Source organism: Microcaecilia unicolor, chromosome 1 (genome assembly GCF_901765095.1).
Source record: "Microcaecilia unicolor chromosome 1, aMicUni1.1, whole genome shotgun sequence".
In the NCBI taxonomy this organism is placed as follows: Eukaryota; Metazoa; Chordata; class Amphibia; order Gymnophiona; family Siphonopidae; genus Microcaecilia; species Microcaecilia unicolor.
This window is the reverse complement of record NC_044031.1, coordinates 762,422,224-762,566,402: the sequence shown is the minus strand read 5'-3', so window position 1 is coordinate 762,566,402 and position 144,179 is coordinate 762,422,224. Positions and strand designations below refer to the sequence as shown.

General features: G+C 45.6%; 1 protein-coding gene across 1 annotated transcript; it reads left to right on the top strand.

The window, feature by feature from the left end:
* Positions 1-44,874: 44,874 nt before the first annotated feature.
* Positions 44,875-136,737, top strand: CILP (cartilage intermediate layer protein). The gene is made up of 9 exons (XM_030190459.1): positions 44,875-44,943; positions 67,848-68,027; positions 85,730-85,825; positions 97,431-97,700; positions 101,240-101,413; positions 104,123-104,437; positions 106,237-106,345; positions 117,548-117,705; positions 134,155-136,737. Exons 2-9 carry the CDS (start codon positions 67,961-67,963, stop codon positions 136,503-136,505), a joined length of 3,540 nt encoding a protein of 1,179 aa, XP_030046319.1. The 5' UTR covers positions 44,875-44,943; positions 67,848-67,960; the 3' UTR covers positions 136,506-136,737.
* The last annotated feature ends 7,442 nt before the right edge of the window (positions 136,738-144,179 follow it).

The following is a 144,179-nucleotide window of genomic DNA, read 5'->3' as shown; positions in this document are numbered from 1 at the left end:
GTCACCAATGTGGTCGCGCAGGCTTCTACATGGAATGTTGCTAGTGGAATAGCAACATTCCATGTAGAATCTCCAATAGTATCTATTTTATTTTAGTTACATTTGTACCCCGCGCTTTCCCACTCATGGCAGGCTCAATGCGGCTTACATGGGGCAATGGAGGGTTAAGTGACTTGCCCAAAGTCACAAGGAGCTGCCTGTGCCTGAAGTGGGAATCGAACTCAGTTCCTCAGTTCCCCAGGACTAAAGTCCACCACCCTAACCACTAGGCCACTCCTCCACTGTTGCTACTATTTGAGTTTCTACATGGAATGTTGCTATTCCACTAGCAACATTCCATGTAGAATTCGGCCCTTGCAGATCACCAATGTGGCCGCGCAGGCTTCTGCTTCTGTGAGTCTGACGTCCTGCACATACGTGCAGGACGTCAGACTCACAGAAACAGAAGCCAGCGCAGCCTTCTACATGGAATGTTGCTAGTGGAATAGCAACATTCCATGTAGAATCCCCAATAGTAGTAACATTCCATGTAGAATGTCCAATAGTAGCAACATTCCATGTAGAATCTCAAAGAGTAGCAACATTCCATGTAGAATCTCCAATAGTATCTATTTTATTTTTGTTACATTTGTACCCTGCGCTTTCCCACTCATGGCAGGCTCAATGCAGCTTACACGGGGCAATGGAGGGTTAAGTGACTTGCCCAGAGTCACAAGGAGCTGCCTGTGCCTGAAGTGGGAATCGAACTCAGTTCCTCAGTTCCCCAGGACTAAAGTCCACCACCCTAACCACTAGGCCACTCCTCCACTGTTGCTACTATTTGAGATTCTACATGGAATGTTGCTATTCCACTAGCAACATTCCATGTAGAAGTCGGCCCTTGCAGATCACCAATGTGGCCGCGCAGGCTTCTGCTTCTGTGAGTCTGACGTCCTGCACGCAGGACGTCAGACTCACAGAAACAGAAGCCAGCGTAGCCTTCTACATGGAATGTTGCTAGTGGAATAGCAACATTCCATGTAGAATCCCCAATAGTAGTAACATTCCATGTAGAATGTCCAATAGTAGCAACATTCCATGTAGAATCTCAAAGAGTAGCAACATTCCATGTAGAATCTCCAATAGTAGCAACATTCCATGTAGAATCTCCAATAGTATCTATTTTATTTTTATTACATTTGTACCCTGCGCTTTCCCACTCATGGCAGGCTCAATGGCTTACATGGGGCAATGGAGGGTTAAGTGATTTGCCCAGAGTCACAAGGAGCTACCTGTGCCTGAAGTGGGAATCAAACTCAGTTCCCCAGGACCAAAGTCCACCACCCTAACCACTAGGCCACTCCTCCAAAAAAGGCAAATAGAAGATGGGATAAACCCATCAATAACATTAACCTGAGAATTAAAGTCTACTAATCCACCTCCTATGTAACCAATGGAAAGAAATTACATTTTAATTAGTCCCCATGTCACTTTTTTCCAAAATACATTTTTCTAGTGGGTTGATCTAGAAAAGAATGAATCAGGCTCTGACCCTGAAGACTAGCAAGGCAAAACGTTGCCCATGAAACCATGAATTTAGACGTCAACTGCAAACAAGCCATCTGCCAACACTGGGTGCCTTTAGCCATATTGGGAAAGACCTGTATCTTTTGCTCACTGTACAAGGAATCTTTTTTTTTTAAGAATTAAAATCATCAATCTATCGGACACAAAGTGGCTCAGAGGGAAATATCCTTTGATGCTCTGAAAGAAAGCAATCATAAGAACATAAGAATAGCCAGACTGGGTCAGACCGAGGGACCATCAAGTCCAGGATCCTGTTTCCGGCAGTGGCTAGTGTATATCACAGAGGCCATGGCAAGGTGCAAACCCTCCATATTTCTCGTTTGTATTTTAATATAGCTAGTTTGCTTTTCTTGAGCTGGGAGCAGACCTGGAATTGCAAAACAGCTAGAAATATATATTTTTTCTGGTAACTTCCCTTTCTGAGGCTGTAGAAATTTGTGGTTTGACATTTGGCCTATGCTAACTCGTGATAAGTTGCTGGTCAGCAACTAAGAGCCAGAGGCTCCCATGACTAAGGACACCTGCAGTATCCAGATAAACAATCAGAAGGAGAAGTAAGTGGGTGTGGGTGAAATTGTACCTCCAGCAACAGGGTGTGGACGCTATAATGGTGATTTTAACCATTATCTAATGAAAACTTATGCTTTATGTGACAGGATTTAAACTGACCATTCAATCAAACATATAAATGGCAAGAGGCGTACTCACTCGCAAATGCAATATGTGATGACGGGGGCGTGACAGAGAGGGAACCTGCGTACCTGCGAGTGAGGGAACCGCCATTGCCACCGCCCCCCCCCCCAGGGTTGCCGCTACCGCTCCCCCCATCCACCCGGAGTCGCCGCCGCCACCCACCCTCCACCCGGCCCGGGTACCTGGCTTCACTATTCAAACTGCCGGAACGCAGCACACAGCTCATCTGAGCTGCCGTTGGCCTTCCTTACCTGCCTGTGTCCCGCCCTCGCCGACGTTACATCACATGAGGGCAGAACACACGCAGAGAAGAAGGAAGGCCGACGGCAGCTCAGATGAGCTGTGTGCTGCGTTCCAGCGGTTTGAATAGTGAAGCCAGGTACCCGGCCCGGGTGGAGGGGTGGCGGAGGGGACTCCGGGGGGGGGGGGGGGGGGGCGGCGACCTATCCGGGGGGGGGGCTTTCAACCCCCCCCCTTCCTTTACTAGCCCGTTTTTACGGGCTCAACGGCTAGTTAGGGAATAAATGGTAGAAGTTGGAAGATGGTAGAAAGTGCTGGAACAGGATTCACCATAAAAGGAAACAGAATATTCTGGAAAGATGCATATTCATTAGGTAGGGAGGATAATTATAATTAGGATAAAGAAGAAAGGACGAAAACAGTTTTTAAGAGGAAACAGAACTGAGGATGGCGAGGCTCAATGTGTCTACACTAGCAGGTGGACATATTGACAGCTCCCAGGGAAAACTCTGTTTTCATTTGCTACATATTATTCTCTATATGGATTTTATTCATTGATATTTTAATAATTGCTGATTGGCTTCTTTGACTATTTGACTATTCTTGCCTGGGGTTCTGCCTGGGGGGCAAGGGTCCACCCTCCAGGAGACCTCCAGAAGGTTACTCCTGTCTCAGAGGCAAAGACAGTACTATACTAGGCCAGATCACAAGTACACTTGTCTAAACCTTATTTAAACCCAGATACGCTAACCACTGTTACCACATCCTCTGGCAGTGAGTTCCAGAGCTTAACTATTTGATGAGTGAAAAAATATTTTCTCTTCTGTGGTTTACAAGTCGCAGTCAAATCAAAATGAGCTGATTCTATTTTCTCCAAGCCTCTTTCTGTCTATACCATATTTTTAGAAACGGAACTACGCACGGAAAGAACAATGGGGTAGATTGTGGAGACTCCTGTTCACTTAAACCCCACTCAGTAGGCCGTCCCCAGAGATTCAGTGACACTTAACCCCACAGTGCTGCTCAATAACCACACTGACCGCTGTGACACTCTGTGGTTAGTGCCAGGACAGCCTGTGGGCGGAGTCAGCAGTTACGTACATGGCGTGGGCAGATAGGAATCTACAAAAGGCTCATTTATTCATTCAGAAAATTCTCTCAAAAAAAATCAGGCTTATAGTACTTTACAATCAATAAACCACTCATGGAATACAATATATTTGGAAGGGGAAAAGCCTCGATATCCTGCCTTCACCCTTTTAAACTTTCAAGGTGGCTGGATTTAACAAGGGTCAATTTTCCTCACAGGTATCTAAAAAAACCCTTCCAAAAAGCAATTGTTAAAACTCCACACGTGTTCAATTACAATGTATCCAAAAACTAATACATGACTCAAATTAGAGAAAAAAGCAAAACCTTAGGACCCTGTTTACTAAGGTGCACTAATTGTGCAGACGCCCATAGGAATATCATGAGCGTCTAGACGGGTAGCGTGCGCTAAAAACGCTAGTGTGCCTTTGTAAACAGGGCCCTGAGCTTTCCAAAATGAGTGCTCATCCAGGAGTAGCCTAGTGGTTAGTGCAGTGGACTTTGATCCTGGGGAATGGGTTCAATTCCCACTGCAGCTCCTTGTGACTCTGGGCAAGTCACTTAACCCTCCATTGCTCCAGATACAAATAAGTACCTGTATATACTATGTAAATTGCTTTGAATGTAGTGTAAAAACCACAGAAAGGCAGGTATATCAAGTTCAATTTCCCTTTCCCTAGTTGAGATTCTACATGGAATGTTGCTACTATTGAGATTCTGTTGATACTATTGGAGATTCTAGATGGAATGTTGCTACTACTGGAGATTCTATTGCTACTATTTGAGATTCTACATGGAATGTTGATACTATTGGAGATTCTAGATGGAATGTTGCTACTATTGAGATTCTGTTGCTACTATTGGAGATTCTACATGGAATGTTGCTGCTACTGGAGATTCTATTGCTACTATTTGAGATTCTACATGGAATGTTGCTATTCCACTAGCAACATTCCACATAGTAGCGTGCCTTTGCAGATTAGCAACGCAGCCGCGCAGGCTTCTGTTTCTGTGAATCTGTCCTGCATGTATGTGCAGGACGTCAGACTCACAGAAACAGAAGCCTGCGCGGCTGTTTTGCTGATCTGCAAGGGCACGCTTGTACATGGAATGTTGCTAGTGGAGGAGTAGCCTAGTGGTTAGTGCAGTGGACTTTGATCCTGGGGAACTGTGTTCGATTCCCACTGCAGCTCCTTGTGACTCTGGGCAAGTCACTTAACCCTCCATTGCCCCTGGTACAAAATAAGTACCTGAATATATGTAAACTGCTTTGAATGTAGTTGCAAAAAGCTCAGAAAGGCAGTATATCAAGTCCCATTTCCCTTGTATTATCAATCACACTGACTGTAGCCAGAGTTTTGCTGCAAAGCTGTCTCAAGGCCTAACTCATTTTTCCATGTCACCAAGATCCCCATTTAGCCATGTACTGGTACTGATATTGGCTGATACTTCCATAACTTCTGGGTTGGTGTCTGATCCAGATCCTCAGCGCCAGTGTCCTGCTTGGCATTGCCTATCTGGGTTAGATTCAGTCTGCAGAGGTCAGCGGCTGTAAAATAGCTGGCCATTGCATGCTGAATATTGGATGGGCATCTTATCAGCTTGAAAATCTGCAAAGCATCCAGGTTTAAACATTTCCTAAGAAGAGTTTCACGGACAGCAAATGAGTTACTGGAAACTTCAATAAAATCTACATTCTGGGCACAAGACAAGTCCTCTAACATCGCTAACTTGTAATATATGTTCAAGCTTTCTTTAATTGCTGGTGCAGTTGTGGTGTCCAAAGTGGATACTTGAGATCCCAGGGCCTACATCTGCTTAGCTAAGATCACGGTTTTGTCATCCATCTACTCTAGCCTGCAGACAGTTTCACAAGAAAACTCACACAACCGTGACACAGACTTTTCAAAGAATATAGTCTCCATCTGAGTCACTGCAGTTCATATATCCTGCAAAAACTTTCTTCCTTAGGCTTAAATTGTTGTTTAGATTGTGACATCACATACGAGGTGATATCTCAGATGGAACGAAAACTCGTCTTCAAATCAAAAAGTCTAAAGTAGGGAGGACAGCCTGCCCTGCTTCTACTACACGAAGAGTTGAGGAGAACAACGCTTGTTCCAAGGTCTTTGGTGGAGCTGGCGTAGAATGGTCTCCAGAGCTTCAAAAAGAACTGGAGATTGGAGTCTGCTGGTTGATCAATGGGAAGGTTACATTCTCTTCTGAAAAGCATAACTTGTTAGTTTGCCTTTCTCTTACTCATTTTAACAAAAAGACTGAGTGACTCAAACAAACCACACTTCCAGCGTACACCACACAGTTTTCCTCTTTAATTCCAAAGGGGCGCTCCCCTTTAGGCACATCCCTTCAGGCATTCAGCTGGTCTCACTCTGGTGACATCAACGAGACTGCATTGTTCCGAGACTGCTCCTGGCCAGTAGTGCCTCCTTTCTCAATCATGGCTCAGGTACAACACCTCCTCCTCTCCCCAGTCTGTCCGCATTTCAACACATCCTCATCACCAAAGCCCCAAATATACAATAAATTCATAAAAATCAATTTTCTTACCACCCTAACAGTTGAATTCTGTCTGAATTTTACCACATCTCATCTTCCAAAACTCTACTTCTTCAACTTACAGCTTCAATTTCCTAAACAACCAAGTTTTTATAGCTCTTCTACAAGTTAAATAGTCTGGCACTATGATCCTGCTTCTACTATCCCTGTCTTTATTACCATTTTATATGCCAGCACCCACTTGTAGTCGGAACTAACTACAGTAATAGTTGCCTTATGTGCACGATAAGAGGGGAAGGGTAACAATGTATAATGGCAGCTTTATTTGTATGAATAAAATCCCCCCCCCCCCCCTCACATTATACAAATCTGAGTCCTTTTGCTCCAGGAACTGACAAGCAAGGAGACAAGCCAATTATTATAACAATAAAGGCTATTTACATGCAAATGGGAGAACAAATGTGAAAACACGGAAAGCTGGCAATTTTATGCAGTTAGGTGCAAATGTAAGATAATGCAGGAAAATGAAAGACAAATATTCTTATCAGAGAATAGGTCACAGCGAACGCTAGGTCAAGCCTGGAATCCAGCCTCCTATCATTACCCTCTAGTAATAACAGAGCTGATATACAACCTGAATGTAAATGAGGGTAGCAGGTGAATAGCTCTGTACTGAAGATCCCTGGTAGGTCTCAGTAGTGCTGGCAGTAACCTGAGTGATGTTACCTGAGATTGGATGGAAAAAACAGCTCCCCCTTTCCTTGGTTTCCAACGTTTTTTGATGTAGTTCTGGTAGAGGCAAAAGTCCTGGAAACTGGCAAGCTCCTTCCCATGTTCTGGATCTTCTGACCAGGGGAATTATTGCAAAGTCGTGTTGTATCAGCCAGTGGTGTGCTGGAGCCAGCTCGCACCAGCTCGCAAGAGCCGGTTGTTAAATTTTTTAAGATCTTGCGAACCGGTTGTTCTGCAGGGCGAGCTGGCTCCGGTAAATGAGGTAAGCATGGCAGGAGGGCGCCACAAGCCATGCTTACCCTGTTTACCTCACCTCCCACCATTCATTTGCCTGCGCTGCCCTGGGGGTGTTTAAATCGTTTTTATTACCTCCGTCGAAGCGGCCACGTCATTGAAAGCCCTGCCCATCTCTAGCCTTCCCTTTGTGAGTTTGTTCCCTCAGAGTCCCACCTTCGACATCATTTCCTCTTTCCACGAGGCCAGGACTCTGAGGGAACAAACTCACGAAGGGAAGGCTAGAGATGGGCAGGGCTTTCAATGACGTGGCCGCTTTGACAGAGGTAATCAGGGGAGAGAGGAGAATCGCTGGGTATGGATGGCTGGAGGGGAGCAGGGGAGAGAAGAGAATCGCTGGGTATGGATGGCTGGAGGGGGGGCAGGGGAGAGAAGAGAATTGCTGGGTATGGATGGCTGGAGGGAGCAGGGGAGAGAAGAGAATCACTGGGTATGGATGGCTGGAGGGGGGGCAGGGGAGAGAAGAGAATCACTGGGTATGGATGGCTGGAGGGGGGCAGAGGAGAGGAGGATCGCTGGGTATGGATGGCTGGAGGGGGGCAGGGGAGAGAAGAGAATCGCTGGGTATGGATGGCTGGAGGGGGGCAGGGGAGAGAAGAGAATCGCTGGGTATGGATGGCTGGAGGGGGGGCAGGGGAGAGAAGAGAATTGCTGGGTATGGATGGCTGGAGGGAGCAGGGGAGAGAAGAGAATCACTGGGTATGGATGGCTGGAGGGGGGCAGGGGAGAGAAGAGAATCACTGGGTATGGATGGCTGGAGGGGGGCTGGGGAGAGAAGAGAATCGCTGGGTATGGATGGCTGGAGGGGCAGGGGAGAGAAGAGGATCGCTGGGTATGGATGGCTGGAGGGGGGCAGGGGAGAGAAGAGAATCGCTGGGTATGGATGGCTGGAGGGGGGAGCAGAGGAGAGAAGAGAATCGCTGGTTATGGATGGCTGGAGGGGGGCAGGGGAGAGAAGAGAATCGCTGGGTATGGATGGCTGGAGGGGGGGGCAGAGGAGAGAAGAGAATCGCTGGGTATGGATGGCTGGAGGGGGGCAGGGGAGAGAAGAGAATCGCTGGGTATGTATGGCTGGAGGGGGGCAGGGGGGAGAGAAGAGGATCACTGGGTATGGATGGCTGGAGGGGGGGCCGGGGAGAGAAGAGAATCGCTGGATATGGATGGATGGTGGGGAGAGAAGAGAGTTGCTGGACATGGGTGGATGGAGGGGAGGGCAGGGGGGAGAGGAGGGTTGCTGGACATGGGTGGGTGGATGGAGGAGAGGGGAGAGTAGAGTTGCTGGACATGGGTGGATGGAGGGGAGGGGAGAGGAGAGTTGCTGGACATGGGTGGATGGAGGGGAGGGCAGGGGGAGAGGAGGGTTGCTAGACATGGGTGGATGGAGGGGAGGGACGGGGAGAGGAGGGTTGCTGGACATGGATGGAGGAGCGGGGAGAGAGAAGAAATGCTGGACATGGATGGAGGGGAGGGAAGAGTGAGGAAGGAGATGAGATGAAGGAAAAGGAAAAGAGGAGAAAAACTGCACATGGATGAAGAAAATAGGCAGAAGCTGAGGACCAGAAATGAAGAAGAAAGGAGGAAAGGAAAGAAATAAATGGAAAGGAAGCCCTGGAAACGGAGTTAAGAGGACAGATAGCAGCAGAATTGGATACTGGGCCAGCATGATCAGAAAAACAGTCACCAGACAACAAAGGTAGAAAAAATCATTTTATTTTCATTATGGTGTTTGGAATATGTCCACTTTGAGAATCAGGTGCTCAACGTTAAAAGTTTATGTTTATTTACTTATTTATGGCATTTTATCCCACATTAAACATGAATTAGATTGGAACCTGGGATCATTTAATTTTTTTTCCTGCAGAGGGTAATGCATTGCTCCCCCCCAGGCTCTCTCCCCGGCTATAGTGCAATTTGGGGGGGGAGGCGCAGAGGTGGATGGGGGGCGCAGAGGTGGACGAGGGGTGCAGAGGTGGACGGGGGGGGGGGGGGCACAGAGGTGGACCGGGGAGAGAGCCTGTTGTTAAACATTTACCAGCACACCACTCCAGGGTCTCAGGCTCCAAATGGTCCAGTGATGTGAGTCCTGGCCTTGATTTCATGCAAAGGCCTAGGCCCCAAAGCTGCTGAGTCACCCGTGACCTGGGATGCATGTCTCTGAGCCAGAATATTATCAGGTGATTGCATTAGGTAACCAGTATTTGAACAATCCCTTTCTACTGATGCAGAATCGGGGCAAAGTTTACGCATGGCTCGGAGTATCGGATAGTGTAGTTGTTACCAAGCTCTCATATGTAGGCAGGGGTTTTGCTCCTACTCACTCTGGGACAGCATCCAGGTATCCACAACTCTATTTCTGCAAACATATTTTCTAATGTTGCACCCGGAACCACCTTCTGGGAGCTTCGTATCCTTACCTCTAGTTCTACAACTTCCCTCCTACTGAGAAAGGGAAATGGGACTTGATATACTGCCTTTCTGAGGTTTTTGCAACTACATTCAAAGCGGTTTACATAGTACATACAGGTACTTATTTGTACCAGGGGCAATGGAGGGTTATCTGCTTATCTGACATTGCTGCCTGGATGTCCAACCACCACCTGAAACTGAATATGGCCAAGACCGAGCTCCTTGTCTTTCCACCCAAACCCACTTCTCCTCTCCCTCCACTCTCCATCTCAGTTGATAACACCCTCATCCTCCCCGTCTCATCTGCCCGCAACCTCGGAGTCATATTCAACTCCTCCCTCTCCTCTGCGCACATCCAACAGACAGCTAAGACCTGTCGCTTCTTCCTCTTTAACATCAGCAAAATTCGCCCTCTCCTCTCTGAGCACACCACCCAAACTCTTGTCTACTCTCTCTCATTACCTCTCGCCTTGACTACTGCAACCTACTCCTCACTGGCCTCCCACTTAGCCATCTATCCCCCCTTCAGTCCGTTCAGAACTCTGCTGCACGTCTTATCTTCCGTCAGGACCGATATACTCATATCACCCCTCTCCTCAGGTCACTTCACTGGCTTCCGATCAGATACCGCATTCAATTCAAGCTTCTCCTACTAACCTACAAATGCACTCAATCTGCAGCCCCTACTTACCTCTCTACCCTCATCTCCCCTTACGCTCCTACCCGTAACCTCCGCTCACAGGACAAATCCCTCCTCTCAGTACCCTTCTCCACCACCGCCAACTCCAGGCTCCACCCTTTCTGCCTCGCTTCACCCTATGCTTGGAATAAACTCCCTGAACCCATATGTCAAGCCCCCTCCCTGCCCACCTTCAAATCCTTACTCAAAGCCCACCTCTTCGATATCGCCTTCGGCACACAACCATTACACCTCCATTGAGGAAATCTAGACTACCCCAACTTGACATTTCGTTCTTTAGATTGTAAGCTCCTTTGAGCAGGGACTGTCCTTCTTTGTTAAACTGTACAGCGCTGCGTAACCCTAGTAGCGCTATAGAAATGTTAAGTAGTAGTAGTAGTACTAAGTGACTTGCCCAGAGTCACAAGGAGCTGCAGTGGGAATCAAACCCAGTTCCCCAGAATCAGAGTCCGCTGCACTAACCACTAGGCTACTCCTCCACTAGCAACATTCCATGTAGAAGCCTGCCCTTGCAGATCACCAATGCAGCCGCACAGGCTTCTGTTTCTGTGAGTCTGACGTGCAGGACGTCAGACTCACAGAAACAGAAGCCTGCGCGGCCGCATTGCTGATCTGCAAGGGCGGGCTTCTACATGGAATGTTGCTAGTGGAATAGCAAAAAAAAAAAAAACAGCACAAAGGGCCTTTAAAAACAAAAGGGATTGAAGGGAGACCCTACGTCAGGGGTCACACCAATGACAGGGAGGCTTATACAGACAAATTCAGAACATCTGTTGACTTTCAAAATTGTCTATAAATGTATTCCTCCATATACAATATTGAGTTCATGCACATCTTGAGAGTGAATGTCAAATTGACAAAATCTAGTGGAATAGCAACATTCCATGTAGAATCTCAAATAGTAGCAACAGAATCTCAATAGTAGCAACATTCCATGTAGAATCTACAAATAGTTTCAGCATTCCATGTAGAATCTCAAATAGGGAAAGGGAAATGGGACTTGATATACCGCCTTTCTGAGGTTTTTGCAACTACATTCAAAGCGGTTTACATATATTCAGGTCCTTATTTTGTACCAGGGGCAATGGAGGGTTGAGTGACTTGCCCAGAGTCACAAGGAGCTGCAGTGGGAATTGAACCCAGTTCCCCAGGATCAAAGTCCACTGCACTAACCACTAGGCTACTGAAAGAATTGCTTCCTGTGTATTTCGGGTCTTTAAATATCGCTCTCATATCCCCTCCCCCACATTCCCTACCTTTCCTCACCTCTCCTCTCATATAGGTTACACTTACCTCCCAGAGGAAGTCTTATCTCATACGGCTTTTCGCACATATCCTCTCCCTGGAACATTTCGAGCCTTTTTATGACATTAGTGAGATACGACCTCCAAAACTGAACACAGTACTGCAAGAGGCACCTTCCAATGACCTGTGCAGGGGCATTAACAGCTCGGTATGCCTTTCTATGCAGCCTAGCATCCTTCTGCCACCTTGAGATCCTCAGACACTGTCACCCTGAGGTCTCTTTCCTGGTTGGCGCACATCACATCACCCTCACACTGACCAAGTAACAATATGGTGGCTACTTTAATTCACTTTGAATTGTAATTTTTAGACAATAGAATATGAAGAAGGTACAAATCTGTGATAATGAGTGGAGTGGAACAGGTGGATGTGAAGCGTCTGTTCACGCTTTCCAAAAATACTAGAACTAGGGGGCATGCGATGAAACTACAGTGTAGTAAATTTAAAACAAATCGGAGAAAATTTTTCTTCACCCAACGTGTAATTAAACTCTGGAATTCGTTGCCGGAGAAAGTGGTGAAGGCGGTTAACTTAGCAGAGTTTAAAAAGGGGTTGGACGGTTTCCTAAAGGACAAGTCCATAAACCGCTACTAAACAGACTTGGAAAAATCCAAAATTCCAGGAATAACATGTATAGAATGTTTGTACGTTTGGGAAGCATGCCAGGTGCCCTTGGCCTGGATTGGCCACTGTCGTGGACAGGATGCTGGGCTCGATGGACCCTTGGTCTTTTCCCAGTATGGCATTACTTATGTACTTATATGTAGGGGGCATGCGATGAAACTACAGTGTAGTAAATTTAAAACAAATCGGAGAAACATTTTCTTCACCCAACGCATAATTACACTCTGGAATTCGTTGCCGGAGAACGTGGTGAAGGCGGTTAGCTTGGCATAGTTTAAAAAGGGGTTAGACGGTTTCCTAAAGGACAAGTCCATAAACCACTACTAAATGGACTTGGGAAAAATCCACAATTCCAGGAATAACATGTATAGAATGTTTGTACATTTGGGAAGCTTGCCAGGTGCCCTTGGCCTGAATTGGCCACTGTCGTGGACAGGATGCTGGGCTCGATGAACCCTTGGTCTTTTCCCAGTGTAGCATTACTTAAGTACTTATAAGTACCAAAGCAACCTGAAAGTATATAATGTATTCTTTTCCATCAAGCAGACAAGCTACATGAGAGGAGGGAAGTAGCCATCTAGAAGCCTAGAGAAGGGAACAGAGAGGAGGAAAAGACCCTTAGAACTTTTCCCCAGACATTCAAACCACTTTCACTGTACTTTTCATTATTATTATTATTATTGAGTTGCAAATACTTTATTTGTCAGGAGCACCAAAATGAAAGTGTTTATTTAAATGCATCCTTGATATTGGTTTACTGTTTTTCCCCATTTGAAGCATCAGTCACACCCATTCTATTCTTTTGTGTATGACCACCAGGATCACCCTTGCCCCCTAGTGAGAGACTGGTTATACCAAAGCCTTTGAAAATTTGCCCCCTGGTCTTCATCTCCTTCCGTTGACCTTTCTCCACCTTGTTCATGTCCTTTTGTAGCTGGGATCTCCAGATGTAGACCTACATAAGCACATAAGTATTGCCATACTGGGACAGACCAAAGGTCCATCAAGCCCAGCATCCTGTTTCCAACAGTGGACAATCCAGGTCACAAATACCTGGCAAGATCCCAAAACAGTACAAAACAGAAATAAGCAGTGGATTTTCCCCAAGTCCATTTTAATAACGGTCTATGGATTTTTCCTTTAGGAAACTGGCCAAACCTTTTTTTTTAAACCCCGCTAAGCTAACTGCCTTTACCACCCTGTCTGGCAACGAATTCCAGAGTTTAATTGCATGTTGAGTGAAGAAAAATTTCCTCCGATTCGTATCAGCAGAGAGCCATACTTAATACTATCATCTGTCTCAACAGGAAAAGCTGTTTCTTCCTAGTGTATTTGGTATCTCAATGGATAACCCCCTTCTTTCTTAAACACATAGCTGCTTATGACAGTGTTCCTCAGTCCAAGGTATGGATGTGGCTCTTCAGGACTCTCTGAGGCTGACATTCAGCTGACATTTGCCAGATAAAATTAAGCAGACAACTTTGTCCAGTTAACTCTATCCAGATATTCAGTCTGAAACTGCACCAGCCAAGTCCAGATCCAGATGTGCCCTCGAGTCAAACTGATTCTAGGCGACCACACAGTGAGGGTCACAGCTGAGTATCTGGTCCAAAATGATCTGGACCCTGAGATATCTGGATAATTTTATCTGGACAGCATGAAATATCAGCGCTGCCAAGACAAATTAAAACTGCGCCTTGGGAACGGCTGTAGTACTGCCTGATGTTTTGGCTGGCAGATTTTGCTCATTACCAAAAACTAAGTTTAAGGGATATTGAAAACAAAACTAAGGGGTCCTTTTACTAAGGTGCACTGAAAAAATGGCCTGTGTTTTGGACGCGTGCACAGAATACAGCAGCCAGACTGATATCTGGAAAATCAAAATTTGAAAGCGCCAAACCCCTTCGTGAAAAACTGCACTGGCTTCCCATCAAAGAACGCATTGCCTTCAAGGTTTGCACTCTGGTCCACAAGGTTATTTACGGCGAAGTTCCTGGGTACAACGTTGAATCTCATAAATCTACCACCAGTGGCGTTCCTAGGGGGGCTGGCACCCGGGGCGGATCGCCGATGCGCCCCCCCCCCGATGCAGCGCGGACCCCCCTGGCAAAAGGACACCCTCACGAAGGAACCCCCCCCCCCCCACCGGGTGCACGCTGCCGGGGGGGGGGGGGGGGGGTGCCGCGCACGCCTGTCCTCTGTTGTTCGATGCTTCTTCTCTGCCCCGGAACAGGAAGTAACCTGTTCCGGGGCAGATAAGAAGCATCGAACGGAGGGCAGGCATCCGTGGCACATCCCCGGCGGCGTGCACCCGGGGCGGACCGCACCCACCGCCCCCCCTAGGAACGCCACTCTCTACCACCCCAGAAATAGTACCAGCCTTTCCCGAACTTACTTAAATTTGCATTATCCAGACTGCAATGGTCTTAGATATAAATCAACTTATGCATCCAGCTTTTCTTACATAAGTACACAACTGTGGAACGCTCTGCCCAAACCTTGAGATCTATCCACAGGGCTTTTTTGAGGGGGGTACTTGGGGGTACTGAGTACCGGCACCTTTTCCATTGTCTGCTACAATTGACCCATGGACCCCAAGTTTTAATGAAAGAGCTCAGGCTCTACACACCAATTCAGTCTTGTCATAGATTCTGTGACTGGTTGCAGGGGGGCCTGGCTATTATGGGGTGGGTCCCTCAGTTATCACCCCACTCTTGAAGGGTGGCCTAGCATTTGAGTACCGGCAGCTTTTTTGCTAGGAAAAATGCGCTGTCTATCCATAACCATCTTAACTTCAGGAAATTACTGAAAACCAACTTGTTTAAGAAGGCCTACTACCCCCATGACCCAAATTAACTTTCTACTTCCTGCGACACAGCAAAACTATGGACCTTATTGGACTTCTATCACCACCCCCTCTTTATTTCTCTGTTGCCTTATATTTATGTTTCTTACATGCTTACTACTGTATTGTGTATTTGTATTTTACTGAACCAGAGCCTGCCTCTTCGGTATTGTGTAAGCCACATTGAGCCTGCAACTGAGTGGGAAAATGTGGGATATAAATGTGTTAAATAAATAAATAAATTTATCAGAGCACCTGTAAAAATGTATTTTTAAAAATTTTGACAGAAAAAGTATTTTCTAGCATGCATAGGGGACGCGCGTCAAAAATGAAATTACCGCCCAGGCCACGTGGTAGCCGGGTGGTAATCTCAAATTGACGTGCATTGGGCGGACGCAGGAGCCTCACGCGGCTTAGTAAAAGGGCTCCTATGATGCTAAAGAATAATAATCAATACATATAATAATGTAATAACTATGTAAATATCAACAATTACTAAAAATATGGTAATATTAATACCCACTATCAATAAATTGAGTGAATAAATATTATAAAGGGTTGTGAAATGTGCTAAGAAAGCAAATAGAATGTTAGGTATTATTAGGAAAGGAATGGAAAACTAAAATGAGGATGTTATAATGCCTTTGTATCACTCCATGGTGCAACCGCACCTCGAATATTGTGTTCAATTCTGGTCGCCGCATCTCAAGAAAGGTATAGTGGAATTAGAAAAGGTGCAGAGAAGGGTGATGAAAGTGATAAAGGGGATGGGACGACTTCCGTATGAGGAAAGGCTAAAGCAGCTAGGGCTCTTCAGCTTGGAGAAAAGGCGGCTGAGGGGAGATATGATAGAGGTCTATAAAATAATGAGTTGAATGGGTAGCTGTGAAGTGTCTGTTTACGCTTTCCAAAAATACTAGGACTAGGGGGCATGCGATGAAGCTACAATGTAGTAAATTTAAAACGAATCAGAGAAAATGTTTGTTCACTCAACGTGTAATTAAACTCTGGAATTCGTTGCCAGAGAATGTGGTAAAGGCAGTTAGCTTAGCGGGGTTTAAAAAAGTTTGGACGGCTTCCTAAAGGAAAAGTCCATAGTCCATTATTAAATGGACTTGGGAAAATCCACTATTTCTGGGATAAGCAGTATAAAATGTTTTGTACTTTTTCGGGACCTTGCCAGGTATTTGTGACCTGGATTAGCTACTGTTGGAAATAGGATGCTGGGCTTGATGGACCTTTGGTCTTTCCCAGTATGGCAACACTTATATACTTATGTACTTCAGTGTGTTCACTTATCTAAATCATGAGCAATTACCAGACTTGGAACCATCATTGCACATTTGTGTTCCACTGTGTATGGTCACAATATATGTACATGTGAACACAATTCAATTGGAATAGTTCTTATAACAAATTGAAATAACACAAAGTGCAACCAATCCTATCAAAATTAATGCATTGTTACCCAAACAGATGGTCGAATTAGTGGTCACAAGCAATTATTATGTATTTGAACAGCAATTCTATTTAGAGGTTCGGGGAGTGGCCATGGGGGCCACTGTGGCTCCCTCTTTAACCTGTTTGTACAAAAATATGTGATTTTATGGAAACGTTTTATAGACCATGTGATTTTCATATGGATAGTGACAGAAACTGGTTTGAGATCATTTATGCAATATTTGAATCAATTGGATGTTAATATCTCTTTTGATTACACTATAGCGTATGATTAAATCACTTTCCTGGATGTCAAAATTTACTCGTTGAAATTAAAAACTATTTCCACTACAGTTTATTGTAAAGCATCAGACTGCAACACATTGCTTTATTATTCAAGTTACCATCCAAAAACTCTAAAGAGGCTGGGGTTTGAACTGGAACTTGGGGGCTGAAAAGGGGGGCAGGTGGGCCTGGGGTGAGTCACTGGACATGGATGGGAGGGAAGGATTGGGGCAAAGGAGAGTCATTGGACATGGATGGGAGGGGAGGGCAGGAGAGAGAGGAGAAACACTGGACATGAAGGAGAGGGGAGGGCAGGAGAGAGAGGAGAAATGCTGGACATGGATAGGAGGGGAGGGCAGGGGAGAGAGGAGATATCGCTGGACATGGAGGGGGGTCAGGGGAGAGAGGAGAAATGCTGGACATGGAGGGATGGAAGGGGGCATGGGAGAGAGGAGAATTGCTGGATATGGATGGATGAAGGAGAGGGCAGGGGAGTTTCTGGATATTAATGGATGGATGGAGGGGAGGGCAGGGGAGACAGGAGAGTTGCTGGACATGGATGATGGAGGGGAGGGCAGGGGAGAGTGGAGAGTTGCTGGACATGGATGGATGGATGGAGGGGAGGGGAGGAGAAATGCTGGACATGGATGGAGGGGAGGGCAGGAGAGAGAGGAGAGTTGCTGGACATGGATGGATGGAGGGGAGGGCAGGGGAGAGTGGAGAGTTGCTGGACATGGATGGATGGATGGAGGGGAGGGGAGGAGAAATGCTGGACATGGATGGAGGGGAGGGAAGATAGGAAGGAGATGCTGTTGCTGGGAGGTTTCAACCTGCCGCATCTCTAAGGGAGTGAAAGGCATGGATGGGGAAGACTGGATAGGCCATGTGGTCTTTATCTTGCCTTCATGTATTTCTGTTTTTTATGTTTGTTTTACTTGGAGGAGGGGGGCGCCTTTGAAAATAGCTCTGAAATGTTTCCATTACAGAGGTGGAAAGAAAAGCAGTTGCTTAAGTTTCGGAGAGAGTAAATAGATGCAGCTGGGCAGAAGAGACCCTATTAGCCTTCCCGTATGAAGGAAAGTTGCGCCTCTTGCTGAATTGGAGGCTGGAGACCCTCCAGCCGTGTCTAATCAGCGGATGGGCTGTCTTCCCAACTCTTGTGTAGTAAACAAAAACATCACCAGCCTTCTGCACATGTGAACCTCATTTCCTTGGCTTCTAGTGGGAATATTTTCCTAGCATTCAGCAGGCAGCACATGAGCCAGTAAAATCTATTTCCTAAAATGACTCTGTTGTGTCACAAGATAAAAAGCTGCTCGTTTAGAAGCTTGCGGATGCTTGATTTTTTTTAAATAGTTATAAAAGAGTTCTTGTGAATCAAAGGTCCTGAATTTTGGCAGGCTAAGTAGCAATTGATAACTCAATGACTCAAGCTATCACACCCTGAGCACCAATTTCGATGACAGCATCTGCGCATCAAGACGCCATTATAGCAATGTACAGTCCTCAGGGCACATCCAGCCAGTCTATGTTTTTCAGGATATCCATAATGAATTTTGCATGAGAGAGATTTGCATGCATTGCCCCCTCAGGTATGCAAATTTATCTCATGTATATTCATTGCAGTTCTAATTTAAGTTCACTCTCAATAAATATTTATACCAACAAGCATGCGCATGTGTGGGCGTTCTTGGAGACGTTACCACGGCACATCTGATGCGTTGAGGTGCTCGACAACCTGGCTGAGCCGATTTTTGACCCCTGAAGACACTTTATAAGCGAAACACGATCGTGTAGGGTCTGAACAAGATGCCTCAATGGACAAAGGAAAGAGAATTTGTTGTAAGGGCGTGAAGTAGTGCCCTACAAAGAAAAATTTATACACAGGAATACGAATATCTATTCCGAGATGAGTATGGCTACCTAATTGAAGTACATTTTACATCTGTGGGTTGAGAACTATATGCATTTGCATAGACTCAGTGGATCAGAAGCAATGAAAGATCGTGCCATTGAGAACTTATGAACATTTAGAAAGGAATATATACGAGGAAGGAACCCACGTGATGCAGGACTGTTTACAGATGTGAAACCGCACAGTGGAGAAACGAGTGGGATATTTCGGACAACCCTAAAACTTCTTGGAGTACTATCGATCGACACCTAAACACTCGGAGCCCATGCGAAAAACACAAACCAGAAGATGTTCTACTCAATGTGGAAATTAAAAAAAGAGTAGACCTTTCTTCCAAGGACTGTTTTCCGTAACCTGGTACAATCAATGGTTGCTCAGTCATCTAGATTACTGCAACACACTCTACGCCGGCTGTAAAGAGCAGATAATCAAAAAACTTCAGACAGCCCAGAACACAGCAGCTAGACTTATATTCGGCAAAACAAAATATGAAAGTGCTAAGCCCCTACGAGAGAAACTACAACTGGCTCCCACTGAAAGAACGCATCACGTTCAAAATATGCTCCCTAGTTCACAAAATCATTCCTGGAGATGCACAGCCTACATGTCAGACTGATAGACTTGCCACCCAGGAATGCCAAAAAATCATCCCGCACATTCCTTGATCTGCACTTCCCCAACTGCAAGGTCTAAATACAAATTAATGCACCGACAAACTTTACCTACTTGAGCACACAATTTTGGAACGCACTGCCGCGCAACATAAAAACTAACAGTAACGGTGGTGAAGATATATTCCATGCCACATGTACATATGAAATACTGAACAAAACCCAAAGGGAAAGAGTTCACTTTAAAAATGTGATTTAGCTTCTCATATCTGCCTTTTCACCACTGGCATTAAAGCTGAATGCTGGGCCTGTAGTTGCCTGGCTAACTCTGGTCAGTTGATACCACAGCTACCAATTAAACCCTGACTTGCCACTAAAAGAGACATCAAGACCCAAATGTCTCTCCATTTATCAGTCGATAATCCTAACATGCTCAGGAGGAGAAGGTTACACCCGGACTCATATATCCGGAGTGGAGTATTAACCGTCAAACCGGAAGAGCACATTGTTATTATAAACTTGTAAAAAAGGCCCGTTTCTGAAAGAAATGAAACGGGGCGCTAAGCAAGGTTTTTCTCAGAGTGTGTATGTTGAGTGGGTGTGAGAGTGACTGTGTGATAGAGCGAAAGAGTGAATATGCCGAGTGTGTGTGTGTGTGTGAGAGTGAGACTGGGTGCGAGTGTGTCTGTGAGAGAGAGTGTGTGCCACCTCCCTCCCTCCCTTTGAGTTCCAGGGTTGTCCCCTCCTCCTCCCTCCCCTCCCTCCGAGTTCTCCTCCCTCCCTCCGAGTTCTCCCTCCCTCCCTCCGAGTTCCAGGGTCGTCCCCCTCCCTCCCTCCAAGTTCCCAGGGTCCCCCTTCCCTCCCTCCCTCCTCCTTTCTCCCTCCCAGTTCCAGGGCCCCCCCTGCCACGTTCTAGGGTCGTCATCCCTCCCTTCCTCCCTCCCTCCCTCCCTCCTACCTTTCCAGTTCCAGGCCCCCTCCCTACGAAGTTTAAAAGTCATCTTGACTTACCTCATTGGGGTTACGGCAGCCACCAGCAGCGGTATCGGCGTGCAGGCTCGAGGCCTTTTCTCTCTCTCAGCTGTGGTCCCGCCTCATTTCCTGTTTCCGCAAGGGCAGGACCAAAGCTGAGCGAGAGAAAAGGGCCTAGGCTGCATGCCTTTTACCGCTGCTGGCGGGCCGCCATAACCTGACTTGGTAAGTGAAGATGGAACAACGGCACTGATACATGAGTGGGAAGCGAGAGGGACGTGGGGTTGTGGAGGAGAGCAGCAGCGATGCAGAGTCCGAAGACAGCGAGACAGAGGCAACCACAGTACATCTCATGCAGGCTTCTACTGTGGCAAGAGTGACGTCAGGAGATGGGTCACGAACGCGGTAGCCTCATTGGAACATTGGAGGAGCAAATTATTATATAGATGTAAACACAGTTATGCATATAATAATGAATAGAATATGTGACATTGTTTCTCTCCCCCTTCCCCCCTTTGTATGGATAGAGTCTCATTAATTAGTCTTCTCCTTGATTTCCTGTGGTTTTTACGTTCTTACTCCCTCTTACGGAAACCCAAATTCCTCTGGCTTGTTTCTTAACCAGTAGTAACTTATCGGTGCCAAATATTTCACTGTGCAGGTCATTCTGGAAATCTATCGAGCATGTCTGCATGAGGGAAGCAGATGTTCATCGATGACTACTATGTAATGACTGCTCAGCTCCCTGAAATAGGTTTACAGCACTTTCACCTCATTCCTGAAGGCTAATTAATTCCATAGAGCTCATGGTCTGTAGGGAGAGGATCACTACTCAGAACGCCCTGAGATTAAAACCCAGACTGGCTCAGCCTCTCTCTAAGCAATGGAGTGGAAGAGTAGCCTAGAGGTAGTGCAGTGGACTTTGATCCTGGGGAACTGGGTTCGATTCCCACTGCAGCTCCTTGTGACTCTGGGCAAGTCACTTAACCCTCCATTTCCCCTGGTACAAAATAAGTACCTGAATATATGTAAACTGCTTTGAATGTAGTTGCAAAAACCTCAGAATAGGGCGTCTATCAAGTCCCATTTCCTTATGACATCACATATCAGAAGTGAGCAAAGTACAGGCAATCAAGCCATTGTGACATCACTGATGAGGTTGGCTCTTATTGGTAGAATGAGTGGAGGAGTAGCTAGTGGGTAGTGCAGTGGACCTTTGATCCTGGGAACTGAGTTCGATTCCCACTGCAGCTCCTTGTGATCTGGGCAAGTCACTTAACCCTCCATTGCCCCTGGTACAAAATATAAGTACCTGTATATACTATAAAAAAACACCCACTATATCAAGTCTCATTTTCCCCTTTCCCCTACTTGAGATTCTACATGGAATGCTGCTAGTGGAGGAGAGTAGCCTAAGGGTTAATGCAGTGGACTTTGATCCTGGGGAACTGAGTTCAATTCCCACTGCAGCTCCTTGTGACTCAGGGCAAGTCACTTAACCCCCATTGCCCCTGGTACAAAATAAGTACCTGAATATAACTGCTTTGAATGTAGTGCAAAAACCTCAGAAAGGTGGTATATCAAGTCCCATTTCCCTTTCCCTTAGGACATCACAATATCAGAAGTGAGCCAAGTATCGGACAATCAAGCATCTGTGACATCACTGTCGAGGTTGGCTCTTATTGGTGGAATGAGTCGGAGGAGTAGCCTAGTGGTTAGTGGCAGTGGACTTTGATCCTGGGGAACCTGAGTTCGATTCCACCTGCAGCTCCTTGTGACTCTGGGCAAGTCACTTAAACCTCCATTGCCCTGATACAAAATAAGTACCTGAATATAACTGCTTTGAATGTAGTTGCAAAAAACCTCAGAAAGGTGGTATATCAAGTCCCATTTCACTTTCTCAACCAGTGTGTTAGGACGCACTGCTGTGTCACTAAAAATTGCACAGCAAGCTTCTGCTTTCATTTACGACCATGTGTAGTAGGTAACATAGAGGGGCATTATTGAACGTCGCCGGCGATCTATGTTGGCAGTGGCGCTACAGCTGGTCGGAACCGTATTATCGAAAAATATGGCCGGCCATCTCTTTTTTTCGATAATACGGTTTAGCCCGGCCAAATGCCGTGGAGTTCGCCGGGTTTGAGATGGCCGGGTTTGTTTTTCAGCGATAATGGAAAGTTATGTTGGCCATCTCAAACCCCGGCCAAATTCAAGGCATTTGGCCGTGGGAGGAGCCAGCATGTTTAGTGCACTGGCCCCCCTGACATGCCAGGACACCAACCAGCCACCCTAGGGGTCACTGCGGTGGACTTCAGAAAAGCTCCCACGTGCATAGCTCCCTTACTTTGGGAGCTGAGCCCCCCAAACCCCCCCCCCCCCAACCCACTACCCACAAATGTACTGCACCCACTAAAATTGTTCCAGGGACCTGCATACAGCCTCTTATTGCTGCTGTATAACTTTTTGCCAGTGGGGCACAACCTCTGATCTGCAGTTAACTGTGAGTAAATGTGGTTATTTCAAGAAAGGACTTTTTCAGAGAGATTAGTCTTCAGGTGTGAACTGGTGTGCCAAAGTTATACAGCAGCAATAAGTCCTAGAGGCTGTATGCAGGTCCCTGGTACTAAGATTAGCAGTAGGTCAGAGCTGGCACAATGGTGTACAATGCCCTCTTTCAGCACCATGCAAGGTAAGAACTATGTTCTCTAACGTGGGTAACACAGGAAAGGGATCTAAAAGTGGCTTACAAAAATGGCCACTACCGCATGGACTACAACAGGAAACAAAACAGGGCACACTCTGACCCAGTTAGCAGGGGGGAAAAGCACCATGGGCGTAGAGCCCAGTACCCTACACCCACCACAATGCATTGCTAATGTGACTCTGCAGGGCACCTAACAGAAAAGGTGTCACACTCACCCGAGAGCCACATCGCAACCAGGGAAAGGCTGTCGGAGGATACAACACATTCTGCTGTCATGGAGGTGGGTACGGCATTTGAGGCTGGCATACAGGCTGGCAAAAAAAGGTGTTTAGTTTTATTTTTTTAGTTTGGAAGGGGATTGGTGACCACTGGGGGAGTATGGGGAGGTCATCCCCCATTCCCTCCAGTGGTCATCTGGTCAGTTGGGACACCTTTTTGCGGCTTGGTCGTGAAATAAAAGGACCAAGTAAAGCCGGTGAAATACTGCTAAACGCCGCTTTTTTTTTTCCATTATCGGTGAAAGCCGGCCATCTGGTAGCCACGCCCATGTCCCGCCTTCGCTAATCTACCGACACGCCCCCTTGAACTTTCGCCGGCGAAGTGACGGGAAAGCGGCGATGCAGTCAAAAATGCTGCTTTCGATTATACCGATTTCGACGCTTTTAAAAAATCGCCGGCCATCTCCCGATTTGTGTCAGAAGATGGCTGGCGATCACTTTCGATTATAAGCTGGATAGTAACATAGTAGATGACGGCAGAAAAAGACCTGCACGGTCCATCCAGTCTGCCCAACAAGATAAACTCATGTGTATACCTTACCTTGATTTGTACCTGTCTTTTTCAGGGCACAGACCGTATAAGTCTGACCAGCAGTTTTTCCTGCCTCCCAACCACCTGTCCCGCCTCCCACCACCGGCTCTGGCACAGACTGTATAAGTCTGCCCAGCACTATTCCCCGCCTCCCAACCACCAGTCCCGCTCCCACCACCGGATCTGGCACAGACCGTATAAGTCTGCCCACCACTATTTCGCCTCCCAACCACCAACCCCTCTTCCCCCACCGGCTCCACCACCCAATTTTGGCTAAGCTTCTGAGGATCCATTCCTTCTGCACAGGATTCCTTTATGCTTATCCCACGCATGTTTGAATTCCGTTACCGTTTTCTTCTCCACCACCTCCCGCGGGAGGGCATTCCAAGCATCCACCACTCTCTCTGTGAAAAAATACTTCCTGACATCTTTCCTCAGTCTGCCCCCCTTCACTCTCATATCATGTCCTCTCGTTTTACCGCCTTCCCATCTCCAGAAAAGGTTCGTTTGTGGATTAATACCTTTCAAATATTTGAACGTCTGTATCATATCACCCTTGTTCCTCCTTTCCTCCAGGGTATACATGTTCAGGTCAGCAAGTCTCTCCTTATAAGTCTTGGAACGCAAATCCCATACCATTCTCGTAGCTTTTCTTTGCACCACTTCCATTTTTTTTACATCCTTAGCAAGGTACGGCCTCCAAAACTGAACACAATACTCCAGGTGGGGCCTCACCAACGACTTGTACAGGGGCATCAACACTTCCTTTCTCTGCTGGTCACACCTCTCTCAACTTTCTCGCTACGGCCACCGCCTTGTCACACTGTTTCATCGCCTTCAGATCCTCGGATACTATCGCCCCAAGATCCCTCTCCCCCTCAGTACATATCAGACTCTCACCGCCTAACACATACGTCTCTCGTGGGTTTCTACTTCCTAGGTGCATCACTTTGCATTTCTTCGCATGAATTTTAATTGCCAAACCTTAGACCATTCTTTTAGCTTCCTCAGATCCCTTTTCATGCTTTCCACTCCCTCCCGGGTGTCCACTCTGTTACAAATCGTAGTATCATCCGCAAATAGGCAAACTTTACCTTCTAACCCTTCGGCAATGTCACTCATAAATATATTGAACAGAATCGGCCCCAGCACCAATCCTGAGGCACTCCACTACTCACTCACCTTTCCCTCCTCCGAGCGAACTCCATTTACCACCACCCTCTGTGTCTGTCCATCAACCAGCTCCTATTCCAGTTCACCACTTCGGGACCTATCTTCAGCCCATCAAGTTTATTTAAGAGCCTCCTGTGGGGAACCGTGTCAAAAGCTTTGCTAAAATCTAAGTAGATTATGTCTATAGCATGTCGATGATTCAATTCTGCAGTTACCCAATCAAAGAATTCAATGAGATTTGTTTGGCACGATTTCCCTCTGGTAAAACCATGTTGTCTGGGATCTTGCAACTTATTGGTTTCCAGGAAATTCACTATCCTTTCCTTCAGCATCGCTTCCATTACTTTCCCAATAACCGAGGTGAGGCTTACCGGCCTATAGTTTCCAGTTTCTTCCCTATCGCCACTTTTGAAGAGGGACCACATTCGCCGTTCTCCAATCCCTCGGAACCTCTCCTGTCTCCAAGGATTTATTAAACAAATCTTTAAGAGGACCCGCCAGAACCTCTGAGCTCCCTCAATATCCTGGGGTGGATCCCGTCCGGTCCCATGGCTTTGTCCACCTTTAGCTTTCCAAGTTGTTGATAAACACTCTCTTCCGTGAACGATACTATATCCACTCCATTCTCAAATGTACTTTTGCCAGCCCCCTCGTGGTCCTTCTCCAGGATTTTCTTCAGTGAAAACAGAACAAAAGTACCTATTTAGGAAATTGGCATTTTTTCTTCATCATTATCTACATAGCGTTTCGCTGTATCTTTTAGTCTCACAATTCCCTTTTTAGTCTTCCTCCTTTCACTAATATACCTGAAGAAATTTTTGTCGCCCCACCTTACATTTCTAGCCATTTGTTCTTCCGCTTGCGCCTTCGCCAGAAGTACCTCTCATCTTGGCTTCTTTCAGTTTCATCCGGTATTCCTCCCCGTGTTCCTCGTCTTGAGTTTTTTTATATTTCGGAACGCCAATTCTTTAGCCTTTATTTTCTCAGGACACTTGCTTGGAGAACCATATTGGTTTCCTTTTTCTCTTGCTTTTATTTACTCTCCTTACATAAAGGTCTGTGGCCCTATTTATTACTTCTTTCAGCCTGGACCACTGTCCTTCCACTTCTTGTAGCGTCCTCCCAGCCCATCAGCCCCTTCCTCAGGTATTCCCCCATTTTACTAAAGTCAGCACGCTTGAAATCCAGGACTTTGAGTTTAGAGTGGCCGCCCTCCACTTCAGCTGTCATATTAAACCAAACCATTTGATGGTCACTGCTTCCCAGGTGTGCCCCCACTCGGACATTTGACACACTATCCCCATTTGTGAGCACCAGATCCAGCGTCGCTCCCTCCCTCGTGGGTTCTGTCACCATTTGTCTGAGCAGAGCACTTTGGAAAGCATCCACGATCTCTCTACTTCTTTCCGAATTTGCAGATGGAACCTTCCAATATACATCCGGCAGATTAAAATCTCCCAGCAAGCACCTCTCTCTTGCTTCCCAACTTTTGAATATCCGTGATCAGGTCTTTATCTACTACTACTAACTAGCATTTCTAAAGCGCTACTAGGGTTATGCAGCGCTGTACAATTTAAACATAGAAGGACGGTCCCTGCATCTAATTTCTCTAATTGTGTTGGAGGTCTGTAAACAACATCCACGTGGACAGGAGGTTCTATCATCTCTCTTTAAGTGTGCCATATCGCTTCTTCCTTTCCCCAGGTCCCTGTCATTTCAGTCGCTGTGATCGTCATTTCTCACATATAGGGGCTACTCCTCTACCTTTATGCCCTCTCTATCCTTCCTAAATAGATTATAGCCTGGTATGCTTGCATCCCATTCATGGGAACCATTGAGGCCATGTCTCTTGATTGCAACAAAAATCTAAGTCTGGCCTCCAACATCAGGGCTTGAAGGTCATGAACTTTATTGCTAGACTACGAGCCTTGTGTGTGCCCATTGCTTTCCATCTATATTTCCTGGTATGTGTTTAACATTAGTGATTTGGGGGTGTGCTTTTCACTTTGGGTACCTTCATAGCGTTTGTTCCAACTTTGCTTTTTCCTCTGCCTCAGTTCTATTTTCCGAAACATCCAGTTCTGTAATGGAACGAAAGAATTCTTTAGGGGCAACACTTTTTTTTTTTTTTTACATGTACCCCGCGCTTTTCCCACTCATGGCAGGCTCTATGCGGTGGGCAATGGAGGTTAAGTGACTTGCCCAGATCACAAGGAGCTGCCTGTGCAGGAATCGAACTCAGTTCCTCAGTTCCCAGGACCAAAGTCCACCACCCTAACCATTGTAACATAGTAAACATAGTAGACTGACGGCAGAAAAAGACCTGGCACGGTCCATCTAGTCTGCCCACGATAAACTCATGTGTATACCTTACCTTGATTTGTACCTGTCTTTTTCAGGGCACAGACCATATAAGTCTGTGCAGCAGTATTTCCCGCCTCCCACCACCAGTCCCGCCTCCCATCACGGCTCCGGCACAGACCCCGTATAAGTCCTGCCCTCCCCCATCCTAGCCTCTCAACACCAACCCCTCTTCCCCCCGCCACCCAATTTCAGCTAAGCTTCTGTGGATCCATTCCTTCTGCACAGGATTCCTTTATGCCTGTCCCATCGCATGCTTGAATTCCGTTACCGTTTTCATCTCCACCACCTCCCGCGGGAGGGCATTCCAAGCGTTCACCACCCTCTCCGTGAAGAAATACTTCCTGACATCTTTCCTGAGTCTGCCCCCCTTCAATCTCATTTCTGTCCTCATCGTTCTCCCGCCTTCCCCTCTCCGGAAAAGATTCATTTGCGGATTAATACCTTTCAAATATTTGAACGTCTGTATCATATCACCCCTGTTCCTCCTTTCCTCCAGAGTATACATGTTCAGGTCAGCAAGTCTCTCTTCATACGTCTTGGAACGCAACTCCCAAACCATCCTCGTAGCTTTTCTTTGTACCGCTTCCATTTTTTTAACATCCTTCGCAAGGTAGGGCCTCCAAACTGAACACAATACTCCAGGTGGGGCCTCACCAACGTCTTATACAGGGGCATTAAAACCTCCTTTTTTCTGCTGGTCACACCTCTCTCTATACAGCCTAGCAACCTTCTCGCTACGGCCACCGCCTTGTCGCACTGTTTCATAGCCTTTAGGTCCTCAGATACTATCACCCCCCAAGATCCCTCTCCCCGTCCGTGACTATCAGGCTCTCCCCACCTAACACATACGCCTCCTTGGATTTCTACTCCCTAAGTGCATCACTTTGCATTTCTTCGCATTGAATTTTAATTGCCAAACGTTAGACCATTTTTTCCAGCTTCTTCAGATCTTTTTTCATGTTTTTCCACTCCCTCCGGGGTGTCCACTCTGTTGCAAATCTTGGTGTCATCCGCAAAAAGGCAAACTTTACCTTGTAACCCTTCGGCAATGTCACTCACAAATATATTGAACAGAAATGGGCCCCAGCACCGATCCCTGAGGCACTCCACTACTCACCTTTCCCTCCTCCGAGCAAACTCCATTCACTACCACCCTCTGGCGTCTGCCCGTCAACCACTAGGCCACTCCTCCACTCCACAGAAGCATGATGCTTCTGTGTCACATGACGAAGTCTGCCTGAGCCTACCGTGAACCATTTATTCTTAGGTGGTTTTATTCTTTGAGGCAGTGGTGAGAAGTTATTATTCTGTGCAGTCCTAGAAGCTGCTTTAATTGCATCCAATTCTTGCATTACTTTACTGAGCTCTTGTTTTAAACTGGATAGCTGAAGACAGATAGGACAAGCCTTAAGTCTCCAGATGATTGGCCTTGAAACTAAAGCACCACAATTATTGCAGAGAATAAAAGTCATCCTGATTGGTTGAAATGGGTATGAACAGGTGTACTTATGTTGGGGTTAACAGTCTGCCTGTGTATGATTGAGGAGTAAAGTTAATGAGGTTTGGTTTGTCTATAAATGAGTGGAAAACCCTGGGGTGTTGGTGTCGGGGATATGAAGGTGAAGAAACAATGTGACAAGGCGATGGCCCGTGGCTAGAAGGATGCTAGGCTGTATAGAGAGGGGCATAACCAGCAGAAGAAAGGAGTGTTGATGCCCCTCTACAAGTTGTTGGTGAGGCCCCAACTTGGTGTATGTGTTCAGTTTTGGAGGCTGTATCTGGTTTAAAGATGTAAAAAGACTGGAAGCGGTTGCAAAGAAAAGCTACAAAAATGGTATGGGATTTGCGTTGCAAAACCGTACGAGAGAGACTTGCCGACCTGAACATGTATACCTTGGAGGAAAGGAGAACAAGGGGTTGACATGATATAGACGTTCAATATTTGAAAGGTATTAATCCGCATACAAACCTTTTCGGAGACGGGAAGGTGGTAGCACTAGAGGACATGAATTGAGGTTGAAGGGGGGCAGACTCAGGAGTAACGTCAGGAAGTATTTTTTCACGGAGAGGGTGGTGAATATGTGGAATGCCCTCCCGCGGAGGTGGTGGAGATGAAAACGGTAATGTAAATTCAAACATGCGTGGGATAAACACAAAGGAATCCTGTTTAGAAGAAATGGATCTATAGAATCTTAGCGGACATTGGGTGCGACACCGGTATTTGGAGAATAAAACCGGTGCAGGGCGGACTTCTACGGTCTATGCCCTGAGAAGGCAGGGACAAATCAAACTCGGGTATACATATTAAAGTATCACATACCATGTAAATGATGTTTATCTTGTTGGGCAGACTGGGATGGACCGTTCAGGTCTTTATCTGCCGTCATTTACTATGTTACTATATGTTACATAAGTATTGCTACACTGGGATAGACCAAAGGTCCATCAAGCCCAGCATCCTGTTTCCAACAGTGGCCAATCCAGGTCACAAATATCTGACAATATCATGAAAAAGTCCAACACATTTATGCGTTTTATCCCAGAAATAAGCAGTGGATTTTCCCCAAGTCCATTTAATAATGGGTCTATTGACTTTTCCTTTAGGAAGCCGTCCAAACCTTTTTAAATTCCACTAAGCTAACCGCTTTTACCATATTCTCTGGCAACGAATTCCAGCCAATCCAGTCACATAATACCTGACAAGATCATGAAAAAGTCCAACACATTTTATGCTGTTTATCCCAGAAATAAGCAGTGGATTTTCCCCAAGTCCATTTAATAATGGGTCTATTGACTTTTCCTTAGGAAGCCGTCCAAACCTTTTTTAAATTTCCACTAAGCTAACCGCTTTTACCATATTCTCTGGCAACGAATTCCAGCCAATCCAGGTCACAAATACCTGACAAGATCATGAAAAAGTTCAACACATTTTATGCTGTTTATCCCAGAAATAAGCAGTGGATTTTCCCCAAGTCCATTTAATAATGGTCTATTGACTTTTCCTTTAGGAAGCCGTCCCAAACCTTTTTTAAATTCCACTAAGCTAACCGCTTTTACCATATTCTCTGGCAACGAATTCCAGCCAATCCAGGTCACAAATACCTGACAAGATCATGAAAAGTTCAACACATTTTATGCTGTTTATCCCAGAAATAAGCAGTGGATTTTCCCCAAGTCCATTTAATAATGGTCTATTGACTTTTCCCTTTAGGAAGCCGTCCAACCTTTTTTAAATTCCACTAAGCTAACCGCTTTTACCATATTCTCTGGCAACGAATTCCAGCCAATCCAGGTCACAAATACCCAACAAGATCATGAAAAAGTTCAACACATTTTATGCTGTGTATCCCAGAAATAAGCAGTGGATTTTCCCCAAGTCCATTTAATAATGGTCTATTGACTTTTCCTTTAGGAAGCCGTCCAAACCTTTTTTAAATTCCACTAAGCTAACCGCTTTTACCATATTCTCTGGCAACGAATTCAGCCAATCCAGGTCACAAATACCCCAACAAGATCATGAAAAAGTTCAACACATTTTATGCTGTTTATCCCAGAATAAGCAGTGGATTTTCCCCAAGTCCATTTAATAATGGTCTATTGACTTTTCCTTTAGGAAGCCGTCCAAACCTTTTTTAAATTCCACTAAGCTAACCGCTTTTACCATATTCTCTGGCAACGAATTCCAGAGTTTAATTACAAGGGTAAAAGAAGTTTGCAGGAGGCAATGTAAACAGACTCTTATCTGTACATCTCCCACCCTACTGGGCAGGCCAGAGGAGAAGATATTCAAGTGGCTCAGTAGTCACTCACTGCTTGCCTATCAATTTTTTTAGGAAGTGTGTTATCAGAAGGCCTTGTATGCAGGAAGTGGCTATCAGAAGGGAGAGCGTTCATGTGTCTAGTCGCTGGAGCATGAGGTCATTGATTCATACTACACTGTGCACCCTCAGCACTTGAAGCTGGAATACAATATTCCCAGATAGGTTTTACAGCACCTTCACCAGGTTCCTTGCGAGTACGTCAATTCCATAGAAGCAAACTACCACACACTAAAATTTCACGGATTAAGTTATATATTATTTTTTTAAGTTTAAAGTAATTTTATTGATAACTCAAAGTTAAGCAAACAACACAACACACAACATACTCAATATTGCAACTTACAAACAATAAGATACTATGCACGAACCATACAGCTTGTAAACCGCCCATTCCCCCCCCCCCACCCCACCCCTCCCCTTCCCATCCCCTCCATCCCAACCCCTGTACACTCAATTACCAAAATCTCAGGAACCTTCCTGTTGCTATCCGTATTAATTCAAGGAAGTACAACAGTACCACTAATCCAGAACTGTTTGGCAGCCCACAGATACGCGGTTACCTCTGTACTCTAGGAAAAGCAGCTTACTACGGGGCAGAGAGGAGGTGGAACCCCCCCCCCCCCCCCACCCACTCCACATACAGGGATTAAGTATTTTAATAATAGCACAGCCTCATCAAATTGCAGTGGAGACAAAAGGTTTAAAGTTCATTTGGCTGTTATATTAGAGATGCAAGTCAATCAATGACAGTAAGGGAAACTTAAGAACAAGAGTCTGGAGGGAGGTTTATATTTTATTGAAATTGTAGAATATTTTATTAATTGGGCCTATCCTGTTGGCTGCCGAGACGTTGGGACTCAAAACGAGATGGGGAATCAGGAAGAGGGAAGGAGCGAGGCCAGCCCTGGAGTGTCCTGGTAGATGTGGCCGGCCTGTATATGAATGCTGCTCCTAGAGAGACATACCAGACCCAAAAATGCTGCAACAAAGGCTCAAAGCTTCTTCTGTTGCCAGAGTCTAATCTGATTTCAGTATTTATAATCCTCTTATTCCACAGTGGTTCACATAATAAATCGCTTTAAAAGAAAAAAAAACATAATTAGTGGTAACTCAATGCTAAAAAATGCAGGGTCATGCACTTGGGTAACAAGAATCCAAAGGAACAGAGCGGCGTACCAAGGGAGGGGCGGTGGGGGCGGTCTGCTGCAGAATGGGTGCAGGGAGCAGCCGTGAGGCTGTCAGCTCCACCGATTCCCTGCTCTCTCTGATGTTACTTCCTGTTCCGGGGCAGAGGGCGCATGGAACTGGTGGAGGTGAGGCTTGGAGGTGATGCGCCATGGGGGGGGGGAGACGCTGCACCCCAGGGGTGTCGTGCTGCACCCAGGGGGGGAGGGTGCACAGTGGCAATTGACCATGGGTGGCAGCCGACCAAGGAACACCACTGGGGAACAGTACAATATAGGGGTGAAGTGTTCTGTGTACAAAGGAACGAGCGGGACTTGGGGTGGTGATTGAGTGTTATGACCTTAAAGCTTCCAAACAGGTAGAAAAAGCAACAGCCAAAGCCAGAAGGATGCTTGGGTGCATAAAGAGAGGCATGACCAGCAGGAAAAAGGAGGTGATAGTGCCCTTGTATAAGTCTCTGGTGAGGCCTCATTTGGAGTACTGCGTGCAGTTCTGGAGACCGCACCTACGGAAAGATATAAACAGGATGAAGTTGGTCCAGAGGGCGGCTACGAAATTAGTAAGCGGTCTTGAATGCAAAAATTATAGGGACAGGCTTATGAACCTCAACATGTACACACTGGAAAAGAGGAGACATGACAGAAACATTTAAATATCTCAAGGGCATTTATGTACAGGAAGAGAGCCTTTTTGAAATGAAGGAGAGCTCTGGAATGAGGGCGCATACGACAAAGATAAGAGGGAATAGGCTTAGGAGTAACCTAAGGAAGTATTATTTCACAGAAAGGGTGGTGGAGGCGTGGAATGGCCTCCCGGTGGAGGTGGTGGAGTCGAGGACTGTTCCAGAATTTAAAAAGGCAAAGGATAAGCACGTGGGATCGCTTAGGAATAGGAAGAATTAGGGGTTACAGAGGATGGGCAGACTGCATGGGTCATATGGCCTTTATCTGCCCTCATGTTTCTATGTTTCTAAACAGCAAAATCCCCAAATAAAACAAAATTATATAACATAGCTATTATTGACTATCATCAAAAAAATATTTCTGGAATAATGAAGGGGCCCTTTTACCAAGCTGGGCTAAAAAGTGGCCAGTGCTATCCCCAGCGCGGGTCTTCCCGCATGCTGAGGCCATTTTTAATGTGGTGGTAAATAGCCCCATTTTTCCTATTAATGGCCACACACTAATTTCCCCATTAGCGAGTGAGCCCTCTCCACCCACCTATTTTGTAGGTGGTAAGGGCTCCCACACTAAATATATGCTAAATGCTTTGTGCGTGTTGATGTAGCTTTGCTGATTGGTGCAGAGCATGTCTACTCTCTTGCCCCAGACCTGCCCCAGTGGGTAGTGAGTGCTGATCCCCAAACTATGACAGAACGCTTGAATGCCCCCAACCCCCACCCCGCGGCACTGCTTTGTAGATAATAAACGCAGTTATGCACCCTGGAGTAGAGTCAAAGGGCAAAGGCCATAAATCGTGAGGCCCAGGAACTTATGATCTGGATTCTGATATCCTTACGGGCAAACAGGCCTAGGAAGGAGGAAGCATAAAAAACATGGGAATGTGGTTAGCTGGTGAGAGAAACCAGATGGCTTTGAAAGAAGACTAGATGATCCTGGGTAAGATACAGGAGAGTACAAGTGGTAAAAGGTTCTACAGGTGCTGATGTAGAGGGTTAGGACTGAAACTCTGGTCAGAATATTATCATCTCCTTTTTCTACTGGATTATGTAGCTTTGCCGTTCTCTTTTTCTATTTATATGACTTTCTTTTATTGATTTTGTTTTAAGTATATGTAACCTGCTTACAGATGATGTACATATATGAATGGTGTATCAAGAACTGAATAAACGTGAAAGAGGAGAGCAGATTGAGGTCTATAAAATCCTGAGTGGTGTAGAAGGGGTAGAAAGAAGTGAATCGATTTTTCACTCTTTCAAAAAGTACAAAGACTAGGGACACTCAATGAAATTACATGGAAATACTTTAAAACAAATAGGAAGACATATTTTCTCACCTAAAGAACTCGCTGCTGGAGAATGTGGTAACAGCGGTTAGCGTATCTGGGTTTAAAAAAAAGGTTTGGACAAGTTCCTGAAGGAAAAGTTCATAGTCTGCTAATGAGATGGACATGGAGAAGCCACTGTTCGCCTTGGGATTGGTAGCATGAAATGTTGCTACTATTTAGGTTTCTACCAGGTACTTGCGACCTAGACTGGCCACTTCTATAAGTAAGATATTGGGCTAGATGGATCATTGGTCTGACCCAGTATGGCTATTCTTATGTTCTTGTGTACTAAAGACCATAAGGCCACCCGGAAGAGATTTACCTAACCGGCTATAGTCTTAGAAGAGATACTTAACCAGTCCTCAATGAGTGGACACATGATTTGCAAAGAGCACTAACACTGGAGTGTGAAATGAATGAAACATTGGAGAAAGAAGAAAAAATTGTAAACGTCTCTTTTACCTCCTCCAATCTTTTCCTTGCTCACATTTACTGGTACTCGCTGAAAGGATGTCAGTGCCTCTGACACATCACATTCTGAAGACTGCGGTGTTACTGACAGAGGCAGGTGATGAGATTTATCTGTCTCTGGACATGGTTTCCAAAGGTCAGGCATGCTTGACCCTTAGCACACAAAGCCCGAGAATCTGCCTGGTGCATTCCTTTCTCCAAAATGTCTTCCAGGGTGCTCTTTTGCTTCCAAGAACCTGGATCTGGGGGACTTGGAGATTAGTTCAACCCCTGAATGGGAGCTACAGAATGTATGAGCCCAGCCCCACAGCCAAACTAAATAAGGAAAGGGAAAGGGGAAATGGAACTTGATATACTGCCTTTCTGAGGTTTTTTGCAACTACATTCAAAGTGGTTACATATATTCAGGTTCTTATTTTGTACCTGGGCAATGGAGGGTTAAGTGACTTGCCCAGAGTCACAAGAAGCTGCAGTGGGAATTGCACTCAGTGGAATTCATAGGTCTGTTACATGTATTGTATGACACACACAGGTAGTGGCAGCTTTCTAGAATTTACAGGAGGTTAAGTTTAAAGAAATAAAGCCTATAATTTCAGCCTTCCAGAAAGACCAGGCCAGCAAAGAGACATTAAGGTTTTAAAACATCTACTTTACACCCAGAGTTTCCAAAAGGAACCATACAAGTTCTTTTCTTTAGAAACTCTGCATGCGGCACTCGCATTAAAACTGCCCTCTCCTTTGTGCGGTTGACTGTGGGAGGGGGAGAAAGTCTTACATTTAGAAAAGGATAGTTCTGCACAGAGGCAAGTAATTCAAACATTTTAGGGTTACAAAAACGAATACTGAATGTGGTATTGATTCAAAAATGGCACAAGGAGGGCAAAGAAGAACCAGCCGATGATCACGTCATTTTCAAATAAAAATGACAGGAAAAAAACACATTTTGTGCTTTTTCATGTGTCAATAATAGTGTGCACTTTTTTTGAAAAGAGCATGCTTAAAGAGTACACAATATGCACAGAGTACACACTATTCAGAGCGTGTGCACTATTTGCAAAGAGTACACAATATTCACAAAGTGTGCACACTATTCACAAAGAGTGCTCTCTATTTGCAAAGAGTACACATTATTCATGAAGTGTGCGCACTATTTCCAAAATGCACACACTATTCACGAAGTATGTGCATTATTTGCACAGTCACACTATCCACGAAACGTGTGCACTAATTGCAAAGAGCACACACTATTCATGAAGTGTGCACACTATCTGCAGAGTACACACTATTCTCGAAACATGTACAGTATTTGTAAAATGTACACTATTCACGATGCATGCTCACTATTTGCAAAGAACACACACTATTCACAAATTGTGCGCACTATTTGCAAAGAGTACACATTATTCACGAAGTGTACGCACTATTTAAAAAAAACACACACTCTTTTCACAAAGTATGCGCATTATTTGCAAAGAGCACACACTAGTCTCGAAACATGTACAGTATTTGTAAAATGTACACTATTCACGATGCATGCTCACTATTTGCAAAGAACACACACTATTCACAAATTGTGCGCACTATTTGCAAAGAGTACACAATATTCACAAAGTGTGCACACTATTCACAAAGAGTGCTCTCTATTTGCAAAGAGTACACATTATTCATGAAGTGTGCGCACTATTTCCAAAATGCACACACTATTCACGAAGTGTGTGCATTATTTGCACAGTCACACTATTCACAAAACGTGTGCACTATTTGCAAAGAGTACACACTATTCACGATGAATGCATATTATTTACAAAGAGTAAACACTATTCACAAAGTGTTCACACTATTCTAATCTAATCTTGGCATTTTTATTCTGCTTTACCAATATGGCTCAAAGCGGATCACAATCAAGAAGAGAACCAGAGTGATCATCTCTCTTATAACAGTGTACGTTCCTAATAATTATTACTAATCATTCATTTTAAAATCTAAATCCCCATCAAATATTGTGTAAAAGATAGTCTTTAACAATTCATTTACAAGTGTAATAACAGTTAATATTATGAATACTACACGGCAGTTCATTCCACAAAGCAGGGCCCCTGTCAATCAAAGAATCTTTATCTAATAATCGATTTCCGACAAGTTGATGCCAATGGAATACATAAATTAACTTCCTGAGCAGAATGCAACACCCTAGAAGGAGAATAGAAAGAAATTGTATCTTGAAGTTATTCTGGAGCTAAACCATATAAGATCGTAAACAGCAACAACTGAAATGCATTCTAGCACTTACCAGTAACCAGAGTAACTCAATGAGCAATGGGGTAACACGATCAGTATCAGCTTTGCAGCCACATTCTGTATAATTTGAATTTGACATAATTGTCTTTCTGGTAGTCCCGGAAGAATGATGTTGCAATAGTCAATCTGACTCAATATGATGGATTGCAAGATCGTCCTAAATTGAGACAACTCTCTAAGAGCGGTTTAATTCGACAAAGTATTTTCAATTTAAAAAAGGATATTGACACCCTTAACAATTCTATTCACTTGTTTTTCCATAGTTAAGAGTAGAATCCAAATTTACTCCTAAAATTCTGATATCCATTTGAATTGAAACCTCAGTCGAGGCTCATTTTATTTTCTCTTGCGGAAACTTTACATCTTTACCTAAAATATTTGTGAGCATCCATGTTGAAATGGAGTCAAACACCTCTGACACTTGCACTATAGTCTCCTGGAAACTCCTCTCAATGGTAAATATTAAAAACATATCATCTGCATAGGAAAAAATATGTTACTTCAAAAGGACTAAGCACAAATTGTAATTTACTCAAATACACATTAAAGAGAACTGGGGACAGTGGTGAGCCCTCTGGAACTCCTCTGATCATCCTCCATGACTTTGAGAAGGATTTATTATTCCACATTACCAAGTGCAGCGCTTCAAATATCCAGAAAACCACTGCAAGACCATTTCTGAAATTCCAGACTGAGACAGTCTCCCCATCAAGATGTCATGATTGACCAAATCAAAAGCAGCTGACAGGTCTAACTGCATGACCAAAGACAGCATGCCTTTATCCAAGTTGCTTCTCAAATTTGTTATTAAGGTCAATGAGACCACTTTGTAGCATGGAATAATGAATTTTCAGAGTTACTGATTTTGCTGGAAAACAGAAACAGGCATATAAAAGTGTTGTGCTATGCGACTTGATCAATATCAGAAAAACAGATCTGACCTACACCATCCTCCTTCAGACCACTGAAAGCCTGGAACTATAGAACTGGCTGGAAAGTAATCACCACTATTCTCCAAAGAACAGAATCTGTATATTGACAGCAACCACAGAGGCTGAATGTAACAAAAGACAGCCCATCTACCTGAAACCCCCAGACAATGACAGATCTAATCTTGTCAAATACCTCTGGGTGTGTACATGGTACAGCACATGGTCAGCCAGGAACCCTTATGATATAGTTTAAACGTGTGACTGGCTAAATCAACATTTCCAAATCTTCATTCCAAAAACCAGAAACAGTTTCACCTATCCTTGAGTTCTGATTGGATCAATACACCCCCTCCCCTCCTCCTGACTTGCAGCCTATGGCCCAACATGAATTATAAAAACTGGAACATAGTCTCTGCCTTTCTTCTTCTTCCTTCTTTGCTCTGGACCCTGCAGCAACTCTGCAATCAAAAAGACTTCTTTCCCCAACATAGGGTCCACCATCCAGCTACAGAGAAAGGTCCTCCCTCACATCTCCAGCCAACAGCAGAAAGAATACATCTGAACCTCAATCAAAGTGAGTTACTATTAATCCATTGTGGCACATTTCCCTTGTGTAACATCCCTAAACTGCCTTCTAAAATCATTGCATTACCTATAAGTACATAAGTATTACCATACTGTGCCTGTGTATGTGGGAAAATGTGGGGTAGAAATGTACTATAAATAAATAAATACTGGGACAGACTGAAAGTCCATCAAGCCCAGCATTCTGTTTCCAACAATGGCCAATTCAGGTCACAAGTACCTGGCAAGATCCCAAAAAAGTACAAAACATTTTATGATGTTTATCCCAGAAATAAGCAGTGGATTTTCCCCAAGTCCATTTTAATAATGGCTTATGGACTTTTCCTTTAGGAAGCCGTCAAAACCTTTTTAAAACTCCGCTAAGCTAACCACCTTTACCACATTCTCTGGCAACGAATTCCAGAGTTTAATTACACGATAAGTGAAAAAAACAATTTCTCCGATTTATTTTAAATTTACTACATTGTAGCTTCATCGCATGCCCCCTAGTCCTAGTATTTTTGGAAAGCGTGAACAGACTCATTATTTTATAGACCTCTATCATATCTCCCCTCAGCCGCCTTTTCTCCAAGGTGAAGAGCCCCAGCCGCTTTAGCCTTTCCTCATAGGGAAGTCATCCCATTTCCCTTATCATTTTTGTCGCCCTTCTCTGCACCTTTTCTAATTCCACTATATCTTTTTTGAGATGCGGCGACCAGAATTGAACACAATATTTGAAGTGCGGTCTCACCATGGAGCGATACAAAGGCATTATAATGTCCTCATTTTTGTTTTCCATTCCTTTTCTAATAATTCCATTTGCTTTCTTAGCTGCCACAGCACACTGAGCAGAAGGTTTAAACGTATCATCCACGACGTTAAGTTAAAACCTTCTACTCAAGTTTATTTGTACCTGAGAATAAGAATCCAGCCCTTATGTTCTGAACACATTTCCTTAAACATTATACAGTGCAAGTTAATGCAGTACCTCAAACAAACATGTATCCCTTTACCCCATTACAGATTCAGTGCTCTAATGAGGACAAAATCCCAAAAGTCTACGATCTAATGCTGCAATTGTAACCCCACCACTGCCAAGAATGGAATATTAGCACTGGTCTATAGTTAGATAAAAGATTGGTATCGACATTACAGCCCCTCAACAATGGAGTCAATAAAATAGGCCCCAGTTGAACCGGCAAGTTACTACTACTACTACTTAACATTTCTAGAGCGCTACTAGGGTTACGCAGCGCTGTACAGATTAACAAAGAAGAACGGTCCCTGCTCAAAGGAGCTTACAATAAAGGACGAAATGTCAAGTTGGGGCAGTCAAGATTTCCTGGGCAGAGGTGTAGAGGTTAGGTGCCGAAGGCGACCTTGAAGAGGTGGGCTTTAAGCAGAGATTTGAAGATGGGCAGGGAGGGGGCCTGGCGTATGGGCTCGGGGAGTTTGTTCCACGCGTGGGGTGAGGCGAGGCAGAAAGGGCGGAGCCTGGAGTTGGCGGTGGTGGAGAAGGGTACTGAAAGGAGGGATTTGTCTTGAGAGCGGAGGTTGCGGGTAGGAACGTAAGGGGAGATGAGGGTTGAGAGGTAAGGAGGGGCTGCAGATCGAGTACATTTGTAGGTTAGTAGCAGAAGCTTGAATTGAATGCGGTACCTGATCGGAAGCCAATGAAGTGACTTGAGGAGAGGGGTGATATGAGTGTATCGGTTCAGGCGGAAGATAAGACGTGCAGCAGAGTTCCCTTCCAATCAAAACTGGTTGACAAACTGAATGAGTATAGGCATCTGCTGTACACCGCCTTGAGTGAATCTCTTCATAAAGGCAGTTAATAAATCCCAATCTACTATAATAATTTGCTATTCCAGTGTTCTGAAGCTGACTGCCAGGAAGTTGAAGCCCGGTTCGTAATGTCTGAAGCCTTCAGGTGATGTCACCATGTTGCCTGGGAAACCGTGATGCATCTCAAGCACGGGCATGATGAGTTCGCACCACCATCTCCATCCCCTCCCAGTTCAGCAGTCCTGCCCCCCCCCCTTTTTTCCCCCTGAGGTAAGAATTTTTAAATTACAGCCGGCATGCAGGAAGGCGAGGGGCTGCTGGACAGGTCGTGCTTGCACTCGGAGGGGACAGAGAGAGAGGGAGGGAGGCGCGGGGGTCTGGCACTCGGAGGAGAGGGGAGGCGTGGAACTTGGAGGGGAGGGGCGTCCTAGAACTCGAAGGGGAGGGGCATCCTGGAACTCGAAGGGGAGGGAAGGGAGGGGGTCCTGGAACTCGAAGGGGAGGGGTAATGGGACTCGAAGGGGAGGGAGGGGGTCCTGGAACTCGAAGGGGAGGGGTGCCTGGAACTCGGAGGAGAGGGAGGGAGGGAGGGAGGGAGGGTGGTAGGGGGTCCTGGAACTCAGAGGGGAGGGTGGCAGGAACTCGGAGGACAGAGAGAGAGGGAGGGAGGGAGGTAGAGAGGGGGACATGGAACCTTGCTAGCGCCCGTTTCATTTCTTTCGGAAACGGGCCTCTTTTACTAGTAAATAAATAAGATGTGAAAAGACTTCAAAATTTTTGCTGGGCAGGGATCTAATTGTGATCCTTTTGAGTACTTTTACTATTTACTCCTTGTCCACAACAGAAAAAGAATTCCAAACCCAATCAACAGGGATTCTGGTAGAGACCACAATGGTCTCATCTGTAGCTAACTCTGGGGTCCTTTTACAAAGGCACGCTGAAAAATGGCCTGCGGTAATGCAGATGCGTGTTTTGGGCGCGTGCAGAATCATTTTTCAGCGCACCTGTAAAAAAGGCCTTTCTAAAATTTTTGCCAAAAATGGACATGCGGCAAAATGATAATCGACGCGCGTCCATTTTAGGTTTGAGACCTTACCGCCAGCCATTGACCTAGTGGTAAAGACTCACGCGGTAACTGGGCAGTAATAGCCTATGTGCGTCAGATGCCACTTAGCGTGTGTCTGATAAGTGCACTCGAAAATAAAATTTTTTGGACGCGTGTATCGGACACACAACAAAATTGAAATTACCGCAAGAGCCACATGGTAGCCGGGTGCTAACTCCATTTTGGCACGTTTTGGGCGCGCGTAGACGCTTGCGAGGCTTAGTAAAAGGGCCCATCTATTCCTTCTACCTTTCTTTGAGAATCTCACTCTTTATACAATTCAAATTGAATTTTAAAAATTTTCTCCTGAAAATGTGAAGCTAAACTTTCCTGAGTACAATCTGATTGTTGACAAACCTCTCACTATATTGAAAAGTTCCTTAGAAGAATTACAGCTAACCATAATCTTGTTAGAAAAATATTTTTTTTCTGTAACTGAATCTTTTATTTTTATATAAACTCATTTGCTGTCTCCAAAGAGATTTGAGCTCATTTGATACTGTAGTTTCGCCCCTCCTAACCTTCTCTACTCACATTATGTCTTCACAATACTTTTAAACTTTTCTGTGTTTAGATTGTAAACTACTCTGAAGGCTTCCGGTAGGACAGAATGGTAAATTTCTAATAAACTTGGAAACTTGATCTGTCTGCCCTACTTTCCAAGCTCTCTCCAGTTTTCTACATGCCTTCTTTCTGTGCCTAATTGCAAAGAGTACTCACTATTCACAAAGATTGTGCACTATCTGCAAAGAGTACTCACTATTCATAAAAAGTGCACACTATTTGTAGAGTACTCACTATTCACAAAGATTGTGCACTATCGGCAAAGAGTACTCACTATTCACGAACAGGGGGCACTGTCTGCAAAGAGTACACACTACATAGTAAACATAGTAAACATAGTAGATTACGGCAGAAAAAGACCTGCATGGTCCATCCAGTCTGCCCAACAAGATAAACACATATGTGCTACTTTTTGTGTATACCTTACCTTGATTTGTACCTGTCCTTTTCAGGGCACAGACTGTGTAAGTCTGCCCAGCACTATCCCTGCCTCCCAACCACCAGCCCCTCCTCCCACCACCGGCTCTGGCACAGACTATATAAGTCTGCCCAGCACTATCCCCGCCTCCCAACCACCAGCCCCTCCTCCCACCACCGGCTCTGGCACAGACCGTATAAGTCTGTCCAGCACTATTCCCGCCTCCCGCCACCGGCTCTGCCACCCAATCTCAGCTAAGCTCCTTAGGATCCATTCCTTCTGAACAGGATTTCTTTATGTTTGTCCCACAAGTGTTTGAATTCTGTTACCGTTTTCATTTCCACCACCTCCCACGGGAGGGCATTCCAAGCATCCACTACTCTCTCTATGAAAAAATACTTCCTGACATTTTTCTTGAGTCTGCCCCCTTCAATCTCATTTGATGTCCTCTTGTTCTACCTCCTTCGCATCTTCGGAAAAGGTTCATTTGCGGATTAATACTTTTCAAATATTTGAAAAGAGTACCCACTATTCATAAAGATTATGCACTATCTGCAAAGAGTACTCACTATTCATATAAATTGCACACTATTTGCAGAGTACTCACTATTTGCAAAGAGTACTCGCTATTCACAAAGATTAAACACTATTTATAAAGAGTACTCACTATTCACAAAGATTGTGCACTATCTGCAAAGAGTGCTCACTATTCACGAACAGGGGGCACTGTCTGCAAAGAGTACACACTATTCATAAAGATTATGCACTATCTGCAAAGAGTACTCACTATTCACAAAGATTGCGCTCTATCTGCAAACTCACTATTCACAAAAATTGTGCACTATCTGCAAAGAGTACTCACTATTCACAAAGATTGTGCACTATCTGCAAACTCACTATTCACAAAAATTGTGCACTATCTGCAGAGTACTCACTATTCACAAAAATTGCACACTATTTGCAGAGTACTCACTATTTGCAAAGAGTACTCGCTATTCACAAAGATTAAATACTATTTATAAAGAGTACTCACTATTCACAAAGATTGTGCACTATCTGCAAAACGTACTCACTATTCACGAACAGGGGGCACTGGCTGCAAAGAGTACACACTATTCATAAAGATTATGCACTATCTGCAAAGAGTATTCACTATTCACAAAGATTGCGCACTATCTGCAAACTCACTATTCACAAAAATTGTGCACTATCTGCAAAGAGTACTCACTATTACCAAAGATTGTGCACTATACTACTACTTAACATTTCTTCTGCAGAGTACTCACTATTCACAAAAATTGTGCACTATTTGCAGAGTACTCACTATTTGCAAAGAGTACTCGCTATTCACAAAGATTAAACACTATTTATAAAGAGTACTCACTATTCACAAAGATTGTGCACTATCTGCAAAGAGTACTCACTATTCACAAACTGTGCACTGTTTGCAAAGAGTACACATTCTTTGAAGGCATGTGTGCTCTTTCATATCAGAAAAATGCCCCTCCTCCCCCCAAAAAAATCAACATTCCCCTACACAAGATGGGAAACAACATGACATGAAAATGTTTGAACTGCACACCCCTACACAACTTTGCCAAACTATGGCACCAGGAATGCTTGCATGCAGCAGTCCTATTAATAGACATCTTATTGCACAAGACACACTTTAAATACAGAAAAACCTTTATAAACGTATTTCCCATCTGTGTAAAAACATAGGTCACCACTCCACCCAAGCTACATCTGAACTGTGCCCCTGGGAATACCTATACACTGTCTGCTGTTAGCGGCATAGGCATGCATCTAGTTCACGCCTGTTCACCTGTGCAACTTTATTGCAGTCATTTGCTGCATGGAAAACTTACTTTATAAAATGAATCCCCTGCTGAAGGGTTCCTGCTCTTTGGAGCTTACAATATAGTCAAAACAGAGGCAGGACTCCCAGACAGCAAGAAGGATCAGGGTGGATTACAGTGAGAATATTTGCATAAGTATTCTTGAAGGTGGGGTCATTAAAGATTTAAAGGGGACAGGATTATATCAGGTGAAGGGCAGTTGTGCTCGGCCTCCAGAGGTGGCCTTATAATGAATTAAAATTTCAGAAATCATCTGTATAAGACAAGCAAAGGGTGGTGTGAGGGCACAGCAGTCCCCACAGCACAGAGCATTACAAAGTCCTGTCTGGGCTTCTCAGATGTAGTCCTGGCACTGGTTTGCACGGTGGGCACTGCAGTGAGGTCACCAGTGTTCACCAGTGTAATGTGTTGCACGTCTGAGCCCCTTCCACACCCTCCTGTAACTGAGCCCCCTTTGCCTTCCCACCAAACCTGAGCCGTCTGACTCCTCTGAACTGGGATGCTCAGCCCTTCTTCTCTTATGGGAAGGGACTGTCCAGTCTGCTCTCAGTGCCACCCCCTTAACTTACATATAAGAGCAGTTAACAGCTGCAGACTGTTGTCGGCTGTCCTCACCTGGATCCCAGCTCCACAACCACAGCATTTACCGGTAAGCTGCAACTCTGTCTCCTAAATAAGGCATTTTAGATATAAGTGGAATAAAATTAACTGGCACTTTGCGGCTGTAATTATACTTTCTGCTGTCTAGAGAGACTTTAAAAAGCACAGGAAAATGAAGAGTCTGTAAACTGTTCATCAGAGCAGAGAATTGTGAATTGGTCTGGACGCTCGTCCTAAGGTTTGATTTGCAGACTTTACGGTGCGAGAGAGGCAGCCGAGGGACAAGAATCCAGTTTGATGGTGGCTGAGAAAATATCCCTCCGAGGAAGTGTCACCAGTCCCTAGCTGGGTCCTGTCAGCATCCGACTGGACTCGCATAGTGCTTTGATCGCACCTCCCTCACTCCCCACGCTCCCTGGAGCTAGAGGGCAGCTGTCCGGTCCCGGTGCGCTCCGTTGAGTAGCAGGAATGAGAATAGGCGCGTGCAACGACCTCTGCATGGAATTCAGTGTTTTGTGTGTTTGCTGGTTATATCATTTGCATGTCCCAGAGATATTGTTCATAATGTCTCTTTGCTGCAGGTTTGTAGCCCACTTACTTTTTTTTTTTTTCACAGCCTTGCTTTGTGAATATTGCAAAGGACCCGGCTGAAATACTTTAGCTCATACTCAAAAGGCATAAACAAGACGTGAATATGTGTTTGGGTTTTTGTGCCATTTCGAATAGGGAGTGACCCGAAAAGGATATAAGCACTATTGCAGTGTTTGTAAGTGGGCTTATAGTGACACCTTTACCCTTAAACTTACTCTCCCTTTCACCCATTACAATTTCTGGCTTTTTCCAGTTACTGGTCCAATGTTCAGGGTGGCTTGTTACTTGTGTCCTGGGACAACATGGTTCTGACTTTACTTTTTGTAAGGTACCACAGCCACGTCTTGACTGCCCTTAATACTAGGCAGGGATGTAGGGCTGCCTATGATGACGTCAGTTCCATGCACAGGCAAGGAAGCTCTTTGTAATACCCTACAATATAAGAATTCTGCCTAAAAGTGTCTCTCCCCTCAACCCCCACCTCTAATTTCTCTTGTGTCCCTCTCTTAAAACCAATTCTGTTTTTAAAGTATCCACCTCTCAACCCCCTCCATCACCAATTCTGCTTAAAAGGGTCCATCCCCCAAACTTCCTTCATTAATTCTGCTTAAAAGTGTTCCTCCCTCAGCCCCCTTGTTTTTATGGAACAGAAGCCTCCTAGGAAGGAAATTTAAAATAAAGCTTTTATACAGCAGCGTAAGAACATAAGAATATCCAGACTGGGTCAGACAAATGGTCCATCTAGCCCAGCATCCTGCTTCCAACACTGACCAATTCAGGTCACAAATATCTGACAGAAACCCAAATAGTAGCAACATTCCATGCTACCAATCCCAGGGCAAGCAGTGGCTTCCCCATGTCTGTTTCAATAGCAGACTATGGACTTTTCCTCCAGGAACTTGTCCGAGCCAAACCTTTTTTAAACCCAGATTTTTTTAAGCCGCTGTTACTACCTCCTCTGGCAAAGAGTTCCAGAGCTTAACTACATAAGTACATATAAGTAATGCCACACTGGGAAAAGACCAAGGGTCCATCGAGCCCAACATCCTGTCCACGACAGCGGCCAATCCAGGCCAAGGGCACCTGTTTGTTGAGTGAAAAAATATTTCCCCCTATTTGTTTTAAAAGTGTTTCCATGTAACTTCATGGAGTGTTTGTTCCCTGGTCTTTGTACTTTTTGAAAGAGTAAAAAGTCAATTTACTTCTACTCAGTCTACACCACTCGGGATTTTGTAGACCTCAATCATATCCCCCCTCAGCCATCTCTTTTCCAAGTTGAGCCTTTCCTCATACGAGAGCAGTTCCATCCCCTTTATCATTTTGGTCGCTCTTCTTTGAACCTTTTCTGATTCCACGATATCTCTTTTGAGATACGGCAACCAGAACTGAACGCAGTACTCAAGGTGAGGTTGCACCATGGAGCGATACAGAGGCATTATAATATTCTTGGCCCCCTTTCTTAATAATTCCTAGCTTCCTGTTTGCTTTTTTGACCACTGTCGTACACTGGGCAGAAGATTTCATCTCTGGATAAACCGTATTGATATCCAATAAAAGCCTGCGGAGAATCCAGGAAGAAGCTTTTAGAATTGATTGTGTCAGGTCAAACACGTGGACGTGCAAAGGTGATTCCGTAAATATGTCTCTGTTAGCAGAACACTACCGGAGTCATAGGAGCAGAAACGCCATGTTATGAGATATCGTGATTAGCCAATAAGTTGCTTGGCCCCCTGAAGAAGCTTATTATATATAGCGAAACGGAGAGCCCCGTAGGGCAAGATTAAAAAGCTAAGTAACATTAAATACTGTTTCCAATGTTTGATATTAAATAAAGATAGTGAGCAGAGTTTTTTCATGACCGAGGATTATAACGGAGTCCAAAGTTTGCTGGCGTTCGAGCACATGAAGCATAGTAACGCCTAGCTTGGACTGATGAGGTCATTTTCTCTGCTTATAATACACTATAGATAGTAAAGGATACCATTGAATGCCTTGATTGGAATTTCAGCTCACCATTGCCATTATAGTGATATTTTCTTGCTGAAATTGTGTCCAATTAGACTTTTCTGTTAGCAGAAAGCCATGTAGCAGGGGTTTGGTTTATTTATTTATTTGATACATTAGTATCCCACATTTTCCCACCTTTTTGCAGGTTCAATGTGGCTTACATTGCACTGTAGATGCGTTCGCCATCTACGGCATAGAAACAGATACAACCAGCTTGTCATTTCGTCCTTTAGATTGTAAGCTCCTTTGAGCAGGGACCGTCCTTCTTTGTTAAACTGTACAGCGCTGCGTAACCCTAGTAGCGCTCTAGAAATGTTAAGTAGTAGTAGTAGTATTACATATAGCAGTGATTTAACCAGAGCTGAGATTGTGATGTCATAATGCCTCAGTCCACCAATGCCTAAGAGCCAACCTCATCAGTGATGTCACAATGGCTTGATTGTCCTATATTTGTCTCACTCTTATCTATTAGATTGTAAGCTCTTTGAGCAGGGACTGTCCTTCTATGTTTGAATTGTACAGCGCTGCGTAACCCTAGTAGCGCTCTAGAAATGTTAAGTAGTAGTAGTAGTATTACATATAGCAGTGATTTAACCAGAGCTGAGATTGTGATGTCATAATGCCTCATTCCACCAATGCCTAAGAGCCAACCTCATCAGTGATGTCACAATGGCTTGATTGTCCTATATTTGTCTCACTCTTATCTATTAGATTGTAAGCTCTTCGAGCAGGGACTGTCCTTCTTTGTTAAACTGTACAGCGCTGCGTAACTCTAGTAGCGCTCTAGAAATGTTAAGTAGTAGTAGTAGTTAATGTGGTCGGATAATGTTATAGACACATTGGAGAATTACAAGGGAAAGAGTTATATATAGTCTGTTACAAGGTTTGGTTTCATCGTGCTGCGGAGTTTAGGCACTTAAGTTGGGTCGGTGGGGTATGCCTTTTTGAACAGGTAGGTTTTTAGTGATTTCCGGAAGTTTAGGTGGTCGTGCGTTGTTTTCACGGCTTTTGGTAATGCGTTCCACAATTGTGTGCGTATGTAGGAGAAATTGGATCCATAAGTAGATTTGTATTTGAGACCTTTGCAGATTGGGTGGTTGTTTTGGTTTCATTTTTCTTTTTTTTTTTTTTTTCTCTGGGGATAATTTTCAAAGTGCCCCAAATTGTTGCAAAGAAAGACCACCCACGTTTTTTTTTTTTTAACCTATGGGCTTTGTACCAGTTTTGAAAGGGAAAGTCTGTTTAGTCACAAGCCAGAACACTTCCTTCTGCAAGGAGATATTGGTGGCAAAGTGCACAGCTCTTCTGTGCTTAAATATTTGCCTTGCAAAATATTTCTTGCACATAAAATGATTGCAAGGCTGACATTCATGCGCAGAACAACTTTCCGGTTAATGCGCAGAGGTGAGCTGGGACTTTCGTTTTCTTGGGATGCGTACACAGAACTGTTACCTCCTGTTCTATCTTTGAAAATGGCAGGCACTTGCTATGATCACAGAAAAAAAAAACTGCTAGTAAATCTCCAAACTGGCATGAACCCCCAGATTCAAGAAATGGCAGCCAAATATGGGCATGATCCAGAGGTTAACAAGTCAATGAACATCAACGATCAATTACTGATGTTAATTGGCACTAATTAGGTATTGCATACGCATTTGGCTGCAAGCCTGGGCACCTAAATCCCATGGGCAGGTCAGGGACATTCTGAAAAGATGCACATGGTATTATAGAATCCTGGGGATCTGCACCCGTGCTAGGATTTACACCAGGTTTCAGCTGGTGCAAATCCTTGTGCCCACAGTGGGTTGTGGGAATCCCTGCCAGGCACAGTTCCATAAAGAGCACTCATTCCAGATCACCCTTTATAGAATATTACCGAGCAATGATTTGTCCCAGTGCTATATACTGAAGCCAGCCCTAAATCCTTTCTATAACCTCCCCTATGCTGCCTCGGACCTGGTGATGAATTTCTCGCATTCACCGCACATTAAAATCCCCTGTCTACACTTTTGTGCATTTCAAAGGAATACCTAATGGCCTCGTTAGCATTCATTTTAATATACTGTGTGTTGACGTGTACTGCACGAGTTAACTCTTGCGCGGAATCCCTTTAAGTGCATGCTTTCACTCGCAGTAGCTTTGTGCATCAGCCCCTCTGAGATTAAAATTACAGACACTGCAGAGCAACATACTGCAGTCAGGGTGGCCTCCTATCAGACAGCTGATTAACTTTCTACCTGCACACATCGCCCCGAAAACGGACCCTCTTACTGCCTAAAGTTTAAATGTATCCATGACTTTCTTACTGTACACCGCCTTGAGTGAATTCTTTCAAAAAGGCGGTAAATAAATCCTAATAAATAAATAAAAACATGTCATCAGTCTGTGTGCAAGGTCCATGAGTTTCCACTTGCCCTGTGTGCCTTTTCTATGGATTTACTCCCCAAGCTCCCTGATCCTTTTTCCAGATGAGGACAGGGAGGTGCAGAGCTCATTCAGTTGTTCTTGCTGGACTGGGACATTGGACTTGGATGAGATTTCTGGGACTCTCAGCGTGCAGGAATGTAGACACATTCTGGACTTTCCACCCCTGCCGTGGGAGAGCTACTGATTTCCTGATTCCTGTGGCTGTGTTTTCCAGACAGACCACTGCAGAACGCCTGGAAGCTGAGATAGAAAAGTGAAACTTGTAGCCATGTTACAGGGATAAGGGAAAGGGACTTATATACCACCTTTCTGTGGGTTTTCCAACTACATTCAAAGCAGTTTACATATTATACGCAGGTACTTATTTGTACCTGGGGCAACGGAGGGTTAAGTGACTTGCCCAGAGTCACAAGGAGCTGCAGTGGGAACTGAACCCAGTTCCCCAGGATCAGAGTCCACTGCACTAACCACTAGGCTACTCCTCCAGTGTGAGGGGATGGGGTGCCCTCGGCAAACCTTCAACCTTACACCGCCTTCCCTCAATTAGTTTTCAGGTCCCTAATCCCCCCTCCACAAAACATCATGCTTTAAAATAGTAAACTTTCCTGGGGAGGGGGGTACCACACACACAAATAATAAGGGCAATTTGCAAAAGTCATTTTGCCAGGTAAATGGGCCACGTGGCAATCGCTCTCTCATTTTGCAGGTAAAAGTGTGCATTGACGGTGGTTCTTCGGGTTGTCATGACCTATTGTTTTGCTTTCACTGCAGTTGTCATTGCTGCCTCCTGTTTCCCCACCCAATAAACTGCTGCCCTAGGCAACAACCTAGTCTTGCCTAACAGTTGACTTTTCTATCTCTTAGTAGAAAGTGGGATGATTTTGCCAGCCTGTGTTGTTAAATTCCACCTCTTTACCAGTATCTGAGCTATGATCAGTGCATTTTGTCTAGCAAAAAAGGTGCCGGTACTCAAATGCCAGGCCACCCTTCAGGGGTGGAGTGATCATTGAGGGACTCACCCCCCAATAGCCAGGACCCCTGCAACCAGTCAGAGAATCTATGACAAGGCAGAATTTGTATGTAGAACCTGAGTTCTTTCATTAATACAAGAGAACCATGGGTCAAGTTTAGCAGACAGTGGAAAAGGTGCCGGTACTCAGTGTTGGATTATTTGTAGTAAATAATTAGCAGATTTTAGTACACACAGCTTCAGCTTTAGAAATGTTAATTTCTTTCTTCATCTCTCTCTCATTCACCCCTGAATAATTCACTGCTGAGTCACTTTAAAGTTGAAGTAACAAAACATCTGTTTACTCACAGTTTGTAGTTAGATTATAATCAGACAGGCTTATATATACATATTACTATACATTTGTATTATCAGCTCCTTCCATGTGCTTAGATGGTAATGGATGCTCACACCACCATAGATCCTCTCAGGTTAGGAGAGATCATGAGCTCCATGTGCTCCATGTGCTGCATGTGCTGTGTCTAACCCCCACAGGAAGTTGCATAGCTGTGTGACCTCTCTAAGTAATTCACATCAGAGGTCACAGAGTAATCACAGAGAAATAATAGGTGACAGGCAATGCATGTAAAATACAATAAATTCCAACAAACCCCTTCTCATGCATAACTGTCATGCAATTATTTATTCATACAAAGTCCAAGCTTTATACGCAGATTCACAAAATGTTCTCTGGGTAACGGTTTGGTCATGATGTCAGCTGTCATCTCACTGGTGTGACAATAGTGTAGACTGATGACCCCTTCTTTTGCCAACTCTCGCACGTTGTGGTATTTCGTTGCGATGTGCTTGGTGCGTGACTGAACCTTGTCATTCTGTGACAGTCGGATGCAGCTCTGATTATCTTCCATTATCTGGATTGGTCTCTGTTCAGCTATACCAAAATCCAGCATAAGTTTTTCAATCCACATCAGTTCTCTGCACGCTTCCGATACAGCCACATATTCAGCTTCTGTAGAAGACAAACTCACAATACTTTGTTTATGACTGGCCCATGAAATTTGTACATTTCCATACATAAACACATATCCACTTGTGGATTTATAATCAGAATGATCCCCTGCCCAATCTGAATCACAGTAACATATTAGTTTTGGATTACTATTGGCTGAAATCTTTAATTTACAATCAATGGTACCCTTTAAATACCTTACCATCCTTTTAACTGCAGTCCAATCTGATTTGGTAGGTGAGCTGACCCTTCTGCTCAAAATTCCTACTGCATTTGCTATATCAGCCCTGTATGTGGTAGCTAGATATAAAAGCTTACCTATGGCTGATCTATATTGGATGTTATCTGGTAAAGGTTCTCTTACTGTTTCATCCTTCAGAAAATCAGTGATCATGGGAGTGCTTACAACTTGGGCATCTTGCATACCTAAACTTTCAATAAGCTCATTTATCTTCTGCTTCTGGCTTAGAAGATAAGAACCATCATTTTGTTTCTCAATTTCTATACCAAGATAGTATGACACATTACCAAGTTCTTTTATCTCAACATTGAGGTTTAAATATTTTACAATGTCCTTGTACTCTTGCTCACTTTCGCTTGCAATGAGCAGATCATCAACAAAAGCTAAAATGTATGCATATTGTCCATTTGTGCACCTAGTGTACAAACATTTATCTGCTTCACCTTGCTTAAATCCTAAATTTGTCAATATTTCATGCAATTTTTCATTCCAACATTTTGCACTTTGCTTTAATCCATAAAGACCTTTGTTTAATTTACACACTAGCTGTCTTTGTTTTGTATTTATGAAACCTGTTGGCTGTTCCATGTACAAGTCTTCAGTTATATCTCCGTGAAGAAACGCTGTTTTCACATCAATGTGGTTGACTTGCATGCCTTTTGAGACTGCAATGCTCAGAAGTGTTCTAATTGTCGTGTGTTTCACTACAGGTGCAAACACTTCATCAAAATCTTCTCCATATTTTTGAAGATATCCCTTTGCGACTAATCTGGCTTTATACCTTTCCACTTTTCCTTGTGCATTCCTTTTTAACTTGAATACCCATTTGCATCCTATAGCTTTCTTGCCAGGAGGTAATTTTGTAAGAATCCAAGTATTATTTTTATCCAATGCATCAATTTCTTCTTGTGCAGCTTTATGCCATTCAGCAGCTTCTTCTGCTGGCATTTTCTCAATCTCATCCCATGTTAAGGGCTCTTGAGCTTCTGCTGACTTTGTTAAGTAAGACAGTCTTGGGGGTGGAACACCTTTGTTTTCCCTGGATGAGCGTCTGACTACAGGTTGGTCTGACCTTTCCGCATCCTCTAAATCTGAGAGTCCTTCTCCAATTGATTCCCCTTCTCCAACTGTACTGTCTTCTTCAATGATCCTTTCTGTGTCTGCTTCCTCTGCCTGTTCCTCATTAGATACAGGTGAGTTGCTTTCAGACATCTGCCTTGGTATGGCATTTATATACACTGGCATGTCTATTATGGTTCTAGTTTCATATTCTGGATGATAAGGCTCATCTGGGATAATCCAGCCTTTATCAACCCTTTTGTTTTCATCAAAATATGTAACATGTCTTATGCCAACAATGCCAGTTTTCAGATTCAAAATTCTATATCCTTTGTGTCCTGGAGCATAGCCAACTAAAATGCCCCTTTCTGTTGTAGAATCCAGCTTATGCCTTCTTTGCTTTGGTACATGAGCATATGCTGTACTTCCAAATGTTCTTATGTGTGACAGGTTTGGCTTCCTACCATGCCATGTCTCATGTGGTGTGCGCTCAGCGCCTTTAGTTGGCATTCTGTTTTGTAGGTACACTGCTGTGAGAATGGTTTCCCCCCATAGTCTTTTAGGGAGATTGCTATCTGACAGCATACATCTGGTCATTTCCACAAGTGACCTAAATTTTCTCTCTGCAACAGAATTTTGCTCTGGTGTATAAGCTACTGTTGTGATATGCTGAATGCCTTCTTGTTCTAGAAATGTGCGCATGCTTTGTGAAGTGAACTCACCACCACTGTCGGTCTGAAGAACCTTTGGTTTTCTTTCAAATTTATTGCTCACCATGGCTACGTATTTCTTCAGCATGTCTGTGACTTGACTTTTCTCTTTCAGCAAATAGGCCACACAATATCTAGAGAAATCATCCAAGAATATTAGCACAAATCTGTTATTTCCCAATGATGGGATATTAAACGGTCCACATAAGTCACTGTGTATTAAGTCCAGCACTTTATTACTCCTATTTCCTGTGTATGCAGGAAATGAGGGTCTCACACCTTTTTGAGTAACACAGTCTATGCATTTCTCAATTTTACCAGCATCTGCACTTATCTGAATGCCGGTGGCCAGTTGCTTACTGTAAAGATCCTGGATCACCTTAGAATCACGATGTCCCAGGCGGCGATGCCAGATTTCCAGACTACATTTACCATCATTCTTCCTTACTTGCGCCATATGTGAGGCTTCACCTGAAATGTTCAGCTTATAAACATCATTATGCATAAAAGCTTCAGCATACACTTCATCATTTTTAGAGATTGTGCACTTACTATTTTCAAAATGAATCACAAATCCCTTCTTATCTAATGTAGATACACTAAGCATATTGCAAACTGCTTGGGGAATATACAAGACATCACTTACAGGAATTTCTTTAACTTCATTAGACACTTTGCATTTTAAGAATCCAATACCTTTTGCTTGGATCTTAGCAGTCCCTGCGTTTGCAGTTTTAAGAATACCTTCCTCTGGACACATTTCCTGAAAGAAATTCTTACAATTGGTTAAATGGCATGTGCTCCCTGAATCCAAAATCCAAGTACTTTCATTTGAATTATTATTTACCATAGTCAAAGATTTTTCTGCCATTAGAAAGCCCTTGTGTTTATCTTTGTCCTTCATACATTTCCTGGTTTGAAAATTCTTTAGTTCCATTGGCTTAGGTGAGCTAGAGGGAGTGTTTTGTGTTTCCTTACACCATTTAGATACATGTCCCTCCTTTCCACATAAGTAGCAAATCAGCTTGCCCTTGGGTGGAGTTTTCCCATAGCTCCGCCTTCCTCTGTTCTTTGCCAAGAAATTTGTTTCATTTCTCTCTGACTTGCTTTGAGAACACATCTCCTCAGAATCATTTATTATGCATTCCTGCCTTAGTTTTGATGTTGCCTGTTCAAAAGATTGCCCTTCAATGGCCTCATTTACAGACCTAAAAACATCAAACTTCTTTGATAGTGAGGTAAAAAGAAATGCTCTTTTCAATGCATCACACATGGGAATTCCAGAAAGTTCTAACTTTTGAAATGAAGACATAAGATGCATAATGTGATCATTACATTTACTTTTATCCCTTAATTTGGTTTCATTCAACTCTGCCAGCCAAATTGGTTGCTGCTTTGCATATGTAGTTGCATACATAGTTCTCAGTTTATATAAAATGTCCTTTGGTGTATCTTTTCCCTCCACTAATATGGCTTGTTTCTCTGAGAGAGCTTCCAAAAGCATGCACTTCACATAATAGTTTGCATTGTCCCATTCAGCCATATTTTCATCTGTTCTGTCTTGGTCTAAGCATATATTTAATCTTTTTGCTCGAAGGAGACATATGAATCTTTGTTCCCACTGCCGATAATTAAACTCAGTTAATTTAGGCACCTTGAGAGAATAGAACAATGGTGAATTTCTTCCCTCAGCCATTTTCTTAGCCTTCTGTCTGCTGTGTGGGGGGAGAGAGAGACAGACTGAATCTTTCCTTTAAAACTTAAGAGAAAAATGTGGCCTTTTTTTTTTCTGCCTGGTAATATTTCTCTTCTTTTTCAATTCCTGGACCCTGGGCCCATAACCCTTTTGTTGGATTATTTGTAGTAAATAATTAGCAGATTTTAGTACACACAGCTTCAGCTTTAGAAATGTTAATTTCTTTCTTCATCTCTCTCTCATTCACCCCTGAATAATTCACTGCTGAGTCACCTTAAAGTTGAAGTAACAAAACATCTGTTTACTCACAGTTTGTAGTTAGATTATAATCAGACAGGCTTATATATACATATTACTATACATTTGTATTATCAGCTCCTTCCATGTGCTTAGATGGTAATGGATGCTCACACCACCATAGATCCTCTCAGGTTAGGAGAGATCATGAGCTCCATGTGCTCCATGTGCTGCATGTGCTGTGTCTAACCCCCACAGGAAGTTGCATAGCTGTGTGACCTCTCTAAGTAATTCACATCAGAGGTCACAGAGTAATCACAGAGAAATAATAGGTGACAGGCAATGCATGTAAAATACAATAAATTCCAACACTCAGTACCCCCAAGTACCCCCTCAAAAAAAGCCCTGACTATGATACCCTCCCACCGCCGAATAATGTCTTTTCAACTCATTAAAAGATGTTAAGGAAAGTCACCACTGGCTAAAGAAAGGACACTGATAGAGGAGAAAGTTGAAACCTTCGTCATCTTGGGTTTAAAGCTAGAAAGTGCACTATCCCCGCCTCCCAACCACCAGCCCTGCCTCCTAACCACCTGCTCTGGCACAGACCGTATAAGTCTACCCAGCACTATCCCCACCTCCCAACCACCAGTCCCGCCTCCCACCACCGGCTCTGGCACAGACCGTATAAGTCTGCCCAGCACTATCCCCGCCTCCCAACCACCAGCCCCGCCTCTCACCACCGGCTCTGGCACAGACCGTATAAGTCTGCCCAGCACTATCCCCGCCTCCCAACCACCAGCCCCGCCTCCCAACCACCGGCTCTGACACAGACCGTATAAGTCTGCCCAGCACTATCCCCTCCTCCCAACCACCAGCCCCGCCTCCCAACCACCGGCTCTGACACAGACCGTATAAGTCTGCCCAGCACTATCCCCGCCTCCCAACCACCAGCCCCTGGCTCTGGCATGGGAGGCGGGGCTGGTGGTTGGGAGGCGGGGATAGTGCTGGGCAGAATTATACGGTCTGTGTCAGAGCCAGTGGTTGGGAGGCGGGGCTGGTGGTTGGAATTGGCCTGGATTGGCCGCTGTTGTGGACAGGGTGCTGGGCTCGATGGACCCTTGGTCTTTTCCCGGTGTGGCATTACTTATGTACTTATGTAAACTGTTTTATCTCCTGAAATAAGCTGTTCCACATCGTAGGGGCTGCTGCATGAATAATAGTCACTCAGTTTCATCACCCGATGTGACAGGACGTCTACATTTAGTTGTTCTGCCGATCTGAAAAGTCTCGGAGGTTTATACACATGCAGTATTGCTGCTAACATTTTAGATACCTGACTGCCTAAGATTTTAATCCCATTAAGAAAAAAAAATCTTGAATTGTGTCAGCAAATTAAACCCTGACATAATTATGCTGCAAGAAACTCATCTATCAGTTAGTGAAGCTAATAAGATCTCCATTAAAACTTTTCTCCCTCCTACCTTCTCATCTGCAAAAGGGAACAAAAATGGTGTTATGACTTTAATAAGAAAAAATAAGGATTTAGTGATACTCTCTCATAAAAATGATAACATGGGCAGATGGACTAACGTTAATATAAAAATATGCAGTGTGTTTTTACTAGCAAAAAAGTTGCCGGTACTCAAATGCCAGGCTACCCTTCAAGGGTGGGGTGATCACTGAGGGACCCACCCCACAATAGCCAGACCCCCTGCAACCAGTCACAGAACCTATGACAAGGCAGAATTGGTGTGTAGAGCCTGAGCTCTTTCATTAAAACTTGGGTTCCATGGGTCAATTTTAGCAAGACAGTGGAAAAGGTGCCAGTACTCAGTTCCCCCAAGTACCCCCTCAAAAAAAGCACTGAAAATATGTACCAAAACAATATCGTTATTAAACATCTATGCACCAAACTCCGACTCACCTGAATTTTTTCTGTCCCTAGCAGATATGCAGCAACAGTAGGTGACACTCCTTGTATTATAGGTGGTGACTTTAATCTTATATTAAATTCCTCTATTGATAGAAAATCCAAATGTGCTTAAAAACCACCTAAAGCAACACAAAACCTTCTTGATTTAATCTCATAATTTAAACTTTGTGGTATACGGAGAGCAACACATACGACAGAACACGATTATACTTTTTATTCAAATCCCCATAATTCATACTCCAGGATAGATTATTTTTTAATATCGACATCTCTGATTCCTGATGTTCATAACACTGATATCGGCAATATCTTATTACCCGATCATGCACATGTTACATTACAGCTCAACATAAGTCAAACATCAATAAATAGACCTCACTGGAGATTTAATTCCATACTTCTAACTAGTCCTAGGTTTATAGAAAACTAGCCGTTAAGCCCGTAAAAACGGGCGAGATTTCCAGCTACCCTCCTCGCCGCCGCTCCCTCCCCCCTCCGTGCCAGGCCCCCTGCACTGCTACTACTACTACTACTACTATTTAGCATTTCTATAGCGCTACAAGGCATACACCGCACTGCACAAACATAGAAGAAAGACAGTCCCTGCTCAAAGAGCTTACAATCTAATAGACAAAAAATAAAGTAAGCAAATCAAATCAATTAATGTGTACAGGAAGGAGGAGAGGAGGGTAGGTGGAGGCGAGTGGTTACAAGTGGTTACGAGTCAAAAGCAATGTTAAAGAGGTGGGCTTTCAGTCTAGATTTAAAGGTGGCCAAGGATGGGGCAAGACGTAGGGGCTCAGGAAGTTTATTCCAGGCGTAGGGTGCAGCGAGACAGAAGGCGCGAAGTCTGGAGTTGGCAGTAGTGGAGAAGGGAACAGATAAGAAGGATTTATCCATGGAGCGGAGTGCACGGGAAGGGGTGTAGGGAAGGACGAGTGTGGAGAGATACTGGGGAGCAGCAGAGTGAATACATTTATAGGTTAGTAGAAGAAGTTTGAACAGGATGCGAAAACGGATAGGGAGCCAGTGAAGGGTCTTGAGGAGAGGGGTAGTATGAGTAAAGCGACCCTGGCGGAAGATGAGACGGGCAGCAGAGTTTTGAACCGACTGGAGAGGGGAGAGGTGAGTAAGTGGGAGGCCAGCAAGAAGCAGATTGCAGTAGTCTAAACGAGAGGTGACAAGGGTGTGGATGAGGGTTTTGGTAGAGTGCTCGGAAAGAAAGGGGCGGATTTTACGGATGTTGTGCCTGCAGCACTTCCACACGGAGGTGAGAGGCGCTGTCAGGTCAGTGCAGGGGGCCCGATATGGAGGGGGGCAGGAGCGGCGGCGGGGTTGGGGGGGAGGGGGGAGGTTGGTGCGTGCGATGTTCGTTTCCAGGCTCCAGTGGCAGCGGCAGCGTTCGACAGTCCGACTCCATTTCCCTCTCTGTTCTGCCCTCTGACGTCATCACGTCTTGACGCGAGGGCAGGACAGAGAGGGAAGTCTCTACTGCACATTTGCAGGTGAGTCGGTCACTTGCCATTTATATGTTTGATATCTCTAATGCGATGCATAAATATCTCCTTTTCAACATGCCAAGTCACACCTCTTGGAATAATTTCTGGGATGCTTTTAAGGCGTTCAGTTCATCAGAGGGGAAATAATAACATTTACAGCCTCTAGAAGTAAAGAATTAAACAAAGAAATTTTGGAATTAGAAAATACAATAAAATCTTTAGAACTAGCACATATAAGTGATACTAACAATTTACTTATATTAGAAAAGCTTAAAGCATCCAAATAGAATACTCTATTAGGTACTAAAGCTAGCAAACATATTTTCAATAATAACGCATTATACTACTATGAAGGTAATAAAACAGGACACCTTTTAGCCAATTACCTGAAAGCCCGTAAAGAGAAAAGCACTATCTCTTTAATCAAAGATGAGAAAAATGTCCCCTTAACAAACAATATAAACATAGCAAATAGATTCCAATCTTTCTATAAAGACTTCTATACTTCAGAAATTGATGTTGAGTCAATAAATTATGATTTTTTAGAAAAATTAGACCATCCCACTCTTTCAGAAGAAGATAATGAGAGGTTCTCAAAAAAGATCACGGTTGATGAGATTAACAACGCTATCCAAAGCATGGCGACAAAAAAGGCACCCGGTCCAGATGGATTACTGGTTGAATTTTATACAGCGTTTAAATCAATATTATCCCCAATTTTATGTGATTATTTCAATTACATGATAGAAACAGATAACAGCAAGGGTTCTTTTACTGAATCCATCATTATAGTATTACTGAAACCTGAGAAGGATCCCAGTTTAGTGCAAAACTATAGACGCCAAGATATTAGGCAAAATTCTTGCGGAAAGATTGCAACATTTCTTAACTAAAATCATACACCCAGACCAAACTGGTTTTATGAGTGGGAGATCCTCTTCAGATAACACAAGAATCTTCTCTAATATATTAATGCATGGTCAAGAAACCTCAGATCCTTTGGTTGCAATAGGACTAGATGCTGAAAAAGCATTTGATCGTGTAGAATGGTCATATCTGTTCAAAGTACTGAAATGGTATTATTATTTATTGCATTTGTATCCCACATTCCCCCACCTATTTGCAGGCTCAATGTGGCTTACATAGATTTGAAACATTGTCATTACAGGATATCAGATACAATTATTAATGTGTAATGAGGTGGTGGAGATGAAAACGGTAACGGAATTCAAACATGCATGGGATAAACATAAAGGAATCCTGTGCAGAAGGAAGGGATCCTCAGGAGCTTAGCCCAGAATGGGTGGCAGAGCTGGTGGTTGGGAGGCGGGGCTAGTGATGGGCAGACTTATACGGTCTGTGCTGGGGCTGGTGGTTGGGCGGCGGGGATAGTGCTGGGCAGACTTATAAGGTCTGTGCCAGAGCTGGTGGTGGAAGGCGGGACTGGTAGTTGGGAGGCGAGGATAGTGCTGGGCAGACTTATAGGGTCTGTGCCAGAGCTGGTGGTGGAAGGCGGGACTGGTAGTTGGGAGGCGAGGATAGTGCTGGGCAGACTTATAGGGTCTGTGCCAGAGCTGGTGGTTGGGAGGCGGGATTGGTGGTTGGGAGGCGGGGATAGGGCTGGCCAGACTTATACGGTCTGTGCCCTGAAGAGGACAGTACAAATAAAAAAGTAGCACATATGAATTTATCTTCTTAGGCAGACTGGATGGACCGTGCAGGTCTTTTTCTGCCGTCATCTACTATGTTTATGTTTACTATGTTTAGGAGAGTACATAAGTACATAAGTACATAAGTAGTGCCATACTGGGAAAGACCAAAGGTCCATCTAGCCCAGCATCCTGTCACCGACAGTGGCCAATCCAGGTCAAGGGCACCTGGCACGCTCCCCAAACGTAAAAACATTCCAGACAAGTTATACCTAAAAATGAGGAATTTTTCCAGTCCATTTAATAGCGGTCTATGGACTTGTCCTTTAGGAATCTATCTAACCCCTTTTTAAACTCCGTCAAGCTAACCGCCCGTACCACGTTCTCCGGCAATGAATTCCAGAGTCTAATTACACGTTGGGTGAAGAAAAATTTTCTCCGATTCGTTTTAAATTTACCACACTGTAGCTTCAACTCATGCCCTCTAGTCCTAGTATTTTTGGATAGCGTGAACAGTCGCTTCACATCCACCCGATCCATTCCACTCATTATTTTATACACTTCTATCATATCTCCCCTCAGCCGTCTCTTCTCCAAGCTGAAAAGCCCTAGCCTTCTCAGCCTCTCTTCATAGGAAAGTCGTCCCATCCCCACTATCATTTTCGTCGCCCTTCGCTGTACCTTTTCCAATTCTACTATATCTTTTTTGAGATACGGAGACCAGTACTGAACACAATACTCCAGGTGCGGTCGCACCATGGAGCGATACAACGGCATTATAACATCCGCACACCTGGACTCCATACCCTTCTTAATAACACCCAACATTCTATTCGCTTTCCTAGCCGCAGCAGCACACTGAGCAGAAGGTTTCAGCGTATCATCGACGACGACACCCAGATCCCTTTCTTGATCCGTAACTCCTAACGCGGAACCTTGCAAGACGTAGCTATAATTCGGGTTCCTCTTACCCACATGCATCACTTTGCACTTGTCAACATTGAACTTCATCTGCCACTTGCACGCCCATTCTCCCAGTCTCGCAAGGTCCTCCTGTAATCGTTCACATTCCTCCTGCGACTTGACGACCCTGAATAATTTTGTGTCATCGGCGAATTTAATTACCTCACTAGTTATTCCCATCTCTAGGTCATTTATAAATACATTAAAAAGCAACGGACCCAGCACAGACCCCTGCGGGACCCCACTAACTACCCTCCTCCACTGAGAATACTGGCCACGCAATCCTACTCTCTGCTTCCTATCTTTCAACCAGTTCTTAATCCATAATAATACCCTACCTCCGATTCCATGACTCTGCAATTTCTTCAGGAGTCTTTCGTGCGGCACTTTGTCAAACGCCTTCTGAAAATCCAGATATACAATATCAACCGGCTCCCCATTGTCCACATGTTTGCTTACCCCCTCAAAAAAATGCATTAGATTGGTGAGGCAAGACTTCCCTTCACTAAATCCGTGCTGACTTTGTCTCATCAGTCCATGTTTTTGTATATGCTCTGCAATTTTATTCTTAATAATAGCCTCCACCATCTTGCCCGGCACCGACGTCAGACTCACCGGTCTATAATTTCCCGGATCTCCTCTGGAACCTTTCTTAAAAATCGGAGTAACATTGGCTACCCTCCAGTCTTCCGGTATTACACTCGATTTTAGGGACAGATTGCATATTTCTAACAGTAGCTCCGCAAGTTCATTTTTTAGTTCTATTAATACTCTGGGATGAATACCATCAGGTCCCGGTGATTTACTACTCTTCAGCTTGCTGAACTGACCCATTACATCCTCCAAGGTTACAGAGAATTTGTTTAGTTTCTCCGACTCCCCCGCTTCAAATATTCTTTCCGGCACCGGTGTCCCCCCCAAATCCTCCTCGGTGAAGACCGAAGCAAAGAATTCATTTAATTTCTCCGCTACGGCTTTGTCCTCCTTGATCGCCCCTTTAACACCATTTTCGTCCAGCGGCCCAACCGACTCTTTGGCCGGTTTCCTGCTTTTAATGTATCTAAAAAAGTTTTTACTATGTATTTTTGCTTCCAACGCTAATTTCTTCTCAAAGTCCTTTTTTGCCCTCCTTATCTCCGCTTTGCATTTGGCTTGGCATTCCTTATGATCTATCCTGTTACTTTCAGTTGGTTCTCTTCTCCACTTTCTGAAGGATTGTTTTTTGGCTCTAATGATTAGGATACTTGTATACATCCTCAACTACATATATTCAAATAAATGATGTCATCTCTAAACCTTTCACACCAACAAGAGGCACTAGACAGGGTTCCCTCTATCTCCATTATAATTTAATCTAGCTCTTGAACCACTACTTACAGCCATTCGTCAACATCCCCTTATTCATGGTGCTAAAATAGGCCAACAAAATATTAAATTAGCAGCATATGCGGATGACGCTCTATTATTCACCTCTCCTTCCTCAATACCTCACATCCTGTGTTTAATCTCTAAATTCGCTGAAATATCTGGTTATAAATTAAACACCACAAAAACTGAACTTCTACCTATAAATTGTGTTCATCTGAAACGTGTTATTAAACAATATAATATAACAATCAATGGAATGAAAATCAAATTAAGTACCTGGGAGTCCTTTTTGATCCCCTTTAAGGCTTAACTGGTGGGGTAGACTAGAAACCATAAAAATGATGATAGTGCCAAACATTAACTACATTCTTAGCATGCTCCCTCTACTACTGAATCCCTCAACATATAAGAAAGTAGAAGCTAAACTAATACAATTTTAATGGAGTAATAAAACACCTAGAATTTCTGTTAAAAAATTATCAATAGAAATCAAACAAAATAAAACATGGAAAAGAAAATAAGATGATACCTTTTTTATTGGACATAACTTAATACATTTCTTGATTAGCTTTCGAAGGTTGCCCTTCTTCGTCAGATCGGAAATAAGCAAATGTGCTGACAGTGTATATAAGTGAAAACATTCAAGCATTACTATGACAGTAAAATAGATACCATTGGAGATTCCACATGGAATGTTGCTACTATTGGAGATTCTACATGGAATGTTGCTATTCCACTAGCAACATTCCTTGTAGAAGCCTGCGCGGCCACGTTGGTGATCTACAAGGGCCGACTTCTACATGGAATGTTGCTAGTGGAATAGCAACATTCCATGTAGAATCTATAGAAATCAAACAAAATAAAACATGGAAAAGAAATAAGATGATACCTTTTTTATTGGACATAACTTAATACATTTCTTGATTAGCTTTCGAAGGTTGCCCTTCTTCGTCAGATCGGAAATAAGCAAATGTTGGTAGATGACAGTATATATAAGTGAAACATCCAAGTATTACTTTGACAGTCTGACAGGGTGGGAGGGTGGGGGTGGGTAGGAGGTATGCATGGGGACATCAAAGCATTTCATTGATAGTCTAACATTGATAGTCTAAAAGGAGGTGTCAACTTCCCTAGTTTCTAGGAATATCACATATCCTTTCTCTTAAAACAAAACTCAGCATTTATGTATAATGAGGAACAACACATCATTTCATCATGGTTCTATCTTGAATCACTAAAGCAACCAGATACACCAACACATTTCTTTCTCTGGTCTCAACAGACTAAAATTTCTTCCAATGCTTTGTTTAAAACTCTTAAAACTGTTTTCAAAGAACTTGACTCAGTTGTTACACATCCCTTAACACATTCCTTATACATGCCAATTTGGAATAATCCAAAGTTTAAAATGAATAACTCTTGCATTAATTGGATTAATTGGTAAAGGGCTGGCATTTGGTCTCTCAATGATGTCATAAAAGATTACTCTTGGCTTCCCTTTTCCCAATTATGTATAAAATTTGGCCTCACAAACTCTCACTATTATAAATGGATTCAGCTCAAAACATTGTGTAACCAACACATTAGATATAAGTACATTAACCTCAGAGTACCCCACTTGCTGGCAACTATGCAAGCCGCTTATGTCTTCCAAAAACGTTGCATCTAAATGGTATAAAATACTTCAATTAGCTAAATTCAGTTCCCCAGCCGTTACCATGCAATCATGGGAACACGATCTAAACGCCCAACTAAATGAAAAGGCTTGGGGAAAATTTTGGTTCAAAACTACTTGTACCAACACATCAGCGTCCATTTCACAATCCATGTTTTACCTGGCACACAGGGCTCTATGGACTCCAGCTAAACTTGCCAAATTGAATACGACAACAACCAAAAAGAATACGAATAAATGTTGGACATGTGAAATGGAAGTTGGAAACCTTAAGCATATTATTTACTCTTGTTCATTGATTCAAGATTTTTGGAACTCTGTATGGAACACAGTATCATCTACTTTGAATATCCAAGACGTTTTATCATACAACTAGTAAAAAAGGCCCGTTTCGTTATGAAATGAAACGGGCGCTAGCAAGGCAATCCCCCCACCCTCCCTCGCTGTCTCGTTCTGTCCCCTCCGAGTTCCAGACCCCCCTCCCACCCAGTTCAAGGCCACCCTCCCAGTTCAAGGCCTCCCAGCCTCCCACCCACTCAGTTCAATGCCCCCTCACGCCCCTCCCACCGAGTTCTAGACTCCGCCCTCCCTCCGATTTCAACACCCTCCCTCCGCGTTACGGACCCCTGGACCCCCCTCCGTGACCCTGTCGACCCCCCCCCTTCCCGGCAAAAACCATCCCCCGCTGTCGTCACATACCTGTGCTGACGGGGGACCCCAACCCCTGACAGCCGAAGTTCTGTTGTCGTCTGCACCGGCATTGCTTGTTGAATGATCATCTGTTCACATTTTTGTGCGTGTGCGTGCACAACTTAATTAACAAGTCAATCAGTGCTGATAATTGGTACTTAACCAATTAGCAGCACTAATTGGCTTTAATTAGAATTTATGCGCACAACTTTCTAGGCGAATTCTACAATGCGATGCGCATAAATTCTAACGCTTGCAGTCGGAAAGGGGGCATGGCCATGGGTATGGAACGGGCATGTTGTGGGCATTTAAAAAAACTATGCAGACTATTACGGAATATACCCGATCTACGCCTCAGGGGCGTATCTGGACTCTGGCGGTAGGGGGGGCCAGAGCCAGAAGGAGGGGGCACATTTTAGCCCCCCCCCCCAGCGCCACTGATCCCCTCCACCATTTCCGGACCCCCCCCCGCCACTGCCAGACCCCCCCCTCGCCACCAATGACACTCTCCACCCCCTCCCGCCGCCGCCAACCCTCCCCCGCTGCTGTCACTTACCTTTGCTGGCGGGGGACCCCAACCCCCCGCCAGCCGAGGTCCTCTCTTCCATGCAGGCTGCAAGTTGCAATGCGTCCTGTTCTTCGGAGTCTGACGTCCTGCACGTACAACGCGCAGGACGTCAGACTGAGTTCCAAATTCTGAGTCTGACGTCAGACTCAGAAGAACAGGAAGCGTTGCAACTTGCATCCTGCACGGAAGAGAGGACTTCGGCTGGCGGGGGCTTGGGGTCCCCCGCCAGCAAAGATCGGCGACGGGTTGGTGGCGGGCGTGCAGGAGGGAGGGGGAGGTGGAGAGGGTCGATGGTAGGGGGGGTCCAGGGCAAAATCTGCGGGGGCCCAGGCCCCTGTGGCCCCACGCAGATACGCCCCTGCTATGCCTAACTTAGGCGCAGGGATTTAGGCCTGGTTTTAGTCACAAGAACAACACATGTGCATATTCTATAAACTACATGCAACTTTAGGCGCAGTTTATAGAATCAAGCTAACTGCGTGGTTTTTCAACACCGCTTTTGAAGGCACCATTTGTAGAATTCGGCCCATAGCGCATGTTTGCAAGGAGATGTAGGCAGGGCGGAGTCTGGAAGGGACAGGCGGGGCTTCTACTTGCACGTATAACTTCCAGAATACTGCATATTCCACATGTCACTGCCAGACTTGCGCCAGATCATTAATGTCAAATTTAAATAAACATTGACCTCTTTTTATTTGTTTACTTCATTCACATTGTTACTGTTGAATGATGTACATTACATAGTAACATAGTAACATAGTAGATGACGGCAGAGAAAGACCTGCATGGTCCATCCAGTCTGCCCACGATAAACTCATATGTGTATACCTTACCTTGAATTTGTACCTGTCCTTTTCAGGGCACAGACCGTATAAGTCTGCCCAGCAGTATTTCCCGCCTCCCAACCACCAGTCCCGCCTGCCACCACTGGCTCTGGCACAGACCATATAAGTTTGCCCAGCACTATCCTCGCCTCCCAACCACCAGCCCCGCCTCCCATCACCGGCTCCGGCACAGACCCCGTATAAGTCTGCCCTCCCCTATCCTAGCCTCCCAACCATCAACCCCTCTTCCCCCCACCTGCTCCACCACCCAATTTCAGCTAAACTTCTGAGGATCCATTCCTTATGCACAGGATTCCTTTATGCCTATCCCACGCATGTTTGAACTCCGTTACCGTTTTCATCTCCACCACCTCCCGCGGGACATTAACCCTTGATCTTTAATACTTGAATTGAACTGTACATCTACTTATAGCTTATTTTAATTTCTGTACTTTAAATGTAATAATATTCTGTATTTCTCATTCCGGAATGGCGGTCGCCATTACGGCATAATGTAAGCCACATTGAGCCTGCAAAGAGGTGGGGAAATGTGGGATACAAATGCTACAAATAAATAAATAAATAAACAGAGTGGAAGGAGACTTTGTGCCAAAGTTTAGTAATGTAAAGTGTTTGTGAAACGACTTTGCAAAGTGTACGTTGTGCGAAAATAACACAAAAACACCTGGAATGTGGCATTTGGAGTGTTTTCCAGTATTTTGTGTTGTTTTTATTGTGAAGTCACTTCATACTTAGTACAGGAGGTGTGAACTAAACATGGAACTTAGATACAAGTACTGAGGCCTTTCCACGTATTTTCATTGTGTCTGTTAGGGAATCCAACCCGCACGGGGTAACAGGGCATTTCCCCTGGAAAACGAGACTGACTGGGCCCGTTTGAGGAGGCGTCACAGGAGCTCAACTTGCGGACTGGGACGACGATCAAGATGAGGCCAGCAAGATGCTGGCTCTTCCCGCTTTTCCTGCTGGAGATCACAAGAGGTTTCACCCAAGGTCTGTGTGCATTAAATATCCACAGGAAGGGGGGGGTGGGAAGTCATTGTATAGGCAGCTGCCTACATTATGTGACAGGAAAACGTGTGAAGCGCAGAATGCTGCTCCTTACATGCATAATTTATTTTATTTATTTATTGGGTTTTATAACCGCCTTTATGAAGAGATTCACCCAAGGCAGTGTACAGCAGGTACAATTTAACATAAAACGTACAATCTTCTTAACAGCATAACAATAGTAAAATAACCAAGAATAAACATAAACACAATAAATGAGGTAAACTTGAAAACAGTAAATTGAAACCTAATAATAGAACTACCTTGAAACAGTATCAAAAATATATGCATTTAACAGCTCTGGAATTCAAATACCAGAGATATAATACAATGTTAGCATAATACTATTGATCCACCTAATAAACATGAATTAGACATTCATAAACGACCTCTGATAGTGGAAAAGGTGCACTTTCCCCTCATTCTGTTACTTGGCGCCTAAAGGTCCGCAAGTTGTAGAACACTAGCAGTTAACCAAGGGCAGACCAACAGTGATATGGGACCCCGGACAGAAGGGCTCATTCTGGCCCCGCTGCCCACACCTTTGTTTCCTGCACCCCCCCCCCCCCCCCCTACACACTATAACTCCTCAGGCCTATCTTGAAGAGTCCTGGTGGTCTGGTGGCCTCTTCGGGGGTCAGGAAAGAATCCCACTATTACACCTCCCGAAACCTGGTGAAAACGCTGGTGCCCAAGTAAGGCAGGATTCAGTAACAACACGCGTAACTTTTTGTAACGCCCTTGACACGCCCATCCCCTCCCATAGCCACACCCTCTTTTTTTGGTTACATTTGTACCCCGCGCTTTCCCACTCATGGCAGGCTCAATGCGGCTTACATGGGGCAATGGAGGGTTAAGTGACTTGCCCAGAGTCACAAGGAGCTGCCTGTGCCTGAAGTGGGAACCGAACTCAGTTCCTCAGGACCAAAGTCCACCACCCTAACCACTAGGCCACTCCTCCCTTCACTGTTGCTACTATTTGAGATTCTACATGGAATGTTGCTATTCCACTAGCAACATTCCATGTAGAAGAAGTCGGCCCTTGCAGATCACCAATGTGGCCGCGCAGGCTTCTGCTTCTGTGAGTCTGACGTCCTGCACGTACGTGCAGGACGTCAGACTCATAGAGACAGAAGCCTGTGCAGCCTTCTACATGGAATGTTGCTACTGAATAGCAACATTCCATGTAGAATCTCCAATGGTAGCAACATTCCATGTAGAATCTCCAATAGTATCTATTTTATTTTTGTTACATTTGTACCCTGCGCTTTCCCACTCATGGCAGGCTCAATGCGGCTTACATGGGGCAATGGAGGGTTAAGTGACTTGCCCAGAGTCACAAGGAGCTGCCTGTGCCTGAAGTGAGAATCGAACTCAGTTCCTCAGGACCAAAGTCCACCACCTTAACCACTAGGCCACTCCTCCACTCTTTTGAGCTGTACTCTATGAGTTAGGTGCATTGCAAATCCGAATTGGTGCCAGTTAATAATTCTTAGCACCCAATTATTGCCTTCATTTGGCTCCTTAATCAATTAAGTTGCGCAATCTCAGAATCGTGCCCAAATTTGGTGACCTTTATCGAATGCGGGGGAATAAGGCACACATTCGCATGCAAGCGTCAGGCGCTATTCTATAAATTTCAAGTTTATCAAGTTTATTTCAGGATTTACTATCCCGCCCATCAAAAAGAATGTCTGAGGAAGGAAGGGGCGGGGAAGAGCTACAATTTCATACAGGATAGCAGGGCCGCCATGGGGGGGGGGGCAGGAGGGCAAAAATCCCCGGGCCTGGGCCTCCAAGGGGGGCCCGGCGTAGGGGTCGCTCTCTCTCCTGCTCCTGACAGGACTCGGGTGATTGTGTCCCGACAGGAGCAGGAGGGAGAAAACTCCGGCGCTGCCCCCCCCCCCCCTTGGAGGTTGGGGTGGACTTTGAGGAACGGACACAGCAGACTGCTCTTCTTCACAGTCTGCCGCATTGCCTTCCCCTGCGGCTGCTTTTCCCCTCAGGCCGCGCATATGCGACATGAGAGCAGTGGCGTAGCTACGTGGCGCCAGGGGGGGGCCTGGGCCCCCGTAGATTTGGCCCCTGGACCCCCCTGCCAACGACCCTCTCGACACCTCCTCCCGCCGCCAACCCTCCCCCGCCGTCGCCATGGGCTACCTTTGCTGGCGGGGGACCCCAATCCCCGCCAGCCGAGGAGGTCCTTTTCTTCCCGCGAAGGCTTCGTTCTGTTTCTGACGTCCTGCACATTGTACGTGCAGGACGTCAGAAACAGAACGAAGCCTTCGCGGGAAGAAGAGGACCTCCTCGGCTGGCGGGGATTGGGGTCCCCTGCCGGCAAAGGTAGGCGACGGCAGGGGAGGGTTGGCGGCGGGAGGGGGTGTCGAGAGGGTCATTGGCAGGGGGGTCCAGGGCCAAATCTACGGGGTTGAGAGGGGCGGCGGCACGGGTAAAAGTTGGCGGCAGGGGGGGGTCGGTGGCGGCAGGGGGGGGTCGATAATGGCTTGGGGGGCTAAAATGCGCCCCCCTCACCTCGGGCTCTGGACCCCCCTCCCGCCGAAGTCTGGCTACGCCCCTGCATGAGAGAAAAAGCAGCCGCAGGGGAAGGCCACGCGGCAGAAGGAAGAAGAGCAGCGCTGGAGGATGAACTCTTCTGCTGGCCTTGGGATCCCCGCCAGCCAAGGTACTTAACAGTTACGGCGGGTGGGCGGGCGGCAGCAGTGATCGGGGGGGTACCGGGGCCGCGACAGCAGTAGTGATCAGGGGGCGGCAGCAGTGACTACGACAATCCTGGGGGGGCCCGGTAGCAGCCTTGCCCTGGACCCAGCTCAGTGTCTCAGCGGCCCTGCAGGATAGATGAGAGGGAGATAGGAAAGGAGGGCTGAAACTGGTCCACTGAATCCAACATCTTCCATCTCCGTGGATTGTATTAGCAGGATTAGGAGTACGCATCAGAGACGAGGAACGTTTTAAGGTCAATTTTAAAGTTTTGGAGAGATGTCTGTTGCCAAAGAGACTGGGGCACCTTGTTTCAGAGTTCAGGAGCCTGAGCTGAGAAGATTGCCTTCTTGGTATGTTGATGGATTTATCTCCCGGAAAGACGGTAGTATCAGTAAATTTTGAAAAGATGATCTCGAGGTTCTTGTATTTGAATATGGGGTTAACATACAGGAAAGATAAGGTGGTTCACCAGACAGATGAATTTTAAAGACCAAGAGTAAAGTCTTATAGATAATATGGCGGGGCAGGGGGAGCCAATGGGCGTGGAGTAACATGATTGCATTTCTTTTTTCCAGTGATGAGTTTAATGGCAGTATTTGTAGGGCACCTAATATCAGATGTTTTGAGACCTATATAGAGAGAATTACAGTAGTCAAGTGCGAGGGGGTGTACATATGGGTGGGGCTCCCAGTTACACACGCAACTTACAGAATACTGTACATTTAGGCATGTCAACGGTTACTTACACACAGGGCTGGTGTTAGACACTCAGTGGCCCAACTGGGGACTCAGGCTGACCTTCAGCCTATGACTCCTCCAACTTAAGGGGGGGAAGGGAAATGGGACTTGATATACTGCCTTTCTGTGGTTTTTACAACTACATTCAAAGTGGTTTACATAGTATATACAGGTACTTATTTGTACTTGGGACAATGGAGGGTTAAGTGACTTGCCCAGAGTCACAAGGAGCTGCAGTGGGAATTGAACCCAGTTCCCCAGGATCAAAGTCCACTGCACTAACCACTAGGCTACTCCTCCACTAGCAACATTCCATGTACAATCTCAAATAATATCAACGGAATCTCAACATTCCATGTAGAATCTCCAATAATAGCAAGTAGAATCTCAAATAGTAGCAACATTCCATTTAGAATCTCAAATAGGGAAAGGGAAATGAGACTTGATATAGTGGTTTATATATTATATACAGGTACTTATTTGTACCTGGGGCAATAGAGGGTTAAGTGACTTGCCCAGAGTCACAAGGAGCTGCAGTGGGAATTGCACTCAATGGTAAGGAAGAGTAAGCCCTCTTTGCAAAGAATATGTATTCTCATAGGTACATAAGTATTGTCATACTGGGACGGACTGAAGGACCATCAAGCTCAGTATCCTGGTTCCAACAGTGGCCAATCCAGGTCACAAGTACCTGGCAAGGACCCAAAACAGTATAATACATTTTATGCTGCTTATCCTAGAAATAAGCAGTAGATTTTCCCCAAGTTCATTTTAATAATGGTCTATGGAATTTCCTTTAGAAAGCCAGCCAAACATTTTTTTAAACCCTGCTAAGCTAACTGCTTTACTACATTCTCTGGCAACGAATTCCAGAGTTTAATTACACATAGTTCAATTAACAAACAAACAAACAAAAAGAACAAAACAGGGATTCCCAGATATGGCATGAGAAACAACATGAAATGAACAATTTCCAGCTGTCCATCCCTACTTATACATAAATGCCGATTTACTTCTCTATAACAAAATGAAGGTGATTGATAAAAAACTCCTTAATTATTATAAACAGCCACTAAAGCAAATGTTTACCTCTAGGACTAGGGGGCACGAAATGAAGCTGCTAAATAGTAAATTTAAAACAAAATGGGGATTGACACGCGGCCCACTGGACCACCAGGGCTCCATTCATGTGAGGGAATGCCAGGGGGGTTAGGGGGGCTGGAGACCCCCCAGATCTCCAGCTCCCCTGAACCTGTATTAGGGGGGTCAGGGGGATGGGGGGGTTGACTCACGGCCCACTGGGCCACCAGGGCTTTATATGAGGGGCCGGGGGGGGGGGTAAGAGGGATCTCCAGCCTCCCCAAACTTGTGTCAGGGGGGGTCAGAGGGAATGGAGGTCTGCAGGACCTCCAGCCCCCCGTGTCACTTGGCTCAGGGTGGGGGTACTTGGGGTCTGGTGGTCCCATGGACCTCCAGCCCCTGTGTTTGACAGGTCTGGGCTTTTGACAGCCTTGACCTGTCAAACAAGTGCGGGAGGATTGTGCTCTAGCGCACGCTCAGGCACAATCCTCCCGCACTTTTATCCTATGATCAGAGAGAACAGTGTGCTTCAATTTGCATGCTATTATCTCTGATCACAGGGGCGGTAAAGCCCCATGGTGTTCTAGCGCTATTTTTAGAGCAGCGCGGGGCTTTCAAACATCTGTCCATCAATACTGAGCCTGCAAATAGGTGGGAAAATGTGGGGTACAAATGCAACAAATTAATAAATAAATATGTAATTAAAGTCTGGAATTTGTTGCCAGAGAATGTGGTAAAAGCAGCAGGACTTAAAAAAGGTTTGCATACGTTCCTAAAAGAAAAGTCCATAAGCCATTATTAAGATGGACTTGAGAAAATCCACCGCTTATTTCTAGGATAAGCAGCATAAGATCTGTTTTACTGATCTGGGATCTTGCTAGGAACTTGCGACCTGGATTAACCACTGTTGGAAACAGGATGCTGGGTTTGATGGACCCTTTGGTCTGTCCCAGTATGGCAACATTTATGTTCTTATCATAACATGTTAAAGATTCTCTACATTTTTTTTCTTTATATAAAAAATGTTTAGTTAAACTATAAAGTTTTGTTTGTCAAGTGTTAGATCCAGTCTACCTCAGTGATTTCACTACAACGGTTGGGAATCACTATAAATTCATAAACAGTGCACTTCTCTGAGCCTTTTTTTTTTTAGTTACTTTTCTTGGTTCAATAAATCTATTTTCTACATGTATAGAGCACCAATGGGTTCTAAAGGTTATTCCTAAGTGTTAAATCTTCAGACTATCCAACACCAGCTTTGTCTAATCAGCTTCAGGAAACTTGTAGCAGGCTTGGAGTGGGGGCCCAGTCAGAGACCTCTGGCTGAGGACTCTCATCTCAGGGGTGGGGGGCATTGCAAGGAGAGATTTTTATTTTTATTACATTTGTACCCCGCACTTTCCCACTCATGGCAGGCTCAATGCGGCTTACATGGGGCAATGGAGATTGCAAATAGAGGGCTCCTAGTGTCAGATCCAAGGCCTGGTTCCGACTGAACTGGATACTGCTCGGAACAAAAAAAAAAAACAACCAAAGAATAATGTTGGACCAGAGAGGAATCCATTGAAGCATTCGACATCCCTTAACATATGTCTGACCCTTCGTACAAATGAGACCCTACAATGATCGGCACGAAGCTGTTCTATGGCCTGCGGTTGATATCTGTTCAGTTTTCTAAATCTAAAAATTTTCAGTTACTGCAGAGGAAATGCCTTAGGACACAGGAGCTGTGACATCATCGGACAGCGCCATCCTACTGGTTGATGATGTCACAGCCCAGGAAATAATCGGTCTCAGATTTGAATGCCCTCCAGCCTCCATCTTGTTTCCTTCAGCGAAGCACGAGTGTCTAGTGTGTTCCCACAAGCTGAGCTGTGCGGAGGAGGCAAAAACCCAAAGGAACTGGGAAAAACCTCAGAAATAAAGAGATGGAAAAGCAGTTACCTTGAACTCAGTGCTTAAACATTTTAACAAATTGTTAGGAATGTAGGCCCCATGAGCAGGAGGAGTGGAATACAGCACAGCCTTTGTATTTGTCATTTGAAGACAGTACCACCAGGAAAATGCATTATCAGACGTATATACCATTTTTCCAGTCCCATTCTGTCTGAACTTGATGTACTGAAAATGAATTAAGGGTTGCATTGAAGTCTGAATCCTTAAGTGGCCTCCCCTGCACGATCTTTAAGCAGAATAGGTTGGTGACATCAGTACCAGAGTGGGAAAATGACCCCTCCTTTGAGCACAACCTCAGTCCTAAGAGCCCTGCTTTGGAGCTAGAATTCCTGGCATTTCCTCAAACGTAACATCAGTAGAGGAGTAATATAATGGTTTAGCAAGAATGACCGAGGCTGCTAACACTTTAAAAAATAATCAATTTATTGAGACATGAGCCAGGGGCGTAGCCAGATGACCAATTTTGGGTGGGCCTGAGCCCAAGGTGGGTGGGCATGGAATTTGCCCCCCCCCCCCCAGGTACCCCTCCAGTTTGCTCATCTCTCCACCCCTCCCTGCCCACAAACCCCAAATATTAAATACTTGAGCTGGCGGGGATCCCTAAACTCTGCCAGCTGAAGATTTCCTCCTCCTACTCGAGCAGCCAGCACTCTTCCAAACGGCAGCCGACAGCACTTGCCTCAAATTGATGCTGTTGCCGGCAGGCTGTGCATGCTCAGTGCTTTTGCATGTGCGAAAACTGGGCAAGTGCAGAAGGGCCGGTCTCAGCGTCAGCTCAAGGCAAATGCTGCTGGCTGACAAAATTTGGAAGAGCGCTGGCTGCCCAAGGACAGAAAATCTTCAGCTGGTAAGAGTGTCACAATCTTGGGTGGGCCTGAGTCCAAAGTGAGTAGGCCCTGGCCCGCTCTGGCCCACCTGTGGCTAAGCCATGAGCACTCAAGGACCACAGCCCACTTGGTTTAGAGCAATAGACGCAGAACCAGAGAGGAACATAAGAATAGCCATACTGGGTCAGACCAAAGGTCCATCCAGCCAGTAGCGTAGCCAGACCTCATTTTTTGGGTGGGCCTGGGGCTGGACTGGGTGGGCATGACCCACATATTTCCTCTCTGTCCATCCCCCTCCCGTAAAGATATCTTCTGGAGGCCCCCATTGCTTGAGAAGTCTCATCCGTGCGCCAGTCACCAGCGTGGCGGGAAGCAGCGTTCAGCAGCGTTGCCTGCGTGCCTGCCTTTTAAAATAATTCATTTCCCCAGGCTCTGCTGCATTTGCTTCTTCGCCCGTCGCAAAGTGCTGCCGTTCGTACAGGCAGCTCCGCTCCCCTTTGTCGGGTCCATCTGGCCCTCTCTGATCCACTTCCTGTAGTGGATACGTAGGGCCAGATGGACGCGGCAAAGGGGAGTGGAGCTGCCTGTGCAAACGGCAGTGCTTTGCGACGGGCGAAGAAGTAAATGCAGCGGAGCCTGGGGAGACTAATTATTTTAAAAGGCAGGCAACGCTGCTGAACGCTGCTTCCCGGACCTGGCGGAGCCGCGGGAGAAAAGGCAGCGACAGCAGCAGGATGTTGGATGGGCGGGCCTGGAGGGAAAGTGGCTGGGCCTGGGACCATCCAGGCCCACCCGTGGCTACGCCCCTGCATCCAGCCAAGTATCCAGCTTCTGACAGTGGCCAATCCAGGTCACAAGTACCTGGCAGAATCCCAAGAAATAGCAAGATTCCGACCTCCAGGGATAAGTAGTGGGCTTCCCCTGGACTAAGTTAATAATCCAGCTGCACTGAGGGGGAATGTTATCAAGGTGTGCTCTTACTGCCCCTTGATTTGCCATGGGAGTCACCATCCTGTGGTATAACAGTCTCACAAGCGGCTGACTATCATGGTAAAAGAATAACACACCTTGCAAGACACCCCACAAGCAGCATTATTTTAACGGCCTGGAGCATCAGGCCGCCAAGCCGCAGGCCGATGCTCCTAGCTGTGACTTCCAAAGTCTCCCTCCCCAATCCCAACCCTTATGAATACGAGCTCCTCCCCCAAACAAGGCCCCTGATCCATCCCCCCCCCCCCCCCCGCCAAAGTAGAGCCTCCTGAACTCCTCCCCCCCAACCAAGCCCCCACCCTTGTGCTGGAATTTTAATTGCCTGGTGGTCTAGGGGTCTCGAGGTAGGAGTGATCCTTAGCCACTTCTGGCATTTCAACACTGTCCCTCAAAATGGCATGACTACAACTAAGGGTCAAAACAAAAAAACAGCCCCACGGGCCTTTAAAAATGGAACACAGTTCTTTCATGAATGAGCCTTGACAAAAAGACCCGACACGGGCCGTGTTTCGGTGACTAGCACCTGCGTCAGGGGTCACAGTGATGACGTGGAAAAGTCGGGGAATAACTCGAATATATTCCTCTACAGTATATTATTCCTTACCCCACGTCTCACATAGTAAAAGCTACAAAGCAACAAGGCACTTTCACTTTCTGTATCCAAACGGATGAAAAGCTGTGCTCTCAAAAGGCTCTGCTTTTAATAGCACGTCACACAGGGTGCAAAAAAGATGTAATTAACTTAAATGAAAACACCCGATCTCAGAAAAACATCTAAAAAGTGGCATAAAGCAGCGTTTGGACTTTTTTCTCACAAAAACATCCAAATCAGTATTTTCAAAATCTATTTTTAGACGTTTTTCTATGAAGTCTGTCAGAAGTGCATCCAAATCTCAAGGGGCATGTTCAGGGCGGAACTTGGGCGTTCCTAAGATGTAGACGTTTTTCAGCCATAATGGAACAAAACAAAACCATCCAGTACTAAAACTTAGACTTTTTGAGTTAGACCTGTTTTTATAACGATAAAGGCACAAAAAGGAGCTCTAAATACCCAGATGACCACTGGAGGGAATCAGGGATGACCTCCCCTTATTCCCCCAGTAGTCACTAACCCCCCTCCCACCCTCCCTCCCCCAAAACAAATGAAAAACATTACTTGCCAGTCTCTATGCCAGCCTCAGATGTTATGCTCAGGTCCATTAGAACAGCATGCAGGTCCCTGAAGTAGTCTAGTGGTGGACTCAGGCTCCTACCTCTCCCTACCTGTTACACTTTGTGGAGGAAACTGTGATCCCTCCAAAACTCACCAGAAACCCACTGTTCCCACATATAGGTGCCCCCTTCTCCTGTAAGGGCTATGGTAGTGGTGTACAGTGGGGGTAGTGGGTGGCTTTTGGGGGGCTCAGCAGACAAGGTAAGGGAGCAATGGTGCATTTTATGAAGTCCACTGCAGTGCCCTCTAGGGTGCCCTATTGCTGTCCTGGGATATCAGGGGGACCAGTCTACTAAAAATGCTGGTTCCTTCTACAACCCAATGGCTTGATTTTCTACATTTTGCACTTGGATGTTTTGGGGTTTTTTTGTTTTTTTTTCGAAAATGGACCAAAAAACAAAACATCCAAATCACAAAACCTTTTTCAAAATGGTATTTTTGAAAAAAAAAAATTTTGACGTTCTTCTTTTTTGAAAATGGCCTTTTTTCCTATTCAGATGTTGAAAGTTGGACTTAGACATCATATGGAAAATGCTCCTCAAAGGCTCTGTTGACCAGAGCCTTTTCTAAAATACATCCCCCCCCCCCCCCCCATTTACTAAGCTATGCTAGCTGCTGCCGGGTGGCAATGCCGACATCCCATGCAAAGTGAATGGGTTGTGTCGCCATTAGCACACAGCAACTGCTACCTTGGCTAAGGATGTACTGAAGAGCACAAGTGGAGGAGTAGCCTAGTGATTAGTGCAGTGGACTTTGATCCTGGGGAAGGGGGTTCGATTCCCACTGCAGCTCCTTCTGACTCTGGGCAAGTCACTTAACTCTCCATTGCCCCTGGTACAAAATAAGTACTTGAATATATGTAAACCACTTTGAATGTAGGTTGCAAAAACCACAGAAAGGCAGCATGTCAAGTCCCAGTTCCCTTTCCCTATTTAAGATTCTACATGGAATGTTAATGTTGCTATTCCACTAGCAACATTCCATGTAGAAGCCTGCCTAGCAGATCAGCAACGCGGACGCGCAGGCTTCTGTTTCTGAGTCTGATGTCCTGCACATACGTGCACATAGAATGTTGCCAGTGGAGGAGTAGCCTAGTGGTTACTGTAGTGGACTTTGATCCTGGGGAACTGGGTTCAATTCCCACTACAGCTCCTTGTGACTCTAGGCAAGTCACTTAACCCTCCATTGCCCCAGGTATAAATAGGTACCTACAGTGGGGGAAATAAGTATTTGATCCCTTGCTGATTTTGTAAGTTTGCCCACTGACAAAGACATGAGCAGCCCATAATTGAAGGGTAGGTTATTGGTAACAGTGAGAGATAGCACATCACAAATTAAATCCGGAAAATCACATTGTGGAAAGTATATGAATTTATTTGCATTCTGCAGAGGGAAATAAGTATTTGATCCCCCACCAACCAGTAAGAGATCTGGCCCCTACAGATCAGGTAGATGCTCCAAATCAACTCGTTACCTGCATGACAGACAGCTGTCGGCAATGGTCACCTGTATGAAAGACACCTGTCCACAGACTCAGTGAATCAGTCAGACTCTAACCTCTACAAAATGGCCAAGAGCAAGGAGCTGTCTAAGGATGTCAGGGACAAGATCATACACCTGCACAAGGCTGGAATGGGCTACAAAACCATCAGTAAGACGCTGGGCGAGAAGGAGACAACTGTTGGTGCCATAGTAAGAAAATGGAAGAAGTACAAAATGACTGTCAATCGACAAAGATCTGGGGCTCCACGCAAAATCTCACCTCGTGGGGTATCCTTGATCATGAGGAAGGTTAGAAATCAGCCTACAACTACAAGGGGGGAACTTGTCAATGATCTCAAGGCAGCTGGGACCACTGTCACCACGAAAACCATTGGTAACACATTACGACATAACGGATTGCAATCCTGCAGTGCCCGCAAGGTCCCCCTGCTCCGGAAGGCACATGTGACGGCCCGTCTGAAGTTTGCCAGTGAACACCTGGATGATGCCGAGAGTGATTGGGAGAAGGTGCTGTGGTCAGATGAGACAAAAATTGAGCTCTTTGGCATGAACTCAACTCGCCGTGTTTGGAGGAAGAGAAATGCTGCCTATGACCCAAAGAACACCGTCCCCACTGTCAAGCATGGAGGTGGAAATGTTATGTTTTGGGGGTGTTTCTCTGCTAAGGGCACAGGACTACTTCACCGCATCAATGGGAGAATGGATGGGGCCATGTACCGTACAATTCTGAGTGACAACCTCCTTCCCTCCGCCAGGGCCTTAAAAATGGGTCGTGGCTGGGTCTTCCAGCACGACAATGACCCAAAACATACAGCCAAGGCAACAAAGGAGTGGCTCAGGAAGAAGCACATTAGGGTCATGGAGTGGCCTAGCCAGTCACCAGACCTTAATCCCATTGAAAACTTATGGAGGGAGCTGAAGCTGCGAGTTGCCAAGCGACAGCCCAGAACTCTTAATGATTTAGAGATGATCTGCAAAGAGGAGTGGACCAAAATTCCTCCTGACATGTGTGCAAACCTCATCATCAACTACAGAAGACGTCTGACCGCTGTGCTTGCCAACAAGGGTTTTGCCACCAAGTATTAGGTCTTGTTTGCCAGAGGGATTAAATACTTATTTCCCTCTGCAGAATGCAAATAAATTCATATACTTTCCACAATGTGATTTTCCGGATTTAATTTGTGATGTGCTATCTCTCACTGTTACCAATAACCTACCCTTCAATTATGGGCTGCTCATGTCTTTGTCAGTGGGCAAACTTACAAAATCAGCAAGGGATCAAATACTTATTTCCCCCACTGTATATATACTATGTAAACCACTTTGAATGTAGTTGCAAAAAAAAAAAAACCTCAGAAAAGCAGTATATCAAGTCCCATTTCCCTTTCCCCCTTTCCCTTATGACATCACAATATCATAAGTGAGCCAAGTATCGGGCAATCAAGCCATTGTGACATCACTGATGAGGTTGACTCTTATTGGTGGAATGAGTGGAGGAGTAGCCTAGTGGTTGGTGCAGCGGACTCTGATTCCGGGGAACTGAGTTTAATTCCCACAGCAGCTCCTTGTGACTCTGGGCAAGTCACTTAACCCTCCATTGCCCCTGGTACAAAATAAGCACCTGAATATATGTAAACCGCTTTGAATGTAGTTGCAGAAACCTCAGAAAGGCGGTATATCAAGTCCCATTTCCCTTCCCCTTCCCTTTTGTAAAATACATATAAGTGCACATGTATTTGCTGACATATGCAGAAACAGAAAGCTGCATGACCTCGGGACTGCCACTTGGAAGCGGCGATTATGTAACATCCACGTATGGTTCCATTTTACAAAGCCAGACAGGTTGTGAATGCTGCCAATTAAGTAGGGAAGCTGCAATTTTTATTTTTCTTTATTTTGGAGGCAGAAATAAACAACGGGAGATTAAGGAGAATTTCTCCTTTAATCCCTCTTCTAAAGCCCTGGCAAAAACCAAGTATGTTCTATTTTTAAATCTCTTTATTGGATACAGTCAAAAGGATAATACAAACAGTATTAACAGGCAGTGTTTTTGTCTTTCATGTTAAGCAAAGTTATCATGACATCAAACAAGCGTTAATTCAAAACAAAGGTTGCAGCAGAAAACAAACCCAGACTATCCAGCAACAACTTCTTAATATAATGAATTACTGCTTCGTCGAATATTAAAATTACTAAGCACTTGTATCTCCTCTATACTACCCTCTCTAACTACCTTTTCTAATACTATTCTCCCCAGAAAGCAGTCAGTCCCTTGTTCAAAACCCTGGACTCAAGCCGAAGTAATGTTCAGAACCAGGCTACGGTTTCAGTGTGGCAAAGCGACCCAGTAAAATTCCCAATCCAGTGAAATGTTTGCCCCCCCCCCCCCCCCCCTCTGGGCGTTCAGTCCATGAGCAGCATATTTAACAACAATGAATTCCAGTGCACCCAGGGAGGGGAGGCAAAGGACCCCTAGCCATTTGCCCCCACCTGCAATGCAGCCAACATGGAGAGACCTTCGGAAAAACAGACATTCAGGCTGTAAAAGACAGCAACACTTCACAATTTTCTCCAACCAGATCGCCAGATTTTTCCAAAAGACCTGGATGTTTGGACAAAGCCAAAACATAGGCCCCAGTCTGGCTTTGTCTGCTCTGGCCCCACCTGAAAGCTCTCCGAGGGACTACATGGACCTGGAGCAAACATTTATACTGGATTTCTCTTAACAAAACATGAATAGGAACCATTGCTCTGCATTTAAAGTTGTCCTTCAGGAGTTCCAAATTAATGGGAAGGCCCAGTTCACCACCCCACTCAAGAGCTAGGGCAATAAAGTTAAAAGCAGTGAGGAGAGCCAACAGAAACAGAACCTCATGACAATCAGACAGCCAAACTTCCCCTTGATCCCTCAATTGAAAGGGACACTTCAATGTCTCTGCTTTTGCAGAGCTTAGACAAAATTTTGGGAAGCCCAAATCTGTAGCCTGTAACTGAAAGGGGCTATTGAAGGTTGGAATGAGAGTAGCTGATCTTCTCCATCAAAAACATCACCCATCCAAGACAAGCCTCTGTGAAGCCAAAAACAAAACATCACTCCCTCCATCCCAGGGAAATCCAAATTCTCCAATGAGAGCAAAGGAGAAACATACGTGGAAGACCTCTGCCATATCAATCTCATGTATCTGTATATCACTTGGAGGGACATTTTCGATCGTGGACACCCATCTCTAAGGGCGGCCATCTCCGGACGGGGCCAACTGTATTTTTGAAACGAGATGGCCGGCCTTCTTTCGTTTCGATAATACGGTTGGGGCCGCCCAAATGTCAGAGATTGCCGGGTTTGAGATGGCCGGCATCGGTTTTCGCTGATAATGGAAACTAATGCAGGCGTTCTCAAACCCGGCCAAATCCAAGGCATTTGGTCGTGGGAGGAGCCAGCATTTGTAGTGCACTGGTCCCCCTCACATGTCAGGACACCAACCGGGCACCCTAGGGGGCACTTCTAAAAATTTAAAAAAAAAAAAAAAGCTCCCAGGTGCATAGCTCCCTTACCTTGGGTGCTGAGCCCCCCAAACCCACAACTCTACATCATTACCATAGCCCTTATGGGTGAAGGGGGGCACCTACATGTGGGTACAGTGGGTTTTGGGGGGGGGTTGAAGGGCTCCCATTTACCACCACAAGTGTAACAGGTAGGGGGGGATGGGCCTGGGTCCACCTGGGTGAAGTCCACTGCACCCAGTAAAACTGCTCCAGGGACCTGTATACTGCTGCGATGGACCCGCGTATGACATTTGAGGCTGGCATAGAGGCTGGCAAAAAAAGTTTTTAAAGTTGTATTTTTGAGGGTGGGAGGGGGTTAGTGGCCACTGGGGGAGTCAGGGGAGGTGATCCTCGATTCCCTCCGGCTTCTTTTTTCCATTATCGGGCGAAGCCGGCCATCTCAAAACATGGCCCCATCCCGCCTTCGTTACCCTATCGAAACGGCCCCCTGAAGTCTGGCCGGCTCAGCGATGAAAAGCAGTTGAAGCCGGCCAAAATTGGCTTTCGATTATACCGATTTGGCCGACTTCAGGAGATCGCCGGCCATCTCCCGATTTGTGTCGGAAGATGGCCGGCGATCTCTTTTGAAAATAAGCTGGTTGGTGTCTGAAGCCACTGCCAAACTGTGGGGTCCTTTTACTAAGGTGCGCTGAAAAGTGGCCTGCGCTAGTGTAGGTGCGTGTTTTGAATGCGCGCAGATCCATTTTTCAGCATACCTATAAAAAAATGCCTTTTGGGGGGGGGGGGGGGTGCGAAAATGGACCTGCAGCAAAATGAAAATTGGCGCGCATCCATTTTGGGTCTGAGACATTATCGCCATCAATTTACTAAGTGCCAAGGTCTCACACGTTAACCGGGCGGTAATGGTCAGCGTGCATTCAAATGCCAATTACCGCCCGCGCGCCAGAATATAACATTATTTTCCGGCACGCGTAGAGGACGCACATAAAAAATGAAATTACCGCCCAGGCCACGCAGTAGCTGGGCGGTAATTCCAAATTGACACACATTGGGTGTGCGTAGGAGCCTATCCACCTTATAATCGAAAGAGAAAAACGCCTAGATTTCGACCAAAATCGGGAGATAGACGTTTATCTCACAAAAACGAATAAATCGGTATAATCGAAAGCCGATTTTGGACGTTTTCAACTGCACTCCATCGTGGATGCGGACAAAGTTGATGGGGGCATGTCAGAGGTGTGGCGAAGGTGGAACTGGGGCGTGGTTATCGGCCGAGGAGAGATGTACGCGTTAGGGCGATAATCGAAAAAATAAAGGCGTTTTTAGCGAACATTTAGGACACTTTTGTTGGACCCTTTTTTCACACAAACAGGTCCCAAAAAAGTGCTCTAAATGACCAGATGACCATCGGAGGGAATCGGGGATGACCTCCCCTGACTCCCCCAGTGGTCACTAACCCCCTCCCACCACAAAAAAATGATGTTTCACAACTTTTTATTTTCACCATCAAATGTCATACCCACCTCCCTGGCAGCAGTATGCAGGTCCCTGGAGCAGTTGTTAGGGGGTGCAGTGGACTTCAGGCAGGTGGACCCAGGCCCACCCCCCCCCTACCTGTTACAATTGTGCTGCTTAATGCTTATTAGTCGTCCAACCCCCCCCCCCCAAACCCACTGTACCCACATGTAGGAGCCCCCCTTCACCCCTTAGGGCTATAATAATGGTGTAGACTTGTGGGCAGTGGGTTTTGAGGGGGATTTGGGGGGTTCAACACACAAGGGAAGGGTGCTATGCACCTGGGAGCTCTTTTACCTTTTTTTTTTTTTTTTTGTAAAAGTGCCCCCTAGGGTGCCCGGTTGGTGTCCTGGCATGTGAGGGGGACCAGTGCACTACGAATCCTGGCCCCTCCCACGAACAAATGCCTTGGATTTATTCGTTTTTGAGCTGGGCGCTTTCATTTTCCATTATCGCTGAAAAACAAAAACGCCCAGCTCACAAATTGTCGAATAAAACATGGACGTCTATTTTTTGCGAAAATACGGTTCGGTCCGCCCCTTCACGGACCCGTTCTTGGAGATAAACGCCCATGGAGATAGACGTTTTCGTTCGATTATGCCCCTCCACGCGGTTTAGTAAAAGGGCCCCTGCGTCACCTTAGAGTGGAGCATGAAATTCCCCGACAGGAAGCCAGATAAGCTCGTCACCCAATCCCTAAAATGGCACAGTACCAGGCTAAATATTAAATTACTACTACTACTACTATTTAACATTTCTAAAGCGCTACTAGGGTTACGCAGCACTGTACAATTTAACATAGAGGGACAGTCCCTGCTCAAAGAGCTTACAATCTAAAGGGCACGTGAACAGTCAGTTTGATAGGAGCAGACAAATTGGGGCAGTCTGGATTTCCTGACTTTTTACCACAAGTTCACAAAAGCGCTCCTTAATCTCAGGGCCTCCGAGAGAGGGGGCGGGGGGGGGGCAAAATTCCCCGGGCCCGGGCCTCCAGGGGGGACAAGCGACGGGGTCTCTCTCTCTCTCTCTCTCCTCCTGACGGGACCTGGGTGATCGTGTCCCGACAGGAACAGGAGAGAGAAAACTCTGGCACCGGGCCCCCCCTTGGAGCCTGGGGAGAACCTTGAGGAACAGACACAGAAGGCTGCTCTTCTCCACATTCTGCCGCATTGCCTTCCCCTGCGGCTGCTTTTCCCCTCAGGCTGCGCATGCGCGGCCTGAGAGAAAAAGCAGCCGCACGGGAAGGCCACATGGTAGAAGGAAGAAGTGCAGAGCTGGAGGACGAACTCGTCTGCTGGCGGGTCCTTGGGATCCTCCCCAGCCAAGGTACTTAACAGTTACGGCATGCGGGTGGCAGCAGCGATCCAGGAGGGTGGGGCTGCAGCAGCAGCAGCGATCGAGGGGGCGCCAGGGCAGCGACAGCAGTGGCGAATTGGGGGGGGGACAGCAGTGATCGGGGGGGGGGGGGCAGTGGCGGCGATGACCACAATCCTGGGGTGGGGCCCGGCTCAGTCTCTCAGCGGCCCTGCTTAATTGTTTTGATTTCCGGTGTCAGTCACTATAACCCCATTCTGCCTTTTCCTACTCATCCACTACAGGTTCTCGGAGCCCCACTGCTGTCCTAAATCATTCTGTCAGGAGAGTGCGGCCTGGAAATAAAGTAATCGAATCTTTGGGAAATAATCACAATGAGGGTAAGTTTATTGCACACGTTCCAGAGAAAAAGAGCCCAGCGTGAATTATTAGCGAAGAGGTCCCATTGCTACTATGGAGAATCTCTGCATTGCAGGTTAATATACAGACCCCCCAAACCCTTCCTTATCAAAAGGGCACTTTTCAAAAGGTTGAACTCAGATAATTAAGCAGTTTCCCAGGTGAAACCAGGAGGTGAACTGCTGATGCAGAAAGGTTTGCAGTCTTGTGGCGCACAGACGTCTAAGTGCATTGCTTCTACTGTGAGTGCAATACCGTGCTATGCAGAAAGCTAATGACATGCAAATTTTATGCACAGAAAACTTGCGGCTAATGGGGGCGGAGCATGCCAGACACATCCGCAGAAACGTTTTCTGGTAAGCAAAACTGAAAGGGAAAACTCACATTGGCGCTTGCTCTGTACCTAAATATGAGCTCCACGCAAATTATTTATACAAATTTCTGTGAGGCTCATATTTAGGTGCAGGAGAACAGGCGCCGATGTGTGCTCTCACTTTCAATTTTATTCGGACACTCACACACGTCTGTTACTTCTCCTCTGCCTTTGAAACTTGCAAGGGCTTCCTTCTGTTTGCAAAAGAAGATGAAACCTGCAGTTAAATCTCCAGAAAATGGAATGAAATCCTCTCCACAAACCCGTGTACACAGCCCCAGACCTAGCAAAAAAATTTCAGCATGCCACAGAACACTAGCAACCCCCCACCACCACCAATGCTGACACAGCCCATTCAAAGTGGGGTTTACAAAGGAAAGACTTACAGAAATAATCAAGTCGTGTAGTCAAGAAAACACGAATTAAAGTGTGGAATGAAGGAAAATCAATGTCAGACCTAATAGAACTACCACCCAGAAATGCAAAAAAATCTTCTCGCACATTCCTCAATCTTCATCCTCCCAAGTGTAAAGGCTTGAAATACAAATTAATGCATGCAGCTACCTTTTCCTATACGAGCACACAGCTCTGGAACGCGTTACCTCGCAACCTGAAAACGGTCTATGAATTGACCAATTTCCGCAAACTACCGTGTTTCCCCGAAAATAGGACACTGTCATATTAATTTTTGCCCCCCAAAATGCGCTAGGTCTTATTTTCAGGGGCTGTCTTATTTTTCGGGGAAACATCGGGGTTGGATCGGGGTTGGCCCGCCCGCCCTCCGTCGCTCCCGGAACTAACCTTAAATGCCTCCTTTCACCTTCGCAGCAAGCAGCAGCAGGGCAGGCCACTCCTTCCTTCCGTGTCCCGCCCTCGCCTGACTTAACGTCCGCGAGGGTGGGGCACGGAAGGAAGGAGAGGTCTGCCCTGCTGCTGCTTGCTGCGAAGGTGAAAGGAGGCGTTTAAGGTTAGTTCCGGGAGCGACAGAGGGTGGGTGGAGGGGGGGGGGGCCCGGTGACGGCCTTGTCCGGCTCTCGGCGGCCCTGCTTTCAAACAAAAATTTGCTAGGTCTTACTTTCGGGGGAGGCCTTATATCTACCAATTCAGGAAAACCTCTACTAGGTCTTATTTTCGGGGGATGTCTTACTTTCGGGGAAACAGGGTATTGAAAACCTATCTCTTCGACAAAATATATCACAAAGATCAACACGTGTAACTGTACAATCTTTAACATATCCAGAATTGTTTTTTAATGTCTTTTGCTTTAACACTATCATGTATTTCACCACCATGTAACCTAAAACCCTTTATAAAACCAAATGTATACTCGCTTCTATTTCCAGTATCCACGATGAATTGTAAGCCACATTGAGCCTGCAAAGAGGTGGGATAATGTGGGATACAAATGCAATAAATAATAACTGCGGATGGAAAGAAGTCTTCGTAGGATCAAGAATCCTTGTTTAATAATATTCCAGGCAGCTGCTAGCACAACTTTGTAACAGGGGCTAAATGTCTTTTTTTTTTTTTTTAATTCAAACAATTTTATTTATACTTTACAAGTTATACAAGGTTCACTTGCAAGTTGTAACATAGAGAAATAAAATAAAGTAGGAAAATTTAAGTACATCAAAAACGAAATAGCTCTTATTTAGACCCAATATAATAGGAAAATATAACGGGAGCATGTACAAAAGGTAAGGAGAACCTAAAGCAAAATAAAATAAAATATGTATCCAGTAACTGGCCTGACCGAATTCTCTCCATTTTACATAGTCCAAATTCTCTCAAACCTTGGGTCCACTGGGTGCTATTTTTAATTCTAAGAATGATTTAAGTTGTTCTGGTTCCCAAAAAACGTATTTATTATCCAGATAGCTTATTATACATTTACAAGGGAATGTTAGTAGAAATTTAGCTCCTATCGAATTCGTTTCTTCTCTAAGGGCTAGGAACTTCCGCCTTCTGTGCTGTGTAGATTTTGTGACGTCTGGATAAATCCATAGTCTGTGTCCACAGAAAGTTTTTGTGGAATTCTTAAAGTACAACTTTAACACAGAATTTAAAACCTGTTCAAATACGAAGAAGGAGACCATTAATGTACGTCTTAAAGTTACTTCACTTAGCGATTCTTCTAATAAAGCTGAAATATCATTTAAATCTTGTTCAGTTTGTTGGTTTTGTATCTCATTCTCGAGGACCCCTTGCTCTTCTCGATTTCGATTAGGTAAAGGTAGATAGTATATTTTGTTTAGAGGGGGAATAACTTCTTGAGGAAAATGTAAAATCTCCAACAAATATTTTTTAAAGAGATCCATCGAGTTAATGCCCGTGGCCATCGGGAAATTTAAAATCCTTAAATTCAAATGTCGATTGTAATTATCAATTTGTTCCAATTTACGACACATCATAGTCACATCTGTTATAATAGTATATTAGTAGAGGAATTTAAAGTTTTTACCTCTAATTGTAGTTGTGTAACTTGATGTGTTGTTTCTTTCTTTATTCAATATCATCAAGGTATTAACTTTATTAACCAAGGGGCTAAATGTGTTGATAGCATTTATTTTAATGCAATGTGCAACCAATGTATTTCCACACAAGTTTAGCACCTGCGCTCAATCCCTCTCTGCATTGCTCGGCATTTAAAACCCACATATTTTTTTTATTACATTTGTACCCCGCGCTTTCCCACTCATGGCAGGCTCAATGCGACTTACTTGGGGCAATGGAGGGTTAAGTGACTTGCCCAGAGTCACAAGGAGCTGCCTGTGCCTGCAGTGGGAATTGAACTCAGTTCCTCAGGACCAAAGTCCACCACCCTAACCACTAGGCCACTCCTCCACTGTTGCTACTATTTGAGATTCTACATGGAATGTTGCTATTCCTATTCCACTAGCAACATTCCATGTAGAAGTCGACCCTTGCAGATCACCAATGTGGCCGCGCAGGCTTCTGCTTCTGTGAGTCTGACGTCCTGCACATATGTGCAGGACGTCAGACTCACAGAAACAGAAGCCTGCGCAGCCTTCTACATGGAATGTTGCTAGTGGAATAGCAACATTCCATGTAGAATCTCCAATAGTAGCAACATTCCATGTAGAATCTCCAATAGTATCTATTTTATTTTTGTTACATTTGTACCCTGCGCTTTCCCACTCTTGGCAGGCACAATGCGGCGTACATGGGGCAATGGAGGGTTAAGTGACTTGCCCAGAATCACAAGGAGCTGCCTGTGCCTGAAGTGGGAATTTAACTCAGTTCCTCAGGACCAAAGTCCACCACCCTAACCACTAGGCCACTCCTCCAACCTCCAGTAACCATATGGCTAGCCCCCAGTAGCTTTCTGCATTGGTTCCTCAGTGGGCTAAATTCTCATGCCCATGGTAGAAAGGAGGGAAGAGCTGGCAAAAGAGACATGGGGATTTGTTTTCGAAATTCCCATAATGTCTTTGGAAAGTATGTTGCGATGGAAATATCTCTGACCCCAGCTGGCTTCACATTGTCAAATAGAAACACACGCTATGGAGTTTCCCCCCTGAAAATGCGATCCTGGGCATGCAAGCAGCACAGGGATTTAAAAAAAAAAAAAATGGCCAGGCAGCATTTCCAAATATTTCACTTGCATGAAAAATGTGGCTAGTGAAGTGCTTGTAAATTAAGAGTGTCACACTGGGCTGTAATTAAAAGCACATAAGCTCATTACAGAGAATCTGTTCCCAGAAAGTGAATTTGCTGCCTCAGTGGAAAACATCCTCAGAATGCATCAAGTTCTGCAGAAGTAAAGGGCATTTTTAGTTAATTAGTCTCTTCGTTATCGCCAGTCTCCGTTGAAGGAATTTGCTCTCACCTTCAGCACCAGCCTAGGAGAATATGTACATAGAACTGCTATAGATAGTCTTTGAATGCTTACCAAACTCTGCAACATTGGAGTGGAGGAGGAGCCTAATGGTTAATTCAGTGGGCTGAGAACCAGGGGAACTGGGTTCGACTCCCATTGCAGCTCCTTGTGACTCTGGGCAAGTCACTTAACCTTCCATTGCCCCAGATTCAGATAAGTACCAGTATATACTATTTGAGATTCTACATGTAGAGGAGTGTGGTAGCCGTGTTAGTCCACTCTTAGGGTTATCAATAGAAATCAAACAAAATAAAACATGGAAAAGAAAATAAGATGATACCTTTTTCATTGGACATAACTTAATACATTTCTTGATTAGCTTTCGAAGGTTGCCCTTCTTCCTCAGATCGGAAATAAGCAAATGTGCTAGCTGACAGTATATATAAGTGAAAACATTCAAGCATTACTATGACAGTCTGACAGGGTGGGAGGATGGGGGTGGGTAGGAGGTATGCATGGGGACATCAAAGCATATCATTGATATTCTAACAGGATGGGTGTGGATAGGTGAGGGGTGGGGTGATCAACAGAGACATACAGCTTTATGGTTTATAATGGGCTAGGAACCCCAGATCCTTGTTAAGTCCTTTCTGTTGGGTGTTAAAATATTCAATCATTCTGACTTCAAAGGTCTTACGTTCTTGTATGGTTTTAAAGTTACCTTTCAGGATTCTCACTGTGAAGTCACTAGTACAGTGTCCTGGTCCTGTAAAATGCTGACCAACAGGTGTGGGAGCCCTACAGGCACCAGTATTGTTCATTTGATATAGTTGCAAAAATCACAAGTCCAATTTCCCTTTCCCTAATTGAGATTCGATAGGGAATGTTGCTACTATTTGAGATTCTAGATGGAATGTTGTTAGTGGAGGAGTAGGCTAGTTCCAGTGTATTGAATTTAATCCTGGGGAACTGGGTTCAATTCCCACTGCAGCTCCTTGTGACCCTGTGCAAGTCACTTAACCCTCTGTTGTTCTATAAACGACTTCTTGACCTTTAGAAAAATGCTGAAAGCTCATCTCTTTAAGCAAGCCTACCCAAATGCCCCAACCTAATCTCGCCAACTTCCGCCCCCAATTCTGTTCTGACTTAAATACCAACCTCCCATCCTTCTCTTTCCATCTCTCCTTAATTTTATCCCTCCTTACCCTTTCTCCCAAATTACACTATCCTATCCTGTCTACCCTCTTTTATCCTAGTCATATATTATCTAGCTCAACTTATCATACACTACTAAGCCCAACTTTACATTGTTTTGCTACTGTTTTATTAAAATTCTATTAACTTTGTATTTCAAATTACTATGGAAGCCGCATTGAGCCTGCATTGTGTGGGAAAGCGCGGGGTTCAAATGTAATAATAATAATAGATACAAAAAAATGCTTTGACTTTACCACAGAACGGTGGCCTATCAAATTCTATTGTCTTTTCTGTAACACATTAATAGAGTAACAACAGGGAAAAGCAGCTCAAGACCAACATGATCTATCCAGTCTGCTTGCTAAATATTCCTCCACTCTGTCCCTCCGATGGCACATCCACAGGGGCAGAGTTTGCAAGCACACAGGTAGATTCCGCACCTGAAAAGCAGAGGCTTGATTTCTACCACTTACGCTGGTACTTAGTAAAGACTTAACCTCTTAAACGTATTATAACAGCACTCTCCACATGTATAGACAGGGGTGTGCTGGTAAATTTTTAACAACAGGCTCTTTCTCCGGACGTAGCCAGCTCTGCAGTTGGAAGGGCCAGGGTTGGCCGGGGGGGGGGGGGTGGGGGAGAGCAACACTTGCCTCTCTCTCCTCCCTCCCTTGGTGCGGGCACGTTAGGCAAACCTCTGGCAGCCACCACTCCCAACATCTTGCTTTGAGCAGCATGATGGAACTTCTCTCACGATGGAACTTCTCTCACATGCTCAAGAAGTCCCAGCCTGCTGCCCAGAACTGGAAACAAGGAGCGGGAAGCAGCAGTAGTCTATTTACTTGGCTGGCAGGGCTCAGCATCCCCACCAGCAAAGTAAAAGAGAATTCAGCAGGGGGCCCAAGCCCACATTTTGGGAGCCAGTTGTTAAAGTAGCCATGGAGGGCCCTACTTTAACAACCGGCTCCCAAAATTCTTAAAAACTTAACAACCGGCTCTTGGGAGCCTGTGAGAGCCTGCTCCGGCACACCACTGTGTATAGATACAACTTGAGAAATTAAAACAGCATTTCACTGCATAGAAATCAAATTATCAACCTAAACATTCATAAACCCACCAAAGTCATATAGAAGACCCTGTGCAAAGACTGATTGCCTGAAGCACATAAACTCCTCTTCCAGACATACCTTAGGTGGTGGAATGGGTTCTACTCTTAACTGTTCACGCACAAGTCAGCATGTTGGACACATTTGGACACTGGCCGTCCGACTGGAGAGCTCTGCCTCACTTGTAACTGAGCAGATTTAGTAGGATTACTGTAAGCAATACATGCCTGGGAGATCACATGTTCCTCCAGAAATGTAGTTTAGGGTAACACTAGGTGAAGACTTTGCTTGCTGTTAAAGTGTGTGTAGACCAGTTCATGTATAGTTCCTAGATTTTGCAGTCAGCTGCCGGCAGAAATTTGTGAACTCAATAGGTTATTGGGTTTGGTCTGTGTTTGTCTGACATGTGGGTTTTGGACCTGCTTTGTATTTTATGTTTCTTATGTGGGTTTTGGAATGTTTTGTATTTTATTTTTGTCTTATATGTGGGTTTTAAAACTGCTTCATATTTTATGTTTGAAATGTGGGTTTTGGAACTGTTTTGTAGTTTATGTTTCTTATGTGGGTTTTGGAATGTTTTGTATTTTATTTTTGTCTATGTGGGTTGTAGAACTGCTTCATATTTTACGTTTGGCTGATGTAGGCTTTGGAACTGTTTGTAATTTATGTTTGACTGATTATGTATGTGGGTTTTAGAACTGCTTTTGTATTTTATGTTTTTATTATTATTTGCTGTGCTATAAGACTATGCTCAGATTGCTAATAATTTTTGTAAATGTTAAGCCATCTCAAGTCACAGCAAGCCACTGAGTCCAGCAAACAATGTCTGACGGTCAGTCCAGGTCACATCCCAAAGTACAGAGATGGTTTACAGCAACTTGGTGCTACAGTACTCAGGGCTTTTTTACTAAGTGGCAGAAAGCCCAGACTACCATAGCAGCCTGGCGGTGCTTCCCACCCCTAGCACGCCGTCATTTACGGCACTACAAACATTTATTTTTGTAGCACCAGAATGAACCCGGCAGTAATTGGGCAGTGCTGTGCGCTGTCCGGTTACCATCGGGTTAGCGCAGGAGTTGCTTACCGCCATTTCAGTGGGTGGTGGTAAGGGCCCCCCCTCGAAATGACCGTATGGCAAGTGCTTTACTTGCCATATAGCCATTTCCTGTAGGAAAGCGAGACTTTCCTTTTACCAGCTGCGGCAAAAGGGGGCTTCGGTGCACGTGAAAAACACGCATCGACGCCAGCGCAGGCCCCCTCAAAGTTTTTAAATTTAGCTCAGCAGAGTAAGGAAATCAAGCCACGTGCTCTGGAAGCGCACATTTCAACAACAGCTTCACAGCAGGATTTTGTGCAAGCTAGAGAGCTCTGAGTGAAGGAAATTTAGTAACATAGTAAATGACGGCAGATAAAGACCTGAATGGTCCATCCAGTCTGCCCAACAAGATAAACTCATTTTACATGGTATGTGATACTTTATACCTGAGTTTGATTTGTCCTTGCCATTCTCAGGGCACAGACTGTAGAAGTCTGCCCAGCACTGTTCTTGTATTAAAAGTTCTGAAGATTCTGGAATCCTAAAGAGTTACAAGATTCCGGAATCCCAATTAGTAGCAACATTCCATGTAGAACCCCAAAGAGTAACATTGTAACATAGTAAATGACGGCAGATAAAGACCTGTACAATCCATCCAGTCTGCCCAACAAAATAAACTCATTTACATGGTATGTGATACTTTCTATGTATACCCGAGTTTGATTTGTCCTTGCCTTTCTCAGGGCACAGACTGTAGAAGTCTGCCCAGCACTCTTCTTGTACTAAAAGTTCTGAAGCTAACATCGAAGCCCCTTAAAAGTTACACTCCAGCCCATCCATATCTATACAGTCACGATCAAAGCGTAGACCGTAGACGTCTGCCCAGCACTGTTGTACTAAAGGTTCTGAAGATTCTGGAATCCTAAAGAGTTACAAGATTCCGGAATCCCAATTAGTAGCAACATTCCATGTAGAATCCCAAAGAGTAACATTGTAACATAGTAAATGACGGCAGATAAAGACCTGTACAATCCATCCAGTCTGCCCAACTAAATAAACTCATTTACATAGTATGTGATACTTTCTATGTATACCCGAGTTTGATTTGTCCTTGCCTTTCTCAGGGCACAGACTGTAGAAGTCTGCCCAGCACTCTTCTTGTACTAAAAGTTCTGAAGCTAACATCGAAGCCCCTTAAAAGTTACACTCCAGCCCATCCATATCTATACAGTCACGATCAAAGCGTAGACCGTAGACGTCTGCCCAGCACTGTTGTACTAAAGGTTCTGAAGATTCTGGAATCCTAAAGAGTTACAAGATTCCGGAATCCCAATTAGTAGCAACATTCCATGTAGAACCCCAAAGAGTAACATAGTAACAGACAGCAGATAAAGACCTATACGGTCCATCCAGTCTGCCCAACAAGATAAACTCATTTTACATGGTATGTGATACTTTATATCCTATGGCCTAGAAACGCCAAAAAATTGGCCCGCAAATTCCTCAATCTGAACTTCCCCAGCTGCAAAGGAATTAAATACAAACAGGCATACGCTACTACTTTTGCGTATAAAAGCACACAGATCTGGAACGCATTACCCATGGCCCTGAAAACTATGGACAATCTAACCAGGTTTCGCAAAGCTTTGAAGACACATCTCTTCAACAAAGCCTACTAAATACATCCTAATAAACCATTCTCAAATTACTCAGGTGCATCAAAACACCTCTCACAACACCTTACCTAGCACCTTACACCTAGACCATACACCTTCAACCCATTATTGAATGTATTTAAGATAATGTAATGACTGCATCATAACAACACTCTGTAAGCCACATTGAGCCTGCAAAAAGGTGGGATAATGTGGGGTACAAATGCAATAATATATGTATACCCGAGTTTGATTTGTCCCTGCCTTTCTCAGGGCATAGACCGTAGAAGTCTGCCCAGCACTCTTCTTGTACTAAAAGTTCTGAGGATTCTAGAATCCTAAAGAGTTACAAGATTCTGGAATCCCAATTAGTAGCAACATTCCATGTAGAACCCCAAAGAGTAACATAGTAACAGACAGCAGATAAAGACCTGTACGGTCCATCCGGTCTTCCCAACAAGATTCTTTATACCAGAGTTTGATTTGTCTTTGCCATTCTCAGAGCACAGACCGTCGAAGTCTGCCCAGCACTGTTCTTGTACTAAGTTCTGGAGCTAATGTCGAAGCCCCTTAAAATTTACACTCCAGCCCATCCCTTTCTATTCAGTCACGATCAGGGCGTAGACCGTAGAAGTTGCCGCAAGTCCATTTTTGGCAAAAATTCTGAAAAGCTATTTTTTACAGGTGCACTGAGAAATGATTCTGCGCACGCCCAAAACACACGCTTACCCTATCGCAAGCCATTTTTCAGCGCACCTTAGTAAAAGGACCCCTTGCTAAGAAAAGCACATGCCTAAACTCCTTCTCAAACATTCACACTCACATTAGTACCAAAATTAGCACAACACTTGAACTATAATTCTAGAGACGTAATTGAGTTTCTTTTGTGCCAAACCTACTGTTCACTTAAGGGAGCAAAGCCTTGAGAACAGGGGTGTCGCTGCTATGGGGCCACGGGGGCCAGGGCACCCGTAGATTTGGCCCTGGACCCCCCTACTGTCGACCCCCCCCCCCCGCCTGTTCGCCTGCCCGCTCGCCGTCGCCTACCTGGGCTGGCGGGGACCCCACCCCCCCGGCAGCCGACGCCAGCCGAAGTCTTCTTCCTTCCTGTTTAGGACGTGCAGGACGTCAGACTCAGAAACCTGAAAGGAAGGAAGAAGACTTCAGCTGGCGGGGGATGGGGTCGCCGCCAGCCCAGGGAGGCGATGGCGATGGCAAGCGGGCGGGGGGGTCGAGAGGGGCGGCGGCGGCGGGGGAGGGTGGCAGCGATGATGATGGTGGCAGCGGGGGTGTGGGCGATGATGATGGGGGGGGGGCTAAAATATGCCCCCTCACCTCGGCTCTGGCTCCCCCTACCGCTGAAGGTCAGATACGCCCCTGCTTGAGAAGGTACTTTGTTATATGTACCACCATTACAGTCCATACATTAAAAATCTATATTAATAAACACTTTTTGTGTACTTTAGTAAACAGACCCCAGGGAGCAAAAACATGAAATACTACTATTACTTAACATTTCTAAAGCGCTACCAGGGTTACGCAGCGCTGTACAGTTTAACAAAGAAGGACGGTCCCTGCTCAAAGGAGCTTACAATCTAGATGTAAACAGAATAAAGAAAGAGGGACAAAGCCTGGGGATAAAGGAAGAGAAAATTAGAGGAGAGAAAACTGCTAGGCCTATAAATATCAGAGGGTAATATTTATCTAATACCGCAAGCTTGTGATTTGCTCCTCACCGGCCCCCACTTAGCCACCTATCCCCCCTTCAGTCCATCCAGAACTCTGCCGCACGTCTTATCTTCCGCCTTGACCGATATACTCATACCACCCCTCTCCTCAAGTCACTTCACTGGCTTCCGATCAGGTACCGCATACAGTTCAAGCTTCTCTTACTAACCTACAAATGCACTCGATCTGCAGCCCCTACTTACCTCTCTAGCCTCATCTCCCCTTACGCTCCCACCCGTAACCTCCGCTCTCAAGACAAATCCCTCCTCTCAGTACCCTTCTCCACCACCGCCAACTCCAGGCTCCGCCCTTTCTGCCTCGCCTCACCCCATGCTTGGAACAAACTCCCTGAGCCCATACGCCAGGACCCCTCCCTGCCCATCTTCAAATCCTTACTCAAAGCCCACCTCTTCAATGTCGCCTTTGGCACCTAACCACTTGACCTCTATTCAGGAAATCTTGACTGCCCCAACTTGACATTTCGTCCTTTAGATTGTAAGCTCTTCTGATCAGGGACCGTCCTTAGTAACCCTAGTAGCACTCTAGAAATGTTAAGTAGTAGTAGTAGGTATTGCTGCAAGTGTAATAAAAACAATAATGCCCTTTAAAGATTCCTGATGGCGCTGAGCACTGTCTTTTCTTTTGACCAGACTCCGGGGAATGGACAACATGGTTTAACATCGACCACCCTGGAGGCAATGGGGACTACGAGCGTTTGGATGCAATCAGGTTTTACTATCGGGATCGAGTGTGCCAGAGGCCAACCCGGATGGAAGCCAGGACGACCGACTGGACTCCTGCAGACAGCACTGGTGAGCTGGTGCACTTCAATCTGGAGAAGGGATTCTGGTGCATCAACAAGCAACAGCCCTCGGGCAAGAACTGCTCCAACTACTCTGTACGCTTCTTGTGCCCCAGAGGTAAGGACAGAAGACCGGAGGGTGTGGTCACAGCGGTTAGTGTATCTGAGTTTAAAAAAGGTTTGGACAAATTCCTGGAGGAAAAGTCCATAGTCTGCTATTGAGGCAGACATGGGGAAGCAACTGCTTGCCCCGGGATTGATAGCATGGAATGTTGATACTCTTTGAGATTCTGAATGGAATATTGCTACTCTTTGGGGTTCTACATGGAATCTTGCTATTCTCGGGGATTCCGGAATCTTGTTACTCTTTAGGGTTCTGGAATGTTGCTACTAATTGGGTTTCTGCCAGCTGCTTGTGACCTGGCTTGGCCACTGTTTGGAAAACAGTATACTGGGCTAGAAGGACCATTGGTCTGACCCTGTATGGCTACTGTTATGTTCATATGTCCTAAGGCTCTCTTACTGGTCCCAGAGCTCTCAGTACTGAGCCAGCTCCTTCAACAATAAACAGAAGAGCAGGAGGCTGCCTCACCAGTCCCAGTGCTCTCATCTCTTCCATGCTAAGCAATAGAGCAGGAGGTTTTGTCAAAAGTCACCCTCGGGACTGAGCCTGCTCCTTGAGGGCCAGTCAAACCCGGTAAGCGGGTAAGCGCTGCAGGGGGGCGCCTGCCTTCAAGGGCACCACTGCGGCGCCATACCGCGCCAGCCTTGGTGCTTTAAATCTTTAATTTACCTCAGTTCCAGCAGCCGCATCATTTGAAAGCCCTGCCCCATCTCTAGCCTTCCCTCCCTTCGTGAGCTCGTTCCGCAGTCCCGCCTTCTGACGTCATTTCCTCGAGGGCGGGACTGCAGAACGAACTCACGAAGGGAGGGAAGGCTAGAGACGGGGCAGGGCTTTCAAATGACGCGGCTGCTGGAACGGAGGTAAATTAAAAGATTTAAAGCACCAAGGGCGGTGGGGGATGGGGGCGATTCGGGCGAAGGAGAATCGCTGGACAGGGGCAGGGTGGGAGAAGAGAGAATGGAGATGCTGGGGGGGGGGGGGCGGGGGCGCCGGCACCAACTTATCGTCTGCAGGGGGGCGCCAGAGACCCTAGGACCGGCCCTGGCTCCTTCAAACTAAGCAGTAGAGCAGGAGGTTCTGTCGCAGGTGCCAGTGCTCTCAGTTATGCACAAAGCTTACTGTGCTGGCATCGTACTAAAACAAACGTTATTTAGAGAGTAATGCACAAAGGGGGTTGCCATGGCTCTAACGTGTGCCGTTACCAGCCACCGAGAACCCTATGCAAATGTATTACAAATCATTAGTATTGTAATGAGCATTCATAGCGATGCACAGCTCCAGAGTACCTATAATGAGCTGGATTTTATGGCAACTCTGGAACCGTCGGAGAGGAGGGAAACACAAGCAGCTAAAAAAGGCTGCCTGCTTGTGTTCCCTACCCCCCCCCCCCCCCCCCCCCACAACTATAAAAATCCCTGGTGGTCCAGTGGACCACTACCACCCCTCACTCTAAACATCACTCCCCGATGGTCTACTGACCCCCCCCCCTCCCCTTGTGCTGGAGGCAGAAGGACAAGAGCAATGCCCCCTCCCTTTCAAAATGGCAATGGCCAGCCCCTGCCTGGTACATCGTGGGATGCACTGGGAGTAGCTAAAGACCAGAAAAGGTGCCCTCCTGTGTCCAGAGCATTTAAGGTCCCAAAAAACAGAAGATGGAAATGATAAGAGCAGATCAGTGATAGTTGTACAAACGTTATTCATGCAAATAGCAAACTCCTTGCATCGCCCAAGGAGTCTGCTATTATCATTTCCATCTCAGAGCATTTAACGTACATGGGGGTGTGGGATTGGGGGGCACTAGACCACCAGGGAGTGATGTTTAGAGTGGGGGGGGGGTTGCTTGAGGGGTCAGGAGGAGGGTCGGGTCTACTGGCCCACCAAGGAATTTTTAAAAGGTTGTGTGTGTGTGTGTTGGGGGAGATTGGGGTCAGGTAGGGTCAGGTCAGGAGGCAGACCACTAGACCACTGGTTCAGGCAGGGGGGAAGCTGGGAGAGGGGTCAATAGACCACTAGAGAGTTTGAGTTGTGCAGGGAGGAGGGGCTGAAGAGGGGGGGTCCACTGGGCTCCGCACAACTCAAAAAACTCCCTGATGGACAAGCTGTCAAATGCATTTGACAGCTTTGAGTCCCAACCAGTGACAGATGCCCAAAGGGGGATCCATGCATCTCATTTGCATGCAATCTCCTCTGTGCATTGGTCACTGCTAGAACTTGATAAATTTTCCAGCGGCAACCATATTTAATTGTAACGGGTGCCTTTGTGCATCGGGCCCTGAGACATCTCCAGCAGTAAGGAACAAAGCAGGAGACTATCTCACAGGTCCCAGTGCTCTCAGTACTGAGACAGATACCTCAATACTAAGCGGGAGAGCAGGAGGCTGTCTCACCAGTCCCAGCACTCTCAGAACCGAGCCTGCTTCTTCACTAGGTCCAAGAAGCAGTAAAATGCACTTGTGCATTTGGTATCACCAGTGACCATATAACTGACCATAAAAACGCTTTTGAATGTTGGTCCCCAAATCTGTTGAGGGGTTTGTCACAGGAGTGTAGCTACATGGGGCCATGGGGGCATGGGCCCTTGTAGATTTGGCCCTGGCCCTCCCGCCGCCGACCCCTTTGACCCCTCCTCCCGCCGCCAACCCTCCCCCGCCACCGTCGGGTACCTTTGCTGGCAGGGGTCCCCAACCGCCGCTGAGACACTGACCAGTTAGTGCTGGGGCAGTACGTAATTGGTTGGTGGCAATACTCAGTCCTAATTTTCTCTGCCCAGCTAACTGCAGAGCAGTCTGAGGGGCCCTTTTACTAAGCCGCATAGATGCCTTGACGTGCCCAGCGCGTGCCAATTCAGAGTAACCGCCTGGCTACCACGTGGCCCACGCAATCATTTCATTTTTTATGTGCACCACAGAATATATTTTATTTTCTGGCGCGCACTGAAAATCGGGATGTAACTCTGACTTGACGTGTGTAGGCGATTACCGCACAGTTAACGCGAGAGACCTTACCGCTGTCAATGGCTGGCAGTAAGGTCTCAGACCCAAAATGGATGAGCGCCAATTTTGATTTTGCCGCACGTCCGTTTTCGGCAAAATTGTTTAAAAAAGGCCTTTTTTTACAGGCGCGCTGAAAAATGGATCTGCGCACGCCCAAAACACACGCCTACACTACCGCAGCCCATTTTTTAGCGTGCCTTTGTAAAAGGACCCCTGAATATCAGCCGGTATGTGATTAGCTTCCAGGTGACTGTTGTAACCCGGATATTCAGTTCCAGAACATGGCATTGAATATCTGAGCTCGGTACAGCCTCTGGCCGTAAGAAGCTTAAAACCTACTACTTATCATTAAAGCTTTTGAATATTGTCACCCAAAGGTCCTTAGAGAGCCCAACTTCAGGGAGTATAAAAAGCACACGTGGCAGAGGAGAGGGTACTCCGGTGGACATTAGTGTGCAGTGTTTCGTCATGTGTGTGAAGAATGAACGGTCTCCCTAGCATGTACCTACCAGAATTGTCTTTTCCCTCATTCACCGGCAGGCAATGCCAAGGAGTTTTGGTCGTCATGGTCCACCTGGAGCGAGTGCCCAGCGAAATGTGGAGAAAATGGGGTGCAGACTCGGAGTCGCAGCTGCTTAGCTGAAAGTCTGCAGAAGGCGCATTGCACTGGTTCTGCCAAGGAAGGAAAACGTTGCCTAGGAAAGGCTTGTACCGGTACTGTCGTTACAACACCTCTCACACGCTAGTACTGACGAGGAAGGATTTTGGTCTACTAGAGGTGCATTCAAGTAGTAATAGTAGTTTGGGGTTTTCTGACACAGAGACATTAACAAGGGCTGTGGTGTGCCAAAGACGCTTGACAGTGATAGTGAGTGGGAAGTAGACCAGGCTAATCAGGAACACACGCGGAGTCTTCTAGCTATGGTAAAACATATTAGTGGAGACTCGACACAGACCTGTGTTTCGGCGTTAAGCCTGCTTCAGGAGTCTTCATATAATGTATAAAGCACCAGCAGATGAATGGTGGTTGGTAAAAGTAGATAAGCACAATTGGTCTTCAAAAAGACATTTGTATGGCAAACAGCATTGGTAGCAGTGGCGTAGCCATGGGTGGGCCTGGGTGGGCCAGGGCCCACCCACTTAGGGTTCTGGCCCACCCAACAGTAGCACACGTTTAGTGGTATCTGGTGGGGATCCCAAGCTCCACCAGCTGAAGACTTCCCCCTGATGGTAACGAAAACGCTACTCTCCATGATATCGGCACCTGCGCATGCTCAGTTTTCAGCGCATGCCTGCTGCAGACTGCCAAGGTGGAAAGAAGCATTTTCCCGCCAGCTGAGATCATTTTTTGGTGGTTGGGGGCAACACTTGGTGCCTACCCAAAATCTGTTGTCTGGCTACGCCCCTGATTGGTAGCGTCAGCGAGCTGTCTCTGCGTGTGTTCCTCGATAGCCTGGTCTATTTCCCACTGTCTGCTATTTCCGTGGGATTTCAGCGTTCCTCTGCTTTGGCAGATTTTCACCGTGCCAAAGACGCTTAACAGTCAACAATATCTACTAACATCAAATGTTTACATTAATCGCTTTTAAATAACACTGGCATACGTGGAAGGTGTAAGCCAGCAATTTCAACACGAGAGGAAGAGCCAGAACGCTGAGGATTCCTGGATTCTGAACCTGACTTTGCTACTAAGGGGGAAGTTATCAAGCCGCATTAGGGCCTTATGTTGCGATGTTTGCCCCTTAATGCAACTTGTCTTGCTCTACCGTAGTAACAGTTAGGTCTTTGCAGGTTACATAGTAATGAGATGCAAAACATGCAAATGTATGCAAAGCGGTTCACTACCATTCTAAAAACCAGAATGTGACTTGTGATGCGCAGCATGTGCATTCCACAAGCTGCATTATGGCCAGAAAATGTTTCTGTATAAAGGAAAGGAACTTGATATACCACCTTTCTGTGGTTACAATCAATGTGTTTTTTTTACCTGGGCAATGGAGGGTTAAGTGACTTGCCTAGAGTCACAAGAAGCTGCAGTGGGAATCGAACCCAGTTCCCCAGGATCAAAGTCCACTGCATTAACCACTAGGCTACTCCTCCACTAGCAACACTCCATCTAGAAGCCTGACCTTGCAGATTAGCGACACGGCCGCGCAGGCTTCTGTTTCTGTGAGTCTGACGTCAGTCTCACAGAAACAGAAGCCTGTGCAGCCGCGTCGCTGATCTGCAAGGGCAGGCTTCTATTTCTGTGAGTCTGGCAGAACGTCAGGACCCTGCCCTTGCAGATCAGTACGCGGCCGCGCAGGCTTCTGTTTCTGTGAGTCTGACATCCTGCACATACGTGCAGGACGTTAGACTCACAGAAACAGAAGCAATGCACTGTGGGTAATGTAGTTCACAGGCAGTGCAACCACACTTGTTTGGCTGTGTAAGAACTCTTACCACTGGTTGTGAGGCTACCCAGACCTTCTCTCTCTCTCTCTCTGCCAAGCTTGGCTCTTTTGTCTTCCTGCTGTCACTTCCTGTTCAGTCTTACTATCTCTGTCCTCAGAGGTCAGCCAGGTATGACCTTTCCCTCCTATCCCTAGGACTACCCCTTGCTACCCGATGGCAGGCTCTGTTCCCATTGGCCTCTATCTGCTCTTTGTCCTTTCAGCCACGAGGCATTCCAACACCATCTAGCCAGGGACATGGAGCTAACACCATCTTGCTCCAGACAGCTCTGTCCTGCTGAGAACTCCCTGTAAAGAACCTGGTTTTTTACCCTGAATATATCTCCTCCCAAATGAGATATTGCACATTCCAGTCACCCAGCTTTGGACTATTTCTACCTGTTCAACTACCTTCCCCTCCCCCTGCAATACAACTACCTCTCTTCAGATCTCCACCTCCCACAACCTCCAGATTAAGAAGTCTCTGTATCCTGAATGTCTATCTGTGAGTAAATTATCTGTGATTTATTCAGTAAAAGAGACTTCATAAAATAATAGAGACTTCAGGTGATTGCTGTGCCAGGGTTATACTCCATGATATTGGGGCTTCTAATTACCAAGCTCCAAGAGTCATGACAATACTGTCTTTACCATACTTGTATCTCACTCTACCATAACATCACCTTGATATTACTCACACCTTGTATTTGTTCACACCGGAATCGGTCAACGCCGATTACGGTACCATGTAAGCCACATTGAGCCTGCAAAGAGGTGGGAAAATGTGGGATACAAATGCAGCAAATAAATAAATATATAATTATGCAAACTGCTTTGATGGTAACCACAGACAAGTAGTATATCAAATCCCATCCTCCCTCCTTTCCCCTATATAATGACCTCTCTTTTGCCCTTTGGTTATATGACTGATCAAATACTGCATTAAAGAGAGTGCATACTTTTAGTTGCTTTGCACGCTTGACTTTTTCAGCCTGTGACATGTCCTGCTCCATGGGCCAAGCTGATGCTTCCTGCGAAGCCTGTGTGTGTGAGGGGCATGTACTGCACGGAGTGATCCACCTGATGGATGGTGCACCAGCTGCCAGAGCCTCCGTCTACCAACAGACCAAGAAGCTGAAGTTTTTAACCACGTCAGATGACGCTGGAAGATTCACCCTTCCAGGGCTGTGTCCCGATGGCAACACCGTACTCCAGATCAAAAAAGAAAAGTACTCCACACTCACTGTCACTGCGCCCAAAAGCAGCAACAAAGTAACATCCATCAGTTTGTTCTTCAAACGAGCAGGTAACTGCAGTCCGGAAGTGGTTCAACTTTTACAAGTGTTGTTCAGGGTTACTTGATATTGAAAATGTATGAGAGACCAAAGGTATCCTGCTCTGTACACACACATTGGGGAGAAGTTAATGAAAACCTGGGCTGTTCTCTGCAGTTCAGTTACTAGACCAGGAAGCTGCAGTTGTCTTCCTTTTGGCTTGTAAATCGATATCATAGCAATGGTCTTCACTCATTTTTAAGTTGGGCCACATCGGATCTGAATGAGCAGAAGGAGAGCCTCCATGCAGAGATGTGATACTCCTGCTTATTTTCAAAGGAGAAGGGTGCCCATCTTCCGACACAAATCGGGAGATGGGCGTCCTTCTCCTAAGATCGCCTAAATCGGCATAATCGAAAGCCGATTTTAGACGTCCTCAACTGCACCCCCCCCCCCCACAGGGACGGCCAAATTTCAAGGGAGTGGAGTAGAGTGGCAGAGTGGCCTAGTGCAGGGGTAAGCAACTCCGGTCCTCGAGAGCCGCAGGCATGTCAGGTTTTCAGGATATCCACAATGAATATGCATGACCTTGATTTGCATATACACTGCCTCCATGGTATGCAAATCTATCTCCTGCATATTCATTGTGGATATCCTGAAAACCTGACCTGCCTGCGGCTCTCAAGGACCAGAGTTGCCTACCCCTGGCTTGGTGGTTAGAGCACTGGTCTTGCAATCTAGAGGTGGCTGGTTAAAATCCCACTGCTGCTACTTGTGATCCAAAATCCAAATAAATAAATAAAGAGGGTGTTGGAGGCATAGCAAAGGCATGGAGATTCTTCTCACAGAAACATCCACGTGGAAGGATGTCCTCAACTGCCGTCGCTTCCCCTCCTTAAGAAGGAAAAGGAAATTGTGTGCAAATGAGCTAACAGCGAGCAGCTCATTTGCATGCAATTTCCTTCATGCATGCCCGTTCCTTTCTGGATCGGTAAGGGAAGGGCTTTTTCCATTCAGTTAGTGGGACCAGTGCACTATGAATGCTGGCTCCTCCCACAACCAAATAGCTTGGATTTGGTCATTTCTAAGATGGGCGTCCTCGCTTTCCATTAGTGCCAAAAACCGGGGATGACCATCTCTAAGGTCGACCTAAATTTCATGATTTGGGCGTCCCCGACTGTATTATCGAAAGAAAAGATGGACGTCCATCTTGTTTCGATAATACGGGTTGCCCCGCCCCTTTACAGGGGCGCCCCCATTCTATTATCCCCCTCACTGTTGACTAGTGTGGGTCAGTGACATCCATTCCCACCAGCTCACTTTCAGATTTTTCATTGAAGGTATCCTCAAGGAGGTGAGAATTTCCAAATGCATTATTTAGTCTATTGAGAAATGTCTTGTCTTTCAAGTAAGTGGCTCTTCCTCATCCGCTTCCCCTATTCTGCCACGTTCGTGGTTAGAGAGGCAGATAGTAGCAGAAAAAACAGAAAGATGATGGGGGGGGGGGGCACCCAGAGTTCTCCAGGAGATACCATTGAACACCACTATACTAGACGGTGAACAATGATGAAATCCTTAGTCTTGCACAGTCTTAAAACCTGCTTGGTGACAGTGTATATTAGAATGAGGCGAGGCATGACATGGGGCAGAGGAGATGTGTTTGGGAATCTTGGAGTGTAGGTGCCTTAATGTGGCTGATCTCAGAGGTTCGGCTCAATGGAAGACTTACGGTACAACTCTACACCAGACTCAACTTCCATCTTTGTGTCTTGGCTCAGGTTTATCTCAAGACTGGATACCAGTAAAGATGAACTTTCTCTTTCTTCCACAGCAAAGCCATCCATTGTGGAGAATCCAGAAAATAAAGTCAGATATGCTGGACAAAGTGTCACTTTCTGCTGTAATGCTGTCGGGGAGCCCGCACCCAGTAAATATCTCTGGTAAGAAAAACTTTCCAGTGGCAGCAGGCGTATTCCACTGTTCCTTCCCATAGCAAAGATGCAGAAATAAGAAAAAGAGAAAGTGTCCTGTAGAGGGTACAACATGGTGCTGAGATTCAGAACAGGGGTCCTTTCCTCCTTTGTCACTGGCTCTTTCCATTGCCTGAGCCAGATGGGTAACATAGTTTCTCGATGCACAAAGCTGTGATCCTGGAAGATCCTGGTGAACTTCTATCCACCACTTAGTGTGTGACTTCAACACAAAATGAGATGGTTTCAGATTCCTCTGAGGCAACTGTGCTAAAGCACCACATAAAAACAGAAATGTAACACGTTCATTTGAGGAAGGAATGTTTGAGCCGTGTATGGAGACTGACATTCAGATATCTGGCGTTGAATCTGAGCACTGACCAGCCAAAGGTAGCCCTGAAAGTGCATCTAAAACAGACAATGAGTTCCCTGCGTAAATGTACTTAATGAGCAGTAAGGGTAGGTATAGAGGAGAGGGGGAAGATTTGAAAACTTAAGTCTATGCAGCAGACTCCAAGTTAACTAGACAAACTTTATGAATGTGGACATCTGAGTGTCCTGAGCAGTGCTGTGAACAAAAATCTGCATAAATATTTATCAACCCCATACTCAATTATGATAACCATGATAACCAGAGAAGGGCCACTGACAATACAGAAATAGGCATTTACCTAGCACTTAAAAATTGCAGCCCTTTATAGAATCACTGTCACGGTACTAGTACTTATCATTACTTTCTTTTTTTTTTATTCATAGAATTTCCAACTTTCTTACAAGCATATCACTTGTTACAGAAAAACAGCATAATACAAGCGTTAAAAAAAAATAAGCAAAAGGAAAAATTATACATGCTTCCTTAGACCTCAAGTTAAGGGGGAATTACAATTTAGTGGAGTTATATACAGGTATGTTAATTCAAATATAGAAAATGCAGTTTACATAACATAGTAACATAGTAGATGACGGCAGAAAAAGACCTGCATGGTCCATCCAGTCTGCACAAGACAAACTCATATGTGTATACCTTACCTTGAATTTGTACCTGTCCTTTTACTAATACTACTACTACTTAACATTTCTAGAGCGCTACTAGGGTTACACAGCGCTATACAAATTAACGAATAAGGACGGTCCCTGCTCAGAAGAGCTTACAATCTAAAAGACGAAATGTCAAGTTGGGGTAGATGAGATTTCCTGAGAAGAGATGAAGTGATTAGGTGCCGAAGGCGACATTGAAGAGGTGGGCTTTGAGCAATGATTTGAAGATGGGTAGGGAGGGGGCCCGGCGTATGGGCTCAGGGAGTTTGTTCCAAGCATGGGGTGAGGCGAGGCAGAAAGGGCACAGACCGTATAAGACTGCCCAGCAGTATTTCCCGCCTCCCAACCACCAGTCCCTCCTCCCATCATCGGCTCTGGTACAGACCGTAAAGTCTGCCCTCCCCTATCCTTGCCTCCCAACCACCAACTCCTCTTCCCCCCAACAGTTTATGTGTGTAATTCGTCACATATCATTTAACTAATTCTACATTAAGCTGTTTCATGTCCACAAAGGATTTTAGCTGTTCTGAGTCATAGAATACATACTTTATCCCACTAAACCTGACCAGGCATTTGCAAGGATACAGTGGCGTAGGAAGGGGGGTGGGGTGGGGCGGTCTGCCCCAGGTGCACGCGCTGGGGGGGGGGGGGGGGGTCGGCTCGCTGGTTCTCTGCTCTTTTCTGCCCCGGAACAGGTTACTTCCTGTTCCGGGGCAGAGAAAGCAGGGAAGCAGCAGAGCCGACGCAGCTCTCAGTGACATGCACTGGGAGCGGATCGGCCCTCCCGCCTGCCCCCCGCTGCAAGGTAGGGTGCGTGTCGGGGGGTTGCGCTCCGGGGGGGGCGCCATGCCCTGCACCCGGGGGGGGGGGGTGCGCAGCGGCGACCCGCCCTGGGTGTCAGGCACCCTCGCTCCAGCACTGCAAGGATAGACTAACAAAAATGAGCCACCCAATTTAAGAACATCCTGTTTCAATGCCAGAAATAATTTTCTACGTTCTTGGGTTACTTTAGTAACATCTGGAAATATCCATATTTTTGTTCCATAAAAAGGAACCTTTGAAAATTTAAAGTATAATTTTAATATTGCGTTGAGGTCTTGTTCAAATACCAGGCGAGACCAAAAGGGTGGCTCTTTGCGGAACTATTTCGATGGATTGTTCTAGAATTTCAGACAGATTGTTAAAGTCTATACCATCCAACCCTTCTTTCTTTCCTTCTTTTCCACCTAAACTTGTCGGAAGATAATACATTTTATTTATAGGAGGAATAAGTTCTTGAGGCATTTTCAAAATTTCTTGCAAGTATTTTTTAAATAACTCTATAGGCGTCTTATCAGGAATTTTGGGAAAATTCAGAACACGAAGGTTTAGTCTTTTATTGAAATTCTCGATCTGTTCAATTTTTCTATGCCTTGCCAAATTGTCTTTTATCACCGTCACTTTAAATTCTTGCAATTGATCCATATCTTTTTTTAGATCTTTTACTTGTGTCGTCAGGTCTTTAACCGTTTCTAAATTTTTTGCCATGTCCTCAATTTTCAAAGATAAAGTATTTACCTTTTCTGAAGCATTTTGAAGCGTGGAGTCCATTTTAGCCTTAGCTAGATCGTCTCTAGATTAACCTCCGGAGTTGTTACAGGTCCTTTAAACCCAAGGACCTCTCTCTCCTGGCTACTTTCCTGTGGCATGGGTCCTCCGTCTGCTGGCTCCTTGTTCCCCTTGTTGGGTTCTCGGATGCCTGCTCCCCTCACCACATCTATAGCCGGACACGGAGGGCATTTAGAATCGGGAGGCGGGGATAAAGATGTTTCTAAGCCCATCAGGGGCTCCGCTCCACCGGATGCCCCTGCAGCAGGCGACCCCGTCTCTTCATTCTGTGACGGGCACGTCAGGAAACGGACCATGCTACCCTGAAGTGGAGAAGAAGAAGCTGCGGGCGGCAGTGGAAGCCTCACGGCTTCTTTTCGCTTTGTATGCGGCATTGTGGAGTAAGGAAATCACTTAACCCTTGAACAGCAAGGAGCAGTTTCGCCGAACGCGCTCACACTTCCGCCATCTTAGTAACGCCCCCTTCAGAGTGAGTACTTATCATTTCTATAGTGTTACTAGATGTATTCAGCACTGTACATGTCATATGCAGGTACTTTCTCTGTCCCCAGAGGGTTCACAATCTAAGTTTTTGTACCTGGGGCAAAGGAGGGTTATGTGACTTGCCTAAGTTCACAAGGAGCTGCAGTGGGAATTGAACCAGGGCTACCAGGCTCAAAGCCCCTACTACACTAGCCATTGGGCTACTCCTCCACTCCAGGTTAATACCTTGGAACCAAACCAGAGAAGTGGAAAAACAACAATGTCCCACAAAAAGTCACAGGAACAGGAGATGGAGTGGGAACAGGACCAGGCACTTCAAAAACAGACCAAAGACATCCAATGTAGATATAAAGTTTATTAAAGGATGACTCAACATGGTCCCATGTTTCGGCACTGAAAGTGCCTTCTTCAGGAGTCTTGGTAAACGTGTCTGACAATCTTAATTAATAATGTTTCCAGAAACAGACTTTTAAAGAAACGTTGCAGTCTTTAAAAAGACCTTTTTTGGGTGTAGAGAAAAATATCGCTTCTAGGCACCGCAGTTTAATATCTTTACAGACCACCTAAGCCTTATCTGGTTAGTGTCAGAGCAGTCTATGGAGGAAGCAAGGGAGGTTACCTGGCGTTATCCCAAGGGGGGCCTGGCACCGGGGTCTCTCTCTCTCTCTCCTGCTCTGATGGGCCCCGAGTGATCGGGTCCCGACAGGAGCAGGAGAGAGAAAACTCCAGTGCTGGGCCCCCCTCCAGTACTGCTCTTCGCTCACTTCTACTGCCATGCTGAGTGGTAGCTTTTCCCCCTAAGGCGCATGCTCGTTTTTTAAACCGAGCATGCGCGATGAGAGAAAAAAAGCAGCCACAGGGGCAGGGCACATAAGCACCGCCACGCTGGGAAAAGACCAAAGGTCCATCAAGCCCAGCACTCTGTCTCCGACAGCAGCCAATCCAGGCCCCAAGAACCTGGCAAAAACCCCAAAATTTAATAACGATCAATGGACTTTTCCTTCAGAAATGAAGATCAGCGCTGGGTTCTTCCACTGGCGAGGCCTCGGGATCCCCGCCAGCCCCAAGGTGCCTCAGTTGTGGCAGCAGCAATCCTGAAGGGAGGGGGCGGGAGCAGCGATGATCCAGGGAAGCGGTGATCAGGGGGCGGCAGTGGCAGCGGCCCTGCCCCGGGCCCAGCTCAGTCTCTCAGCGGCCCTGCGTTATCCTGTCAATGACAATTTACAGCATCCTACCTGGATCACTAGGGTTACCACATGTCCGGACTTACCTGGACATGTCCTCTTTTTGAGGGCATGTCCGGGCAACCGGACGGGTTTTGCCAATCTGCCCGTTTGTCTGCCCACCAGCCTGCCCGTTTGTCCAGAAGTCCGGAAAAACGGGCAGATTGCTAGCCTCCCCTCCCCTTACTTACTAGTGCCCTGGTGGTCTAGTGACCTCTTCCGCCTTCGGGACAGGAAAGAGGATAAGAGGTCACTAGACCACCAGGGCAGTAGTAAGGTAAGGAGAGGGGGGTGACGGGGAGGGGGGGCAACGGGGTATGTGACAGGGGGGAGGGGAAAATGTGCCAGGGGGCGGAGCGAGAGTGTGACAGGGGGCAGGGTGGGTGTGAAAGGGGCGGGGCATGTGTCCTCCTTTTTGGGGGACAAAATATGGTAACCCTATGGATCACTATCCAGGTAAATTTAGGACAACAAAAAGGTACTCTGGAAGATCTTAACGAATCATTGCCTAATCCTTTCAGTGAACCTCTTTCCCTACATTCCACCCCCTGATTCACAGCATTCTATTGCCCCAACCATACAATTCATATGATTCCTGGTCAGACATGGAAATGCTCATAGGTACCGGTCTATATTCTTTGTGACACTGCATGACAGTCATGGAAAAAACAGCTTGCCATTTTGACTCTGAGTAGTTGATCCAGTTCACATTAAAAGGTAAGCCATGCAGATTAATTTCTTCCTCAGCAATAGTGACATTTAACACAGTCACTGTGCACTGTGGCTTTAAGAGTCAGCATGGGTTTAGCCAAGGGAAGTCTTGCCTCACCAATTTGCTTCATTTCTTTCAAGACATGAATAAACATGTGGATAAAGTTGAGCCGGTTGGTGTAGTGTATCTAGATTTTCAGAAAGCTTTTGACAAAGTTCCTCATGAGAGACTCCTGAGAAAATTTAAAAAGTCAGGGGATAGGAGGCAATGTCCTTCTCTGGATTAGGAATTGATTATTTGATGAAAACAGAGGGTAGGGCTAAATGGCCATTTTTCTCAACGGATGATGGAGTGCCACAAAGATCTGTACTGGGACTGGTGCTATTTAAAATATTTACAAATCTGGAAATCAGAATGATGAGTGAGGTAATTAAATTTGCAGATGACATAAAATTCTTCAAAGTTGTCAAAACACATGCAGATTGTGAGAAATTGCAGGAAGACCTTAGGAAGCTAGAAGACTGGGCATCCAAATGGAAGATGAAATTTAATGTGGACAAATGCAAAGTGAGGCACATTGGGCAGAATAAGCCAAATCATAGTTACTTGATGCTAGGCTCCACCTTAGGAGTCAGCACTCAAGAAAAAAATCTTGGTGTCAATACGCTGAAATCAAGAAAGCAAACGGGATGCTAGGAATTATTAGGAAAGGGATGCAAAATAAGTCCAAGAATATTATAATGCCTCTGTATCGCTCCATGGGTCAACCTCACCTTGAGTATTGCATTTAATTCTGGAATTAAAAAGATACAATTGGAGATTCTACATGGAATGTTGCTATTCCACTAGCAACATTCCATGTAGAAGCCTGCGCGGCCACATTGGTGATCTGCAAGGGCCGACTTCTACATGGAATGTTGCTAGTGGAATACAATCTCAAATAGTAGCAACAGTGGAGGAGTGGCCTAGTGGTTAGGGTGGTGGACTTTGGTCCTGGGGAACTGAGGAACTGAGTTTGATTCCCACTTCAGGCACAGGCAGCTCCTTGTGACTCTGGGCAAGTCACTTAACCCTCCATTGTCCCATGAAAGCCACACTGAGCCTGCCATGAGTGGGAAAGTGTAAGGTACAAACAAAAAAAAAATATGAGGAAAGGCTAAATAGGCTAGGCCTCTTCAGCTTGGAAGAGACAGCTGAGGGGGGATATGATTGAATTCTACAAAATCCTGAGTGGTGTAGAATGGGTAAACATGAATCAATTTTTCACTCTTTCAAAAAGTACAAAGACTAGGGGACACTCAATGAAATTACATGGTAGAAATATCTTTAAAAGAAATGGAGGAAATATTTTTTTCACTCATAGAATAGTTAAGCTCTCGAACTTGTTGCCAGAGGATGTGGTAACAGTGGTTAGCATATCTGGGTTTAAAAAAGGTTTGGACAAGTTAAATAAGTAGATAAGTATTGCCATACTGGGACAAACCAAACGTCCATCAAGCCCAGCATCCTGTTTCCAATAGTGGCCAATCCAGGTCACAAATACCTGGCAAGATCCCAAAAAAGTTCAATACATTTTGTGCTTCTTATCCCAGAAATAAGCAGTGGATTTTCCCCAAGTCAATTTAATAATAGTCTATGGACTTTTCCTTTAGGAAACCGTCCAAACCTTTTTAAAACTCTGCTAAGCTAACCGCCTTTACCACATTCTCTGGCAACGAATTCCAGAGTTTAATTACACGTTGAGTGAAGAAAACTTTTCTCTGATTCATTTTAAATTTACTACTTTGTAGTTTCATTGCATGCCCCCTAGTCCTAGTATTTTTGGAAAGAGTAAACAGACACTTCATGTCTACCCGTTCCACTCCACTCATTATTTTATAGACCTCTATCATATCTCCCCTCAGCTGTCTTTTCTCCAAGCTGAAGAGCCCTAGAGAGTATGTGCTTGAGTTCCGAGGCCCATGCTGGTATTTTGTTTCTGCCTCAGGTATCACGACAACAGCATGAAAAAGGTGGTGAAGGGCGATAATGGATGGTGGCGGGGGGGGGGGGGGATGTAGAAGGGAAGATTGGGAGATATGCTGTAAATGTGGGAGAGGAGATCAAAGAGAAGTTGAAAATGGGGGAAACTGAGGGAGATGCTGAACATTGGGGAAATAGAAAGGGAGATTGGGGGTGAAGCTGGACATGGGAGAGGTAGAAGGGAAGATCGAGAAATAACCGGAACATTAGGGAGATGGAAGAAGAGATGCTGAATATGAGGGAGGTTGAAGGGGAAATTGCAGAGGTGCTGGATGGGCAGATGGAAAGAGAGATCATGGGAGATGCTGGACATGGGGAGATGTAGAAGAGAATATGCTGGACATGGGAAAGGTGGAAGGGGAGATCAGGGAAGAGCTGGACATTGAGAAGATAGAAGGGAAGAATAAGGGAGATGCTGGAAATAGGGAAGGTAGAAGGAGAAGGTGGAAGATGAGCTCAGGAAAGATGCTGGTCATGGGGAAGGTGGAAGGAAAGACTGGAGATGCTGGGAAGGGGCAGGAAGGGAAGAGTTGCTGGACATGTGGAAAACATAAGCAGCAGAATGAAGTTGGCCACAGGGGATATGGCCCTACCAATAGGGTGAGGTTGGAGATGGTTTATTTGATCCTTTGAAATGAAAAGGTGTTCTGTTGCCCCTGGGAGGGAGAAGAGAGATGCTTGATATGAGAGGAGGGAGATGGTGGACATGGGTAGGGAAGAGATGAAAAGCTATAAAGGGAAGCAGTAAGAAAAAAAAGGGCAAGGTCTGGAGGGTAAAATGAGACACCTATATGATTAATGCCATTCTGGTGTTTTCCTCTTTTACCATTATGTCCGGGTTTCTTGCATCCAGCTTTTTATCTGTCCTAAGTGATCATAACTAAAGGTATCTTTGTGAATCTTTACCTGATCCTTTCTGCGAATCTCTCTCTGCCTACAGCACTGGCACTGAATATCTGGGGGGTATTTTAACTTTATCGGCTGGTGTTTAAAAAAAATCACTGACTGCCATGACTCACTATTAACTGTATATCTGTGTTCTGTCACAGTTTATCGATGGCTACTATAAAACAACATTCCATATGTACTACCCTCAAAAACTTATGTGGACTAATAGCCATATCATGGTGCTGATTTTCAAAGCACATAGACTTACAAAGGTTACATTAGTGCTTTGAAAATGACAATAAATGCGAGCTCTTAAGGAAGAGATTTCAGGGCAAGAACACCGAATGCACTGGTGTAAAGAAAATTTTAAGTTGACAGTGATACGTTTGTGGCTAGAAGTTTCAAGCTGCCCCGGAGAATAGTAACCGATTGTCTAATGACATTAACTAGTTCCTGACAGGGGCGTATCTGCATGGGGCCACAGGGGCCTGGGCCCCCGCAGATTTCGCCCTGGACCCCCCTACCGCCGTCACCTACCCTGAGGTCCGCTTTTGCCGGCTTTTTAAACTATTACTTCAGCTGGCGGGGGACCCCAACCCCCGCCAGCCCAGCCGAGGTCTTCTTTAACTTCTTCATCCTTGTGCTGTTAAAGCTGCATGATGCATCCTTCCAGTTGGACGGAGTTGTACGGACGTCAACGTGCTGCGACGTCAAACTCCGTCCAACTGGAAGGATGCATCATGCAGCTTTAACAGCACGAGGATGAAGAAGTTAAAGAAGACCTCGGCTGGGCTGGCGGGGGTTGGGGTCCCCCGCCAGCTGAAGTAATAGTTTAAAAAAACGGCAGGAGCGGACCTCGGGAGTAGGTGACGGCGGTAGGCGGGGAAAGGGTTGGCGGTAGGGGGGGAGGGTTGACGACGACGGCGGCGGCGGGGGGGCGGCGGGGAGGGTTATAATGTGCCCCCTCACTCTAGCCCCTGCCCCCCCTACCGCCGAACCTCAGATATGCCCCTGGTTCCAGAATCTGGAAGAAAGAAAACAACTTGAGCTATAAATTCCACTTACACTCTGGCTCATATAAACTTCAAGGACCAGTTTGTACAAAATGACTTTTTCTCCCCAAAACCCAAAGGGCTTGTTAATTCTTGCTGCATAAATCAGTAATAGCTGGGACACATGTTGCAAATCATGTGAAGCAGGGCTGCCGAGAGACTGGGCCGGGCCCGGGACAAGGCCGCCCCCGGGGCCCCGCCCCCATCGCCGCCGCCGCCGCTCCCCCCCTCCATCCGCCATCGGGCCGGGCCCCCTGCATTGAAATCACAGCGCCTCTCACCTCCGTGTGAAAGCGCTGCAGGCAGCAGCAGATCGTCTCCCTTCGGCCCTCCTTCCCTCCTTGTGTCCCGCCCTCGCGGAAATTACGTCAGATGAGGGCGGGACACAGAGAGGGAAGGAGGCCCGAAGGGAGGCGATCTGCTGCTGCCCTGCTGCCTGCAGCGCTTTCACACGGAGGTGAGAGGCGCTGTGATTTCAATGCAGGGGGCCCGGCCCGGTGGCAGACGGTCGACGACAGAGGGCGGGTGGGACTGCAGCGCTGGGCCCCCCTTGGAGGCCCGGGCCCGGGGAATTTTGTCCCTCCTGCTCCCCCTCTCGGCGGCTATGATGTGAAGTATATAGTTCTGTGCAGGAGGAAACAATTTCTTCAGTGCCAACCAAAACCCAATTGTTATTGGAAAAACAATTGTGAAGATGATCACAAACAGTCACATCAGATTCAGAACAGCAGCAAAGACAACCTGCCACTTTGAAACTGTAGCAAAGCACACTTTTCAGTAATTATCTGGCTCCCCTGAAGTGTGCAAGATAAATATGAACCTTGTTTTGCTATAATTAACAGAAGTAACATGGAGGTACACTGACTTGGTAGTAGATGCCAGCAGTAGAACCCAGCAGATCTCTTGCCCTCTGCCCCCTCCCCCCCCAAAAAAAAACCCCCTATCAGATTCTTGACTTCCTATAGCCAGGACCCCTTTAACAGGACTTCATTAAAGAGTTCCACCAGTGGTTTTCTGCTATGTTGTGACTATTTTATGATGTATGATTTATGTAATTGAATGTTTTTACGAAAACTGTTTAGATGTATACTGATTTGTAAGATCTGCTCCAATATATTGAAAAGCACCAATCCAGATAACAGCACCCTGGAGGTGCCTCTGAATATCCTTACAGACCATCTCAGCACTCAGGGTGATCCCAGAGCTTATCTGGACAGTGGCAATATTCAGTCCTCATCCAGATAACTCAGGTCCTAAATTATCCTGATAGCAGATTGAATATTGCCACTGTTTGGATAAATTCAGTCACTGACTGCCTTCTCTGGATATTCACCACTGGCCGTTCTCTGAATAATGGCCCTGAATAGCCAGATATTTTTTGACCTCCATAGCTGGTGTTTAATCTTTCCAAGAAAACTAAATACACTCAGACTTTTCAGGATTAGTCTAAGCTTGTTTTCCATAAACCTCATTAATGTCTTGATTGAGAGTCAAAGTGCATCGAAATCTGTTTTTTGCCTTTACCACTAAGATAGCTTTTCTTGCATCAAGCTTTTTACTGGTCTGAGTAAGAATGTCTCAGGTGTCCACAACTTCTTCCTTCTCCACATTCTTTAGGGTCATTATTTCCCAGCTTTTAACTCCTAACCCTTACTCACTTGTTCAGTATCCATGTTTTATCATTCCCACCTTAGTAATTCCCTTATCCCTTATTTGCCCTGTCTGTCCTAATTATAGTGTAAGCTCTGTCGAGTAGGGACTGTCTCTTACAGCACTGCGTATGTCTAGTAACGCTATAGAAATGATAAGTAGTAGTAGTGTTTAGGATTCCAGAATCTTGTTACTCTTTGGGATTCCGGAATCTTGCTACTCTTTGGGATTCTGGAATCTTGCTACTCTTTAGGATTCCGGAATCTTGCTACTCTTTGTCCTTATCTCTTATTTATACTGTATGTCCTGATTAGATTGTAAGCTCTGTCGAGCAGTGACTGTCTCTTCGTATCCTGTGTACAGTGCAGCGTACGTCAAGTAGCACTATAGAAATGATAAGTAGTAGTAGTTTACAAGCACCTTATCATGCCTTTCTCTATATATTTACCAGACTTTTCAAGCATGCTCCCTTTTCTCTTTCTAACATTTATCACAGGTACCATAATGGAACCCTGCTGGATCCCACGGAGCATAAATATAACAGCAAATTGGTTCTAGCACAGCTACAGATGAACCAGGCCGGGGAGTATTACTGCCAGACCAGCAACGAAGCAGGAAACATCAAGTCCAAAGCTGCCAGGCTCACCTTGATAGGTACTGTGCAAACCGAAGGGCCCTTTTACATAGAGGAGTAAGCGCAACATGGGCATACCACACGCTAATCTGGAGCTCCTGCCGGCCCAATGCAGGTGCCGGCAGTAGTTCCAGCGCCAGCGTGTACCATTTTCCGTGCTGAGTAAACTAGGGCTGTCATTTTTAGTGCGGCACTAACCCATCAGTAATCGGACAGCGCCACACACTACCCGGTTACCGCCAGGTAAGTGCGGGAGCCCTTATCGCCATCTCCATGGGTGGCAGTAAATGCTCCCCCTTGCAAGGCCATGCGGTAAGAGCAATGTTGCCACGCGAGGATGGCTATTTCCAACCTTTTTTACCCACGGCGGTAAAAAGGGCCACAGTGTGTGGAATAAACGACCCCCGCCACTAAAGCAGGACCTTTTTACCACAGCTTGCTAAAAGTACCCCTGACGAAAGCAAAAGGAGGGGAGAGTCCTTCCACAACAGTCAAACGATCAACAAACAGGGTGGAGGAACGATTCAGGGATCCAGAGGATACATGTGATCTTTTGAGAAGAAGTTTGACTTCTGTTCATTTTTCTGGAACATTTCTCCACCCTGTTTGCTGACTGATTAAAAGGATCCCTGAATTCTTCATAGGATAACCAGGAAACCTCTTCATTTATTGCATCTGCCTGGAGAAACTTTGGGCCAGATGTACTAAGATGACCCCGAGGTTACGAGCCCATGAGACAGGGAGAATGAGAGTGCCATCCACAGAAACAGAGGGAGAGGAGAAGTAGGTTTAGGGGGGAAGATGAGAAGCTCGGTTTTGGCCATGTTAAGTTTCAGGTGACGTTGAGACATCCAGGCAGCGATATCAGATAGGCAGGCTGACACATTGGTCTGGATGCTGCTTGAGATTTCGGGGGTAGAGACGTAGATTTGGGAGTCATCAGCATAGAGATGGAGAAACTTTGGGCCAGATGTACTAAATATTTACTATAGGCCACTACAAGGAAGACCTCTGTAGGGAAAAGATCCAATATATAGTGCCGACTCGAAAATAACCAGATATTCAAAGCTGAAGCTCAGACAGGGCCCGGCCTTGAATACTCAGGAGTAACTCCATTGGCTGTGAGTAAAATGCTCACCACTGCCAGCTGAATATCAGGCCCATTATTTCTGCAGGATTTTCGCTAGTATTTTATAAAGATATATAGGGCCTCGTTTTCAAAACAGAAAACCGTCCTAAAATGGCAGAAGGACATTTTTCTCTCAAAAACATCCAAGTTGTGGTTTTCGACACCCCGATTTTAGATACTTTGCTCCACAGTTCATCCAAATTTGAAGGGGGTGTGATGGGATGTGTTTTAGGCGGGACCTGGGCGGACGTTTTTCTGCAATAATGGAACAAAATGAAAACGTCTAGGGCCAAAATTAAAATGTTTTTGGCTAGACCTGTTTCAATCACAACTAAGTGACTAAAAGGTGCCATGAATGACCACTGGAGGGATTAAGGTATAACCTCCCCTTACTCCCTCTAGTGGTCACTAAGATGTGACAGTGACAGTACAGGCTCTATGACAGCTTTAGATATGATGGCCATTCAGGCCCGTGCCAAGGGTCTATGCCGCCCCCCTCCCTCCCCCGTAGAAGAACAGTTGGCGCGCGCGCCCCTCTCCCCCCCTTCCCCCCGTGAAGATGATCGCTGCGCGCCCTGGGGGCCTTTAAATCTTTTACTTGCAGTCGCAGCAGCGTCTGTGAAAACGGAGCGCTGCCGAAGTCTCCCTTCCCTTGCACTCGTTGGTTCCCTCAGTGTCCCGCCTTCTTCTGACGTCAGAAGAAGGCGGGACACTGAGGGAACCAAGAGCACGAAGGGAAGGGAGATGTCGGCAGCGCTCCGTTTTCACAGACGCTGCTGCGACTGCAAGTAAAAGATTTAAAGGCCTCGGCGTCGCGGGGCGAGGGTAAGCACTGCGGCGGCGCCCTCCAGAGGTGGGCGCCCTCCTGCGGTGCTTACCCCGCTTACCGCATCGGCACGGGCCTGTGGCCATTCCTATTAGACCAGCAAGTAGGTCCCAGGAGTAGCCAAGAGGTTGGTGTAGTGGACCGTAGAACAGGGGACCCAGGCCCATATCCCACTCTAACTGGTACACTTGAGGTGGAACATGTGAGCCCTCTAAAATAAACGAAGAACTTAATTCTAGTTATGGCGTCTAAAAGAATTGGCCCCAATCAAAAACACACTTGGGCGTATTCCATAAGCCATGCCTAAAGTTAGGCATGATTTACAGAATACGCTTAAGCGCAGCAAATTACGCCAGTGAAACCTGGTGTAAGTGCTTGTGCCTAACTTTAGGCGTAGAGTGGGTTACTCTATAATACTGCGCATAAATTTTAGGACCGCCCACAACTCACCCATGCTCCTCTCATATCCACACACCCTTTTGGGATCCATGTGGTAGAATTTACGCGGACTACATAAGTACATAAGTATTGCCATACTGGGAAAGACCAAAGGTCCATCGAGCCCAGCATCCTGTTTCCAACAGTGGCCAATCCAGGTCACAAATACCTGGCAGGATCCCAAAAAAGTACAAAACATTTTATACTGCTTATCCCAGAAAGTCTATAGACTTTTTCTTTAGGAAGCCGTCCAAAACTTTTTAAAACTCCGCTAAGCTAACCGCCTTTACCACATTCTCTGGCAATGAATTCCAGAGTTTAATTACAGATTGAGTGAAGCAAAACTTTCTCCGATTCATTTTAAATTTACCACATTGTAGCTTCATCGCATGCCCCCCTAGTTCTTGTATTTTTGGAAAGTGTGAACAAACGCTTCACATCTACACGTTCATTATAGAATATGCTTAACGAGTAGTGCACATAAATTCTAATTAGTGCCAATAATTGCTTGTTAACATCCAATTATCAGCGCTGATTGGCTTGTTAACCAATTGAGTTACGTGTGCAAATTAGAAAACGCCAAGATTTGCATGCACAACTCTAGTCGCACTATATAAACCTTGAGAGCTATTGTAGTAGTGGACAGAGGTACAGTAGGTATTTTTCTGCTCCTGGAGGGCTCACCATACAATATAAGGGGGTTATAGTGAGATTTGTACCTGGGACCTTTTATGTGATGTCCACTGTAGAGTCCCCTAAGCAGGACAGCTGCCCCACTGCTCTGCTGGGATGTCTGTGTGGTCAATCTAGTCAGACTGCTGGCCCCCAGACATCCTAATGACTTGTTTGTGTGCATTTTTCCTTTGGACATTTTTTAGTTTGAAAATGGCCCTTAAGGGAAACGGAAATGGGACTTGATATACCACCTGTCTGTGGTTTTTGTAACTACATTCAAAGCAGTTTACATAGCATATAAAGGTACTTAGTTGTACCTGGGGCAGTGGAGGGTTAAGTGACTTGCCCAGGGTCACAAGGAGCTGCAGTGGGAATCAAACCTGTTCCCTAGGATCAGAGTCCACTGCACTAACCACTAGGCTACTCCTCCACTCATTCCACCAATAAGAGCCAACCTCATCAGTGATGTCACAATGGCTTGATTGCCCGATACTTGGCTCACTTCTGATATTGTGATGTCATAAGGGAAAGGGGGGAAAGGAAATGGGACTTGATATACTGCCTTTCTGAGGATTTTTGCAACTACATTCAAAGTGGTTTACATATATTCAGGTACTTATTTTGTACCAGGGGCAATGGAGGGTTAAGTGACTTGCCCAGAGTCACAAGGAGCTGCAGTGGGAATCAAACCCAGTTCCCCAGGATCAAAGTCCGCTGCACTAACCACTAGGCTACTCCTCCACTAGCAACATTCCATGTAGAAGCCTCCTTTGCAGATCAGCAAGGCGGCCGTGCAGGCTTCTGTTTCTGTGAGTCTGACATCCTGCACAGAAACAGAAGCCTGCGCGGCCGCTTTGCTGATCTGCAACAGCAGGCTTCTACATGGAATGTTGCTAGTGGAATAGCAACATTAACATTCCATGTAGAATCTCAAATAGTAGCAACAGAATCTCCAATAGTAGCAACATTCCATCTAGAATCTCAAATAGGGAAATGGGACTTGATATACTGCCTTTCTGAGGTTTTTGCAACTACATTCAAAGCGGTTTACATATATTCAGGTCCTTATTTTGTACCAGGGGCAATGGAGGGTTAAGTGACTTGCCCAGAGTCACAAGGAGCTGCAGTGGGAATCAAACCCAGTTCCCCAGGATCAAAGTCCGCTGCACTAACCACTAGGCTACTCCTCCACTAGCAACATTCCATGTAGAGCGCCTGCCCTTGCAGATTAGCAACGTGGCCACGCAGACTTCTGTTTCTGTGAGTCTGACGTCCTGCACGTATGTAGGATCTCAAATGATAGCAACAGAAGCTCAATAGTAGCAACATTCCATGTAGAATCTCATGGGGTCTTTTACTAAAGGTTGGCTTGAGCTATCTGCAGCAGGGCCCATTTTATTCCTATGGGCCTTTGCTGCAGATAACTTGAGCCAATCTTTATTTATTTAGATTTTGCTCACATCCTTTTCAGTAGCAGTTCAAGGTGAGTTACATTCAGGTACTCTGGGTATTTCTCTGTCCCAGGAGGGCTCACAATCTAAGTTTGTACCTGAGGCAATGGAGGGTTAAGTGACTTGCCCAGAGTCAGGAGCAGCTGCAGTGGCAATCGAACCCAGTTCCCCAGGATCAAAGTCCACTGCGCTAACCATTAAGCTACTCCAAGAAAGCTACACTGAGCACAAAAACATCTAAAATAGGATGATTTTCAAACCAAAAAGACAGGCATGTTCTGGCTCTGATCTGTTCAGACTTGTGTTCCAGTCATTCATTCTTTGTAAGTTAAGTGGTCAGGGTGGCCTAGTGGTTAGGGTGGTGGACTTTGGGCCTGAGTAACTGAGTTCAATTCCCACTTCAGGCACAGGCAGCTCCTTGTGACTCTGGGCAAGTCACTTAACCCTCCATTGCCGCATTGAGCCTGCCATGAGTGGGAAAGCGCGGAGTACAAATGTAACAAAAATAAAATAGATACTATTGGAATGTTGCTACTATTGGAGATTCTACATGGAATGTTGCTACTATTGGAGATTCTACTAGCAACATTCCATGTAGAATCTCAAATAGTAGCATCAGTGGAGGAGTGGCCTAGTGGTTAGGGTGGTGGACTTTGGTCCTGAGGAACTGAGTTTGATTCCTACTTCAGGCACAGGCTGCTCCTTGTGACTCTGGGCAAGTCACTTGACCCTCCATTGCCCCATGTAAGCCGCATTGAGCCTGCCATGAGTGGGAAAGCGCAGGGTACAAATGTAACAAAAATAAAATAGATACTATTGGAGATTCTACATGGAATGTTGCTACTATTGGAGATTCTACATGGAATGTTGCTATTCCACTAGCAACATTCCATGTAAAAGGCTGCGCAGGCTTCTGTTTCTGTGAGTCTGACGTCCTGCACATACGTGCAGGACGTCAGACTCACAGAAGCAGAAGCCTGCGCGGCCACATTGGTGATCTGCAAGGGCCGACTTCTACATGGAATGTTGCTAGTGGAATAGCAACATTCCATGTAGAATCTCAAATAGTAGAAACAGTGGAGGAGTGGCCTAGTGGTTAGGGTGGTGGACTTTGGTCCTGAGGAACTGAGTTCAATTCCCACTTCAGGCACAGGCAGCTCCTTGTGACTCTGGGCAAATTACTTAACCCTCCATTGCCCCATGTAAGCCGCATTGAGCCTGCCATGAGTGGGAAAAGTGTGGGGTACAAATGTAACAGAAATAAATAATATTGTCTACATATCTCTTCAACAAAGCCTACAAATAGGACCCTTAGCCTAACTTTACCACCACACCAATCCCCACCAGACTGAAAGTCATCTTTCAATATCTATTTTCATGGAACTTTCTTCCCATTCTCAATCTCTTTATATCACCAATTGTATCTGACTCCCTGGAATGGCAATGCCATAACAGATCTATGTAAGCCACATTGAGCCTGCAATTAGGTGGGAAAATGTGGGATACAAATGCAATAAATAAATAACTAAATACTTAGGTTTGCCAAAATACTTACTGAGAAAAATACAAACCAGCCAGAATGTGGCCGTTCGTATGATATATTCTCTTAGAAAACTGGATAAAATTACAGCTTATTTCATTAAATTCCACTGGCTCCCTATTGAAGCCAGGATAACCTTTAAACTAGGCTGTTTATTTTGGAAAATTGTGCATAGACTAGTGGCAAGCTATTTGATATTTACTTTGCATTATTCATTATGTCTAATACTCATAATCTACTTTTGTTTGATTTCCCGAGTCCTAAAGGCATTACTATGAAGAAATACTTTACAAGTTTGTTTGCATATCAGGCAGATACATTTTGGCAACTGTTACCTATTAATTTAAGGTCTTTATTTACCTATAATATGGTATAATATGGCGTGGGATAAGCATAAAGGAATCCTGTGCCGAAGGAATGGATCCTCAGGAGCTTAGTCAAGATCGGGAGGCGGGGCTGGTGGTTGGGAGGTGGGGATAGTGCTGGGCAGACTTATACAGTCTGTGCCAGAGCCGGTGGTTGGGAGGCGGGACTGGTGGTTGGGAGGTGGGGATAGTGCTGGGCAGACTTATACAGTCTGTGCCAGAGCCGGTGGTGGGAAGCGGGACTGGTGGTTGGGAGGCGGGGATAGTGATGGACAGACTTATACGGTCTGTGCCAGAGCCGGTGGTTGGGAGGTGGGGCTGGTGGTTGGGAGGCGGGGATACTGCTGGGCAGACTTATACGGTCTGTGGCCTGAAGAGCACAGGTACAAATCAAAGTAGGGTATACACAAAAAGCAGCAAATATGAGTTATCTTGTTGGGCAGACTGGATGGACCGTGCAGGTCTTTTTCTGCCATCATCTACTATGTTACTATGTTTAAGAAGGGTTTGACTTTATTGCTTTCTGAATAGGCGATTAAGAAATAGTCTTGTTATCTATGCCAAATTTTTAATTTATGTTACATCCTAAATGTACCATGAACTAGATTCTTGCTGTAATCCGCTTTGATCCATGCAAATGGACCTAGCGGACTGTAACTGTATGACTATGCTTGGCACTGGATTTTGGACATTTCTAGCAAAACATGCAAAATTGGACTTAGATGCTTTATTGAAAATGTCCTTCCATGGCACCTAGCATATGGTTTGGACATGGCCTGGGTGGGTCAAAAATCTACATGTGTGTTCCGCATGTACATAACTACATAAGTGTTGCTATACTGGGACAGACCAAAGGTCCATCAAGCCCAACGTCCTGTTTCCAACAGTGGCCAATCCAGGTCACAAATACCTGGCAAGATCCCAAAAATGTACAAAACATTTTATACTGCTTATTTATTTTATTTTATTTCATTTGTATGCCACATTTTCCCACCTATTTGCAGGCTCAATGTGGCTTACAGAGTTTGGTTATGACATAATCATTCCATGATATCAGATACAATTGGTGATGTACAAAGATTGAGTAAGGGAAGAGAGAGGGAAGGTGTTAGGCAGGATAGAAGGTGGACTTTAATGATTGGGTGGATTGGTGAGGTAGTTGTGTAAGGTTATGGGTTCTCTTTGTAGGCCTTGTTGAAGAGATGTGTCTTCAAAGATTTGCGGAAGTTAGTTATTTCATCAATCGCTTTCAGGGCTGTAGGTAATACATTCCACAACTGCGTGCTCATGTAGGAAAAGGTGGTGGCGTGTATCAGCTTGTATTTCAGTCCTTTACAGCTAGGGAAGTGCAAATTGAGAAATTTGCGGGATGACCTTTTGGCATTTCTGGGAGGCAAGTCCACAAGGTTTAGCATGTAGATTGGGGCGTCTGCATGAATGATTTTGTGTACAATCGTGCAGACCTTGAACGCAATGCATTCCTTCAGTGGGAGCCAGTGAAGTTTCTCTCTAAGGGGTTTAAGCACTTTCTTATTTAGTTTTTCCAAATATGAGTCTGGCTGCGGTATTCTGGGCTGTTTGGAGTTTTTTGATGGTCTGTTCTTTGCAGCCAGCATACAGTGCATTGCAGTAGTCCAGATGACTGTACCAGGGTACGGAAGATATACCTTGGGAAGAAAGGTTTTACTCTTTTGAGTTTCGTCGTATTCTTCACGTGAGCATCGAGTGTGAGGTTTCAGTCAATGGTGACTGCAAGAATTTTTAGATTTTGTGCGACAGGGAGAGAACAGTATGGTGTGGTTATGGTGGAGTAGTTGTTTTTGTTGTGTTGTGAGTACAAGACATTGTGTTTTTTCTGCGTTGAGTTTTAGCTGGAATGCATCCACCCAGGAGTGCATGATTTGAAGGCTTTGGTTGATCTCGTTGGTTATTTCGTTTAGATCATGTTTGAATGGAATGTAAATCGTAACATCGTCTGCGTATATGTAGGGATTAAGGTTTTGATTGGCTAGAAGTTTGGCTAAAGGTATCATCCCAGAAATAGTGGATGTTCCCCAAGTCCATTTAATAACGGTCTATGGACTTTTCCTTTAGGAAGTCGTCCAAACCTTTTTAAAACTCTGCTAAGCTAACCGCCTTTACCACATTCTCTGGCAACGAATTCCAGAGTTTAATTACACGTTGAGTGAAAAAAACTTTTCTCTGATTCGTTTTAAATTTACTACATTGTAGCTTCATCGCATGCCCCCTAGTCCTAGTATTTTTGGAAAGCGTGAACAGACTCATTATTTTATAGACCTCTATCATATCTCCCCTCAGCCACCTTTTCTCCAAGCTGAACAGCCCTAGCCGCTTTAGCCTTTCCTCATAGGGAAGTCATCCCATCCCCTTTATCATTTTCGTCGCCCTTCTCTGCACCTTTTCTAATTCCACCTCACCTAATATTTCAACACTGGGATTTGCAGCTGATCCCTGGCACATATAAATTTGTAAAAAAAAAAAAAAAAAGTGCTCATTTCGGTCAGCCCTTTACAGGAGGGATTAAGGGAGATCTTTTTTTAAAATCCCCTAATCCCCTGTTGTTTCCCCCTTCAAACTGAAACTAAATAAAGATTGCAACTTCTGCAGTTAATTTGAGGATTGCAAAATGGCATACACATTTCAGTGCTGAAATACCAAAATCCCAGGAATAACATGTATAGAATGTTTGTACGTTTGGGAAGCTCGCCAGGTGCCCTTGGCCTGGATTGGCCGCTGTCGTGGACAAGATGCTGGGCTCGATGGACCCTTGGTCTTTTCCCAGTATGGCATTACTTATGTACTTATGTACTTACTTGTAAGTGTTGAGTTTCCTCCACTGATTTTTCCCACATGTAAATTTGTAAATTCACATACCGGCAAATACATATGCATTCCTGCAGGTATTTTAGAAACAGCTCTATGTCAGCAGATCCTTTTCCAAAATCCTGCTGGAGCACAACCTGGATGTCCCAGTTCTGCAGTGGTGTACAAAGGGTGGCTGTTGGCTCCGCCGGTTCCCTGCTCCCTCTGACATTACTTTTTTTTTTTGTTGTTGTTACATTTGTACCCCGCGCTTTCCCATTCATGGCAGGCTCAATGCGGCTTACATGGGGCAATGGAGGGTTAAGTGACTTGCCCAGAGTCACAAGGAGCTGCCTGTGCCTGAAGTGGGAATTGAACTCAGTTCCTCAGTTCCCCAGGACCAAAGTCCACCACCCTAACCACTAGGCCACTCCTCCACTGTCCACCCTAACCACTAGGCCACTCCTCCACTGTTGCTACTATTTGAGATTCTACATGGAATGTTGGTATTCCACTAGCAACATTCCATGTAGAAGTCGGCCCTTGCAGATCACCAATATGGCCGCGCAGGCTTCTGCTTCTGTGAGTCTGACATCCTGCACGTACGTGCAGGAAGTCAGACTCACAGAAACAGAAGCCTGCGCAGCCTTCTACATGGAATGTTGCTAGTGGAATAGCAACATTCCATGTAGAATCTCCAATAGTAGCAACATTCCATGTAGAATCTCAAAGAGTAGCAACATTCCATGTAGAATCTCCAATAGTATCTATTTTATTTTTGTTACATTTGTACCCTGCGCTTTCCCACTCATGGCAGGCTCAATGCGGCTTACAGGGAGCAATGGAGGGTTAAGTGACTTGCCCAGAGTCATAAGGAGCTGCCTGTGCCTGAAGTGGGAATTGAACTCAGGTCCTCAGTTCCCCAGGACCAAAGTCCACCACCCTAACCACTAGGCCACTCCTCCACTCCCTGTTCCAGGGCAGAAAACCCGGGAAGCCAACAGCTGCGCGGCTGTTCCCTGCACCCCCAGAAGGTAAGAGTATTGCGCTTGGGGGTGGGGGGGTGGGTGGATGTGATGCACCGAGGGGGGTGATTTGCCAGGGGGGGTTGTGTGCAGTGGGGATCTGCCCCGGGTGGCAGCCAACCTAGGAACACCACTGCAATTCTGATATCCACGTTCTATGGAAAATGGGGCTCCACCTGTGTTTAGAACCTGCCAAGTTTTCTTAAGAAGGGACCACTACAATAGCACCCCACCCCCTTTCCACAGTCTGGCATTCCGCTTCCTGATAATGGAATTCATTGTGCGTGCATCTAAAGAGGTATTGGAAAGACTGTTGGATTTTGTTTGGATGAAGGGTTATTAATGTATAAAAGCATGCATTCATGTTTACAATTATTTACATTTCTTAAAATCACCTTTTTACAACATAAATCAAAGCGATTTACAATAAAATTTGGAAAAGGAAAGGGACTCCATCGAAAATAAAGGAAAGATTGTCTAAACGTTCACAACATACATCCAAAATAGCAAAAGAGAGAGAAATTTAAAATTATGTCATTGACTGCAAATGCTTCCCTCGAGGGTCAAACAGTCCAGAAATTACCTGGAGCAATAAAGGCCTGGACGTTACTTAGGGCCTGAGAAAACAAATACGTTTTCAAATTCTTAAATGTGTGTAGGCAGACCTGCCATTTTGGGTGGGCCCAGAGTTAACCTGGGTGGGCCCTCCCCACCCCTGTACATGCATACAATATAGTGTTTCTAATGACCCGATGTCTGCCCGTTTCTCTCTGAACCCCATCCCCTGGTCCTACCTCAGAGATGTTAAACCCGCCACAATTCCTATAGGCAACCTAAGCTGGCCCTATTACTACTACTACTACTTGACATTTCTAAAGCGCTACTAGGGTTACGCAGCGCTGTACAGTTTAACAAAGAAGGACAGATCCTGCTCAAAGGAGCTTACAATCTAAAGGACAAATGTACAGTCAGTCAAATAGGGGCAGTCTAGATTTCCTGAAAGGTATAAAGGTTAGGTGCCGAAAGCAACACTGAAGAGGTGGGCTTTGAGCAAGGATTTGAAGATGGGTAGGGAGGGGGCTTGGCGTAAGGGCTCAGGAAGTTGATTCCAAGCAATCTCCAATAGTAGCAACATTCCATGTAGAATCTCCAATAGAAGCAACATTCCATGTAGAATCTCCAATAGAAGCAACATTCCATGCAGAATCTCTAATAGTAGCAACATTCCATGTAGAAGTCGGCCCTTGCAGATCACCAATGTGGCCGCGCAGGCTTCTGCTTCTGTGAGTCTGACGTCCTGCACGTATGTGCAGGACGTCAGACTCACAGAAGCAGAAGCCTGCGCAGCCTTCTACATGGAATGTTGCTAGTGGAATAGCAACATACTACTACTACTACTACTTGACATTTCTAAAGCGCTACTAGGGTTACGCAGCGCTGTACAATTTAACATAGAAGGACAGTCCCTGCTCAAAGGAGCTTACAATCTAAAGGACAAATGTACAGTCAGTCAAATAGGGGCTGTCTAGATTTCCTGAAAGGTATAAAGGTTAGGTGCTGAAAGCAACATTGAAGAGGTGGGCTTTGAGCAAGGATTTGAAGATGGGTAGGGAGGGGGCTTGGCGTAAGGGCTCAGGAAGTTGATTCCAAGCAATCTCCAATAGTAGCAACATTCCATGTAGAATCTCCAATAGAAGCAACATTCCATGTAGAATCTCCAATAGAAGCAACATTCCATGCAGAATCTCCAATAGTAGCAACATTCCATGTAGAAGTCGGCCCTTGCAGATCACCAATGTGGCCGCGCAGGCTTCTGCTTCTGTGAGTCTGACGTCCTGTGCAGGACGTCAGACTCTCAGAAGCAGAAGCCTGCGCAGCCTTCTACATGGAATGTTGCTAGTGGAATAGCAACATACTACTACTACTACTACTTGACATTTCTAAAGCGCTACTAGGGTTACGCAGCGCTGTACAATTTAACATAGAAGGACAGTCCCTGCTCAAAGGAGCTTACAATCTAAAGGACAAATGTACAGTCAGTCAAATAGGGGCAGTCTAGATTTCCTGAAAGGTATAAAGGTTAGGTGCCGAAAGCAACACTGAAGAGGTGGGCTTTGAGCAAGGATTTGAAGATGGGTAGGGAGGGGGCTTGGCGTAAGGGCTCAGGAAGTTGATTCCAAGCAATCTCCAATAGTAGCAACATTCCATGTAGAATCTCCAATAGAAGCAACATTCCATGCAGAATCTCCAATAGTAGCAACATTCCATGTAGAAGTCGGCCCTTGCAGATCACCAATGTGGCCGCGCAGGCTTCTGCTTCTGTGAGTCTGACGTCCTGCACGTATGTGCAGGACGTCAGACTCACAGAAGCAGAAGCCTGCGCAGCCTTCTACATGGAATGTTGCTAGTGGAATAGCAACATACTACTACTACTACTACTTGACATTTCTAAAGCGCTACTAGGGTTACGCAGCGCTGTACAATTTAACATAGAAGGACAGTCCCTGCTCAAAGGAGCTTACAATCTAAAGGACAAATGTACAGTCAGTCAAATAGGGGCAGTCTAGATTTCCTGAAAGGTATAAAGGTTAGGTGCCGAAAGCAACACTGAAGAGGTGGGCTTTGAGCAAGGATTTGAAGATGGGTAGGGAGGGGGCTTGGCGTAAGGGCTCAGGAAGTTGATTCCAAGCAATCTCCAATAGTAGCAACATTCCATGTAGAATCTCCAATAGAAGCAACATTCCATGCAGAATCTCCAATAGCAGCAACATTCCATGTAGAAGTCGGCCCTTGCAGATCACCAATGTGGCCGCGCAGGCTTCTGCTTCTGTGAGTCTGACGTCCTGCACGTATGTGCAGGACGTCAGACTCACAGAAGCAGAAGCCTGCGCAGCCTTCTACATGGAATGTTGCTAGTGGAATAGCAACATACTACTACTACTACTACTTGACATTTCTAAAGCGCTACTAGGGTTACGCAGCGCTGTACAATTTAACATAGAAGGACAGTCCCTGCTCAAAGGAGCTTACAATCTAAAGGACAAATGTACAGTCAGTCAAATAGAGGCAGTCTAGATTTCCTGAAAGGTATAAAGGTTAGGTGCCGAAAGCAACACTGAAGAGGTGGGCTTTGAGCAAGGATTTGAAGATGGGTAGGGAGGGGGCTTGGCGTAAGGGCTCAGGAAGTTGATTCCAAGCAATCTCCAATAGTAGCAACATTCCATGTAGAATCTCCAATAGAAGCAACATTCCATGTAGAATCTCCAATAGAAGCAACATTCCATGTAGAAGTCGGCCCTTGCAGATCACCAATGTGGCCGCGCAGGCTTCTGCTTCTGTGAGTCTGACGTCCTGCACGTATGTGCAGGACGTCAGACTCACAGAAGCAGAAGCCTGCGCAGCCTTCTACATGGAATGTTGCTAGTGGAATAGCAACATACTACTACTACTACTACTTGACATTTCTAAAGCGCTACTAGGGTTACGCAGCGCTGTACAATTTAACATAGAAGGACAGTCCCTGCTCAAAGGAGCTTACAATCTAAAGGACAAATGTACAGTCAGTCAAATAGGGGCAGTCTAGATTTCCTGAAAGGTATAAAGGTTAGGTGCCGAAAGCAACACTGAAGAGGTGGGCTTTGAGCAAGGATTTGAAGATGGGTAGGGAGGGGGCTTGGCGTAAGGGCTCAGGAAGTTGATTCCAAGCAATCTCCAATAGTAGCAACATTCCATGTAGAATCTCCAATAGAAGCAACATTCCATGCAGAATCTCCAATAGTAGCAACATTCCATGTAGAAGTCGGCCCTTGCAGATCACCAATGTGGCCGCGCAGGCTTCTGCTTCTGTGAGTCTGACGTCCTGCACGTATGTGCAGGACGTCAGACTCACAGAAGCAGAAGCCTGCGCAGCCTTCTACATGGAATGTTGCTAGTGGAATAGCAACATACTACTACTACTACTACTTGACATTTCTAAAGCGCTACTAGGGTTACGCAGCGCTGTACAATTTAACATAGAAGGACAGTCCCTGCTCAAAGGAGCTTACAATCTAAAGGACAAATGTACAGTCAGTCAAATAGAGGCAGTCTAGATTTCCTGAAAGGTATAAAGGTTAGGTGCCGAAAGCAACACTGAAGAGGTGGGCTTTGAGCAAGGATTTGAAGATGGGTAGGGAGGGGGCTTGGCGTAAGGGCTCAGGAAGTTGATTCCAAGCAATCTCCAATAGTAGCAACATTCCATGTAGAATCTCCAATAGAAGCAACATTCCATGTAGAAGTCGGCCCTTGCAGATCACCAATGTGGCCGCGCAGGCTTCTGCTTCTGTGAGTCTGACGTCCTGCACGTATGTGCAGGACGTCAGACTCACAGAAGCAGAAGCCTGCGCAGCCTTCTACATGGAATGTTGCTAGTGGAATAGCAACATACTACTACTACTACTACTTGACATTTCTAAAGCGCTACTAGGGTTACGCAGCGCTGTACAATTTAACATAGAAGGACAGTCCCTGCTCAAAGGAGCTTACAATCTAAAGGACAAATGTACAGTCAGTCAAATAGAGGCAGTCTAGATTTCCTGAAAGGTATAAAGGTTAGGTGCCGAAAGCAACACTGAAGAGGTGGGCTTTGAGCAAGGATTTGAAGATGGGTAGGGAGGGGGCTTGGCGTAAGGGCTCAGGAAGTTGATTCCAAGCATAGGGTGAGGCGAGGCAGAATGAGCGGAGCCTGGAGTTGGCGGTGGTGGAGAAGGGTAATGAAAGGAGGGATTTGTCTTGAGAGCAGAGGTTACAGGTAGGAACGTAAGGGGACCCCCATCACCCAAAATTCTAATTTCTTTAAAAAGGAGAAGCTTTTTAAGGCCCTGCAGACTTCTCTCTACAATGTTCTCACCAAAGAAACAAGAAGTGACATCATTGAGGGCAGGACATGAAAGAGAGAAGCAGCGCATGATGCCTATAGGAATTGCCGCCGGCAGTTAACTCTGAGGTAGACCGGGGGGGGGGGGGGGGGGGTTTCCACAGAGAGACGGGTAGCTTCCAGGCCATGAGTGGAGAAGAGGGAGAGAGAATAGTGAGGCATCACCACTGAAGAGTTTTGGGGGCCTCATGGGCTACTGACTGGGTGGACCTGAGGCAAGAATGGGTGGGCCTGTGCCCACCCAGGCCCAACCTTAGCTACGTCACTGTTATAAAGAGGGAATTTAAGTAAAGACTTTCATTCAGTCAGAAGCTACAATGTCAGCAATGGTTGTTACCAAATATGCACAATATTGTAAAGATACTACTACTTAACATTTCTAGAGCGCTACTAGGGTTATGCAGCGCTGTACAAATTAACAAAGAAGGAAGGTCCCTGCTCAAAGGAGCTTACAATCTAAAGGACGAAATGTCAAGTTGATGCAGTCTAGATTTCTTGAATAGAGGTGTGGTGGTTAGGTGCCGAAGGAGACATTGAAGAGGTGGGCTTTGAGCAATGATTTAAAGATGGGCAGGGAGGGGGCCTGGAGTTGGCGGTGGTGGAGAAGGGTACTGAGAGGAGGGATTTGTCTTGAGAGCGGATGTTACGGGTAGGAACGTAAGGGGACCCCCATCACCCAAAATTCTAATTTCTTTAAAAAGGAGAAGCTTTCCAGCTTAGAAATTGCACCCTTGCACCCATTCAGCAATGTCTGTCAAAGTTTTTCAGCCCTCTGGATTTCATTTTCCATCTGAGTTTGTGTTTAAGGACACAAAAAAAAAAAAACCCCAAACACCATAGTTTCTGCTTTAGCTATGCTATCAACCAGCAAATATTTCTGTGGGGGGGGGGGGGGGGAAACCCAAAACAGAATTCTCTTTATTCTTAAACTCGATATACTGTCAAAGAATGGTTGGGAGGCGGGACTGGTGGTTGGGAGGCGGGGATGGTGCTGGGCAGACTTATACGGTCTGTGCCAGAACCGGTGGTGGGAGGCGGGGCTGGTGGTTGGAAGGCGGGGATAGTGCTGGGCAGACTTATACGGTCTGTGCCCTGAAGAGGACAGGTACAAATCAAGGTAGGGTATACACAAAAAGTAGCACATATGAATTTATCTTGTTGGGCAGACTGGATGGACCGTGCAGGTCTTTTTCTGCCATCATCTACTATGTTACTATATGTTACTATATATGTTACTATGTTATCGCTATCTAATATTTCTTCAATGATACTGTTTCCACAGCAACTGGCAGAGCTTCCTGTGATCCCAAGCCCGAAAGTCACCTGATCAGGCTGCCCCAGGACTGTTTCCAGAATGCAACTAATTCCTTCTACTATGATGTGGGTAAATGCCCGGGAAAAATGTGTGCAGGAAAGCCCGATAAAGCCCTCAAGTGCAAGGACACCGTGGCCTACTGCTGCGGCGTGTCCAAGACAGAAATCAAGGAGATCTCCTGCAACGGATACACCTTGCCTACCAAAGTAGCCATGGAATGTGGCTGTCAAACGTGCATTGAGACTAAAAGCGTAGTGCGAGGCAGGGCCATCGCTGCAGATAATGGTGAGCCCATGCGTTTCGGTCATATCTATATGGAAGGAAAACGTGTGAGCCTAACTGGGTACAAGGGAACCTTCACCATCCAGATCCCAGCACACGTGGAAAGACTGGTTCTGACCTTTGTGGATCGTCTACAGAAGTTTGTGAACACAACCAAAGTTCTTCCGTTCAGTAAAAAAGGAGGGGCAATATTTCACGAAATCAAGCTTCTACGCAAGACGGCACCCATTGTTATAGACTCCGCTGAAACCAATGAGATTCCTTTGGGTGATTCCGCAGGAAACAACCCAATAGCAGAGTTAGAAATCCCTCCTCATAGCTTTTACAGGCAGAATGGAGAAGTCTATACAGGAAAAGTAAAAGCCAGTGTGACTTTCCTGGACGCAAGAAACATATCTACAGCTACGGCAGTTCAAAGTGACCTGAATTATGTCAATGAGGAAGGTGATGCTTTTCCGCTACGCACCTATGGCATGTTCTCGGTGGATTTCTCTGATGAAAGAGCCACCGAAACTCTGAATGCAGGACAAGTCAAGGTCTACCTAGATTCGGAGCAGGTGAAGATGCCGGAGCACCTGGAAAACATGAAGCTCTGGTCGTTAAATCCAGAGACAGGGTTCTGGGAAGAAGAAGGTGATTTCAAGCCTGACAAAGGCAAGCGTGGCAAGAGAGAGGAAAGAACCTTTCTGGTTGGTAACATGGAAATAAGAGAGAGGAGGCTTTTCAATCTTGACGTGCCTGAAAGCAGAAGATGCTATGTCAAAGTGAGGGCATACCGGAGCGAACATTTTCTGCCAAGTGAACAAATCAAAGGTGTTGTGGTGAATCTCATAAATATGGAACCAGAGGCAGGTTTTGCTTCCAATCCCAGGGCTTGGGGTCGTTTTGATAGTGCCATTACTGACACCAATGGGGCATGTCTACCAGCTTTTTGTGATGGTCAAAAGCCTGATGCCTATTCGGCATATGTGACTGCAAGCCTTGGAGGGGAAGAACTTGAAGCAGTAGAATCAGCTCCCAAATTTAATCCCAGTAGAATTGGAGTTCCACAGCCCTATCTGAACAAGCTCAACTACAGAAGGACAGATCATGATGACCCCAAAATTAAAAAAACAGCTTTCAGAATCAACCTGGCCAAGCCAAATCCTAATGCCGCTGAGGAGATCAATGGCCCTATTTATACCTTTGAAAACCTAAGAGAGTGTGAGGAAGCACCATACAGTGCAGCCCACTTCAGATTTTACAGAGTTGAAGGTGACCGATATGACTACAACACAGTGCCCTTTAATGAGGATGACCCCATGACCTGGACTGATGACTATCTGGCATGGTGGCCTAAACCAATGGAGTTCAGAGCTTGCTTTATTAAAGTGAAAATCGTTGGACCCCAAGAGGTCAATGTGAGAGCTCACAACATGGGTGGCACACATCCAAGAACAGCTGGCCAGCTGTATGGCTTACGAGATGTGCGCAGTATTCGTGACATGGATCAGCCCAACCTTTCAACAGCGTGCTTGGAGTTCAAGTGTAGCGGAATGCTGTATGACCAGGATCGTGTCGATAGGACCCTGGTTAAAATCATTCCACAGGGAAGTTGCCGTAGAGAGAACGTCAACAGCATGTTGCATGAATACCTTGTCAATCATCTTCCTCTGGCTGTAAACAATGACACAAGCGAGTACACAATGTTGGCTCCCTTGGATCCTCTGGGGCATAATTATGGCATTTACACAGTTACAGATCAGGATCCGAGGACGGCAAAGGAAATAGCATTAGGTCGATGCTTTGATGGCACATCCGATGGTTCTTCCAGAGCTATGAAGAGCGATGTGGGGGTAGGGCTTACATTTACTTGTATAGAAAAACAGCCGAGCCAAACAAACATATTTCAGATGAGGCAAAGTTCATCAGGTGCACCCTTGAGAGAGAGAACAGAGAACGGCAGACAGCTGAGGTCCAGCAAAATGGACAGGTCAACGAGAAGAGTCTCTTCCTTTAGAAACTTCAGGAGAGCTCTGTCTCCACTGGGACAGTAAGGATGTACTGGACAGAATTTTTTCTCTTTTTTTGACCTGGCAGTTTCCTGATGCTTCTTTTGGGCTTCCACCTCAATCAGCACCATAAGCCTTTATTTTCAACTACCTGGGAACTGTTCCCCTATTTTATACTCCATTCAAACTTAACTTAATTCAGTCATTGCAGAGGCTGTCCTCAGCTGGCTGGGGGTGGGGGGGGAGGGAGGGGGATACACTAAGGATCCTTCCAAAACACTGCAGTCATGGGTCCTAAATTCAGCCACTGGATGTCAACCTATAACTCCATGCCTCTCCACTCCCCCCCCCCCCCCCCGCCCCCTGCAAGCTATGCATATTGCCTCCACAGCCAACTCAGGGACCAGAAAATCTGAGCCAGGAATTAAATCTAGGTCTCACAAATGATCTATATTCTAAGACTGTTATGATTCTGCTGGATAGGCAGCGGAAGGTTTGGGACTCACTCCTGATTGGCTTGTCAGGGGCTGAGCCAGCAGACGTCAGAAGCTTGATCCATTTAAGCCTGCCTTTCCCTTGCAATCATTGCTTTGGCGTTGATTGCCTTGCTGAAGCCAGCCTGTGTTTGGGCGCTTGTGTTACGTGAGAGTTTAGCCTTTCTCCTGTGCTTGCTGTTTCTGTGTGTGTGTGTATGTGCTGGGTATTCCCAGCATGAGCCTGATTGCCTCACTTCCCCCACCTGGTTTGCTTCTCCTGCTCTAACGTTGTGCTGTCTGGGGTAAGCTGTTGCCTTGAATCATTTCAGTTTCTTTGTTTAGCTTTCTCTCCTTCGGTGTTCCCTTGCTTGTGCTGAGCTGCTGTTCTGCCTTCCCTCGTCCTTGTATTTTTGCTCCTGTTTGTTTGTTCAGTTCTCTTTTGTTTGCTGTAGCTGTCTCCTGTGTGTGGAGAGCAGCGTTCCTGTTCTGGTCTGTGTGTGTCAAGGCAGCTTCCTCCGTTTGTTTATTCTCCCCTTATCTTGTCTGCAGAGTGCTCTGCCCTGTTCTTTCCCTTTAGCAGTTCCTTTTTTTCCCTTGGGGGTTGTGAGGCCAGTTTGTGTATTCCTTCGGTAGTTCTCTCTTTTCCTTTGTGTGCTCTGTTGTTTCAGCCTAGAGTATATCCCTATAGTTGGTTTCCTTTTTCAATGAGTGCTGTGTTGTTTCAGTCTAGAGTATATTCCTATAGTTGGTTTCCTTTTCCCTGAGTACTGTGCTGTTTAAGCCTAGAGTGTTTCTTTCTGGGGCTTCCTATATTCTTGTTTGCCTGTGGCACAGCTTTGTTTTCCCATAGAGGCTTCTGCCTCTCACCCTTTTCTCTGTGGTTTTACCCTGCACTGTGTGTGCTGCAGTTCCATGTGGAACCCTTGTTATTCTTTCCCCCTTCCCAGAGTGTGACTCGGTTCCCGGTCGGCCGTGAGGCCCGCTTGCTTGGTCTCTGCGTGAGTGGGTTCCTGAAAGGCCGTGAGGCCCGCCTGAATGCTCTATCTTCCCCTTTCTGGTGGTGCCTGTTGGTTATTGTGAGTGTGCGGGGTTTGGTGGCTGGGGTGGTGCATAGGGCCTGTTAGATCCACCCTAGGCCTTGGCCTAAATTCTATACTAGGCCTCGGCCTGGGCTCAAGGGCTCACATCCAGAATAACAAAGACATAGGCATTAGTTTGGTGTACTCAAAGCAGCATTTTGCTGGAATCCTTTTTTCATCCAATATGACTAATCAGGTCAACTCTGCAAGCATACAAAACCTTCTCATTTTACGGAAACAAAAAGTAGAACTCCAATAAATGTTACTGCTGCCGGGGGAATAAGGGAGTCTTTGTAGGTTGTGAGACCATTCAAAGACCACAGGTACAATCTTTTTGCTGATACTTTAAAAGGCACCAGAACCTGCAAAGATCTCAAGGAAAGGTAAACCACTTAACCATACCTAGCAGCGTATGTTGTCAAAAAAAGTCTGTGCATTCTCAGATTTGTCTTCTTTTAGAAGTTTTCTATTCATTTCTAATAAGAACCCCATATTACTTATTAATATGCTCGGGTCAGTTCAGCCGGCACAGTCACCATCTTTGGTCACATGCTAGCACCTTTATTGGATTACGAACTATTAAAAAAGAAATGGGCAAATCACTCCAGCCATTGTAAGCAAAAACAAACAAACAGCAAGGCAAAAAAGCTCCAGTGAAAGCCCAAAAGTCCTCATTGAGGAATACATATATATTCAGGGTTGCTGGTGTATGGGTAAGGACACTGACTATGCATAGTGAATGCTGACTGCGTTAGCACTATCCATTTAGCTCAAGTCTGCTATTTGTCACCATGGGGGTAAGCCCGGACTACCGCCGGCCCAATGTGGCCACCGGTGGTGGTTCCACCCCCAGCACACACCATTTCTGGGGGGAAAAGAAAACCCTTGGAAATGACTTGCATGGCGGAAACCCGGGTTACCGCAGGAGCCCTTATCGCCACCTCAATGGATGGCGGTAAGAGTTCCCCGCTGCATGGCTACGCAGTAAGTGTTCCCTTATTGCATGGCCATGTTTGTGAGGGGGCTTTTTACCTGCTGCTAGTGCAGGGCCTTTTTTCCCACAGCTTACATAGTAACATACATAGTAGATGACGGCAGAAAAAGACCTGCATGGTCCATCCAGTCTGCCCAACAAGATAACTCATATGTGCTCCTTTTTGTGTATACCTTACCTTGATTTGTATCTGCCATTTTCAGGGCACAGACCGTATAAGTCTGCCCAGCACTAGCCCCGCCTCCCAACCACCCAATCTCGGCTAAGCCCAACCACTAACCCCGCTGCCACCCAATCTCGGCTAAGCTTCTGAGGATTCATTCCTTGGTAAAAGGACCCCTATACCTGCTGTACACTTGGGTGAATCTCTTCATAAAAGCGGTTAATAAACCCAATATATAAATAAATACGTACATACATAAAATAAACAGATTTTAATGCCTCATCTGCCGTGCTCCTAACCCAACGAATTATGGTATTTCACTATTTAGCAATTTAAGCGGCTCGATATTACCTATATAATTTTTGAAAATATAATATGCAAGTTCTGCATTTGCCATCCACTGGCGAGCACAAAACTTGCTCTGAACATCAGCCCAACTGGTCTTTGCAAATGGTTTTTAAAGGAGCTTTAAGGCATCAGAAGACGCTTCCCCCACCATAGCGCGCTCCGACAGGTCCGTCCACTGCTTGCCTGCGATCCCCGCACAGCTTTCACACGACCTGGACGCTGCTCTACGAGAGCGCTTCACCGTCTCTGACGGGACAGACATCGCTCCCGCAACTGTCCGCCAAGCCCCCCCACCCCACCGCTACCACGCAGTCCCAGCACAGTGTACCTCTGAATAGCCTGAGAGGAGGAGGATCTGCAGCAACTCAGCACACCTGCTGTTGCCTTTTTTCCACCTTAGAAGAGGCAGGAAGGGAAGGGGGAAGGGAAATGGGACTTGATATACAGCCTTTCTGAGGTTTTTGCAACTACATTCAAAGCGGTTTGCATATATTCAGGTACTTTATTTTTGTACCAGGGGCAATGGAGGGTTAAGTGACTTGCCCAGAGTCACAAGGAGCTGCAGTGGCAATTGAACCCATTTCCCCAGAATCAGAGTCCGCTGCACTAACCACTAGGCTACTGCACTAAACACAGGCAGATCCAAACAAATGTCCCTGAAGGAAAGCTAGAGAGGCTGGCGGGGGGGGGGGGGGGGGGGGGGGGGGGGGGGGGAGAAGGGTAGGGACCTGGCACCACCAGGTGTATCCCCAAAAGTGCTTCACACACCTCAACCCCACTAAAGGCTCAAGAGCACTCGAGGGAACGGGATAGGAGCCAGTTAACAGCAGAGCCGCACAGTATGTCCCTCCACCTGCTAGACAGAGAGAATACTGAAGTTTAGCTGGCTGCACATGCTCACTTGTGGCGAACTTTGGAGTTCTCTCTATCTCCACCTGCTGGTTGAGGGACATAACCCACAAGTCTCTGGATTGCTCTGGGGACGCAACGGAACCTAAAATTAAAAGCGTAGCAACCACATTTTCAGAGAATACCTAACATCCTTGTAGGATACCACCCCACAGGTCATTTGACGAACAATTCCATTCTTCTCATCCCCTTCCCTCTGTGGTCTAATGATGAGTTTTCCATAATGGGATTTGCTTAACAGTTGGTATTTGCAGCCAAATTCCAGCTGCTTAGTGTAACTGTCGTTGGGGGACATATAATGTAACGTAATACCTTAAATAAATAGTCAGTGTTCTATCCATTTAGGTAGGATGACTAAATATGTGATCCTAAACGTCAATGTATAACTATCCATCTAAGTTAGGCCTGTAATTTTTCTCTTGGGAACCACCGACATAAATCTAGATAGCAGCTGAATTCTGCCACTAGCTGGAAAACGTTTGGCCTGTTAGATAGCACCATCTCATCCTGTAATATAGCAGTTTGAGTAGATTTCATTGAAATTCCAAGGTCCCCACCTTCCCATTGATGACCGCAGTGCTCTCTCCTAAGTTTTGAATCCGACCAACATTCTGGGCCATCGCAAGAAGGGCTTCAGAAAATAACACGTAGAGGGCTTCCAGGACATACCAAATCGACTCCAAGGTGACCTTGACTAGTTTGACCAACAGCAGCAGAACCACTAATGAGTCCGCAGCCTGTTTCTCCAGATTCTGCCCAGCTGGTACCTCATTACTTATGTACTTATGGCCTCAGGACTCCCCCACCTCTCCTAATTATAAGCACAAATTTTCATTGGACATCAGTCCATCAGCTGGCACAGAACGTTTTTTAAAAGCCCTTATGTACCAACTGTCTTCTTTTTATTTTATTTGGATTTTGCTCATACCTTTTCAGTCGTAGCGCAAGGTGAGTTACATTCACGCATACTGGGTATTTCTCTGTCCCTGGAAGACTCACAATCTAAGGGGCCCTTTTACAAAGGCACGCTGAAAAACGGCCTGCAGTAGACGCGTGGTTTGGGTGCACGCAGAATCCTTTTTCAGCGCAACTGTAAAAAAAAATGCCTTTTTAAAATTTTTGTTGAAAATGGACGTGTGGCAAAATTGAAAATTGCTGAGCGTTCATTTTGGGTCTGCGACCTTTACCGCCAGCCATTGGCCTAGCGGTAAGCTCTCATGCGGTAATGGTCTATGCGCTTAGAATGACGATTACTGCCCGTGCACCAGGAAATAAAACATATTTTCCAGCGAGCCTAGCAGACACGCGTCAAAAATGAAATTACCACACGGACCACACGGTAGCTGGGCAGTAACTCAAAATTGACATGCTTTGGGCACGTGTAGGCGCCTAAGCAGCTTAGTAAAAGGGCCCCTAAGTTTCTACCTGAGGCAATGGAGGGTTACGTGACTTGCCCAAGGTCACAAGGAGCAGCAGTGAGATTTGAACCGGCCACCTCTGGATTACGAGACTCTAACCACTAGGCTACTCCTCCACTAGCAACATTCCATGTAGAAGCCTGGCCTTGCAGATCAGCAACGTGGCCGCGCAGGCTTCCGTTTCTGTGAGCCTGACGTCCTGTACAGCCGCGTTGCTGATCTGCAAGGGCAGCCTTCTACATGGAATGTAACTAGTGGAATAGCAACATTCCATGTAGAATCTCAAATAGTAGCAACAGAATCGCAATAGTAGCAACATTCCATATAGAATCTCAAATAGTAGCTACAGAATCTCAATAGTAGCAACATTCCATGTAGAATCTCAAATAGGGGAAGGGAACTGGGACTTGATATACTGCCTTTCTGAGGTTTTTGCAATCTACATTCAAAGCGGTTTACATATATTCAGGTACTTATTTTGTACCGGGGACCATGGAGGGTTAAGTGACTTGCCCAGAGTCACAAGGAGCTGCAGTGGGAATCAAACCCAGTTCCCCAGAATCTGAGTCTGCTGCTCTAACCACTAGGCTACTCCTCCACTAGCAACATTCCATGTAGAAGCCTGGCCTTGCAGATCAGCAACGCGGCCGCGCAGCCTTCCGTTTCTGTGAGCCTGACGTCCTGTACAGCCGCGTTGCTGATCTGCAAGGGCAGGCTTCTACATGGAATGTAACTAGTGGAATAGCAACATTCCATGTAGAATCTCAAATAGTAGCAACAGAATCGCAATAGTAGCAACATTCCATATAGAATCTCAAATAGTAGCAACAGAATCTCAATAGTAGCAACATTCCATGTAGAATCTCAAATAGGGGAAGGGAACTGGGACTTGATATACTGCCTTTCTGAGGTTTTTGCAACCTACATTCAAAGCGGTTTACATATATTCAGGTACTTATTTTGTACCAGGGACCATGGAGGGTTAAGTGACTTGCCCAGAGTCACAAGGAGCTGCAGTGGGAATCAAACCCAGTTCCCCAGAATCAGAGTCTGCTGCTCTAACCACTAGGCTACTCCTCCACTAGCAACATTCCATCTAGAATCTTAGATAGGGAAAGGGAAGTGGGACTTGATATACTGCCTTTCTGTGGTTTTGAAACTACATTCAAACCAGTTTACATAGTATATACAGGTACTTAGTTGTACCTGATGAGGCAATGGAGGGTTAAGTGACTTGCCCAAGATCACAAGGAGCAGCAGTGGGATTTGAACTGGACACCTCTGGATGTCAAGACTGGTGCTCTAACCACTAAGCCCACACTCCTCCAAAGCTTTTGACCAGATGTGTTTGTTTCTGAATATCGACCTGAAGAGTCTTAAACATCAATATTAGGGAACATCTTAAAATAAGATGGGGGAGGGGGGTCATTAATTTCCAAAACACATTGATGCAAGTTTGATTCAAGTTTGATTCTCCCATGGGTACAAAACTGAAGGAAGCTATAAAGGAAACCAGAATAAATAAACCTTTATTCTGTCAAGCCTTTTATATATTTTCAGTCCACAGGGTTTCCAAGAGGCATTACTTAAACTTAACATGTGATTGACTATTTTATTTGCCAAATATATTTCAACTGTAAATGTTCTATGTTCTCATTTTGGATGAATTGATACCAAACTGTTTATTTTAGAAAACAGAAGATCGATGGGGAAGTAATTCATACACAGCAGGGTTAGAAAGCTCTTATCACAAGAATTATAATAATCTGTCATGACCATAAGGCCCACCCCTCAAAGACAAGGCAAACATCAACTGAGTGATTTTCCTTTACTCTCTCTATAGTAAAAGCTGTCCTACAAACACAATATTAGACTTTTGACATTATTGCTTTAAAAGGAAAATTTGAGTGGGAGGAGTGTTGAGTCCCTGTTCAACCTATTTTTCCAGCCAGGGATTTGAAATTATCTGTTGAGCCCTAGACCAAGCAATCTAGCACTGAACTAGTGAGAAATCATTCCTAGCTTTCCCCCAATTGCTCATTTTGGCCCAGAACCTACTGCTTAAGAGAGAACACATCTCACCCTTTGTTCATGGTCTAGTCCAATGTAGGGTTATCCATATTTTGTCCCCCAAAAAGGAGGACACATGCCCCGCCCCTACCACAGACCCCGCTCCGCCCCCTATCACATTTCCTCTCCCCCCTGTCACATACCCCGTCGCTCCCCCCTCCCCTTACCTTACTACTGCTCTGGTGGTCTAGTGACCTCTTCCGCCTTCGGAACAGGAAAGAGCCCTCTCTTTCCTGCCCGGAGCGCTGCCCTGCATGCATCC

Excerpts from the sequence above, each read along its gene's own strand:
- CILP (XM_030190459.1), top strand. The coding sequence starts at position 67,961 with ATGAGGCCAGCAAGATGCTGGCTCTTCCCGCTTTTCCTGCTGGAGATC. Across the intron at positions 85,826-97,430 it reads GGGAAATAATCACAATGAGG|ACTCCGGGGAATGGACAACA; the intron begins GTAAGTTTATTG and ends TCTTTTGACCAG. Across the intron at positions 106,346-117,547 it reads GCACCCAGTAAATATCTCTG|GTACCATAATGGAACCCTGC; the intron begins GTAAGAAAAACT and ends CATTTATCACAG.